General features: G+C 39.5%; 2 long non-coding RNA genes across 5 annotated transcripts; one reads left to right on the top strand and one right to left on the bottom strand.

Moving 5' to 3' along the window:
* The first annotated feature begins 23,624 nt into the window (after positions 1–23,624).
* Positions 23,625–115,183, top strand: LOC134296636 (uncharacterized). Of its 4 annotated transcripts, none has more exons than XR_010003445.1 (6): positions 23,625–24,896; positions 31,175–31,211; positions 106,954–107,064; positions 110,311–110,468; positions 111,223–111,844; positions 112,732–115,183. It is a non-coding gene; the product is annotated as an uncharacterized LOC134296636 (long non-coding RNA). The 4 variants fall into 4 exon arrangements; XR_010003444.1 differs by having other exon boundaries at positions 23,631–24,896; positions 111,223–111,313; XR_010003443.1 differs by having other exon boundaries at positions 23,632–24,896; positions 111,223–115,183.
* LOC134296635 (uncharacterized) lies at positions 44,162–45,275 on the bottom strand. Its single transcript, XR_010003442.1, has 2 exons — positions 44,740–45,275; positions 44,162–44,654 (listed from the first exon to the last, which is right to left on the bottom strand). It is a non-coding gene; the product is annotated as an uncharacterized LOC134296635 (long non-coding RNA).
* Positions 115,184–144,179: the final 28,996 nt, after the last annotated feature.

Here is a 144,179-nt window from a genome sequence, read left to right as displayed (position 1 = left end):
AAAGGAGCTGACACTTTTCTTACTTTGATTAGAGAGTCTGAAACCTTCAGATCTTTTCAGTTGGAGAAATCAATAAATTGAAAGACTGATTGTAGAAAACCAAAACAATCCTATAGTGCTGAAGTGCTATAAACACCTGAGTAAGTCCCATTGGAGTTTACCTCTGAGCAGCTTTGTATGGGATTGTGTTGAAAAAGCATCAAGAAACTAAAGAAGAATTAAAGATGTGACAGAGATCTTGCCTCTCTGTATATGGAACTGTAGGGATGGGCTTCTGTAGTGACCATTTTAACTATCAAGGTGGCATCCTTTGAAACGATGGGTAAGCCAAAGCCCTCTGACTGAGAAATCAAAATATCAATTGCTAAACTGAATTCTATATGTTGTTGCCATGGCAGTTAAAGTGGAATTTCAGTGCTATGATTATATGATGTGAACAGGTCAATCTGAAAGCAACCAATAGAAGATAAGTTTATGGCTTGTAAGCCTAACTATCACAAGAATTCTGATGCTAGAAATCTTGTAAGATGTGGTTTGGTCTAAATATGGAAAGCAAGCCCATTGGACTCAATATTTAACCAAAGGGGGAAAGCTGTATAATTAGTTAAATTGCATAAATAAAGGCACAAAATAGAAATAATGCATTTAAATTATGAATTATGTTAAGGGAGATAAAACAAAGTCTTGCAAATCAATTTGAAACAAATACGTAAGGAAAACGTGGTTGGCATTCAGAGAAACACAATGAATTTGAGATTGACATTTTCAAATATTCATATTCCTCCTACTCATATAATCTGGTCTCTTTGCACCTAAATAAGACATGTGATCATAGCCCTTCATCTTGTAGGATTACCCAAACATACGTTAATTGTTTTTCTGGAAGTCAAAGAGGATGGGTTGCTGTGAGTTTTCCAGGCTGCATGGCCATGTTACAGAAGCATTCTCTCCTGACATTTTGCCCACATCTATAGCAGGCATCCTCAGAGGTTGTGAGGTATATTGGAAACAAGGGAAGGGGGGTTTATATATCTCTGGATGTTCCAGGGTGAGAAAAAGAACATTTGTCTGTTGGAAGCAAGTGTGAATGTTGTAATTAATCACTTTGATTAGCATTTGATGGCCTTGTGGCTCAAGGCCTGGCCAATTCTTGCCTGGGGGAATCCTCTGTTAGAAGGTGTTAGCTGGCCCTGATTGATTCATGTCTGGAATAATTCCAGTTATAATGGAAAGGAAGTTCCCCAAAAAAATTAAAAAATATAATGGATAAAGTATTAAGGGAAAAAAAACCTAGACAATGGTAATGAAGTACATGTTAACCATTCTCATTTTAAAAGCTGTGCAGTTTTAGCATATTTCATTTCTCAGAAATGCCCTATAAGTCTTGTATATGGTAACAATCAGGTGCACATTCTCTGGAAACAACTCTTAAATCTAGAAGCCACAAAACCCAACTGTGTCAGGCATGGGTTTTAATTTAGTTAGGTTCTGCCTTTGTTTTATGACAACGCCCAGTAATTTTTGCATATGCTAAGGATCACTTGATTTTCTTCTAAGTTAGCTCTCTTCATTGAAAGCACATTGAATCAATGTATGCATTATGCTATTTTCTCTTTCTCCAATGCCATTGCTTTCCTGAATTGTGAAAGCAATGTGCTTGAAAAGGAAAGCTTCCTTTATTCATGGATCATTGGCATATGGCCAGGAACCCTTTCAAATCAGGATCCCAACTTGTGTGTAAGGGAAGTTCTCCATTTCATTCTTTTCGTGTTAGAAAAGCAAATGAGGATGGATGGATAGAATGGGGATAGTATAATTTCTTTATTGTCATGACTCTACGCATTTCTCAGATGAGTGGTTGGGGTCAATTTACAGCTTTTCGTGGATCATCTGTATCCCAAAATCTTTTTATCCAGGCCTCAAATAGGTAAGCTTTACCAATATGAACACTTCTTGATGAGGTCTACTTTGAATGAGTATTTAACCAATACCTGTTGCACCTCTAGGCTGCGTAGGCACCTTAAAACCACACTGGAGCCCCAGAATATAAGCAAACAAGCTGTTTATTGAAGGTTATTGGGGCCCCTGGTGGCACAGTGCATTAAAGCACTGAGCTGCTGAACTTGCAGACCAAAAGGTGCCAGGTTCAAATCCCAGGAGCGGAATGAGAGCTCGCTGTTAGCCCCAGCTCCTGCCAACCTAGCAGTTTGAAAACATGCAAATGTGAGTAGATCAATAGGTATTGCTCCGGCACTCCATGCAGGCATGCCGGCGACATGACCTTGGAAGTGTCTACAGACAATGACGGCTCTTCAGTTTAGAAATGGAGATGAGCACCAACCCCCAGAGTCGGTCACGACTGGACTTAATGTCAGGGGAAAACCTTTACCTTTACTATAAGTAAGCACAAGCAAATAAAGTTCAGAGTTAATAAAATGGGTTTAAATCCACAAGAGCAATGCACTTAAAAGTCTGAAAGCAAGCGTCTAAGGGAGTCACTCAAAAACATAGTCCAAACCAGATATTAAACTCAGTCCCATGAAATGCATCAAGAATAGTCCAAACAAGATTCAATTCCAAGGCATGAGACAAACTGGAACCACAGGAAACAAGACTTGAATGCAGGATCAAACTCCAAAGTAATGCAACGTAATAGAAATTCAAATGGCAAAGTTACTGGAACATTCAAGTGGATTCAAAGGCAAAACAAGGCTGGAACTTGAAGCAAAATCCATGGCTGCAAGAATATACAGGAGCACGGAACAAAGATCTCTCTTGAATTGCAATGTTGCCACCTCTGCCATGGCAGAGCAGAACCAGGCATTTAAGGAAAATCCAAGGTCTGTTTTTCATGAGAAAACTCTTTGTCTCATGAGAAAACTACTCATTAGAATCCTTCAAAAGCAGGGTCCTCTGGCAAATCAGGTGCAGAGACAATTTCTGGCTGAATGGGCCTGGCTCAGGCTCAAGCTGAGCTACAACAATACCTCAAGCCTTGCGGGGATTTTCAGCTGTGAGAAATCAGTGTGACAAAATGGTAAATGGCCATCATGACTAATGTTATAAAATAAAACACACAATGCTTTAACTGAAATGTCATTCCAGTCCAGATACATGATATTATTGTGAAGCTGCAAAATTATTCCAGTACTTAACTCTGACAGAATTTTTAGTTAGCTACAGTGGCAGTAAAATTGCAGTATAGTTTTTCTCACCTAAATTAGCTACAGATTTACAAATTGAATCCATTAAACTGAACTAGTTGAATTACTGCCTCAGTATATCACATAATTATTGAATTAAAATGGGGACCAATTATGTTAATTGGCAGACAACATTTCATGGATAGTGAAGAATCATTTTCCTGCTCCCCCCAAAAGCCAACAACAACGAAAAGCAAAACTATTCTCCTGAAAAATTATACCTAAGTGATGTTGAAGTCCAGCTCATGTCAGCTGTTTTCAATGTTTTTTGATCATTTATCAAGTCTAAATATGGGATTAAAGCATTATGTTATAAATTCACATAGGAACAACATTTCCTGGGACATGGCAATTGCATTATCAAGGGAGTGACAGCCTCATTGTGATGACTCATGGGCCATGTAGTCCTGTTCCTAGTACTGTTGTGTCAGATGAAGAGGAAAACTTGGGTTTCCCACCGTTTCTGCCGGATTTGGAGCCCTTGCAGCTGCAGGATGTTTGCCCACAAGAAGTCAGCCAAACAAGCCTTGAGCAGAAATCTCCCCCATTTTCTCGCCGGCTTTATTATAATCAAGATAGAAGCGCTCGGGAGGCGACTCGCCGGAGCGCCAGGATAGCTGCTAGACAATTAGATGATTAAGTCTGTTTCCCTTGGGAAAGTTTAAGGAGTCATGCATCTGGACACAGCATAGGTTTCGTTTCCTGTTCCCCAGAGAAAGTGTTCTTTGGCGGGAAAACAAGATCCTATATAGGTGTTTGGCCACAAAGGAATCCTTGCGGAGTCAATTCATCAGCTTCGGGAGTAGATTGTGTGTGGACTACGCTACTCCAGTTTCCAGGACCTTGCTCTCGTTCCAGCCCTGCCTTGTTCCCCGGACCTCGCCACGGATTTCGCCACGGACCCTGTTCTTGCTCCTCGCTTCTTGTTGCCTTGAATCAAGCCTTGTTTGCCAAGAATCTAGTTTGCTCCCCAGCCTTGCATTAAGCTCCATGGACTAAAGGACCTTGTCATTTCCCCTCACTTTGCTTGGCAAAGTGTGTGTTTCGGTTATTGGATTACAACTTTGGACCTTAATATCTCATATTGGACATTGTTTTCCTGGACTATATTTGACCTTTCCTGAAAGGTCTACTTCTGAACTATATTCTACACTCGTTTTTATTAACTTTATATATTTCCTTAATAAAGATATTAGTTAGATTCTGGTCTCTGCGCATGGTTATTGGTGCTCTGCAGCCTGGGTCCTGACAGTTTGACTCCGCCACCTTAAGCACCAATTAACCTAGGCCAGAATGTCTACTGGAACCGGGGCGGAAGCCCAACCACTCAGCTACACCATCTCCAAGGATGAAGTGGACAGAATCCGAGATACACTCCATACGCAGGAGGGAGAAATACGGGGCTTGAAGGAACGCGGAGCCCGTCTCCCTGCCCTGGCGCTACCAACCAAGTTTTCTGGAGAAGCTTCCAAGGTTCATGTTTTCCGTCGCCAATGCCAGGCATACCTAGAAGCCCGTCATGCCGAATTTCCCCAAGAAGACATCAAGGTGGCGTGGATTTACAGTCTCCTAGACGGGCCAGCGGCCAATTGGGCGACGGCGCTGTTTGATGAAGCCTCCCCACACCTAAGTTCTGCGCAAAACTTCCTGAATCACCTTAAGGCGACTTGGGGGATTGTCAAGACCCAGGCTGCAGAGCACCAATAACCATACACAGAGGCCAGAATCTATCTAATATCTTTATTGAAGGATTATATAAAGTTAATAAAAACAAGTGTAGAAAATGGTCCAGAATTAGACCTTTCAGGAAAGGTCAGTATTAGTCCAAAAAAGCAATGTCCAATAAGAAATATTAAGGTCCAAAGTTGTAATCCAATAACCGAAACACTCACTTTGCCAAGCAAAGTGAGGGGAGATGACAAGGTCCTTTAGTCCATGAAACTTGAGCGAGGCTAGGAAATAACTTGATACTTGAAACAAGGCTTGAACGTGGAACAAGGTAACTAAGAACAAGAGCAAGGTCCGTGGAATAACTTGATAAAATCCGTGGAACAAGGCAAGGATTGATCCTGGGAAACAAGGCAAAGTCCGTGGATAAACAAAGGCTGGGAAGCAAGGCGAAGGCTGGATAGCAAGGCAAGGCTTGAGCAGGAGCGAGGCTTGAATCGGAGCGCGCTGTCCAGACACAACTCGCTCCGTAGGCTGACGAATTGACTCCGCGAAGTTACTACGCGGGTAAAACACCTAAATAGAGTCTAACTTTCCCGCCGAAGCAGTTCTCTGGGAATCAGAACCGAAAGCTAAACTCTGAGACCAGATGTGAGACTCCCCAAAGATTCTCACGAGAAGCAGTCTTAATTGGCCACATTCTTAGCTGCAATCCTCGCACTCCTGCGCGAAGCTGATTCCAAACTTCTCTGTTGTTTACAAAACTCCCGGCGCAAGAACACGGGAGAAGTAGGCTCTGGGCTTGTTTGACATACTTCTGGGAGACAACTTTCTTGCAGGTGCAAGGTTCCCAGATCTGCCTGGGAAAGATCTGGCTGAGAAGAATCCAGTTCAGACTGGGAAGGTAAAAAACCCAAGTTTTCATCTTCATCAGGAATTACAATGTCCTGAGCAGGACTACAAGGCCCATGGGTCATCACACTATCCCCCTCCTCAAGGCCCCTCCCAAACTGGGGCCCTCTCCCCGAGGCGCGAGGTCGCGGTTTGGTGGGATAGGTCTGATGAAAGCGACGGGTTAGATCTGGAGCATGGACTGTGGAGGCGTCTTCCCAAGAGCGTTCCTCAGGGCCAAAACCCACCCAGTCAATGAGATATTGTAGGCGGCGGCGGTGAAAGCGAGAATCCAAAATGTCCTCAACCTCGAACTCCTCCTCCCCATTCATCAAAACAGGAGGGGGGGCTGGTTGGTCTGTATCAGGTCGCACTCCATCCGCCGGAAGGAGCAGGGAACGGTGAAACACTGGGTGAATGCGCATTGAACGCGGAAGTTGGAGTTTGAAAGTCACGGGGTTTAATTGCGCCACCACTGGATAGGGGCCAATGAAACGGGCATCTAACTTCCGGCAAGGGCGGTGGGAGGGCAGGAAGCGAGTGGACAGAAAAACCCGATCTCCTACCTTGATTTCGGGGCCCGGCTGGCGATGTTTGTCAGCGTGGCGTTTATAGTCCTCCTTGGCTTGGTCCAGTTGCTGGAGCAACAGTTGTTGCACCGCTGTGAGTTCCTGCAGCCAATCCTCTGCTGCGGGAACTTCTGAAGTTTCAATGACAGGGGGGAAGAAACGTGGATGGAAGCCGTAGTTTGCAAAGAACGGCGTTTCTTTTGTAGAAGCTTGAACTCCATTGTTGTAGGCAAACTCAGACAGTGGTAACAGAGAAGCCCAATTGTCCTGTTGGTAGTTTACATAACAGCGAAGATACTGCTCCAAAGTGGCATTGGTGCGCTCCGTTTGCCCATCTGTTTGGGGATGATGAGCTGAAGATAAGCGAGAGTCTATGCCCAATAGTTTTTGTAGTGCCTTCCAAAAACGAGAGGTGAATTGAGATCCACGGTCTGTGACTAAACTCTTGGGCAATCCATGTAGTCGGAAAACATGTTGAAGAAATAGATCCGCAGTTTCTTTGGCCGTGGGGAGGCCTTCACAGGGAATGAAATGGGCTAACTTGGTGAAAAGGTCCACCACCACCAAGATCGTGGTGAATCCACAGGAAGGTGGTAGGTCAGTGATGAAATCCGCGGAAATTATTTCCCATGGGCGAGATGGGGTAGGAAGGGGGTGTAAAAGCCCTGAGGGCTTCTCCCTTCGTATCTTGGAGCGCTGGCATACTGGGCAGGTGTTGACATATTTTTCCACATCCTTGCGGATCTTGGGCCACCAAAAATCCCTTAGGATCAAATGCATAGTTTTAAATAGTCCGAAGTGTCCTGCTGGTTTGCAGTCATGACACAGACGAAGCGCTTTTTCCCTGCCCGGTCCGGGTGGGATATAAACATGATTTCTATAGCAGAGCAGCCCATCTTTAAGCGAAAAGGGAAAGTGCAGACCTTGGCGAAGTTGGTCCTGCGCCCAGGCATCTGCTTGCTGACTAGCCCTGATTTCTTGAGCACAGATGAGTCCTGGAGTAGGGGAAGTTGAACCAATGGGAATGGATTTGGTGTTCCCCACCGTGAGCGTGGCAAAGTTCTCGGGTTGTAGCAGTTGGGATTCAAAGGTCTCCTTGCGTCCTGCAGCGTATTCCGGTTTACGTGACAGGGCGTCTGCTTGCTTGGTTTGGGCTGGGGTCACATAATGGATCTGGAAGTTGAAACGTTCAAAGAATAAAGCCCAACGTTGCTGCCTCTGATTTAGTTTGCGGGCAGTTCTTAGATGTTCTAGATTACGATGATCTGTGTGGACTTCAATGGGAAATTTGGCCCCTTCTAGCCAATGTCTCCAAGTTTCAAAGGCTGCCTTTATGGCCAGTAGTTCTTTTTCCCAAATGGTGTAATTCCTCTCTGGTGTGGTTAGTTGACGAGAATAAAAGGCACAGGGATGGAGGTGATCTCCCACCGGTTGTAAGAGTACAGCCCCAATTGCCACATCAGAGGCGTCCGCTTGCACCACAAAAGGGGTTCCAGGATTTGGGTGCTGTAGAATTGGCTGGGAGGTGAATAGTTTCTTTAGTTGCTGGAACCCTTTCTCTGCTTGATCAGTCCAGCGGAAAGGCTGCTTTCCACGGATGCAGCTAGTGATGGGGTCGGACCAGCGGGCAAAATCTGGAATGAACTTGCGGTAATAGTTCGCGAACCCCAAGAAACGCTGCACCTCTTTCTTGTTAGTTGGCGCCCGCCATTCCAATACTGCTGAAACCTTGGCTGGATCCATGGAAAGCCCTAGAGGCGAGATGCGGTAACCAAGGAAATCTACCTCTTGTAGATCAAAGGCGCATTTTTCCAGCTTGGCATAAAGTCCATGATCCCGCAATCGTTGTAACACCATTTTGACGTGGTTCTCATGTTCTGATTGTGATCTAGAAAACACCAAAAAATCGTCCAGGTAGATTATCAAGAACCTGTCTAGATAGTCCTGAAAAATGTCATTGACAAAATGCTGGAACGTTGCGGGGGCTCCGCATAAACCGAAATTCATAACTCGGGACTCGAATAATCCGAATTTGGTCTGGAAGGCGGTCTTCCACTCGTCCCCTTCCCTGATGCGAACTAAGTTGTAAGCCCCCCGAAGATCCAGCTTGGTGTAAACCTTGGCTCCTCGAAGCCGATCCAGTAGATCCGAGATTAAGGGCAGGGGATAGCTGTTCCGCTTGGTGATATTGTTCAATGCTCTGTAGTCCACCACCAAGCGTAGTTCCCCTGACTTCTTCTTCACAAACATCACTGGGGAGGCGGCTGGGGATTGAGAGGGTCTGATGAATCCCTTGCGAAGGTTTGTCTCTAAGAATTCCCTGAGAGCTTCTTGCTCTGGTTCAGTCAGGGAGTAGAGATGCCCTCGCGGGATCGGGGCCCCCTCCACCAAGTCAATGGCACAGTCATAAGGTCTATGTGGGGGTAATTTTTCGGCTTCTTTCTCATTGAATACATCCCAATACTCGGAGTACTTCTTTGGCAAGGTGATGATGGGCTCGGTGTCTGTGGCGTGGCATACCTTGGCTACGAGGCAATGGTTTTGGCAGTACGGTGAAGCAAACTGCAGTTCTCTGTTGGACCAGGAGATGTTAGGGTCGTGGAGAGTCAGCCATGGAATTCCCAAAATCACAGGGAAATGGGGGACCTCGGTAACAAAGAAGGAAATCTCTTCCATATGTTCCCTTATCCACATCCTGGTGGGTTCCGACCACTGACTTACGGGGCCCGTCTTGAGGGGGCGGCCGTCTATGGCTTGCACCACACGGGCATTCTTGAAATCATGATATTGTAATCCCAGAGAGTCGGCATACTCTCTATCGATGAAATTGTTGGTAGCTCCAGAGTCTATCATGGCGTGGATCATGACGGGTCCCCTTTTTGCTGACCATAATGTGACCACGAGAAGGAACAGGACCCCGGTTGGCGGCTCTTGGATGGATTTTTTGACCGGGTTGGCGAGCCTCTCTACACCCGGTCGTTGGCTTCCCCCGCCGGCTGTGTGCCAGTCGGCTCAGACGTCTTCGTCTCCGTGGAGGACGCCGCCGCAAGACGGGCGGCAGGCTTCCCTTTGGCTGGGCACTCTCTGGCGAAGTGGCCCCCGTTCCCGCAGTACCAGCAGAGGTTTAAGCGTTGACGACGGGCCTTCTCGGCGGCATCTAGTCTGGGACGCACATTGCCCAACTGCATCGGCACCTCCTCGCCTCCTCTGGGGTATGGGGTTGGCGGTGGGGGTCTCCAGACCGGACGTGGCTGAACGCTGGCGGGAGCGGGGGGTTTTGCCCCGGCTCTACCGCCCTGGCCTCGAACCCACTGTTTCCTGTTGGCAATCATGACTTCAGCCCGTAAACATTGATCAATGAGTGCCTCGAGGGTCTGGGGAGGATCCACCTTGGAGATTTCTTCCAGCATTTCAATGTTGAGACCCTCCCGGAATTGTCCCCTGAGGGCTACATCGTTCCAGCCGGTGTTGTGGGCCAGCACTCGGAACTCGGCTATATACTGAGACATAGGTCTGTCTCCTTGGAAAAGGCGACGGAGTTTGTGACCGGCTGCCTCCAAATTGTCCTCGATTCCCCAAGTCTCCTTGAGGTGGTCCAAGAAGCGTTGCGCTGATCTTAGGTGTGGAGAGGCTTGGTCGTACAGTGCCGTCGCCCAGCTGGCCGCTGGCCCGTCTAGAAGACTGTAGACCCATGCCACCTTGATGTCTTCTTGGGGAAACTCGGCAGCACGGGCCTCTAGATAAGCTTGACATTGGCGACGGAAGACATGAACCTTAGAAGCTTCTCCAGTAAACTTGGTTGGCAACGCCATGGCCGGAAGACGAATTCCGCGTTCCTTCAAACCCCTTATTTCTCCATCCTGTGCATTGAGCTTATCACGGATTCGGTCCACCTCATCCTTGTCGATGGTGTAGGTAATCGGCTGGCCGCTCGGCCCAGGTACGACTCCGGTAGACATTCTGGCCGAGGTTAATTGGTGCTTAGGGTGGCGGAGTCAAACTGTCAAGACCCAGGCTGCAGAGCACCAATAACCATACACAGAGGCCAGAATCTATCTAATATCTTTATTGAAGGATTATATAAAGTTAATAAAAACAAGTGTAGAAAATGGTCCAGAATTAGACCTTTCAGGAAAGGTCAGTATTAGTCCAAAAAAGCAATGTCCAATAAGAAATATTAAGGTCCAAAGTTGTAATCCAATAACCGAAACACTCACTTTGCCAAGCAAAGTGAGGGGAGATGACAAGGTCCTTTAGTCCATGAAACTTGAGCGAGGCTAGGAAATAACTTGATACTTGAAACAAGGCTTGAACGTGGAACAAGGTAACTAAGAACAAGAGCAAGGTCCGTGGAATAACTTGATAAAATCCGTGGAACAAGGCAAGGATTGATCCTGGGAAACAAGGCAAAGTCCGTGGATAAACAAAGGCTGGGAAGCAAGGCGAAGGCTGGATAGCAAGGCAAGGCTTGAGCAGGAGCGAGGCTTGAATCGGAGCGCGCTGTCCAGACACAACTCGCTCCGTAGGCTGACGAATTGACTCCGCGAAGTTACTACGCGGGTAAAACACCTAAATAGAGTCTAACTTTCCCGCCGAAGCAGTTCTCTGGGAATCAGAACCGAAAGCTAAACTCTGAGACCAGATGTGAGACTCCCCAAAGATTCTCACGAGAAGCAGTCTTAATTGGCCACATTCTTAGCTGCAATCCTCGCACTCCTGCGCGAAGCTGATTCCAAACTTCTCTGTTGTTTACAAAACTCCCGGCGCAAGAACACGGGAGAAGTAGGCTCTGGGCTTGTTTGACATACTTCTGGGAGACAACTTTCTTGCAGGTGCAAGGTTCCCAGATCTGCCTGGGAAAGATCTGGCTGAGAAGAATCCAGTTCAGACTGGGAAGGTAAAAAACCCAAGTTTTCATCTTCATCAGGAATTACAATGTCCTGAGCAGGACTACAAGGCCCATGGGTCATCACAGGGATCGAGGACAATTTAGAGGCGGCCGGCCACAAACTCCGGCGCCTTCTCCAAGGGGACAGGCCTTTGTCCCAGTACATAGCCGAGTTCCGAGTGCTGGCCCAAAACACTGGTTGGAATGACATAGCCCTCAGAGGACAGTTTCGGGAGGGTCTCAACATCGAGATGTTGGAAGAAATCTCCAAGGTGGATCCTCCAAAATCTCTTGAAAGACTTATTGACCAATGTTTATGAGCCGAAGTCATGCTTGCCAACAGAAAACAGTGGCTCCGAGGCCAGAGTGGAAGAGCTGGAGCAAAACCTCCCGCTCCCGCCGGCATCCAGCCACGTCCAATGTGGAGACCCCCGCCACCAGCCCCATACCCCAGAGAAAGCGAGGAGGTGCCGATGCAGTTGGGCAATGTGCGTCCCAGATTAGATGTTGCCGAGAAGGCCCGCCGCCAACGTTTAAACCTCTGTTGGTACTGCGGAAACGGGGGCCACTTTGCCAGAGAGTGTCCAGCCAAAAGAAAGCCCGCCGCTCATTTGGCGGCGGCGTCCTCCGCAGAGACAGAGACGGCCGAGGCGGCTGGCGCAAAGCCGGCGGGGGAAGCCAGCGACCGGGCGTAGAGAGGCTCGCCAACCCGGTCAGAAACCCCACTCAAGAGCCGCCAACCGGGGTCCTATTTCTCCTAGTGGTCACATTGTGGTCAGCGAAAAAAGGACCCGTCATGATCCATGCCATGATAGACTCAGGAGCAACAAACAATTTCATCGATAGAGAGTATGCCGACTCTCTGGGATTACAATATCACGATTTCAAGAACGCCCGGGTGGTGCAAGCCATAGATGGCCGCCCCCTAAAGACAGGTCCAGTAAGCCAATGGTCTGAACCCACCAGAATGTGGATAAGGGAACACATGGAAGAGATTTCCTTTTTTGTTACCGAGGTTCCTCACTTCCCTGTGATCTTGGGAATCCCATGGCTGACACTCCATGACCCCAGCATCTCTTGGACCAACAGAGAACTGCAGTTTGCTTCTAAATATTGCCAAAACCATTGTCTTGTAGCCAAGGTCTGCCATGCCACAGACGCTGAATCCATCATCACCTTGCCCAAGAAATACTCAGACTTTTGGGATGTTTTCAATGAGAAGGAAGCCGAGAAACTACCCCCGCATAGGCCTTAGGATTGTGCCATTGACTTGGTGGAGGGGGCCCCGATCCCGCGAGGACACCTCTACTCCCTGACTGAACCAGAGCAAGAAGCTCTCAGGGAGTTCATAGAGTCAAATCTTCGCAAGGGATTCATCAGACCCTCTCAATCCCCAGCTGCTTCCTCGGTGATGTTTGTGAAAAAGAAGTCAGGGGACCTACGCTTGGTTGTGGACTATAGAGCATTGAATAATATCACGAAGCGGAACCGCTATCCCCTGCCTTTGATCTCGGACCTATTAGACCGGCTTCGAGGGGCCAAGGTTTACACCAAGCTGGATCTTCGGAGGGCCTACAATCTAGTTCGCATCAGGGAGGGGGACGAGTGGAAAACCGCCTTCCAGACCAAATTCGGATTATTCGAGTCTCTAGTCATGAATTATGGTTTATGTGGAGCTCCTGCAACGTTCCAGCACTTTGTCAATGATATCTTTCAGGACTATCTAGATCGGTTCTTGATCATCTACTTGGACGATTTTTTGGTGTTTTCTAGATCACAATCAGAACATGAGAAGCACGTCAGAATGGTGTTACAACGTTTGTGGGATCATGGACTATATGCCAAGTTGGAAAAATGCGCCTTTGATCTTGAAGAGGTTGATTTCCTGGGATACCTTGTCTTGCCACAAGGGCTCTCCATGGACCCGGCAAAGGTTTCAGCAGTATTGGAATGGCGGGCGCCAACCAACAAGAAATGGTCAGAATGGTGTTACAACGTTTGCGGGATCATGGACTATATGCCAAGTTGGAAAAATGCGCCTTTGATCTTGAAGAGGTTGATTTCCTGGGATACCTTGTCTTGCCACAAGGGCTCTCCATGGACCCGGCAAAGGTTTCAGCAGTATTGGAATGGCGGGCGCCAACCAACAAGAAAGAGGTGCAACGTTTCTTGGGGTTCGCGAACTACTACCGCAAGTTCATTCCAGACTTTGCCCGCTGGTCTGACCCAATCACCAGCTGCATCCGTGGAAAACAGCCTTTCCGCTGGACGGAGCAAGCAGAGAAAGGGTTCCAGCAACTAAAGAAATTATTCACGTCCCAGCCAATTCTACAGCACCCTGATCCTAAAACCCCTTTTGTTGTGCAGGCTGACGCCTCCGATGTGGCAATTGGGGCTGTACTCTTGCAACCAGTGGGAGAACATCTTCATCCTTGTGCCTTTTACTCCCGTCAACTAACAGCCCTAGAGAGAAATTACACTATTTGGGAGAAGGAACTTTTGGCCATAAAAGCAGCCTTTGAAAATTGGAGACATTGGTTAGAAGGGGCCAAATTTCCCATTGAGGTCCATACTGACCATCGTAATTTAGAGCATCTAAGAACTGCCCGCAAGTTAAATCAGAGGCAGCAGCGCTGGGCTTTATTCTTTGAGCGTTTTGACTTCCAGATCCATTATGTAACCCCAGCTCAGACCAAGCAAGCAGATGCTCTATCACGGAAACCAGAGTATGCTGCAGGGCGCAGAGAGACCTTTGAATCCCAATTGCTGCAGCCCGGGAACTTTGCCACGCTCACAGTGGGAAACACCAAATCCACTCCAATTGAACCAACTCCCTCTACTCCAGGACCCCTTTGTGCTCAAGAAATTAGAGCCAGTCAACGCCTGGGCTCAAGATCAAATTCGCCAGGGACTACGTTTTCCTTTCTCACTTAAGGATGGACTATTATGCTACAGAAATCATGTCTACATCCCTCCAGGACCAGGCAGAGAAAAGGCTCTTCGCCTGTGTCATGACTGCAAGCCAGCAGGGCATTTTGGACTATTTAAAACCATGCATTTGATCCTACGAGATTTTTGGTGGCCCAAAATCCGCAAGGATGTGGAAAAATATGTCAATTCCTGCCCGATATGCCAGCGTTCCAAGACAAGAAGGGAGAAGCCCTCAGGGCTACTGCATCCCCTTCCTACTCCATCTCGTCCATGGGAGATAATTTCTGCGGATTTTATCACTGACCTACCACCTTCCCTTGGATTCACCACGATCCTAGTGGTGGTGGACCTTTTTACCAAATTGGCCCATTTCATTCCCTGCGATGGCCTCCCCACGGCCAAAGAGACTGCAGATTTATTCCTTCAGCATGTTTTCAGACTACATGGATTGCCCAAGAGTTTAGTCACAGACCGTGGATCTCAATTCACCTCTCGTTTCTGGAAGGCACTACAAAAACTATTGGGCATAGACTCTCGTTTATCTTCAGCTCACCATCCTCAAACGGATGGGCAAACTGAGCGCACCAATGCCACTTTGGAACAATACCTTCGCTGTTATGTAAACTATCAGCAGGACAATTGGGCTTCCCTGTTATCTCTGTCAGAGTTTGCCTACAACAATGGTGTCCAGGCTTCAACTAAGGAAACCCCGTTCTTTGCAAACTACGGCTTCCATCCACGTTTCTTTCCTCCTGTCATTGAAACCTCAGAAGTCCCCGCAGCGGAGGACTGGCTACAAGAACTCACAGCGGTGCAACAACTATTGCTCCAGCAACTGGACCAAGCCAAGGAGGACTATAAACGCCACGCTGACAGTCATCGCCAGCCGGGCCCCGAGATCAAGGTAGGAGATCGGGTTCTTTTGTCCACTCGCTTTTTGCCCTCCCACCGTCCCTGCCGGAAGCTAGATGCCCGTTTCATTGGTCCTTATCCAGTGGTGGCGCAACTTAACCCTGTGACTTTCAAACTTCAACTTCTGCGCTCTATGCGCATTCATCCAGTGTTTCATCGCTCCCTGCTCCTTCCGGCGGATGGTGTGCGCCCCGATGCAGACCGGCCGGCCCCCACTCCTGTTTTGGTGGACGGGGAGGAGGAATTCGAGGTTCAGGACATTTTGGATTCTCGCTTCCACCGCCGCCGCCTTCAGTATCTCATTGACTGGGTGGGTTTTGGCCCCGAATAACGCTCTTGGGAAGACGCTTCCGCAGTCCATGCCCCCGATTTAGTCCGCCGCTTCCATCAGGCCTACCCTGCCAGGCTGCGGCCCCGCACCTCGGGAAGAGGGCCCATTTTTGAGGGGGGCCTTGAGGAGGGGGATAGTGTGATGACTCATGGGCCATGTAGTCCTGTTCCTAGTACTGTTGTGTCAGATGAAGAGGAAAACTTGGGTTTCCCACCGTTTCTGCCGGATTTGGAGCCCTTGCAGCTGCAGGATGTTTGCCCACAAGAAGTCAGCCAAACAAGCCTTGAGCAGAAATCTCCCCCATTTTCTCGCCGGCTTTATTATAATCAAGATAGAAGCGCTCGGGAGGCGACTCGCCGGAGCGCCAGGATAGCTGCCAGACAATTAGATGATTAAGTCTGTTTCCCTTGGGAAAGTTTAAGGAGTCATGCATCTGGACACAGCATAGGTTTCGTTTCTTGTTCCCCAGAGAAAGTGTTCTTTGGCGGGAAAACAAGATCCTATATAGGTGTTTGGCCACAAAGGAATCCTTTCGGAGTCAATTCGTCAACTTCGGGAGTAGATTGTGTGTGGACTACGCTACTCCAGTTTCCAGGACCTTGCTCTCGTTCCAGCCCTGCCTTGTTCCCCGGACCTCGCCACGGATTTCGCCACGGACCCTGTTCTTGCTCCTCGCTTCTTGTTGCCTTGAATCAAGCCTTGTTTGCCAAGAATCTAGTTTGCTCCCCAGCCTTGCATTAAGCTCCATGGACTAAAGGACCTTGTCATTTCCCCTCACTTTGCTTGGCAAAGTGTGTGTTTCGGTTATTGGATTACAACTTTGGACCTTAATATCTCATATTGGACATTGTTTTCCTGGACTATATTTGACCTTTCCTGAAAGGTCTACTTCTGAACTATATTCTACACTCATTTTTATTAGCTTTATATATTTCCTTAATAAAGATATTAGTTAGATTCTGGTCTCTGCGCATGGTTATTGGTGCTCTGCAGCCTGGGTCCTGACACTCATCACATCAGAGCATGGATCCACTTTAAATCCAGTTTCTGCCTCCTGTAGAATTCTAGTTTTGTAGCTTAGTAAGGCACAGGACATCTCTGGTTGAGCAGTTTAAAGGCCCCTCCCTAAATTACAAGCCCCAGAATTCTGATTTGCCCAAGATCCTTTTACTTAAATGGAAAAAAAGACCAAACTGAAAATGCACTACAGACATACAGGGTGTACAATACAGCTTTTCCATGTAAGATGATCCTGGGCAGATGAGGATTCCCCTTTTCACATACACATGTATGTGTGTTTAGAGGCCCTTCATACGTGTTTATATGTATGTTCATTTACATAAGGTTCATGGTTCTTACAATACATTACAGAAGGTTCAAACAAATTTCCCTTCATGTATATTTAAAGCTTGTTGAACCTGGCAACTTACTGTTCGTTTTTATAAGATGGAAAATTAAGATATTGAAGTTGATCTCCTTACTGAAACTTCTGATTTTGTGCACCACTAGAAAAGAATCATGAAAATTGTTTTGTGATGGGTCATTAAATTAGAATTTCTGATACATTACCTCAGTTTGGGGTTTGTGGTGACAAAAGCAGGGTAGGGGAAAAAGAACTTCTGTGATTAAAGAAGAAAACTTGGTACATCTCAGGTGTTTTTTCTGGTGCATTTGGTCCACAAAACTATGTTAGTTTCTTTTTGGCCACTACTATGGAATTTCCATTGTTCTCAAGCTGGTTTTCTATGGTGACATTTCATTGCCTGCCCTACAATGGAACTGGCTCATCATCTGGAAGTTCTGGGAAGTACCTCTTTGTGGTGAGATGGAAACCCTAATCTCCCGCTGGTTTTTTGCATGTCAGGCAGTACTACATAACAGTTGGTAGCAGACAGTACACACTGCATGGAAGATACTACAAAAATGGGAAAGAGTACATGTAAATTACTAAAGTCAATCATTTAGAGCAATTCACATGTAGTGCAGTTCTTCACAATTTCATCTTTTAATGTATTTGCTGCTGATATAGATATGAAGCTTTATGCTAGAACACTCTAGAAAAAATATGAGACATTTTAAATGTGGCAAAGTGTCAATGACATGTTGTACCCCAGAGGTTCCTTGCTTAAGCAGAAACATATTTTTGCATATGTAAGGGGGTCATGCTTGCTTAATAATTTATCGGCAACCAGCTGCTTCATATGAGACAGTACTCCTGAGGATCAACCAAGGTTCTGGATTGTTTTTTCAAGTGTGTTTTGTAGACTGCAGAAAAGGGCATTACATTTTTCATCCCATAAATGGAATTCCATATCTATTAAATGGGCTTGAGTGAAGGATTGATATAAAATAAATTTGAGGAAATGGGACATTAATATTAAAAGTACTTCTTCCATTTATATCTTATTGTCTTGCCATCATATTGTTCTTAAAGGGAAATAGTTATACATTGACCTAAAAAATACACAGAAATAATATGAGATATCTCACTTTTTAAATGACTTTACCTAGATTATTTTTTTAGAAAAAGAAAGGAAAATACATTGTGATACGTTCATTATAGGAGACAGTTTATCCTGTTCTATTCATTTGTGAAGCTGTCAGGGAACTAATTATCTTAAATCAAATATGTGGTAACAAATATATTATAGTGAATGACTCCCATTCAAATGGAATGAGAATAGAAGCAAAGTTAATATGTTTCTAAGAGGTTTTGTCAGAATAAAAGCTCAACCTGCATTTCAGAGTTGACTCTCTCTTCCTTTCTTTATGGTACATTGATCAGGAGGTTATTTGAAAGTCAAGGCCAAATGTGTTAGGATTGTCCTCTGTTGACAACACCCATACTATTTGCTGTCATAAGGTGTGACATCACATTCGTGTGGTGATAGATTGATTCACTATAAACACTTAATTTGCTAGTGTTTCAAGTTTTAGTATACAGCTGTAAGGATTGCCATTATAAGATAAAATGCCCATGCTATTTTCAATACCTTCCTTACCTTCCTTCTTTTTTTTCTTTTTTTTTTCTAAGAGGGCACTTAGATATGTGGTGCTGGGTACTGAACTGAGAATGATGAAATTTTCAATTTACAGAAAAATGAATGTCTGCCACATTGTGAAATTCCGTTTGTATAATACATGTTGACAAAGTAGACCATTCTCTGAAGTATCTAGTTTGACTTTGCTACCACTTTTTCAGAGATATACTTGATCATTTCTGATCCATTACTGAACAGCCTGTTCTTCTACAGCAGGAAAAGTGTGATTGATGCTATTGAACTACAAGTTCAAGTAGTTGTAGCTAGCCACCATAGCCAATGGTGAAGAATGTTAGAGACTGGAGTCCAATATGTGGAGAACCATATGATTCCCACAGATGCATATTATGTAAATTATCAATATTCTTTGCCAAAAGCCCTAAATATATTGTTCAATATGTATTTCTGATGTGAAGAGTAGTCTTCTTTATTTAGGAAAGAGCAGCTAGATTGTACACTGATACTATATCTAGTGGAAAACCAGGAAGAGCACCTATACCAACTCTCCCTATTTACCAAAGTGGAACAGTCTCTTTTCCACCAGTCTTTGTCCCTGGTAAGTCATTATCCCTATTTCGATCCTCTGTGCCTCTCTCAGGAGACTTGGGTAATGTGCTTTATCTATGCATCTCTTACAACATACACAACTCCACTAGAGTGGGAATCTCTGTTTTTCTCTCATTTCCTGTCAGTGCCACTCCTGATCCAAAACAACCTGATCTATATGCTGCCTTAGAACATGGTGGATTCTCCTTCTCCGGAGGTTTTTAAAAAGAGACTGGATGGCCATTTGTCAAGAGTGCTTTGATTATGTATCCCTGAATGGCAGGGGGTTGGGTTGGCCATTGTGGTCACTTTCAACTCTGTGACTCCATGAAAATGCTATTAACAGGGCAATCCTTCAGTGGCAGAAGATAGAATACAGGGCCAAAGAACGAGCAAACCCAAAAACCTTGATCTTTATTATGTTCAATACTGTATTGTGCTATTCAAAGTTTGTGATAAAAATAGCAGAACAGTCAAGATAAAAAGTGCAAAAGAAAGTAAACAAAGTTATGGCTAAATGTATAAAGAATGAAAACATTTCAAATTATAGATGAATTTCAAAGCTACAGATATGAAAATCATATTAATACTTTGAGTCTCCATGGCAATCTGTGACATTTTTATCCAGGTAACTTTTTTTTACAGCCTAAGTAAAAAGGACCACGTTATGCATTATATAATCAGCTCTGGAAAAAACTGAACCAATTCTATGAGATAGTTTCCCCTTCTTTTAGTCAGCAAGGGTTTCACAAATCTATTTCTAGGATCACTATACAGAGGACAGTTTAGTATACTATGACATTGACTATAAATACATAATCTAGTTTCCAATGGCACCCTATTATAGTGTTCTTCAAATCCTGCCATAGACAGTACTTGAAATTGTAGTTCAATAAAAATAATTCTTAAGGAGGAGAGCTTAAGTTTGAGCCAATATCTGGCTCTGAAATGTTCAGTTTTTTAAAAAGAGAATATTGAGAAAATTTTGAGATCCTGATTGTAGATCCCTTCAAATATTTATACAAAATATTCAGTCTTTTAATTGTCTCTTATTCATATCCAAGACAGAATTCAGCTCAGGAAAATAGTTATTATAGAGGAGACTTTTGGTTCCTTGTGTTTATATATGAGTGCCATTTCTTTCTTCTCTCCTTCTGCCTCATATTTCTGTCAGTGGAAAGGAAAAAAGGTAAGCCAGCTTAATGTATCTGATACATTCATGCTATAGAATGGTAAGAAGGATGGAAGTTTCTACCCTGGCATGAATGAAACTTCTGAAATAAAACTTCCTCTAGCCATGGAACTCCAACTCCATGGCAGGAAGGGAGATCTACTTTGTTCCTGAGGCCATGGTATGCCCTTCTAGGGTCCATAGAACTCCAGCCATATTGAGTAGTTGATTCCATTGTGAACTTAGGGTACATTTACACTGTAGAATCAATGCAGTTTGGCTCCATTTTAACTTTCATGGTTCAATATTATGGAATCCTGGAAGTAGTAGCTTGGTGAGATACTAGCACTATTTGGCAGAGAAAGTTAAAGACTTTGTAAGACTACAAATAACATGATTCCAAAGCCAAAGTGCTTTAAAGCTGCAAGGCCATTACATCCTAATCATTTTCCCTAATTGTAGCATTCATACTTGCCTCCAACAGACAAAAGAAAAACAATCAGAAATATTGTATATTCACAACCTTTAGGAAATAATATCCCCTGATGGCGCAGCATGTTAAAGCACTGAGCTGCTGAACTTCTGGACCGAAAGGCCACAGGTTTGAATTAGGGGAGCGGAGAGAGCCCCCACTGTTAGCCCCAGCTTCTGCCAATCCAGAAGTTCAAAAACATGCAAATGTGAGTGCATCAATAGGTACTGCTCCAGTGGGAAGGTAACGCCGCTCCATGCAGTCATGCCACATGACCTTGGAGGAGTCTACGGACAATGCCAGCTCTTCGGCTTAGAAATGGAGATGAGCACCAACCCCCAGAGTCAGACACGACTGAACTTAATGTCAGGGGAAAACGTTTACCCTTTACCTTAACTACCACCAATTCCTCGATACTTTATTTCCCATACTACCATACTTCGCCACAGCAAAGCGTGGCCGGGCACAGCTAGTGCCTCTATAATTGTATTTGTTAGCAGCAGCAACTTTAAGGACAATACAAGTGGGAAGAGCTATCAGGATTCAATGGTGTTTTCTACTGATGGAGAAAGTTCAGTCAACACCACTGAGAAGAGGGATTATTTTCTACTTTCCCACATAATTTCACCCCCCCCCCCCAAGTCTGAGAAAAGCTCCAGGGATGATTTTTGTGTAGCATAAATGTGTGAAGAAAGGAGGGGAGAAAAGTCCGCACTTGGTATCAGAAATGCACTAATCGAGTGCTTGATTTAAACCAAGGATTCACCAATGATGCTCAATGCTTATTTCGTGAAACTGTGGAGCTAATGCATTTTTTAACCTATATAGATTTTTTGAAGCAAATGGAGGCCGATGTTGATTTAACAGTTCTTCACCTTTAGAAATCCCATTTCTTGTTCCGTATGCACAAGATTTAAGCTTGCTGCAGTTTCCTTCTTTACTTCACTCAATCTTAAAGAAAGCATTGTGCTACAGACAACATTGTATGGGTACAATACAAGTCACTGACAAACAAAAGTCTACTTCATGGAGTAAATGAAAGAAACACCAATTTGTAGCTATCACAGCTGTAATTCAAGTCTGTCAGCCTCTACAGACTAAAGCCAGGCCTTATCAATATGTTCTAAAGAGCAGTAGGGATGTCTGTAAACACAAAGGCAGCATTCAGCCTATTTTAAAATTTTTCTCTGCATAGATGAATGGAAACAAAATATTAGGCATTCAGGTCAATTAATCAAAGAAGAAGACATTTACATGGAATGAGACCAATTTGTTGGAATAATCACACTTGAAATGAGGTGGTCCAAAACTTTACACAATATACAAAACCACAGCTGAAAGCTCAGAAATAATTTCTTCAAAAAAGTAATTTTTGTATAACTTTTCTCGCATGCAGGAACCCAGTGATGGAATGCTTTTTCTCACAAGGGCTTTTGTTGCACTTCAAAATCAAATACATTTATCATTGCATACAACTTTTGGAGCGGGAGTCCACTTCATAAGACTCATGACAATTTTGGCTGAGTCACAGATAAGAATATGCACACCCACACATGGTGGAATGGATGTCATCATATGCACTGCCATCAAAGAGAAATGATACTTCTGATAATTAACAGAATCATTTTTTAGAATCTCTGCATTGCTGAACTGCTTCACACATATAAAATCAAGATAAACTTTCCTTCACAAGAGATGTAACACCTTGGGATGAGATAATGAAGAAAAGGAAGAAAACCATAACAAGAATATACAAAATACTATTCAAATGGAACACAGAGAAAGAAAGTATCAAACAGTGAAACATAGGGAGAAACATAGGGAGAATGATTACCTTAGAAGAATGGGAGACAATAGGGGGGGAAATGAACTATACATACTCATACAATTTAAAAGAAAACTTGATCAAGATGGCACATCAGTGGTATATGCCCCCTCCACACTGGCAAAAATCTCAAGGACCTAAACGGCAACTGCTGGAAATACAGCAAAATAGAAGGAACCTTCCACCATCTCTGGTGGATATGCGACAAAGCGAAATGGTATTGGAAAAGAATACATGAATTAAGCCAGAAAATTTTAAAAACAAAAATCCCTCTAAAATTGGAATGCTTCTTGCTAGGAATAACAAATATAGATTGGACTACAAATACGGACAAACTTTTCACCTATATCACTACAGCGGTAAGAATCATCTACGCATGAGGCTGGAGGCAGAAACATACACCTACTAAAGAAGAATGGATTGAAAAGATGATGGACATTATGAATATGGACGAATTGACCTCCCTGATCTCCAAAACCCAGGGAAAGAGCAGAAACAGGACGGACCGGACTCCGTTTAAAGATTGGATGAAAGAAAACAAGTTAAATATCTTAATCTAAAATGGAGAGAGAATACGAAATGAACCACAGAAGAACACAGTATAAGACAAATAATGGAAATTTTTTGTTTTTGCATCACCCACTATAAAGAAGAAAGGAAATTCTATATATATATCCCTTTTTCCTTTTTTTCTTTTTTCTCTCCCCCCCATTTTCAATTTTAATATAATTATATTTTTTTTCTTTTTTCCCTCCTTTCTCCCCTCCCCCCTTCCTTACCCCCTCTCCCTTTTCCCTTGCCTACTTCCCATCTCTCATGGAAAATGTATTAATAAAAATTATTATTATTATTTAAAAAAAGATAAACTTTTTTCCTTAGACAAGATATAGAGGAAGACTTTGTGATATTTTGCTTTGTAATCTATCTTTCCTTTGCTCCAGGATGACAATAATTTGAGAAGCTGAAATATTTATCCATTTCATTTTTAATGTTATTTCTAATATCAGATACCTTTCCATTTCATGAAGGGAGAGATATATGTGAAAGTGATGGGGATCGTTCCTTTGGCTCAGGACTCTCCCTGTGGGCACACTATTTCTCCTGGCACAACTGTATGACATCAAGAAATTGACTTAGGAATGGCTGGTTTTGCACCTTAGGAGATCATAAAAGCAATATAGGACATAGGCTCTCAACACACACAAAATCTTTAATGATAGTTTTGCATTGTATTTGTCTATTTTGGTTGAAAAATAGAGCATTTTTCTAAATTTTAGAGGTCTGGAAACTTTAGAGATATATTGGAGGGGGTACTCAGGGTGTGAAGGCACGCTGGGGGAAAATGGCTATCTCTAGGTCTGGCTACCCAAGCGGCTTCGGTTTACCTTATAATTATACCTCAAACCCCAAAGTAAATACTCTAGAAGCTGATTAAAGATAACCAAAAATATTGTTTATTGAAAACAGGAAACAGTCCTTTTAATGTATTAGAAATAATATGAGGTAAAATCACTGAAATTATACAGAAATAAAACTATATTGATTGAGAATGAAAGCTATAGAGACTATAAAGGATTAACACACAAGCTATGAGGAAAGGTAGGTACTATAGGGTAAGTACAAGGCTATGATAAGCACTATCTATAATGACTTTAGTGGTAAATACCAGCTATAGTGAACTATCTATAATAACTCTGAGGTAAACTATAAGGTGATAAGCTATAAGGTAAGTACATAAGGTAAGTACAAGGTGAACTATAAGCTTTGCTATCTTTGAGGTAAATACCTAAAGCTATGATGTGACTATAAGGTAAGTACTTGGCTATGATGAGCTCTATCTGTAATGGTAAGTATGAGGCTATGAGGTAAATACCTAAAGCTATGATGTGACTATAAGGTAAGTACAAGGCTATGAGGTAAACTGTAAGGTAAGTACAAGGCTATGAGGTAAACTGTAAGGTAAGTACAAGGCTATGAGGTAAACTGTAAGGTAAGTACAAGGCTATGAGGTAAACTGTAAGGTAAGTACAAGGCTATGAGGTAAACTGTAAGGTAAGTACAAGGCTATGAGGTAAACTGTAAGGTAAGTACAAGGCTATGAGGTAAACTGTAAGGTAAGTACAAGGCTATGAGGTAAACTGTAAGGTAAGTACGTGATTTATGTTGCCTGTTTGAATTTGCCAGGTCAAAGAACCCAGACCAATTCTAAGACCTATCTCTAAGGTTTTTCTCTGGAATGGCAATAGGAGGGGAAAAAGCCTTAGAGATTAGCTCCCAGGCTGAACCATCTCATCCAAACCTAAAGGGGAGTCCCAAGCTCCACCCCCAAAACAGGAGCCAATGGAACATTCCTCCCAAGAACAGCAACCAGGAAATAAGCAAGGGAGGGAAAGCCAAGTAGGACAGCACACAGGGAAAGAAGGAAAACATGCCGGTTTCAGTTGGACGGTGAGTCACATGTTTCTCATCTTTGAATTTAGACAAGTGAAAATTAGTCTATTGGTCCCATGAAGAATGTGGAGCAAACAGTGGTGCATATAAGTAGATATGTCCCTGGGCATCTGATCTGATTTAGAGGACAATCCATTAATTTGGGTCATGTCTTGATCTGCTCTGGATCTATATCTCTTTCACCTATGTTTAAAAAAATCTAAAAGGGCCGGTAGACCTGTGGATGAAACCTGCAGGCATTATAGATATCAAGGATATTTATAATATATAATATCCTGGGTTTTTTTGTTTTTTAAAAATAAATAGAAATAATGCCATTCCTGCCAATTCACACAATTGTGTGATGTTCCATTTTTTTAAAAGGCTAATGATAATGATGTTAACAATTGGGTCATATGGTAATGGAAAACTGTTATTTCACTTTCTTTTTTTGAATTGCCTCTCCCAGTCTGTGTAATATGGACCCACATTGGCTGAAGGATTCTCTGAATTCTTCTGGGAGAATGCTTGTTCCGCATTGTTATAGTCTATGAACATAATCCAGTGCTCCCATGAAGGATATGTGGCAATGAGACAATTGCCCATGCCTCATTTATTTAGCCTCTTTCTGTGAGAAGGAAATATCTTTTTGGTGGCTACTCCCAGATTTTTTCAGTCCTTTCCTTATGGAAGCTATGATGGCCCCCTTCTTGCTTAGTTGACAAGAGATTACATTCCTATTACATGAGGTTTCTGGAAATTAATTATAATGGGGTTTTAATCTGTGATCTGCTGTTTTATTGATTTCTTTCACAAAAATATCTTACGATGTATTTTTCATAGTTTTGACTCAACAGATTGTTTTTAAAATAACACATACAAGTATATATAATTGATTTTTGTATATTTTTAAATCTGTATTTTTAATATGTTGTAGACTCTCGGCCCCATAAAATCCAGTGATATATTCACTTTAGGATTGCCATAAATTGTAAAAAAAAATGAAGGCAGACAACAACAAAGCTATCTTTAAATATGGGATATAAATGAATAAAATAGGAATATTAACAGGATCAGCAGCAACAACAGTCCACTGAAGCATTCAAGTGATCCAGATGTACATAGGCTAGAAGCCAAACTTGTTGATCAGAATGATTTGATTTTGCTTCTCGTACTTCATAGCTGTTAAGAATGCTTTCAGCAAACTGTATTTTAGTGACTGACATAATTAATTGTTATTTATTTTTCCTAACCTTTTAGTTTAATCTTTGCAGGTTTGTCCTGAATTTATTAAATTAAGTTGTCATTATAATTAAGACATTCATTATAACAATGACAACTGAATGGTTCAAAGTAAGTGCATAAAGTATAGTAAAAGGTAAAGGTTTCCCCTGACATTAAGTCCAGTCATGTCTGACTCTGGGGGTTGGTGCTCATCTCCATTTCTAAGCCAAAGAGCCGGCGTTGTCGGTAGACACCTCCAAGGTCATGTGGCCGGCATGATTGCATGGAGCGCCGTTACCTTCCTGCCGGAGCAGTACCTATTGATCTACTCACATTGGCATGTTTTCAAACTGCTAGGCTGGCAGAAGTTGGAGCTAACAGCGGCTGCTCACACCGCTCCCGGGGTTTGAACCTGGAACCTTTCGGTCTGCAAGTTCAGTAGCTCAGCGCTTTAACACACTTCACCACAGGGGCTCCTATAAAGTATAGTACATATACTTAAAGTATAATACGTATTTTCTTTGAATTGTTGACATCAAAATTCCTTACCAAATGTTAAGAGCTCTGAAATACCTTGAATCAGAGGTAGTGCAGAAAGTATTTTCCATTCTTTAATATTTTTAATTTGCTATAAGAAAACTGCTTTTCCAGTCTTTGAGTTCATTTCTCTCTTTCTTTCTCTCTTTTATCTGAAAACATGAGCATATAGATATGTCATTGAAAACAAATTAGCAAATATGATGTTGATATATGTATGATTGCTCCAAAATCTCTTTTGTTTAATATTTTACCTAAGCACACTAATATTCCTGCAGTAAAGAGTGGCTACATATATATTTGTTTTTTTAGAAACTCTCCTAGAGCTGTAGATTCCAACCTCCAAGATATTGCGGAACTATAATTTGGCCATGATATGAGGAGATTGTGAATTTTGTAGTCCAGTTCCATGTAGGGATTCAAGCTTCAATTTGATGAGCAGAATTTTCAAAATAAACAACTGGAGGTACTGCTTCACTCGGCATGCAATTAATTTGTGCAGTGTAGATTCCCATTTTCTTAGATGGCTTGAAAGAGAGGTTTGGACAATTTGATGAAGGTTATCTATAGCTTCTAGTACTGGTGACAATATGCAACTTACAAGTTCACAGGAAAATGAATCCAGATTTCTTAAGTTCTTGTAAGGACTGTTAAAATCAGTTTTATTAGAAAATTTTACTTCTCTGTTGGAAATAGCAACCTTCCAAACCTTCATTATTTGTTTGTTAATACATATATATTTGCTATACTGTATTGCATGTATATATTGATTTGCCAGTGCGACTGACCTCAATCACACTGAGGTCAGTGTGGAAGAGCTATAGACATGTGATTGTACTGAGCATGTTCAGACTCAAGACTCCATTTTGTTATCAGTATTCATGATTTGCATCATTTTTTCCTTTTCAATCAGGTTATGATTGTTATTCCCCCCCCCCCCCCCAAAAAAAGGTTGTGTTTTCTCCAAAACTGACTAGAGTTAACAGAATCTATTATGAGAGATTCTGGGATTTTAAAATTATTTCTCCATGCTCTGGACACTCCATTAATCATTAATTTTGGTAACACATTGACATTTCTATGGAACCATGACAATCGGTTAAAGCAGGAGTAAGGAAACATGTTCTAGTTTTGTTATGTTCTTTCTTCTTGCCCTCAGCTAGGAGTGGCTTTCTCTGTAAGTGAGAGCTGTAATACCATACCTTGTAACTACAGCAGCAGCATGTTATCTAGTATATGTGGGGGCAGTGCTTCTTTTCTCCTTTCTCCAATTCTTTTTCTCAGTTTGTCTAGACAAATATCAATGTGTCTCTTTTTGCGAGTGTAAGAAGAGATGGCATTCTCACAAGTAGGTATGTGAGTCATAAAGTTATGTCTAGTTTCATTATTGTCTCAGGTATGAGATGAAATCACAAAGAAAAAGTGGATTAAGAAGCTGACATTAGAGAGGCTAAGTGAAGCAGAGACTAACTTGGAGTTTCTAATACCCCTCCTTTAAAATGACAGCTTAAAATGTTGACTATTAGAGATAAGAATTTCTCCAAATGAAAACTCCAGCAATACTAATTGAAAAATGACTTCCAGCTCTACCCTTCCCCACCTATAACTATGATGTATTACAATGAATCCTCTGGAGGAAGAGTACATTAGCTGCAAGTACTTTATTGACAAATACATCTGCAGTGAGGGTTTTGAAGTCCAAATGCTACTAATAATTCATAAGTGCAAATGATTCAGCTCTGTATGGTGCACACATGCCACACAAGATCCAATGCCTGAAAAGAGCAGACACAGCAGGGACATCGTTGAGTTGGGATGGAAAAGCAAAGTAGAAGAACAACACCCAGTCCACTGTCTAGTCTAGATTCATAGGATTTGGAGCCTTGAAAGTGACATTTAAAACTTTCACTATTCTCAAAAACAAAACTAAAAGATAGTCCAACAGAATGAGTAAGTTTATTTCCCCAAAATGTGGAACAATTAGTGAGGTGGGTGCTATTTTTGCACTCCAAAATTCCCCTCCATTCAATTTCTGAATTAATCATATTCCCACATGATAAAGTTTGATGATGATGATGATGACGATGACGAAGAGAGAGAGAGTGACAGACAGACAGATAGAGACAGAGACACTAGAGATAGATTTAAACTGTCCATTTTAAACTGTTTAGGTTCCTGCCAGTGGTGGACTGCTTTTAAAAAATATTGGTTGCCAGAAGACAAAGGGGATCTATCCACAAAAGATCTGAGCCTACAGAACATTTGCATCAACCTCACATAACCCAAATCTGAATTATTTTTCAGAGTTCTTTATTATATTCTTAAAGATAAAGTATCCTCAAAAATAATTTTATATTTTAATTAAAATAGTAATAAAATATAAATTTTTGTTGCATAAGTAATAATATTGGATCTTCTATTATATTTAAAAGTTTTGAAAAGATGACTACCATTTATATCATGTTGCCTAATGTTTAAGTGGGCTTGCCATCAGGAAAGCTGACACCTTGGTTAGTTCACCTCTGTTCACACATATTGTACAGGAATCTGTAAAGATCAAATTCCTCTAACACTGGTCAAGAAATTTGCTTTCAGATTACATACCTCTACATTTCATTTCATTTCTATAACAGAATCTATATGAACTTTATCACACAAGGATTCTGAAACTATATAGTTGTTTTCCATATAAAGTGGCCTGAAGAAACGAAGTCTGAGAGAGATTTCAAATACATATTTTAAAAATTCATCCATGCATAATTTCTTCAGCAGTTTTAACATCAGGGTTATTCCATACTGGAATGAAAATGGAGGCTTGTTGCACTTAATATCTATCTTATTGTGAATTTTTGACACTGACCATCCGTTTAAGTGCACAATCAGGCCTGAATTCTGTGGATTTTTTTTTGAAGCAAAAACTGACAGATTGCTCAGTTGGAAGAATGTCTTTCTTCCCTTGGCAATATTTTGAATACTACCAAAACATCAGATTTCATCATTCATTTCCTATTGATTCATGACTGACAGAGTCTTCAACGTATGTCATTGGTTTCAAGCATGGCTGCTTGTCCTGCTGATGTACATGTGTAATGTTGGAAAACTGGTCTGTCTTTCACCCTCTCTGATAAAAAAAAATCACTCTTACAGCAATTTTAGCAGGCTGGCTGCTTTCATTTAGTGCAAATATGGGACTGAGAATTTCCTGGTTTAATTTGCATTCATTTATTCAGTATTTAAATGAAAGAATTATGAACTAGATTCGCTCCTGTTTCCATTCCAGACATTTGGCTGAAAGACAAAACATAAAGTACAGATATAATCATCCCTATTGTTATTTTGAAGGATGGGATACAAACTTATTTTCTCTCTACTGTATGGAATTATTCAAAACCTGCAGTTTTCAGATACTATTCACAATTTGAATCTTATTCTATGCAAAACTCATATGCCTTTTTTCTATGCAGAAAATAATATTTTTGCAAAGTAATATTTATGCACGCAATTTTTGAGCAAAGAGTGATGTTTTCTGCACATAGTATCTTGTATTTGACAAACAATTAGTATCTGCAAAATTTGTGTGAGGATTTTTGTTCAGGAAAATTATTTTTTGCAAAGGAAATTCCAGATTTAAATGCAGATTCAAATATACATCAATTAACTATATTCATCGGCTGCATTTTCTATGCATTTTCTGAATAGAAAATAACATTATTATACATAAATATTTTCTGCACAAAATATGCTATGTCTTCTGCAAAAAAACTGCTGGTTTTTGTGTAAAACCCCATGTGTGTATTTTCCACAAAAATAACCCAAACTGGAAAAAAATTGTATCAGTCTGGAATTTTTTTAGCTGTGTTTCCCAACACTCAAGACTTGTTTTTCAACCATTTTGCCCACATTTTGTTGAATATTCTTCCCATGCCCTAAGTAATGTAATCAAGTCATATAATTAAACATATAATTAAAAAAATAGATCCATGTTAAATTTATGGATTCAAAAATTTAACACTGTTATGGTATGTGTTGCTCCTTTTCAAAAAAAGGCTTTATATAACAACTAAACAATGTCTTTTTGAAAAAAAGCATGGAACTAATACATTGCTTGTGCAGTTTGCAGTGCTTTTTGCTTTTGAAGGATAAGAAAGGATTACTGTGACCATTGGGTGTGCTTTGCTTAGATTCCTGGAAATACCTTTTGTTCGCTTCTAGCATTTACTCTTAAGCTTTATTTGAAGGTGAAGACAGGGGATGATAAATGTATGTTGACAGAAATGAAAGGGGTAAGTACTCTTTTTGCCATTTTTGACCAGCTGCACTTCAACAGTTAACACACATCAGTAGTTTCTTTATTTTTCAAACTTTACTGTGAAAGTCTATGTACATTTGTTTCATGAGTGAACACAGTGAAGTAACCTTCTTAGTGAACATCAGTGGAATTTCACTGTTAATCTTGTTTTGACTAACATAGATGAATCAATAATCAATGCATTAATCAACTAAACTAGAATCCATTTTTTTTCCATTTATTTTAGTGCTGACTCTCCTGGAAGCCAGTTTGAGCTTTGAGAGGTAGGATGCATTTTTTCAAATAAATATATATGTGAACAGGGTTATTTAATTTTAATTACAGGTGAAAATATGTGCATTAATTAAATCATGTTTTAAAAACATGAACTTTCAGCGATTTACAGTACTTTGTCACAACACTGCAATCATATCAACTTCTGAAATGTGCAAGATTCTGAAGAAGTTTCAAATATAGAATGGCTAAGACCTAGAAAAATACAGTGTTCCCTCACTTATTGTGGGGGTTACTTTCCAGGACCACCTGCAAAAAGTGAAAATCTGCAAAGTAGGGACACTATATTTGTGTTGTTTACAATCTCACTAGCAAGTAGCATCTCTGTCCCCTCCTCGCCTCTTAAGCATGTGCATGCCTTGTGAGGTGAAAACAAAGCTGCTTCAACCTCTATTTCTCTCCCTTTGGCTTCTCCTTCCTTCCTTCCTTCCTTCCTTCCTTCCTTCCTTCCTTCCTTCCTTCCTTCCTTCCTTCCTTCCTTCCTTCCTTTGGAAGGAAGCAGAAAGAGGGATTTATAATATTATTTTATGATTTATACTATTATTTTAGTGTTTATTAAAAAACCACGAAACAGCGAGGGTGTGAAAAGCGAACTGTGAAATAGTGAGGGAACACTGTAGCTGTTTACTTAGATGTCAGTAACATTCTCCAAATAAAATCTATTGAAAGTCAGAAACTCTCTTTAATAGCATCCCTCTGAAGCCTTGAGTACTATTTCTACCGTGTATCAGTGAAACAGCAAAGAGTTTCAGTGAAATGTCAACGGGTATAACTGGCATTAAATCATTAGTCATGCAAATTAGAGGGGGAAAACAAAACTAACTCATTGTGCTTCCAAAACCAGTCATTGGTGTTATCCTCAGGACCTACATATGTACTAGAAGATTATACACTCAAAGGTGAGTATAAGCAATATCTGTTTGTGTGAGTAATTCCTCACCCACCAGGGAATTCACATGCCTCTTTGCTTATCATTTGCTTTCACTGTACTGGCTTGCTGTCCTTTGCATGCAAGGAAGATGAATTATAGTTCAAAATATCAGAGGTATCCACATGGAATCTCCCTGCCTCAAACTTACACATATTTAAATATTTAAAATACATGAAATGTCGAAAAGAAAACTACATGCAAGAAGTTAATACTTCGACCTTTACATTTTCTTTCACATTTACTAATATTTTATGTTGTCTAAAGATGTTTTCATTCTCTAATACTAGATATAATTTTGAAATTAGAGTAGGATAGCAGAGGTACATTAAAGGTGAATTCCTAAGAATATATAGTTTGTCTACAAAATAGTTTTTTGTGTAGAATGAATACATTATGATGCATCATAGTTCTCAGTGATATAACACGGTTATTACTTTATTCAGGAATTTTAACTTCAGAAAAGCAGCTCAGAAAAGCAAACACATAAAATGTGTGTTGGTAAAGGCTAGGTTATCAGGCAGAAATGCAAAATGCTGACTTTCCCAGTGAAAAATCATTGGGGAAAACATTGCCTTTTGAGACAAAGGAAAAAATTAAATCAGAAACTAGGAAGGAAGGAAAAAATAAAAAAAAAAGATTAAAACAGTTAAAGCAAGTTGGAATCTAGCATCAGACAATTGGTGACTTCCTTACATGAGTGCTAGTTTGCTTTCTCTTAACTATAACAGTGAAATATATTATTTATGCAGACAAACTATCTACTTTCTAAAATGTCATGTGGGATATAGCTTGGTTTCTGGTCACTTTGTAGGGGATTCCATTTCACCTTGGGAAACACTAAAACAAGGTGTCAAACTCATTTTCATTAAGGGCCACATCAGCCTTATGGCTGCCTTCCAAGGACCATTGAATCCATAGTCAAAAAATCTGTGGATACAGAGAACCAATGGCTTGATACTCTTTAATTTTTAATCAGTTTGATCCTTCATATGTTATTGAATGACAACTTCAATAACTTTTGATTATCCACCATGTAAAGTAGGGATAATGGGAATTGTAATTCAACAGCACTTGTGACTCTGAGGTCAGGGAATGGACATTTTAAAATCAGACATCATATCCACACACCTTGTATTTAAAGTCAAACCCCATTATCTTGACTAAACAGGACAAACTGGAGCTAGATGTTACTGCATTATAACTTCCATCAGCTCTAGTCATGATGTCAAATGATGAGGAATATAGAGTTATAGTCCAGCATCTGGAGGGTCACATAAAATGACATGGTGGACCAAATTTGCCCCGTGGGCCTAGAGTTTAACACATTTGACTAGAACAATTTTGGAAGAGTTTCAGGTTTCAGGTTTATTACATGCCAAATTAAAAAGTATCATACATAATAACCATAAACCATCTTTATGTAGAATAATCATATACCATCTTTCTGAGGTCCAATGTTTCATTTGTAGTACATGTTAAGGGTTACTGAATGAGCAACCCCGAATTTCCTGCCCAGTGCCATTTCAAAATCTTGCTCATTGTTATTTGAAAAAGGAAGGTTTAAATCAAGTCAAGGCCATGTCTTTAACCTCTTCCACTGAGTGTGGGAAGAATTCTGTTGAGAAACTAGTCTTGCATCAAAAGGGTTGCATACATTAATGATGAGTAGGGCCAATTCTTTTTATTCCACTTTCTGATAGACACATTCCCAATGACTTTCTAGACCACCTCAATTCTATTTATCTCATCTTGCCTTTAAAACTTTGTGCCGGCAGGACTACTGACCGAAAGATTGGAAGTTCTAATCCAGGGAGTGGAATGAGCTCCCATCTGTCAGCTCTAGCTCCCCATGTAGAGACATGAGAGAAGACTCCCAAAGGGAGTTAAAACATCAAACACCCGGGAGTCCCCTGGGCAACTCCCTTGTGGATGGCCAATTCTCTCACACCAGAAGATACTTGCAGTTTCTCAAGTTGCTCCTGACACAAAGAAAAATCTTGCTTCTAAACACTTACAGCTAAATGTCCTGATGTGCATGTTCAATGCATGGCCATTAGGAGTATCAGGAACAAAACATGTGGTATGAGGGCCAAATCGAGGAGGTTAGTCCTGCATTGACTCAGAAGTGTTTTGGTAGGCAGGATATCAAAATATAGAAAATATCTAAAGTATCTAAAATTAAAGGTTCCTACCTAATTCATAATTCCTTAGCTTATATTACCTTCTGGTGAGATATTAGTCTCCAGAATTTCATTCCCATCTAGCAACATAAAATATACTAATGGAAAAGATGTATGTGCATGAAGATATCTAAACTCATCTAATTTCCAATCTATTCTGGTACATTGATTTTAGATTATTTCTGCTTGTCATGGAAAGCAAATGTTTAGATAACACATTATCAGGTTTTTCATGGGTTGGCACTTGATTCACCTTGAGGCACTGGGGTGAAGGAGAAGTGAACCTGGTATAGCAAGTATTGATTAGACGCTGAAAGGAATGAGACTGGATAGCCCCAGGAGAGGATAAGGTTGGCTGTATGGATTGTTTTCCTACTGCAGTGTTGTCAATAGAACACATCTTTTAAAATCTGACAGGAGCCTCTATAAAACCTATTTAAAGATAAATGTCTGAAAGGTGTGTCTAATTACTCCCGGATGGTATCACCACCAGCCTCTCCTTAATGATCCCGCTCTCTATGATTCATGCTCACTGCCCATGACATGCCTTGATGTTGAAAGGGGTGATTTGGGAACTACCCCAATCACTGAAAATACCCGAGTTCGCCAAGCCGCTATGAGACCATTGAAGAGCCCAAAAATAGTTGAGGACAAAACACCTTTATTAGGTAGCTACCGGCTGACAGAGCCACACAGCAGTGTGAGGCTGGCAAAAGCTGTCGGCCTAGAATGTTTCCATCCCGGCCAATTTATAGAGCAGTTGTTTATCACATTTTAGTTCCTCTTTCTGAACTGGAATTCACTGGAAATTCCCCAGTTCAGTTTGTGGTTAGCTAGAACATCCTGCGTTGTCAACAACTTCAGGATGTTCTGACCACAATGTTTCGGCAGGTGCAAGCAAAACACATGTAACGTATATATGTTGCATACATATCTCGGAATTGGCCTAACCGCAAGTTCAACCGAAACTGATTCTTGCTAAACTTAGAACACATGCTGCCAAACAGCAAGTTGCGAATCTTTATAATTCAGAGGGGAGACTGATCCTCTAATTTCAAAGCAGACAGGCAATTCTAAAATGGAGTCACTTTGGCTAAGTGACCCCTTCATGATAGGGGTATGAAACTTTATTTATTTTACTGGGTTTTTTTTGTTAAAATATCCCCGTTGAATATGATTATGAAAATGTTTTGCACATTTTCAATTTTTTTGCACCTCATGATTTTTCTGCATGTGCACAAACAAAACATTTTTTGGCAAAATATCCTTTTTTTCTGGACAAATAGTTTTGGCTTTGGTACAAACAAACTTTACAGTTATGTTTCTTGTGGAGATAAACCTAAGGTTTTTGTACTTTTTCACTGAATAAATAATTCCACCCTCACCTTGTGATCCATTTGCTTCACCAGATGTCAGAGATCTAGGCCTCTTCTACACTTCCATATAATCCAGATTATCAAATCAGATAATCCACATTATCTGCTTTGAACTGGATTATCTGAGTCTATACTGTCATATAATCCAGTTCAAAGCAGATACGAATATGGATTTTATCTGTCTTGATGAGGATGTGATAATTTGCAAATATTTTTTATATCTAAGTCAAGAGCACACTGATTCATGGGCAATGACAGGGAAATAGAGAGGAGGGAGACATTCATGCAGTAGAAATATTTTTTTGTGTGCATCAGGAGCATTAAAATGTAGAACTGGAAACAGTTGGCAGTAGGGTGATCTAAACATCGCAGTGCCCTCTGTGAAAAATATAAATTTCTTTGAAAACTTGTGGACCTATGAAAAGTATGAAAAATATTTCTAAATACATTATAAGCAATGAGTTCATAATGTACACTCAAACATTTATATGTTAGAATAATGTACACAAAATATGCATTAGGAGAGAAAACACTAATATGGTCTTGATCACACTGAATCAAGCTTAGTAGTGGAAAAACAAGAATTATAGTGAGATCAAATTTGACAGATCCATTTATCCCCTACTAGTAGACTGCTGATGGCTATCTATGTTTCTTCTTCCAAGTATCTAGATTCTTGACATAGGTAGAGGGATTTCTGAAGGGAAAGATATTTTGCCCTGGCAACAATTTTCTGTTTATGTTGCCACTCTGACCAAAATCCTATAGGTTATCCCAACTACAGTAGATTCACTGAAGCTGTTTACTTCAGTGCTGCTTTTCCATTAAGACCCCTTCTACATTGCCATATAATCCAGATAATCAAAGCAGATAATCCAGATTATCTCCTTTGAACTGGATTATATGAGTCTGCAATACCATATAACCCAGTTCAAAGCAGATAATCTGGATTTTATATTGCCATGTAGAAGGGGCCTAAATCAGTGGGTCTGTTCTAATCATGGGCCTATTCTAGTCCAGAAATATTAAGCAAAATAATAAAAAAACTGGATTGATTTTATCTGCAGGTCAATCTTAACTATTATTTTAAAAAAAGGAGCCATCTCCTTTTCTGTGTAGAGTGGTGAAAAGGAAGAGCTTAGCTTACTCAGGGAAACCCTAAAAGAAGCACCAACCTGCTCTACTCTTTCTGCCATCTCACCATTTCTGGCCTTTTTGAATGCCAGATTTGGGAAATGATGGCAGCAGTCACCAGGGCACAATGGTCCCTTGAAATGGCATTTCCCCTCACCATGGAATGATACCTGGTTTATCCACAGATCATATCAAATTCCATATTTTTGACCCTCAAACCTGCTCTTGACCTATACATGAGGTTGACTTATACACGAGTATATAAGGTAACTATAATATTCTGTACAGTGACTAAAATCCATGCTGATATGCCTGTCAGTAAGCCCCCTTGAAATCATTGTAATGTATATTTGAATAAATAGGTATAAAAGAGCACTGTAGGAGATACAAGAAATGGGCATGTCCCTAGGTATTCAAGCAATGGTTCAACTTATAGTATGCTGTGGATTCATACACCTGTTCCCAATATCAGTATGAAACATTCCCATAATGCTGCTTCATACAATCATATTTTATTTTTACATTATACCCCTTCACCTGGATGAAAATTTGCAGAGAGGTGGTTCTACACAGGCATTCCGTCTAAACTCTAGATTGGCTCCAGGGTGGTTCTTACCCCTGAGCAACCATGGAGGTGGGATGGAGCCCTTATCACCAGCTCCTGGGCTGCTACAGAGATAGGAGAGAGTCCTTACTGCCAGCACTTGTACTACAGCAGCAGTGGGAGGAAATCCTGACTACTAGTTCCTGGACTGCTGCAGAGGCAGGAAGAAGTTTTGACCATTCAGTGACGCCAAACCAAGTTTGGCATCACTAGAGAGCCATCCTTACAATTCCCTTCCTGTTCTGATTATAGTGGTTACTGGGCCCGGTGGTCATTGATTGTCACCTGGACTGATGTTAGTTATGGCACCAAAATGATTCAGGGGAGAGGAACAGGGGAAGAGAGGAATTTCCCTCCTCCCTCCCTCCCTCCCTCCCTCCCTCCCTTCCTTCCTTCCTTCCTTCTCTGATCACCCTTCACTCTAGCTGTTGTCACTCCAGGCAATGAGCAACAGCCATCAGCCATTTTGTACCTATTGGCTAACACTATGACTAAAACAGGAGAGAGAATGATAAGTGCCATCCTGTGTCCTCATGCTACTCGAGCCCAGGGGATATGGGATTGGTAGTTGTAGCCAGTTCTGTCTCAGAAGCGGCCAAACTGTTTACATGGGCCCAAAGCTGCAGTTTCCAAATTATCAGGAAAACTCAAGAGATGCTCACAAATTCTGCAAAAGGTTGCCATGTCCCATGTTATCTCAAATCAGCTGTGTGTGTGTGTTTTTCCCCTGGGCATGACATATCTTTCATAAGCACCACAAAGCTGATCCCCCTTTTTGCAATAAACCCAAAAAATGGCAGAATTTTTTTCTGAGATTCTACAGGGCTCTACAGTAGGAGAAATCTTACACACAAGACATTGTGAAATACAACCATTTATTCATATTCCTGTTTTTATTCCTGATTTTTTAAATCTATTCTCATTTAAAGTCAGCTGTGCAGTTAACAGTCTAATAAGCATAACTACTCAGAAGTAAACCCTTCTGAATTCAATGGGACTTGTTCCAAGTTCAGCATATATGGGACTGTAGCCTCAGTTTGTTTGTTCCTTTAATTTAATTTGCTCATGCATTCATCATTGCACCAGGTCATAAATCCAATGTGCTATGTATTTTTAAGATTTCTCATTAAAACATTGATTCTGCTCAACTAGTTTTACTCATATGTATTTCTCCTAATAACCAGAATAATTACAATAGTTTCTGCCCTTGCTATCTTTCTAAAAGGCTGGATTTTCCCCCCCTTTGTTCCTCTCCTTCACCCTCTATTTTTACAAACATATGGAAGAAATAATATGATATTTGCTCATGCAGTGTAGCAAGCAAAATGTCTGGAAATTATTTTTTCCACATGGGAAAGTCTAGTAGGATGTATATAATGCAGGTCTCATAGTTCAGCAGTCAGTATTGGGTTTGGATTGCAATCTCTGAATCTTTACCCTGTGAAAGTGATAGAGCTGGGGAAGTTAGAGGCTTTAAAAAAAAGAAAAAGGGAGAGAGAATGAGAGAGAAAGAAACTGGTGAATAATTCAAAACTATGCCTTTCAAAATACTTTGCTGTAGCTTGTTGTTTTTATTGCCAGTTTTGAAAAAAAGAGAATAGTTTTTTATCTTTGTTGTTTTTAAATGCCCACTCGAAGTCTCCCCTCCCACACACTGTTATCTGTATTTTAACCATTTTGTGTTATCAGCAAGAAATAAATGGACTTATAAGAAACTAACCATTTTTAGACTGTACTTATTAATAAGGAGAAGTAGGTTATGACAAATAAATCATTTGCTGATGGCTAGTCTTGAATGGACTTGGCTAGATTTTTGCTCTTTATGTATATTTTACATATTGGGGGGGGGGGAAACCATGGATTTGGCTAGCGCTAATATCAAAGCAGGAGCCCCCAGTGGCACAGCGGGTTAAACTGCTGATCTGCTGAATTTGTTGACTGAAAGGTTGGTGGTTCAAATCCAGGGAGTGGGGTGAGCTCCTGCTGGTAAACCCAGCTTCTGCCAACCTAGCAGTTCAAAAGCATTCAAATGTGAGTAGATCAATAGGTACCACTCTAGTGGGAAGGTAACGGCACTCCATGCAGCCATGCTGTCCACATGACCTTGGCGATGTCTACAGACAACACCTGTTCTTCAGTTTAGAAATGGAGATGAGCACCAACCCCCAGAATCGGACATGACTAAACTTAATGTCAGGGGAAAACCTTTACCTTTGCCTAATATCTCAGCTCTGATAGAATTGCATGAAAGCTCTGTCATACCCAGGAAAAAATGGAACCAATTTGTGGCATTGTCATCTACAATACTCCACAGATTTATACTCTGAAAAAAATGTCATCTATTGAGCCTCCAGAAAATGCAAAAAGACCTCACATCTTGAAAAAAATGAAACATCTAGTTAAATATCATAATGTAATACTGGTTCTGCAGAATATCAAAATATACTATAGAACGGTATAGAACCTTGTAATACTAATAATCTCTACTTAAACATTAAACCACTGTCTTGATAAAAGTGTGCCACAGAATATATATGCATTCCCATTTGATATAATTTCATAATAAGGAGTCTAGAAAATATAAATACACATGCATAGTATGGATACCTCCAAGATTCAAAGAGTTGGTATTATAAAAATTGCCAGTTGAGATGGTAATTATACAATGGCCTCTCTTGTCCCATGCTCCCTGATGGAGGCAATAGGTCTCACATCACCCCTTGCAACCACAGCTGTGGTACAGCCTGAGGTAAAGGTTGAAGCAGAAGCCCCCACAGCGCCTCCCAAGAGGGAAGGTGCCATCTCAGATGACACTAAGGTGGCCCTCAAGGCTATTATCTTAAAATCCGCCCTCCAAAATAAGAATAAAGATACGTCATCCTGTGTTCCAGAAACTCCTGATATCCGAAGGCCATGACGGCAAAGGAGTGCCAACGGGAGCAAGAGGAGAAATGCAAGCGGTGCCAGGAATGGGCCAAGGAGTGGGAGAAGCAGAAGAAGGAGAAAGAGAGGGAACACAGGGTCATGCTGACAGAGAATAACCACAACCTGCTGGAAAGGTGGACCAAAATGGTTGACTGAACCCAAAGCAAGCCAGCTCAGAATAGGTCTGCAGCCCTCCTGCAGACAACCGCTCCCAGCCACAACCTGCCTCAAGCCCCTTCTGGCAACCATTTGCCACCTCAGGTGCCCCCCACTTGCCATATCCCGGCTACCCCTTTCAGCAACACCCCTGCACCAGCTAAGTTCATACAAAATTTCATCTGTGTCTTATTTGTCATATTTATTTCATAAGATTGATACATACAATGCAATATTAACAAAAGCGAGGGGCACCCATGCAAAAATCTTATGATTAAAAACACTGACCTAAGACTTTCAGAGGAGTTATGTAAGTCTTGTAAATGGCTCCAGATCTCCATCGTGGGCATCATTTCTCCTCCAAAAGGGTTGGGTTTTATTCCTCCAAAAGGCCCTGAGGAGGATGGCGAGGCCAGAGTGGAGGGAGAAGCCCTGCTCTTTCCCCAAAAGGGGCAGTGAAGGGAGCCTGGGGTGGGTGGGTGGGAGGGAGGGATGCCCGGCTGTATGGCCGGGCAAGGAAGAAGCCCCTCCAGTACGTAGCCAGCCTAGAGAGAGAAAGGCATAGTCCACACTCACATTGAGGCCTTCACATGAGAAATTGGCAGAATTCTGGAAAATGTGGTTTAAGATGTGGCCTTTTGAATTCTATGCCACAGGAGTCCCTGCCTTCCCAAATTACATTTCCCAGAATTCTGCTTACCACCTTGTGCCTCTTTCTCCTCCCTGAAAATTTTGGTGGGGGAAAAACCCAAGATCATCCTCTAAAGGGATTTTGAGATAAAAGGGGATTGTTGGAAATTGAATCAACCCTGTGAGGTAGGCAAAGTTGAGAGGCAGTAATGCCAAAATTTACCTAGTAGGGTTCCGATTATTATTATTATCATCATCATCATCATCATCATCATCATCATCATCATCATCAGTATTATTTCTTCAAAGGCTGGATGGGGATCTGTTACAAGTGCTTTGACTCTGCTTTTCCTGCCTAGTAGAAGGGGGTTGGACTGGATGGCCTCTGGGGTCTACCAGTGAAATAGAACTGTTAAGTTTATGTTAGTTAAAATTGCCTAAAAATCAGTGTATGTGCAAATCTTTCTGAAACTTGGGTGGGGAATAATGCCCTGGTTATGTTGTATCATTGAAAATAGAAATTCAAGAAGATAGCTATTGTATTTTTTAAAAAGTGTTGTTCATAAAAACTTTTTTAAATTCCCAAAAATCAGTTAATGTGTGGAATGGTCTAAAATATTGGAGCGGGGGGGGGGGGGTCACAGTGATCAATGTGTTCTACCATTGTAGCAAGTTTTATCCCGATCACTCTAAAAGGGAGAAAGGAGCCCAGGAAGTTTCTCCACTTGTGCAATTACAACAAAAAATAATGAAAATTTCTTTATATCATTATAGCTATGATACAGACTCCTTAAGATATTTTAGAAATACTTCATAAATTATTTGCTGTCTCCCGCCCTAATTTAGTAATCAGTATTGAAACTCTTTTTTCATTGATCACACAGGCCTAATAAATACAAATGAATAAAGCAAATGAAAAAAAGTTTTGTTTTGTTTTGTTTCAGTGTCAGATTGATCTAATCTCCTTACACTGACCTATGTGTGATGTTCTACAAATGTCCAGATCAGAGCAATTTAATGAGTATATATTTATGTATTTCCCCCACTGTATATCAACAGCTTTCAAAATAATATGATTGGTAAAAATCACCTTAAAGCAAACTATTCAACAACCCAAACATAACAAAACCTCCAAACTGTTAAGAAAATACCAAGCCAAGTGCTAGGTAAAGACTCTGATTCTACCTTGGCAGTAACATGACAACAATGTTGGTAATTAATTGGGCTTTCACAGTTGAAACAGTCCAACCGGGAAATCTCTCTTGGGTTTTGTTACAGTATATCAGTGTTGGCAGTTGACTGGTACATAAGACTATCAATATTCACCAACTTTTGTCTAAAAATTCAGCATCAAATACATCACCCAAAATGTAGATAACTATATTCTGAAATGTATCCTATGGGTTTACAAACTTACTGCAAGTGATCCTGTGGTGGATCCATGTGAACATATTCTATATAATTTGAAAATGAAGTACAAGAAACCTAGACAGAGTTGGCTTTAAGAGCAAGAGTGCCTGCTTTTCATAAACCACTGCGGTAACAACTCCATAACTAGATAAATCCTGGGCAAGGACCAATTCATTAATGTCACTCTGGATAATGATTTATGATTGTGTCTTTAATAGGAAGATACTTCCGATACAGCAAGCTGTTGCTGTAGTAATCAAGCCTTCCCCCCACCTTCCAATTAGTTTGCTGACATACAGGGTGGTTTCTTCAAGATGGTACACCGTCTGGCTTCACTAACATGCAAAACAATCATCAACAAAGAGGAAATTGACAATGATAAATAGAAATGAAGCTTTTAATAACAGCAGTTGAGACAGCTGGTACAGCAGGTCAATTTCTTTTAAAAAAGTATCACCAGGAGATATATTACAGCAACTGACCTCTTACAAACATATGTAATATGGCAAACAGATCACAACAAATGGTGCAACATATGGAGTGACATCCACAAGACTTTTAAAAAACGAATTCCAAGACAAATCACCATCATGGGGAACAAATGGACTAAGACTCATTGAAAGATGATGGCTGCTGCAAGATAGAAATATAAAACATTGATGGTTATCAGTTTTTTTTTAATTTTAACTAGACAGGTAGGTTTTAAACAGCTGTTCAAAGCCTATGTTTGCACCCAAGAGCTATTTCTGGGCAGACAAATAGAAAAAAACAACAGAACATATAGACCGGGGGTCCTAAAAAAAATTAAGTAGAGGGCTGTTTTTTTAAGCAGAGGCCTACTTCCTCTGAATAAACCTTGCCAGGAAAACCATGTAATAAGTTCACCTGAGAAACACCATAGATGTGACAGCACAGAATAGCATTTGATGGATTTGAAGCTATTTGGACAACTAGCAATTTAAATATACCATAGAATTATGAGGCTTATGGTGATGAATTCTTTTCTTTATTGTGACTTGTCTTGACTAGCAAAACACTCAAGTACTCTCTTAATTTTTATGTATGTTTGGTTTGAAAATTATGGTTATGGTAGAAGAAAATAGAAATACAGTAGAGTCTCACTTATCCAAGCTAAACGGGCCAGCAGAAGCTTAGATAAGCAAATATCTTGGATAATAAGGAGGGGTTAAGAAAAAGCCTATTACACATCAAATTAGGTTATGATTTTACAAATTAAGCACCAAAACAACATGTTATACAACAAATTTGACAGAAAAAATAGTTCAATATGCAGTAATGTTATGCTGTAATTACTGTATTTACGAATTTAGCACCAAAATATCACGATATATTGAAAATATTGACTACAAAAATGGCTTGGATAATCCAGAGGCTTGGATAAGTGAGGCTTGGATAAGTGAGACTCTACTGTAATTATTCTTCATATTGATATATTAGCCCTAAAACACAAATCTTTATAGCAAGTTACCAGATATAGTAGAAAATTAGTAACGGATTGACCTGTTGCCTATCTCATTTATTGCACCCTATTCCTTTAGCCGGCCATAGGTGTCAAGGACAGAACGCCACAAGATCAAAGATAACAGAGTTTATTGGATAACAGAACTCAAAATGCCCGTAAAATACAAGGGCCAGGCAGTATTAGCCTTTAAAAGCAAAAAGGGGCAAGGAAAAACGTTCAAAAGATAAACCGGATTAAACCAGAGTTTAATCCGGGTAAAAACAAAACAGCTTGCTTCAGCCTGGGGATAAACAAAACAGAAGCCGGGGAACAAAGTGTTCAAAAGAATGCAATTAATTGGCAGCAGATTCCTCTCTGCTGCCAGCACTGTGCTTTGAGTAACTTGAGTCACTCCTCCACACAGCAGGCAAGATTTCCAATACACACAGATCAGCCGAGGATTGAAGCAGTAGAGTAGACCCAGTTCCTTTCCGTAGTTCAAGCCAGAAGCAGAACGTTTGTAGTTTCACCAAGTCCGAGTAGGGGGAAGTCAAGCCGTGGTCAGTTCAGTCCGAAATCCAAAGCAGGAGATGGCGTCCGTCAAGAAGACGACGGAAGGTCAAAGCTAATGAGATTAAGCACAAGTTTGCACAAACAAAAGCCCACACAATTCCTCCCGCCGTCTGACCCCAAATTCCAAAACAACTTACGTATCAGCACACGAAAACACACCAGTCTTCAGGAAAGCGTCCCACACAGATCCCAAGCGTTCGTCCAGATTACCTTGCCCAACGCAATTTGCAATTGCTCCCAAGCCTCATTTTATGCCAGTTACAAATCCTCATCACTATCAGCTGCCCTCCTTAACCCGGGCGTTTCCTCATCACTTTCCTCATCAGAGCTGGAACACCTCTGACTACGCCCCACAGCATCCCCAGCTGTGGATCCCGTCCCATCCCTCCAGCTTGTCCATGGGTCTAATCCTGAAGGTCCCCATTCATCTTCCATCCCATCATTGCCAGTGGCACCCAATTCCTCCCTCACCCGAGTCCAATCCATCTCATCCTCCTCCGAGCTAACCAGCCCCTCCTCCATTCTCTCCGTAAACCCCTCAAAAGACTCTTCGTCAGATGGTGCTGCAAAGATATCTCGCAGTCTCTTTCTTTCTCGCTCCTCGAGAGTATCTGACTCTCGAGGAGTCTTACGCCCACGTCTGCCAGTAACAGAGCCATGAGGCTCAATCATAACAATAGGTGTTGGAATCACAGATGCCTTGAAGAGCCAGACTTAAAAGTGTCTTCAAAACAGAGTTTATTGAAACAAAAGGAAAAGGACGCAGGGATATTTAAATGCAGTTCCACTGGTCAAAAACTCAAAAACCCAAACCAGACCTGGTTCAAAAGGTAAACAGAAATGTAATCCAGATCAACTGGATGCAAAAAGCAACAAGTAAAACAAAGTGCTCTAAGGCAAAACAAAAAGGCACAGTACACAAATTGTTAACAGAGGGAGCTGCAAGAAGAGAAGCGTCATCAAGCCAAAGTCCAAGGTCGAAGCACGAGGAATCCAAAGCAGCGTTGCTCCAATGTCTGCAGATGCAGCATCTCCAGCCAAAACAGTTCAGGTCCAAACTGCAGATCCGAACATGAAACAGGCAGCAGCAAGACTACAAGAAAATTTCCCAATACCCAGCACACGAACGCACATCAACACCTTGCCTTCTGCAAAGACCCCTCACCCCTGAACCCACTTTTATCTACAAACCATCATCAGAGGATGAACTGACCACCGCCCCATCACCAATATCTCCCACAGCTGCACCCAGCTCTTCACGTGAATTCCTTTGACTCTCCCTCCAATTCCTCCATCTCCTGTCAAGACTTAGATCCCCCAAGAATCAGTTGGATCCCCTGATTGCCAGTCTTCACTCCCAGAGAACCCCATAAAGGTACCACTAGTTGTTTGTGCCTCACAAATAGCTTTCACTTCTCTTATCTTAATCCAATCCATGGTATCTCCTTCTTCTCCTTCACTCATTGACCCATTATCCCCAGAGAATCCCTCAAATGACTCGTCATCTGTAGGTGCTGTAAGTATGTCCTGGATTTTCTTTCTCTGCTGCTCATCATCAGATTCCTGCTCCCGAGTAACCCTTTTTCCCCTTCTGGCACCCATACTACTGTTTGTAACATTACTTACAGGCTCTACTACAACAATAGGTTCCTCGTGTATGCCTTCGCCAGCACTTTAACAAGACAATAGTTCTGGGATCTACCTTACCCTGATTGTAACTGACACTACTTGCACTTTTTTGGCCCAGTTCTTTTTTGGAGTATATTTATTGTATGTTGACCTCATTTGTTTTATGACTTGTTTTATTGTTGATTGATTGTTTCACTGTTATGTTTTTATATCGTTTGTGACCTGGGCTTGGCCCTGTGACACCTCAGGGCAGCGTGAGCACTGGGAATCAGACATGAAGGCCAATGAACAATCTAATATCTTTATTAAGGAAATAAAGGAGACAACTAAAAATAAGCAGAGTATATAGTCCAGCAGTAGACCTTTCAGGAAAGGTCAAATATAGTCCAGTAATATGAAAGTAGATGTCCAGTATTAGAGTTCAAAGTTTTAAATCCAATAACCGAAACACACTCAAACCTTTAGGCTGTTTGAGTGGGGATTAAGGCAAGATCTGTCAAAGAGTTCCAGGGCTCAAATCTGAGGCAAGGATGCAAGGCAAGGCAAAGTTAGTCATGGTAAAGCTGAATCGCTGTCCAGGCTTGACAGGGAGATGAGAAGCAACACCGGCCTACTCGAGAGTAGCGCGCTGCAGAACTAGAGTCGATGTGAATTCCTCAACTGACACGTTGAACACCGCAAAAGCCAGTTGGCGCCCAGAACTTTTATGGGACTTTGCTCTCCTCTCCAGCCAGGTGTCTGAACTCTTTCCCAAGGGAAAATGACTAAAGTCAACAACTTGCCAGATGCAATCCTCCCTAAGAACTCTCAAGGGAACCGGCTTAATTAACGCTTGCTTTCTCCGCTAATCGAGCGCTTCTCCTCGAAATCTGCTTTTCCGCACGCGAAGCCTCCCAAAACAATTTGCGGTCAAAAGGAGTGTTCTCTGGAGAACCGGGCTGTGAGTCAAGGCCCTTTTTAATGAACTGTGGGCTAAAACTGTCAACAGGGGACATCTGGAAGGGAGCGGAATCGAGCGGAAATGGCAGAAACCCCATCTCTTCTTCGGTCTGCTCCGTAATGGCGACGGGGTCATGACTCGGGGGTCTCTGAGACACTACAGGCCCCATGTAAGCTGCCCCAAGTCCCTTTGGGGAGATGGGGCGGGATATAAAAATAAAATTATTATTTTATTGTATGACACAGCAAACAAGATAGATATGCTGGATTTCGTATCACAAAATCACAAGTCAAACACTTCCCAAGTGTCTAGGACTGTGTGATGTATTTTCGGATGATGCGCGCAGATCCCAGTAGGATGGCCTTTTGCAGTTGACAGATCATAATTTTGTCAATGCCTATTGTTTCCAAATGCCGACTTTTTGCACCCGTTTGCTGATAATTTCAGTTGTTATTTCCATCTGTTCCATTTTGTTCTGTGGGAATTTTCCTTCAAACTCCACCCAGCATTTTTGTTGTAGTTCTTATTATTTTCCCAAAGTTCTTTCCAGAACTTCATTGTTGCAGTTTTCTCTGGCTTTATGGTTACTGTGTCTGTTGTTTGGTTCAGACCCTGGTAGAACCGTCTTTGGTCTGACTGAAACAGTTGATTTTGTCTGTACTGGATGATTCTGGCTTCATATCTTTCAATTTTTCTGGCTGTTGCTGTAATTTGTTCTTTCACAATCTCCAAAGCTTCTTCAATTTTTCTGGTGTTCAGCCAGTACTTTCTGGTAATGTATTGCTTTATTTTGTCATTCTTCAGTTTCTTCTCTTTCATATTTTTCAGGTTACATGAATCTGATCTAAGTTTCTTGATTTTCAACTCTAGCCTGACCTTCCACTTTGGTTTTCCAGTTGATTTTCTTTGAGGCTGCCTTGGTTGTAGGAGCCCAAGCTCTTCTGTTACTATCACTGCTGCACTGTAGGCATACTGGTTTGTTTGTTCAATTGATGTTATCTGGACAGTGGAGAGTACTGTATTCACATCTTTCATGAGAGGCGCCAGGTGTCTTTTGGGCACTGTTTTTAGAGTTGGGGGCCGCTTTCTTATTGCATTTGCTGCAGCATGAGCCATGATCTTATCCTTGAGCTCTTGTTGTCTTGCTGTTAAGGTTCATAGTGGTTCAACAGGTGTTTCAATTGCTGGTTCTTCAAATTCTTGCAAAAGTGCCACACTTTCTTCTGTTTCAATCTGTTCCACCATTCCAAGAGTTGCTGGAGTCTCTGCTACTGTCTGTGTTGTGGTCTGATGGTAATTTGCTTTGCAGATTTTCTCGATTTCTTTGAGTTCTACTTCACTGAACACTTTGTTTCTGATTATGAATCTTCGTTGGTCAGCCTGTCGGGGTTCTGTTATCTGTGAGTCAGGGTACTCTTGTTTCCACAGTTGATGCATCCTTTTTTGGTAGCCACGCTTTTGAGGTTAAGATTTGTAATAGCATTTCATAACTGTGTGGTTTTCTGGCATTGTATATTTCTGCCGCTTCTGTGACTGTTCATTTGTATTTTGATTCCGTAGCCCACTTGTTGATGGATGTCCAGAATCAGCAGCATCCACCGTGGTCCTTTTTATCCTGTGTGACAGCCGAGCCAGTATAGACTTCGTTTTGGTTTGATTCTCCATAATGCTAATGGGTTAGGTGCTCTTAGTTCTACTCCTCAGCTGAGACCTCTCTGGCTTGGTTGGACCTGCTGGTAGTTACACTACTGCCGGCACAGCTCTCAGTCATCATTGGAGTAGTTAAGCCCCCCCACAACGTCAAGGTGGCACCTGCGGGGGGGGGGGGATGATGATGATGATGATGATGATGATTATTATTATTATTATTATAAAATTCTTGTTTACTGAACTGGTTCACCTACAGAATTATTACTGAAACATTGCCTTTTATGGTTGTGCTTCTGAGAATGCAGTGACAGAGGTTTTTAAGTTACATGGATTCTTTTGAAGACGCTTTTGTTTGAGGTAAAAGCCATTTCCAATGAAGTGCAGTAATAAGTTTTCTGACAATAAGCACACCTTTCTAACATCCTCATCAGCATATTTCCCATGTTATGACGTTATTTCAATTCTCCTGAATTCTATTGGATGCCTATTATTCATGTTGCTTGACAGTTGCTCTTCTGATAGTGCTTCAGAGTTTACAGCCCTTTTTCTCCTTCACTTTTCAGGGTGATCATCTATGCTGATGACTTACAAACATCATTTTCTTCCTGCTTTCTTGTTCCAAACCATAAACTGTCTTTCTAACACATCCCAACCTTCTGACACTTCTATCATCCTCAAGTTTCATCAAAATGCCAGTGCTAATATTGTTTCCCTTTTACATTATTCACTGATTTCTTATGCTGCTTGCATCCCATTTCATTTGGAGATATTTTCAACCTTATCCATTTACTTTGCTTACAGTTATGTGCTGCAGTGAAATTATGCATCACTGCAGCACATAACATAAATTTTCACTTCTTCAGTCTTCACATTTTTTGCCCTCTTGAGGACATATTACATTCGACAAATGCAAATTTCCATGCTTTCCACTGTGTTATAGTAACATAGTGCTATACAGTCACCCATTTTTAAAACTGCTACTATGCATGCCATATGTGTTAAACATTTTTCTAGCCTCTATGCAAGACACCAATGTGGTTGACATGTTATGGCCATCTTGCTCTTCACAAAAGTTAGCATAAAGGAAAAGCTGGTTCTGATCATAACAACTGTGGAGATATTCATCGTAAGAATGAAGCTGATCATGCAAGAATGAAGCATCCCTGACAAGTGCCCATCCAACTTATATTTAAAAAGCTTCAGTGAACAAACAGCTCAGTGACATGAATTTAGGAACCAAGCCAATGAAACCTATTTCTACGGAAACATCATAGGATTTGGTAACACAGAAGAACAATAACAGTTAGGTAAAGATATTGCAGTTCAGCTGATACATGTGCACTTTTAAATCTGAATGCTACTTGTTCAATTCTGATGCTAATATGTCATGGGACCAATTCCCAGGGCTGAATTTGCAAGCCCTGGATTTGGAGCCATAACATAAACAATCCTGAATGCCTCATGAAAACACCTGGCAGCAGAGCATGGGAACTCGGGGTTGAAAATCTAAACAATTATAATGAGTAGTTTGTGTGGGAATAGTAGAAATGTGAGACAGGGGGTGGGATTTGGTGATGATATTTACGTGTGGTGTTACGTTGCAACCAAGGTGATAAAATTGCTTGTATGTAAACATTATGTCATTCTCGACTTTTTCCAAGTCGTGTGTTCTTCAATAAAGATTGGTTTGATAGCAGCTGTCTTTGATCTGCGTTCATGCTGGTCGTTTGAAGTGAGCGTGACATTTAAGTCGAGAATCCCATTCTCACCCTCCTGCGGAGTCGCAGTGAAGTGAAAATGAGTGGAGGGGGCGATCAAAGCCCGAAAGGAGCAGAGGGGCCCTTGCCTGAGGCTCGGCCGCTGGGAGAGGAAACGCTACAAGCCATCGCTTCCTCTACCGGATACCCCAGACCGAACGGAATTACCCAAAGGATTTCCAGAGGAGGAAGAGGTGTCTCAGCAGTGGCGGAGACCAGTTGGGGGTCTGGAGGAAGCATGCCGGAGACCGTGGCCCTACGGTTGTCTATCTTGGAGACCAACCTGTCCAGGCTGTCGGAAACCGTGGGAAGATTGGTGCCGCTGTTGGAGGAGAATCTCCAGAGGGAGCCCACTCAATACGGTGCCGAAAGAGAGCCGAGTAAGGACGAGGCTTGGAGCCAGAGGGGCCAGCGCGCATCGACGCAGAGCCCAACGGCAACAGGCGGCGGTGGAGATGAGGAGTATTGGCAGGAACTGGAGTTCCGGGAAAGGATGGCGCACGAGGAGGATCGCCAGCGAGCCTTGGAGACTCTGAGACCGCCAACTCCAACAGTACTTCCAACCCCCCGAATGGGTGTCGGGGTTGGAAAACCGCTGGGACCAGGGATTGGGTCCAGCGGGTTGGTGGAAGAATGCGAGGAGGATCCGGAGATCCATGGAGACGGGGAGGATGCACCGTACGGCGAAGGAGTGCGAAGTGCGGGGGCTACAGCAGGACCTGCATTCAGATGGGTGGAAGGGCCGACAGCAGCAGCGGAATTACGAGGGCCGCGGGGAACGACCGCCGGGCTGGGACGCGGAGTGATCAAAGGGCCAGCTCAGGGGAACCTGATGCAACCCCTCCCCAGACCACCCATGCAAAGGCAGCGGGCCGCAGAATGGATGCCTAGGAGAGAGGAGCTCAAACTGGAATACGGAGGGGAATCATCCGAACTGAACTTTTTCCTCATTGGCATCAGAGGATACATGGAGGACAATGCACACACATTCCCCTCCGAAGGAAGCATGGTTCGGGCCATTGGTAATACTCTGAGGAGGGGAGCGGCCAGCTGGTATGTGCAACTACATGCCAGACGCGACCTGTGCTTGAGGTCAGTGCCCCAATTCCTCGCCGCACTGGAAAACCGATTTAGAGACCCGCTGGAGCAATTGAGGACTTGAGACCAACTAAAAGGAATAAAGCAGAGGGATAAGACGGTACCCGAGTACGCAGAAGAATTCCTCCATCTCGCAGAAAGGGTACCAGAGTGGTCCGAAGTGACCAAAGTGGAGATATTCAAAGAGGGACTGCGCCCCGAGGTGTTTAGTTGGGCGGCACACAGAGATGACCCAGAGACACTACAGGGTTGGATTCAACTGGCAGGGCGCGTCGAATCCACCCTGTCCCAAGTAAAGCGCTTCCGGAGCGGCGGCGGCCAGCAGAGACCGGTGGCGAGGGGTCGGGGAGAAACGAGGAAGCAGGAGAGACCCGGAGGGAGGACGGGAATCCCCTTCAAAGGAGACGACAACAGACCTAAACCGGGATGCTTTGTATGTGGGAAGACGGGCCATCGGGCGGCAGAATGTTGGGCCCGAAAGGGAGAACCGCCCAAAGCCTCAAAGCCCACGCCAGCAGCCGGGAGACGAGCGGAGGAGGAGGTGCGAGCCCCAGAATCTCCGGAGAGGCTGGTGAGTCAAGACAAACGCATGCTGGTGGTGCCGATCTGCTTGTCGGGGTTAGAGAATCGGGCCACCTGTAGAGCATTCGTGGATTGTGGTTGCTCTAGGAACATTATAACTCCGGAATTAGCAGGGGCACTAAAGTGCCAGCAGACGCTGCTTGACTCCCCAATTGCATTTTCGCAGCTAGATGGATCAGTTGCTGCTGGGGAAGTATCTACGAAAGAAATACAGGGGATCCCATGTAAAATAGGCAAATGGGAAGGAAGAATATCCTTTGTGATAGCCCCTATTGCCACATACAATATCATACTAGGGATTCCATGGCTTGAACAGGCAAACCCCGCAGTGGATTGGAGGGGAAAGAGCCTGGCATTTAAAGAGCAACAAACACAATGGGAGATAAGCAAAATAGCAGAAGAAGAGAGCGAGGGAGATGAAGCGGGGGAAATAGACCAAGAACTATTGCCCCCTGAATACAGGGACTTTGTGGATGTGTTCAATCAGAAAGAGGCAAGTAAATTACCTCCCAAAAGGAATATAGAAGTAGAAATCAAAATAACCCCAGGAGCAAACTTACCAAAACCAAAAGTGTATCCCATGTCTGTCCAGGAGAAGGAGGAATTGAGGAAATACATTGATAAGAATATGGCGCGAGGCTTCATTAAGCCGTCCAGCTCCCCTTTGGGAGCCCCAGTGTTATTTAGGAGAAAGAAAGACAACTCTTTAAGACTGTGCATTGACTATCGAAATTTAAATGCAATTACTAAGGATAATAAATACCCTATGCCCTTAGTAAAGGATCTGATTACCGTGTTAAAGAAAGGGAGCATGTTTACCAAACTTGATTTAATTGAAGCTTATCATAAATTAAGAATCAAACCCGAGGATACTTGGAAAACTGCATTTTCCTGCGCATTCGGCCATTTTGAATATAAAATTTTGCCGTTTGGTTTAAAAAACGGCGGCGCTTGCTTTATGCAGCTTATAAATGAAATCTTACATCCACTATTATATCGAGGAGTATTCATATTTTTGGATGATATCCTTATCGTAAGCGAGGACAGAGAGCAACACATTGAACTGGTCCGAGAAGTTTTGCAAAAACTGAGGGAAGCAAAACTATATGTGAAACTTTCCAAATGTGAATTTAACAAAACGCAAATTGACTTCTTGGGGTATCGAATATCTCCGGAGGGGTTAGCTATGGACCCATCCAAAGTATCGGACGTAAGAGAATGGGGAGTGCCTCAAACCAGGAGACAATTGCAATCGTTCCTAGGATTTGCAAATTTTTATAGATCATTCATAAAAGGCTTTGCACAAATAACCGCACCCCTCACAGAACTTTTGAAAACAAAGGGGAAAGGGGAGACGGCGAAAGTGAAAGCCCCTGGCGCCAAGTTGAGCTGGACGCCAGAATGCCAAAAGGCTTTTGAAACCCTAAAAGAACGCTTTACAGAAGAACCTGTCCTAAAGCACCCCGACATTCAAAGCCCTTTCATAATACATTGTGATGCTTCGGATTGTGCATACGGAGCAGTACTATTGCAAAAAGATCAAAATGGGAACCTAAAACCTTGCGGATATTTGTCTCGGAAGTTCAGTGAAACTGAGAAATGTTGGCCCATATGGGAAAAGGAAGCATTAGCTATATTAAAGGCCTTGGAATGCTGGCGACACTTCCTCGAAGGGAGTGGAATCCCATTTGAAATTTGGTCTGATCATAAGAACCTCCAATACTTAAAATCTCCTCGAAAATTATCCCCCAAACAAATTAGATGGGCACAATACTTCAGCAGGTTCGATTTCCAATTAAAGTTTTTCCAAGGGAAACAGAATGTTTTGGCAGATGCTCTTTCACGCCTGCCTCAGCACGAGGAAATAACCACAGCAAAAGAGGGAACGTTATTTTCCGAAAAATAATGGGGTTTAGCTGTCAGTACAAGAGCGCAGGCTCAAAGGGAGAGCACTGCCACGGTCAAATTTGACGAAGAAGATAGTTGGGAAAAAGAGCTGAGACAGTCATATGAAGGAGATCAGTGGATCTTATCCAACGCGGAAAAAGGGGAGCAGAAGGGGGGATTTTGGTTTGTGAAAAAGAAACTATACATCCCAGCAATATTGAGGATTAAGATTTTGCATCGTTTTCATAATAACCAGAGCGCTGGTCATATGGGGATTACAAAAACGACGAAGGCGATAGCAAAACACTGTTGGTGGCCAGGGATGAGAAAGGACATAAAAAATTATGTTATACAATGTGATGATTGTGCCAGAAATAAATCGAGAGGAGGGAAGCCAATGGGACTATTACAACCGGTAGCAGAACCTACCAGGCCTTGGGAGTGTGTAGCCATGGACTTTGTGGGAGAACTGCCTATTAGCAGGGGACATCGCTACATATGGACAGTATTAGACCTGTTTTCTAAACAGGCCCACTTTATAGCACTGACTAAACTACCATCGGCAGAGAAACTGGCTGAATTATACATAAACCACATTTACAAACTTCATGGATGTCCCAGTAGAGTGGTCAGTGATAGGGGTGTTCAATTCACAGCAAAATTCTGGGAAAAATTCTTGGAAATGCTAGGAGCAGAAAGGAGCCTAAGTTCTGCTTCTCACCCCATGACAAACGGGGCGGTAGAACGTACTCAACAGACGCTTGGGCAGTTCCTTCGCATGTACTCTAATATGAGACAAAATGATTGGTCTAAGTGGCTAGCCTTCGCTGAACTAGCTTTTAATTCTACCATACATTCCGCAACAAATAAAACCCCCTTTGAAGTAGTTTACAGGTATGAGATTCAGCCTCTGCCCCAATTGCCAAGGTGGGCAGAGGATGAAGAAACAGGGGCAGGGAAATGGAAAACCCAAATGCTCGAATGTTGGAGTCAGGTGACTGCATCCTTAAAAGAAGCACACAAAAAGTATAAAACATTCGCAGACAGGAAAAGGGTGGAAGGCGATAAACTGGAGAAAGGGGACTTAGTGTGGTTAAGCACACAAAACATCAAATTGGGGCTACCTTCAAGAAAACTAGGCCCCAAATTTATTGGACCTTTCAGGATACAGGATGTGATAAACGAAGTGACTTTCCAATTGTCCTTGCCAAAAAGTTTGGGGAAAATACATCCAGTATTCCATCGCAGTTTATTGAAAAAGTATATGGGTACTTTGGACAAAATGGATACCTAGTGTTCTTGTTTGATTTATGTCAGAGTCGTGATGGAAGAAGCACAGAAGAGGAGGACGGAGAAAAGGGGGGCGCCATGTCATGGGACCAATTCCCAGGGCTGAATTTGCAAGCCCTGGATTTGGAGCCATAACATAAACAATCCTGAATGCCTCATGAAAACACCTGGCAGCAGAGCATGGGAACTCGGGGTTGAAAATCTAAACAATTATAATGAGTAGTTTGTGTGGGAATAGTAGAAATGTGAGACAGGGGGTGGGATTTGGTGATGATATTTACGTGTGGTGTTACGTTGCAACCAAGGTGATAAAATTGCTTGTATGTAAACATTATGTCATTCTCGACTTTTTCCAAGTCGTGTGTTCTTCAATAAAGATTGGTTTGATAGCAGCTGTCTTTGATCTGCGTTCATGCTGGTCGTTTGAAGTGAGCGTGACACTAATATAAAATATTTCTTTACAGCAAAACTCCATATTAATTCTGAGACTTATTACTTGAGTCAAAGTAGCATGTGGAACTGTTCAAGCCAGTCCAAGATGAAATTAATGAGATATTTAATCATCAAAGACATTGAAACGATCTACACATGAGGTAGAAACTGTCCCAGGAAAGTAAGAACAATATCATTTTCTTCCAGCACTTCATTATTTTCTTGCAAAAATCTGAGTACTTTTTTTTCAAGTGTCATGAATATGCAGGAGTGGATAAACTGACCAATACCATACATCAAAGTTAATGTTAAATACATGTGAAGCCCTATGAGCTCTATCCAGTTTTAGTTCTATATGGAATATACCTATTGGCACTTTCCCCACACAATTTGCTTACATCCCATTAGTTATAGTAGGTCTATTCTAGACATGTCTTGCATTGGATGAAACTTTATTATTTTAAACAGAAATACTAAATGGAACTTCTGTATTTGGAGCTCTCTGTACTCCAGCAGCTCACCAAACATCATATATATGTGTGTTTTGTGTGTGTATAGATAACTTATTTGTCTAGTGCATTCACACACATACACACATCCCAATAAAGTTACTGAAGTTCTAATCTAACAATAGGAAAATTGGTCAGTTCTGCTTTCTTCTGTATTCTTTCAAATTTCAAGTTCTATCCTTTCTGGGTATGCATTTGGAAAATGTAGATAAAATGTATAAAATCAATGGAAGTAAAATTGTTTCCTCTTCACAGCATTCAAAATTAAATGAGAGCATATCTTCTTGGTATAGACTAGACTTCCTCATAGATTTCAAAAAAGCTTTGAGGAAAAAAAAGAGCAGCAGACCTAATTCCAAACTAACATTGTTGAATATATAGGGACTCAGACACAAATGCTTAAGAGTTAAGTCCCAGACTTACATTTTCCCCATGATTCTGTGGCTGGATCTACACTGCCGTATAATCCAGTATCTGACCGCAGATTATCTGCTTTGAACTGGATTATATGGCAGTGTAGATGGGGCATAAGACTATTACAAAAAAAAAATAAACAACAAAATAAACAAATATGTTCTGTCAACCCCACATATCTTTTTAAATGTGTAGATTTTGTATTTTTTTTAAAAAAAATAAACTATCTGAAAGGAATTATTTGACCATCATTGCTTTTACCAAAACAGAGGGCTCTATTCACCTTTGCAGCAGCCCAGGAAATGGTGGTAAGGACCCCCTCACATATCTGCAGAAACCTGGCAGATGGTGGTAAAAGTCATATCAGGGCCCATCTAAAATTTGACACTTTGGAACAGTCCCAACATAAAGTGTTTATGTAAACTGCCTTTATTCTATTCCCTTAGATGCATATTTTACCTATGTGTATTATAATAATATAATTTGAATTAAGACAGTCAGCTTGTTGAATTAGTTGGAGTGTTTGACTAAGACCCTAGGACATTAGGGTTTGAATGGAAATCTATTACATGACCTTGGACAAAGTACACTCTCTCAGCCCTAGAGGAAAGCAATAGCAACCCTTTCTATGCAAATGCCAAGGATAGGTTAACAAAAAATCAGACTTACTTTGAAGGTACACAATAACAACAATTGAAAACACATTCACACATATAATATGATGATTTCACAGCCCAACAAAAAAATTAATAATCCTGGTCTCTTGGTTTTTAGGCATGTTATTGGGATTACTGAGTGCACTGATTCAAAAAATTGCATTGAATAGACCACATCAGTTCTAGTCTCTTAGATATGGTTATGATTTTTATGGGCCAGTAGATGGTGACTGGTATATAGCATATATTCTGTATCTTAAAACCTTGAGCTGATAGGGGAAAACTGGTGCCATTTTTGGAATCAATAGTCAAACATACTTAGAAGCAGATCTAATATTTCAGGCACCAAAATGTGTATTAGACAGTTTTATATTCTATCTTAACAACTAATTGTATTCTTTACATAATGCAATAGAGTCATGCTGCAAAATTCAGAAATTTCTGCAGAGGTGTTCTCAAACTTTTTTTAAAAAAACATTGTATTCATATTTGTTTCACTTTCATGGTGGTCCTGTACCCCTAACCACAATAAATGTGGAGGACTGGTTACATACTACGAAACCTCTGAATATGTTGGGTTTAGGATGATGTCATTAGCTAGTACCTATTTCTAACCCTGAGCAGTGCTTTTTGCACTTCATAGATTGTAGCTCTGACTGGTATTGGAATGTGGCCCTACGAAACATCTCAAACTGGAATCCAGTCCCCATGTGAATAGGAATCTTCCTCACTGTTGTGTAAAATGCAGTCTATTTTCTTCTTTAAAAAGAAATACAGACTTTGCCATTGTGTGTAGAGAGCCAACATTGTATTCATTACCTGAATTCCTCCATGGACTATTTAATGCAATATCATCAGCATAGAAGTCATCTCATGAGAGACCATTCCAATTAAAATCTGATCCACATTCAATATTTTTAATCTGTTTTCATTAGTGCTGAAAACATTAATTGGATTGGATAAAGCTGTATATATGTATACCATTCTTTGAAATTAAAAGATAAGGATGTTTCTAGTCCCATATATAGGCAAGACATGCATTTGAGCACAGTATTATACAGAAGGGGAAGAGTCCTTTCAAATATTCACTCCCATTACTAAAGTTCAGGAATAATAAAATAACATATTATAAAGCAATAGATAGACTGCCCTTATGTTCTGGGGCATTATTTTGTTGGACCTGAGATGTGTTTCAACAAGATTCTCATGGGTTTTGTATTTTCACACAGCTTGATGTCTGTTTGTGTAAATGGGCATGTATGTGTTGTACTGCTGTCAGCAATCCAGAAACAAAATAAGCATTATTGTTTCCTGTTTCCAGGCAGTGTTGACAGCTACATGAAATGGGCAGCAATGTAATCCAGCTATAAAGTGTGGAGTAGGGGAGAAAAGAGAGATACTGCACTAATATTAAAAACAACAAAAACAAACGTTGGTGTACTGTGTCTCTTTTCTTTCATTATTTTTATGAATGCTTCCACTCTCTTACTACTCCTGCAGGGCCTTTGTAAATGCAAACAGTGGATTTCAGAGCACGAACCAGTCGTGACAAGTATTTTTTGAAAAGTGGTATTCTTCTCACATCCCATATGGCCATTTTATGCTAAAAGAATGGTGAACATTTTTCACATGCTTTATACTGTTTCTATTACTAGCAGTGTTTATCTGTGTATAAAATCACAAATAGATAGGTGAGGGAACACATTTATAATTGATCTGCTTTCCCTACTGATATCAGAATAGCATTGAATGTAGGTGAGTGTGGGTGTATTATATATGCTCAGTGCATTTGCACACTTAGAACAAGAAGGGTACTGTAGATATGACTAAATACCCATTTAATCCTTTGTCCTTCAAGATATGAAGGGAGATGCACTCAGGCTCCCTATTCATGGATCCTGAAGTCACTGATTCAACGGCCTGATTTTTTTTATCTAAAAAAGCAAATCGTGGTTTTTACATTTTATATAAAACATCTTTTTATATCATTGAACATGAGCATCCACTGATTTTGTTATCCACAGGGAGGGCCCTAGAACCAAATCCCAAGGGCCCATTAGAATTTTCCTCTTTTGTTTTCCCTCAGCATATGTTACCAACTCTTTTCCATAGCAATCAGGCTATACAGGGTTGTTGGTTTATGAAAACAATATAGCGACTCATATAAAGTCATATCACATCTTCATAAACATTGGAATATGTCATGTCTTGCTCCAAGGTAGGTCAATTGCTCCTCTCTTTACACAGACTGAAAGTGAAATTAACAAGCTTCTAATGTAATGCCAAGCATCATTAAGGAATCTTTGCTTCAGGGACTGGCTGAGATAGCTTCACATCAGACAAAGATGGGAAAAAAACAAGATAAAGTTATATTATAGATCACTTAAGGTAACTTCAGTTACTACAGCAGGGTTCCACATTGGTTGAGGTTCAAGATTATGGTATATATTCTATTGTATTGTTTTGTAAGCTTCAGTGGTTAGAGTGCATACTGGGGTTAGTTAGAAAAAAAACCTGTTATTAAAACAGTTTTACCAGTTACTAGTTTATTTCCAGGCACAATCCAAAGTGCTGATCCTGATCTATAAAGATCAGATTATGTGAAATACCATATTTCAAAGCTGCAAGAGTCTTAGGATCTACAGAGGAGGGCTTTCTTTAAATCCCACCATCATCACAAGCTCACTTGGTGATGACATGAGAAAGAGCCTTTTCAGTCGCCGCTGGAATGTATATTCACATGAGATAGGTTGGCTAGTTTCCTGGTCTCCTTTCACTGGGAAGATTTTGTTATTGTTCTAGCACGCTTTTAATGTGTAATTGCTCTCAGAGAGGCTTTCCATTGGAGTGGGTGCTTTAATTTTTGTATGTATTTTAAAATGATTTTCTACCACATTTGGTCCTTCACAATTGCGGATTTGATTAAAATATTTTGCAGATATTTTGTAAATTTTATTATTTATAGATTTGATTAAAATATTTTCTCTGGCAATCTCTAGGTTCCCTAGTGGAACATTGATCAACCAATAACCAACTCACTGGAGGATCTAGAAATTCCTACAAAGAACTCCTCTCTAGGAATCTCAAGGTTCCTAGTGTGAGTCTAAGGCCAATTTCTGGTGGATTCCTCGAGATAAATCTATCTAAGCAGTTGTAGGTTCTCAAATGTACAAATACGTGAAGGGAAGTCATAGGGAGGAGGGAGCAAGCTTGTTTTCTGCTGCCCTGCAGACTAGGATGCGGAACAACGGCTTCAAACTACAGGGAAGGAAGAACTTCCTCACTGTGAGGGCTGTTCGGCAGTGGAACTTTCTGCCCCAGACTGTGGTGGAGGCTCCTTCTTTGGAGGCTTTTAAGCAGAGGCTGGATGGCCATCTGCCGGGGGTGCTTTGAATGAGATGTTCCTGCTTCTTGCAGGGGGTTGGACTGGATGACCTGTGAAGTCTCTTCCAACTCTACGATTCTATGATTCTATGGATATTCTTATCAGTGATACTGATACTATTTCATCAAATATTGCCAAACCAAAAAATGACATGACCATAACTGTATAAAGAATAGTCTCCAATATTCTCATCCTCATGAAGACAACAATAAAAAGTCAGCTAACAAGAAGTTGTTTTTATTCTTCAGTGAAAGCATAAAGGGTATTTTTAATGTCCCATATTACATTTTTATGCAAAAACATAATTTGAATGCAGAACTAGCATTTTGTTATGTGCAAGACCAAATATTTTTACACCAGAATATTGTTTGAATAACCTCCTGAAATATAAAAAAATCATGCAAGATATGCAAAAATTATTATGTTCTGTTTCAGCAGCAGGGGAAATGCTGTTTTCTTTTGGAGTGCTTTTGTTTCATTTCTCATGTGCAGGAATGAAATAAACAACGATTTAAATTTCTACACTATGGTTATTGTAACCACAAGTGAGACTGTTATTGTTGCTTGACTCTTCACTGCCTTTCTTTCCCACCCTGACATTGTTTTGCCTGGGGCTGTTGCAGGGGTGCTTTCATGGAGGTCTACATTTTTAAGTACTTGAGTCAGAACATCTCTTAGGAGACTCTCTGGCAGGGACTCTCCGACGACTTCCTAAGGGATGCTCTTGGACATGCTATACAAGATGCTTTTTGGTAATTCCCCATGCCTCCCACATTGTGCTGTTTTTCTCAGTGGTATTGATGCTTGGGGAATGAGAAGAGCGTGTTATCTCTTTTTTAAAAAAAGGCAAGCAGGGAAGCAAATCCAATGAATGTAATAAATGGATGTACAGAACATTGCTTTGATATATGAACTCAATATGTTGGAATAAACCTAAATTTATTTATTTAATGCATTTGAATCACTTGGGTTTACTTCTGTAATAACTTGAGATAAAGTACCATCAGGAAACAATGAATTTAAAAAAGGAATTAATTGATTAATTTGTATAACTGGGTGAAGTGAACATTAATTTTATACTCACATTTAGCCTGAAATTGTAATACATTTAAATGAGATAGAGTAGAAAGAAAGCTTCCTTTTGATTCCAGATGTGTCCTGTTAAGTTTCTAAAATGCAGGGAACCAAGCAACAAATAAAACAACCAGCACACAAGTCAATCCTCCAACCCCTTTACCTTAAGGCCACTCTTGGATGCTAGTGTTGCCAGATTAGTACCATCCCAAGCCCAGAGATGCCAGGGTCAAAATTTTAGACCACTTGCTGTCCCTTAAAGGACTTCAGAAGTTGAAGCATGAAAGGTCTGTGATAATAGACAACACAATGTCAAGAAGCCATAAATCAGAACAGTCTAAGTAGAGAAGTCAATGAGCAGTTTGGGGGTAATAAATCTCAGCAAATTCCAATATGCACACAGGGAGCTGAAATTACTTTCAGTAAGTAGTCAGGGTTGCTTTTAAGGACATTCAGTGCATACTCCCATATATTGAGCCATTAGATTTAAAGTGGTGTTAAACTACATTAATCCTACAATGTAGATGCACCCTGTGATGATATAAAACAAGATCTGAAACTATGCAAGAAAATCTATATAAGATTCAAAATTAAACAGGGTGGAGGGAATATCCAGCAGAATGTACAATAAATAAAATAAATTCACAACCAATTTTAAGCATAGCATACCAGGAATAGAAAGATAGCTGACATCATGTCAAGTTCATGTTTACACTCAGAACTTTATTTGATAAATGTTATTGCATTGAAATTTGATGTACAAATTATTAGTTTATAATGCTAACATTTGAATGTTATAATAGAAACTCTTCTGATAATTTTATTTTAATAACTTTTTAAAACTTAGTTTGATATATTAAATTTCAAGGTAAACATTTGATGTGTAAGCATTCCGTTCCATTAGGTAAATCAGCTAGACTCCATATATTTTGCTTCTTGTTAATATGTGTTTTGCCAAGGGGCAAAGATGCGGAATGCAACTGTTTCTCTCACTGAGAATCTATTATTATATGGAAGAACTTGCAGCTCTCATTTTTCATATTCAAATTCAAAATGTGTCCTTTCTGTTTTTGGAGATTGACTTGAAAATAGTTAAGCTTCAAAACAAGGAACATAGTGGGTGCTTTTCCATGAGAATTTATTTGTGAATTGTCATTATTTTTACAACCACTGTTTTGCATGGGCAGGGGCGACTACCCACCGTCCACCAATGCATTGAAATGAAGATAGAAACACAGTGTTGGGATAATGAAAGGCCACAACCTGTTTATTGGTTAAAATGGAAACAGGGTTGGCTGCCTTGCGTAGGTTCTGGATCGGGAATTGGACACCCCACTGCTGACCGATACCACTTAACCATGCCAGGGGGGACAGCCGGTTACCAAATGGGTCCGTAAAAATGTGGCTGTGGGAACAAGCCTTCAGACAGTAATTTCAGTACAATGTGAATATGGAATAAGTGCAATTATGACTGGAGTGGCTCTTGGACTATGATTTTGTGATTTAAATAATTGGTTTTAATGTTTAGATGTTTTTTAACTTTAAGGTTTTTAATGTATATGTTTATTTTATTTGTACGTCTGTTTAAGCGGCATTGAATTGTTGCCTACTGTAAATTGCTCTAAGTCCCCTTCAGAGTGAGAAGAGTGAGGTATAAATATAGTAAATAAATAATTTTTTAAAATGAACAGGAATCTAGATAGGGCTCGCATCTAAGTGGACAAGAAACTTTGGCTCTCCTCAGATATACCAGGAAATGCACTACTTCGTCTTACAAAACAGGCCAGTTGCCATCGTAGTCTACCTCCAGCCTGAATCTGGTGAATCTGGCCATGGCTGCGAGAAAAGCCTTCATGGTAGCTGGGGCGATTATTTGCATGAGCCAGGCCTCTCCTTTCCAAGACTCCACAGGTCTTCTGGGAAACTAGCGGGGAGGAGATCGGCACCTGGCATGAGCAACAGAAACCTCTCCTCCTGGAAACGGGACAATGCATCCGCTACTTTGTTGTTTAGGCCTGGAATATACTGTGCTAATCATATTAATACAAATTGCCTAACCAATCTCAATACCCTTTGTTACTTTGATGACTGCCTGTTGACACCCTAACCACTGCCTGGTTATCATACCAAAACCACATTCTTCTGTCTCTGACTAAATTGGTCCAGATGTGAACTGATACTAAGATGGGGAAGAACTCCAAGAAGGTTAGGTCATGAAGCAGGTTGCCCTTTTTCCAGGAGTCCAGCCATGTGGCTGCACACCAGTGGCCCTGGATATAAACCCCAAAACCGATGCTCCCAGCTGTGTCAGAGTGAACCTGCAACTCACACCTGGGTTGCCTTGTTGTCTGCCAGAAGGAAACCCATTGTGCCTCTTGAGAAATTGGAGCCAAACATGAAGGTCCTCCCACGTCTCCTTGGTTACTTGGATACAGTTGTGTGGTGTGAGCTCCCTGGCTGTGGCAAGAGGCAGGCAAGGCCTGCCTGGGAATAACACCTTGCAAGCTAAATTAAGGTGGCCCAAGAAAGACTGGAGTTCTTTTAAGGTTCCCTTTGGATTGCTGGCTGCCTCTCTAATCCTTGATTATCGGGATACTAGTCTGTGGAGAGGCAAGAAACCCCCCTGAATTGAGTCTAACAGTATATCCAAGAAAACAATAGAGGTGAATGGGCCTTCCATTTTTCCTTGTGCCAGCAGGATGACAAAAACTCTGGCTATGGCTATGAATGTACCTAGCAGGTGAAAGCACTTCTTGCTGCCTTTCCTACCCACAAAAAGAACTTCATCTAATAATGTCTGATAGATCTTGTATAAGACAGCCCTAACTTTTAAGCTTGCTGGCAGATCAGCAACAGCGGACTTCATCACATTAAGGCAATGAAATGGATGAAAATGATTTGCTCAGTAGAGCTCAATAAAGTTCCATTTTTTATTAAATGGATGAATTCCTTACCTTCACCACACTTCCATGCAATTTAGTATGTTCTCCACATTCTTTGAGTAAATTTCTCACCACATTACAGTTCTGACCCCCCCACCCCCACCACCCCTCCACATTATTTGTTGGAAGAAATCCTCCTCTCCTTGAAATCTCAGCCTTGTTCTGTATTCACATGACAGCTGAGAAGTTTCTGAGCATACTCAGTTTGTCCCTTTGGGATGCTGCCTAAAAGAGAGGAGGAAGGAAGGAAGGAAGGAAGGAAGGAAGGAAGGAAGGAAGGAAGGGAGGGAGGGAGGGAGGGAGGGAGGGACAAGAAGAATTAGGTATTTCAGTGTTATTTCTGGCATGAGGGAAGGGGAAAAACTCTGCAACTTAGTTGTATGTGCTCTGGGAATAAAGTATTATGCACTGTATAATACTTTCAAATTTATATACAAATAAATTACTAAGAGATACTTGCATCATAGCATAATTTCAGCCAGGCTTTGAAGCTGCAAGCCTATTCAATTCCAATCAAGGTGGCCAGTTGCAACATTCCCTCTTGCCTCTGATAATAATGAAATAATGCTTCTGGAGCACTGCCTAGACAGCTCTGACAGGCGCTAGTTTAATTCAACTCAGTGGGCCTTATTTCCAAGGAATTTTATCTTGAAGTGACATTACCTAGGGCCCATCAGCACTGCCATATAATCCAGCATCTGAATCCCAAAGATCTGGATACTTGGATCATTGCAGAATTGCAGCCAGGCTTTGAAACTGCAAGGCTATTCAATGCTAACCAAGGTGGCCAATTGCTAAATTCCCACTTGTCTCTGATAATAATGAGATAATGCTTCTAGAACATTGCCAGACAGCCCTGAAAGACTTCAGAGTTTAACTGAACTCAGTGGGCCTTATTTCCAAGGAATTTTATCTTGAAGTGACAATTGCAACAATCCCACTTGCCTCTGAAGATGCCTGCCACAGATGTGGGTGAAATGAAATCCAACTTCTGAATCCCAAAAATCTGGATTCTTGCTTAATAGCATTATTGCAGCCAGACTTTGAAGCAGCAGGGCTATCCTCCCTTCCCCCCCTCTCTCTTTTGCTCCCTCTGTGACAGCGATAGATCCGCTGCCTTTCTCCTCCTCCCTCTCCCCCATCTCTCTCTCTGGAAGGAAGGGAGGGAGCTGGAAATTATTTTAAAAAGAAAGAAATTGTTTTGGCAACTTGCTCTGTGAGGAAAGGGTAAAGGCTGCAGACCTCTTCCTTACTGGGGGTGGGTGGTTTAGCTCCTCCCACAATTTCCCCTCCCACATTTTCAATGAAGGCCACTATATTACAGAAAAGGCCAAACTTCCAGATGATTTCAAAAAATCCAGTTCCCCACCACTTTCTGAAACATTGAAAAAGACTGCTGGCCATCACGCTTAAAAATACACAAGGAATGCTCTCTCCTACACTTGAAGCCAAACGAATGTGGTGGGAGCAGTGGCTTCCTGGATTTTAAGTGTAGCAGTCAGTGGAATATAGTACATGTGATGAAGTGGAGTATCTGGCCACTTGAATGCAATGCGCAAAACACACCTGGCACAGGGTGCTCATGGGAAGAAGGAGAGCCCCCCCCCCCCCGCACAACATCCCTGCCCACTAAGTTGGCAGGGCATTATTCAGCAACAATGTTCTTATGCTGCATATTTTATCAGTAACATATCACTTTGTCATGGGTCCATCCTACGTAATTCTGATATATGCCCTGCCTGACTGATCAGGCAGGGACGTTACAGCAGCAGGTGCTTTTTTGGCCCGCCATCTTCTGCAGGGCTCCTTCTTCCCAGAAAGCCTTATATTGCATGCACTCTCTGCATGCTTTCCTCATTCAGCCTATCAGGGAAGGCATTTCCCTGTGCCCTGATTGCCTGTGGTAGGTAGACCAGAGGGAAAACTCTTTCCCTCTAGTTTGTCCTCCCAGTATTTAAGTTTGTGTCTTGCCTTAGTCAGCTAAGTTGCCTTTGAGTTCTCCTCACCCTCCCACCCTTGGTTTCTAGATGTTGCTGTTAAGATATTGATGTCTTTGTCACAACTTGGGGCAGTTGGCATGGGTCTTGGATCCAGTACAGGCATCCCCCCCTTCCATGGTGGGTATGGTGCATGTGCTCTTGGAGGTGCAGTGGTGCAGGTGACCTGAAGCGGCATTGACGAGATCCTGCACTGTGCCACCTATTGATTCCTGGTTTCATTGGTTCAACAGCGGGCTGTCCAACACTTTGATCCAGGACCCATAGCTGCTAACCCAGTGTTTTCAGTTGTAATCAATAAATAAGTTGTGGCCTTTGATTATCCCAACACTGTGTGCAACTATCTCTTAAGCTGGGTCTCAGGGTGGTCATCTCTGCACATGCAACTGTAGTTTGATGTGATATTGAGAATTGTACACTGGAAAGCTCTAGTCTTCTGAGATAGAATTCCCAGGTTACCCTAAAAAGAAAAATATAGGATGAAATCAGAGAAAGGACACAGTACCTTGGGAACTGAAATTTAGAAGAGTGCAACAGAACTCTTTAGCAAATAATTCTGAGTATTTCATCAGACTATAACTTAAAGTAATGTGAAACAAATAATTTTGTACTGTAGACATATCTGTTGGCAGCAAATTGTGGCTCAGTCATGTTTTCGTCAGGGATTTCTATGAAAAGCGGATAGATGGGAACAGCACCACAATCCTGACAATTGTCAGTATACCCCAGTGCTTTTGCTTTGAAGAGATTGTGTATCATCCATGCAATGGTGTCAAAATACCATTTTACACTATACATCTTGCTGTCATCCCCATTTTACCTTGACCCAATTCATAGGCAGATATGAAAAACATACATGTAAGCTATCTAGATTTTTGCTATATATGTATGTATGTCTGTGTAGTATTTTGCAGTATTTGCATAGTTAAAGTCCATTTTGTTCTACCCTTCCTTTCTAGCTTCTCATGACTTCTATTATTTCACTTGTTTCTGTTGCCAATTTCTTCCTACTGCTCATAGCTTTGACTTAGAACCTACAGTACTTTAGGCAAAAGATGAAATTTTCCAAATAAATCAGTTTTCTCTGCTAGTTCACACAAAATGAGGGTTTATTTATTTATTTATTTATTCAACATATATCCTTTTAGTTTTCCATTTTTCCTACCCACATTCAACCCTTCTGTTATTTTTCTGTGGCATGCTCACATAAAATTATTTTAAATTCAAAGAGCAAGTGATTACTAATATTTTTTCTTCATTCAGAAAGATAATTCCATTTTAAATAAAGTAATAGAGCAAACTGAATATGAGCAAAAGTCCACATTACTTTTTATGTCCAACCACTGAACAATGGGACCAGACCCAGTAAGTTGTGTTAAATAAGGGCTAATTTATTTGACCTATATCTTATTTACGTTAATTGTGCCTGAAAACAGATCAATCTTGTAATGGTATAATATTGCTCTGCTCAGTCTCTTTGACAGTAAATTACACTGCTGTACAATATTTTAATTACCCCAGTTCCATTCTGTGATATTCTGGGAATTTAGGGATGGGTGCTTAGACTTATCTGCTAGAAATTTCTAGTGCCTCAATAAAACTACAAATTCCAGTATTTTACTGGATGCAGTCATGGTAGTTAAAATGAAATAAGTGTGTTTTATATTTGTGAAAAAGCCCTAAACTGGTCATAGCACCTTAAGATAACCAGAAAAAGATAACCAAAATGATTGAGAAACTAGAGTAACTCCCTTGAAAGGAAACATTAAAATGCTTAGGTTATTTAGTTTAGGGGAAAATATGTAAGCAAATATTATTAAAAATGAGAGATTTATAGTATTTACAATGGTGTTGCAAGGTTAGAGAGAGATTACATATTGTACCTATGAGAACATATTTCTCATAATAACAAAACTGGGCACATCTACGGGCTTTGAATATTGAGAAATTTAAAGAAACTTAAATCAAAGCACCTCTTCACACTGTGGAATTTACAGCTAAAATATAGAATTATGGTTAATGTGAACATATTTATAAAGAGTTTGAATAAATTCATTAGGGCCCTTTGTGGTTCTTATTAGAATGTCTGTGAATGAATTGAAGTGTCCTCTTTGGGCCATATAACCCAGAATATCAAGCCAGAAAATCCCACAATATCGGCTTTGACCTGTATTATCTGAGTTCACACTGACATATATTCCAGTTCAAAGCAGAAAATGTGGGATTTTATTCAGCTGTGTGGAAGGAGCCTGAATCTAATTATTCTGACCCATCTTTGATGTAGAGATGTGTCTCCACACTTCTTCTGCCCATGAGTCTTTTCTCAAATTTCCCAGAGGTAGAAAGATCAACATTCTGAGCTACTATTCTATCTTATATTCAGATTTCTACAGTAAAGTTTAGTTTCTTCTCCAGGTCATTAACTCAAGAGCTCTAACCTCTGCATGCACTCTAACAACAATGAACAGAAGGAAAAGCATGTTGAATACAGTAGGTATTGGATGTGATCGAGTTTGATTCCCTTTTATGTTCTTGATACTAGAGCATGTTTTACTGATAACTATACTATGAAGAAGGTATGATGACTTTCAAAAATATAGCGGAAACTTTCCTGCTTTTACTTAAGTTGCATAGCAAGCAAGAAGTGTTTCAAATTGTGAGTGTTCTGTTCTGGCAGCAGTAGTGGCTTCAGGTTTTCTTTGTTCAAAATCCTTCCCCTTTTCCTTTGTTAATCAAAATCCTTTGCTTTTTCCTTCATATTTTCAGTTTTCTGGACTTCAGTGAAATCTTTCTTTTATGCATGATCAGTTTTTTTTATCTTTGTTGTTCTTTTGGTGTCATAATCTCTGCATGTGGTATTGGTGTGTGTGTGGAACAAAGGCAATGAATTAATTCTCCTTTCCTCTAGTTAGAAAAAAAATCCTTTTAAAAAAAGCCAGGCCTGTGTGTACACGGGTGTTGAGTGTTTAATTAATAACTATCATTATGTTACTTTTATTCCCCTATTTGTCAGGGTGTGCTTGGCTTTGTTTTCTCTTGTGTAAATTATTTAATTGGAAGTAGTGGTTCAACCCAATTAAATACATTTTCCCCTTTATGAATTTGAGAGTATTTGTGTGTGTTCCTTTTAAACTTCCAATATATTTTGACATTAGATCCTTTCTTCTACTTAGTTTTATTTAGCCAACCAACACACACACTGCTATTATGAATTATTAGGGAGGAAGTTTCACCATTCCAACTGCATGGCACAATCAGTTCGACAGCTGATAATGTCAAGTATGCAATCTGTGAGGCTGTGCTCCTCTTTTCCCCAGACATCTTCAACATCAAGAGAAATCAAGAAATAATAAAATTTAGGTGTCTACTCATAAAAATCGTGATGTGAAATTATTAATGCAGTTAGGTGGAAAACACTGGTATTGAAAAGTTTGGATGGGGCAGTTTAGAGTGGGAGGAAGTTAAACCCAACCATGCTTTCAACACATATGCCACACAAGCACCCATGTTGTCATATACACCTATCTTCACATGTGTGAAGTATGGAGGCAGACAAATAATGATGAAGTCCTTTTTTTGTTGAGCTGAATAGTGTGAAAGAATTCATCAACAGGAGAAAGGGGCAGAGAAAGTTTAATGTTTTCTTCAGCCCAGTTCAGTATATCACTATTGCTTACCTATTTCCTGCTCTGCATCTAAGGAGAGTGGAAGTGAGTTTCAAAGCTTTCCTTTAAACTTAGCAGCCCTCTCTCTGGCTGTATGTATTTATGAGCATGTGCTCACATGAAATTATTCATCAGGATTGTAAAAGGCAAGGCAATATCCCTAACCCATGAACCTGCAGTGATATTCATCTTATTTGCCAAGGAACTGCTAAACAGAAGGGGAAAGGAAATGGCCATCACTTACCTATCTATCCCCTATCAACTGTCTGACAAGTAGTAGGGATAACTACAGTTGTATAACAATAGGCAGCCATTGGGGAAAATGTGTTCACCAATGTTCCTTGTAAATCTCTTATAAACATGCATTTGCATGGATATGTCACCTTGCACCATTAGTACCTTGTCCTATATATTTTATTTATTTATTTAAATATATCTACCCGGTTTGCTGGGTCTTCTTATAAGAATTTAACATTAATGTAGACTGCAACTTCATGACAATGAAATGACAGAATAGACATACATTGCCGCCCCCCCCCCCCCCCAGCATCTCTTGCTTATGAGTGACATGGGGAGAGATATACTTCAATGAATATTTTGATCAATGGCCAATCAAACAAACAAAAAAAGAAAAGGTAAGTGAATCACAAGTTGAGACAAGAGAAATACCTGTAAATAAGCATTTGTCATGTTGTATCTTTGGAAGAGACTAACGTGTTTGTGAGAAAGATATATGTGTACAGTCTTGGTGTTTTAGTGCCTCAGAAGAAACAATAAAAGACTCATTTTCTCCTTGTTCACCTCAACCAATTTGGATTTTTGATCCATGGAATCCTGACAGAAGTTCCTTTAACCTTTTCCTTTATCCTGATAGAAGTTCCTTTAACCCCAGCCCTTTCAAAGATACTATAATTGCTCCTTCCTTCCTTCCTTCCTTCCTTCCTTCCTTCCTTCCTTCCTTCCTTCCTTCCTTCCTTCCTTCCTTCCAATTCCTTGTCCTCCTCCTGGTCACATATCACATTCAAGCCTATGAAACCTTTTAGAATTTGATTTTCACCTTGTCCCTCTGAAAATTTAATCAGTAGGAGAGACTGCTTTCAGAGATAAAAGTAAGAAAGAAGAAATAGATGGCCAGGAAATTGATCTTTTTCATTCTAAAAAATGCAGTTTTAGAATAAACTAACCTCTGGCTTCTTTCTCTCAGTTTCAATGATGTTACAAAATCTTCCTGGATGACAATGTGTTAATGCCAACTACCATTCATTACATTACTTCAACTTCACTGGACTCCTGCCTTCTGCTCATGCTTCTCTTGGCATCCTAATCTGTTTTCTGTTTCCTGGCTGTGTCCTGTCTTTATGCAATATTAGACCAATAAGTCTGGGTAGCAGATGTGCATGAACCAGGACAGTGTTAGAAAAGGAAAGTCCATCATATTTTCTGCAGTAAATGCAAATGCCACCCTTGGCAGCTGAGTGGAAATTGCTCAGTGGTAAAGCCAATCCTCATTATTGTGAAGGGCATGTGGCAAGTCAACACACTGGAGCATGGAAAATACCCACTCTCTGAAGACCTGTAGATAGTACCAAAAAAGATAATTGCATCTGCAAAGGATTGTATCACTTGCACATTCCTTAAACTTAGATGAATTTTAGCCTGCGGGCTTTTCATGATGCATAAATTATAAGGCTTCTCACAGTAAGTGTGAAAGATTATTCACCTCATTGTAGATTTGTTATAGATTTATTGTAGAAAATAATTATATTGAGCTGAATTAAAAGACTTCTCCCTCTGCAAACTTCTATTCGCAAAGGGAATGAATCAAGTTTGATTTTGCTCAAGTGATCAATTCTCTATTGTTACATTTGTCCTCTCCATCTCCTGCATAATATTGTATGTCTGCATGTTATTTTCAAGTGCATTATCAAACAATATATTTTCTATCCTTTTTAATGAAAACACATTTGTGCATGCTTTTTATATATTTTGGTGCACTTTTTAAATTTCTTTTTTCTTTTTCTTCTTGAACAGCATCACACACGTCAGAAATGCATAGATTTCAAAGTCCACATATAATACAGTATAAAATCACATTATATGGTCAGTGTAGACTCACATAATGCAGTTAAATACAGTAAACTGAGTCAACACTGACCATGTAATTCAGTTTCAAACTGCTTTATATGGCAGTGTAGATTATTCATTTATTTATTTACTATATTTATATCCCGCCTTTATCAACCCCTGAGGGGACTCAAGGTACCTTACAAATGGCACTACATAGTGCCTACAGCAGGGGTCCCCAAACTTTTTAAGTGGAGGGCCGATTCACAGTCCCTCAGACTGTTAGGGGGCCGGACTAGGATGAAATAGTCCAAAATTAAGATTGTTGTTGTTGTGTGCCTTCAAGTCATTTCAGACTTAGGTCAACCCTAAGTCTAAAGTTTAGGACAGAGGCCAGGTCAATCACCTTGGAAGCCCATGGGCCTTAGTATGGGGACCCCTAATCTAAATGATCATAAGACCATAGGTCAGGAAAGGGGCTCCCAAAGGCCATCTAGATAATCTTATAAAACCATAGGTAAGGAAAAGGACCCTCAAAGGCCATCTAGATAGGACCATAGGTAAGGAAAGTGACCTCTAAAAGCCATCTAGATGGTTTCATAAGGCCATAGCTAAGCAAAGAGACCTTCAAAGACCATCTAGATGATCTCATAAGACCATAGGTAAGCAAAAAGATCTCCAAAGACCAGGCAGACTTAGGTCAACCCTAAGTCTAAGGTTTAGGGCAGGGGCCAGGTCAATGACCTTGGAGGGCCGCATCCGGCCCCCGGGCCTTAGTTTGGGGACCCCTGGCCTACAGCATAAAACATGAGAAAGTTACATTAAAATTAAAATAAGCATACATAACAAACATATTTAAATCTTAGATGGGACCTCAGTGAATTTTTCAGCTTTCCCTAACCAGGGAACATTTCATGCTACATAATTATAGCATTTTATTTCGACTTTAATAGCCATGGCAACAGAGAGCTCTAGTAATTAATTGAACCACAATTCCTGGTATTCCATAGGATACAGCCATGGCAGTTAAAATGGTTTCAAATAATACAATTATTTGGCTTGAAAAGGAGCGACTTCCTAAATGATGTTGCTGGGGCGACAACCCCTTTCCCCACTGCTGCTCCAAGCACCTCCTTCCATGCAACATTGGAAGGAGGTATAAATTCTGTATACACTCAGCCCTCCATGTTTACAGGTTTAACTTTTGCATATTGGATTATTCACATATCTTTAGGTCCTACAGTGGGACTTGGTGGGCAACCTCTGTTTGACATTGATCATGAAATCTTACTGGAGGACCTAGAGATTCTTAGGGACTCTCGTGAACAGTCCCAAAGAATTTTTCTTCAGAGTTTTTCTACTCTCATGGTTGTCCTGAACCAATAACCTTCACAAAAGTGGAACGCTTAGAGTATTACCAATCAGAAAATATTTATTGATTTATAATACTTTACATGATTGCTTTGGTGTTTTAAACCTCTTATCTATCTCCTGATTTATTCAGTTCTTTCTCATGTACGCGTAGCTTGATATAATTTGTGCTAGAGCTAGAGACTTTGAAGAAAACAAAAGTGTTTAGAAATTCTATAAATGGTAATCTGTACACACAGTATCTAGCTATTCATTTATTTATATATTTGAATTTATAGCCCATGCATTCTGCCTAAAGATGTCAGTGCAGCATATGCTTGAAACAGTAAAAGGATACAAGTAGTCACAAACAGTAAAATTCATGACAAGCAGTATATCCAGAGTACTCAAAAGATCAGCTATAAAGAAAAGTTTTCATTGCTCTCCTAAACAAAAAAGTGATGAAGGTTGTTGTTAGTATTCCTGGGAGAGAAAGTCCCAATAGTGTGGGCATACCACAGAAAAGACTCTCTTGCAAATTCAAACTCACCATATGACTACTTGGAAGGAAAATGAGAAGAGAAATAGAAGGTCACATTTCTCAGGCAGGATAATATGGAGGGAAAAGGTCCTTCAGCTAAGCTGATCCAGGGTTCATATATCAAAGCCAGGAATTTGAGGGGAATAGGCAGCCAATGCAGTTAAAAAAAGGGAGTGGGTTGTGAGTAGCTGAAACTGTTTTATCGTACTCACTGTAACAGTATAGTCTAAAGTCAAATGGAATGGATTTTGTTGTAGAGATAAATGGGATGGACATTACTTCAGGACCTCAGAACATGTGTGTGCAAGCATGAACTAAATCACTAGATCTAACAAATTTGTTTTAATTGCTTTCCCTTTATTTCTTATTTTTCATATGATTTAGAGGAGAAATTTTTCTTCATAGTTGTAATTAATATGCTGCTACATTTCTTTGTTATATTTCTATCCCAACCTTTCTCCTATGTGTTTAAGCAGGCATACACAACTCTTCTTCCCCTATTTTATCCTCACAATACCAAACTGAGTGATATTATCTTCCTCAAAATATTCTAAATTTCTCCTCAATCTCTTTTCCCACATCCCCTTAGAATTGTGTTTAGATGTATTTTGGGAACACTATTGCCGAATTCTGTTTTAATATTAATATATTTTTATGCTTTAATGTTTGTATCAAACATACAAAGAATAATAGTATTTTATGAAGAAAATGTGGAGCCTTGGTCTGTTGAGGAAATTGCCACTTCTAAGATGGATCATAGAATGTGAGCATATTTAAGCCTTTTTTCTTATTGAGTTGTTTTCTTTGTCATATCTTTATACTTATTGTCCCGTTCAGGTGTCCATCCAAATGCACATCGGCTGAAAGTGGCAGACAAGGTCACAAAAATTACCCCATCACCAATTCCCCATTAATATCTAAGCCTGTCCCTTCTTTACTTTCTTCTGTTGAACAGCAGATTTTGAAAAAAAAATCATATTCACTCAAATGTAAGTTGGACTTTTCATTGATCAGGAGCATTGTTTTATTACAGTAGTTTTTCCAGACTACTGTGAAAAAATAAGAGCTCTCACGACAAAGAACAACACTTATTATAACTGAATAAGGAAGTGCCGTCACAGTGGATGGTGAAGCAGCTGCTCCCTCCTGTGGCCGGAATCGAACATCCCCTCAGGAGAAGGTTAAATTGCCTCTGTGTCTGTCTCTGTCTCGGTTCTATGTGTATATGGGCATTGAATGTTTGTCCTATATGTATATAATGTGATCTGCCCTGAGTCCCCTTCTGGGTGAGAAGGGCGGAATATAAATACTAGACATGGTGCCTCTTGATGCTACTACTCTCTCCCTTGCGTATTCCTTGTCTAAGAAACCTCTATGAAAATCGTTAAGTCAACAGGGGACTTGAAGGCACATACATGCACATTATTATCTATTTCTTTATATATGAGAAATATGATACATAAAGAGAGGAGAATATGTTACAACTCCTTCTAATCATCATGTCCCAAAGAAGTTCTTGTTAGTTACTTCTGATGAAACTACCATGCATTGGAATGATGTTATATTGCAGGTATTTTTATGTACCTGGTATACTAAAACAGGGAAATTCCCACTTCCAGGGAAAAGGCACTTGCAAACAATCCACATGGTTCCTTTCCTTGCCCCAGTTCTAATCTAGTGACTTTTAGGGCCCATCCAAACAGCCCCTTAGAAGCAGGAGCTTCCGCTTCTTTAAGAGTGGTGTCTAGACGACGCCTCAGATAAACATGAATGGTTTCAGGACAAAGCAAGAAACCTTGCTTTGTCCAAAGGTAATTTGTCAGGTGGAAAGATATAGGTCTTTCAAAAGAACCATGTCTTTCAAGTTGCGGAGGCTGTGTAGGCCCAGGGATCTTGTCACACAACTTCTGGTCCCAATCCACATAGCTGTCTCAGGACTTTTGGGCTGCTGGAGCCCAAGAAACCCAAGACAGCCCCACCCTCTTCCAAAAACCCCTTTAAAAAGCCTTTTTAAAAAGCCAATTAATTCACCAGGCATCAATTTTCCATTCTTCGTCCCTCTCCTGGGTTGTCCCAATGACGTGCCTTAAATGGGGGGGAGGGAGGAGGAAAATTGCTCCTGACCCCCCCTTTTTTTTCCAGGCACGTCATTGATATGACCCAGAAGAAGGCTGGAGAAGGGGAAATGGAGGCCTGATGAGTTATTTTGCTTTTCAAAAGGCTTTTTATAGGGCTTTTCTTTTGTGTCCCAGTGCCCTGCTGGAAGGTTGGCAGGGCATCTGGACACCCCCCCCCCCAGAAAAGCACACACTTTCTGGGGGTTGTTATGGACTTCAATGCGAGTCCAATCGGGTTTTTAAAACCTGATTGGACTTACATTAAAGTCCTGTCTGGAACCGCCCTTAGAAGACCTGGTGCCATATTGATAGGATGTCAATGCACACCAGTTTAAAAGTACACACAGAACTTGTGTTTTCAGGGTTAAATGTAATGCATTAACATCATGACTGATAAATTATTCAAAGGTGTTCAATAATATGTCTTAAGAGGTTAAGAAAAGGGTTCAGTGTGTTTGTTTCTATTTATCATCTATCTACATAAAGGCATATACATATACATACCCATTTCCTTATAAACCTAATTATGAATTCCCTTTAGCTGATATGCTAGTGTGAGTGTCCAAACTGATAATCATGTCCAGGTCAATGTGATCCAAATTGGAGTTTTTCTGCCTCAGTGAATTTTAATTATATTTGATTGACCATTTCAGCACACTACAATGAAATTTCCATTGCAGCACTAAGGTTTTGTTCTGACATTTTTATCATGCACACCAGGCAGGATAACCATGCCAGGTGTGTTTTTAGAAATGGCAAAGGCAGAAGCAGATTACATTCTGCCTTTCATTTTTGTCATAAAAGTGGTGCCCTATTCATATAGTCAGAAGCACTGATAGAAAAGCTATCTAGCAATTCATAGCTGGAATGCTGGACTTTCATAGCAGAAGTGCTAAGGTCACTTTTCCTTTCAGGTTATAGATAGCTTGTTCAAATGATCTATAGGCCAGTTTTTGTGTTTATGTGAACAGTCTACTAGCATATGCAATTTCAAAGAAGAGATTCATCGAGATTGAAGCATTCCTTGTGATACAAAAACTGAATCATTCAACCATCCAGAGGAGCAGAGGAGCCTCAAATGCTCATAAATCTTTATTTCAATGTCATTCTGCTTCCACAGTCAGGTTTCTGCAATGTAAACTTTTTAATAGGCCATTGTTACTGTCTAAGAGAGGAAAATTTGGTTGAAACATAAGGTGTTATGCAAAAGTTACTACCTAATTACCTCACTACCTAACTAATAGCTAACTATTAAAAGTGGACATCTCCAAAAAAGTAAAGACTATTTCTTGTACTTTAAAAAATAGTTCACTAGTTCTTGAATTCTGTTGCATGTAGACATTGGTGAACTTCAATTTTGTTTGAAATGCCATATATACCCATGCATAAGTCAACCTCATCTGCAAGTAAACTTTCAGGTTGTAAGAGCTGTTTGATGCTGGAATATGCTGTCTCAGAGTATCTCATTCTCTGGTGGTATTCAAACAGAGGCTAGGTGACCATTAGTCAAAAATGCTTTGTCCACTTGTTCCTTCATGGCAGTGTGATCCCCTGGATAGCCCTTGGGATCTCTTCCAGCTTTATGATTCTATTATGTGCAGAGAGGAAAGCTCCAGTGCCACTCCTGGTAGGCAGCTACCCTTGGCCACCACCATTTACCACCCAAACATTCAAAAAAGGTCAGAAGTGACAGTGTGCAGAGAGTCAACAGGGAACAGACTCCCATCAGCCACATCAACTGCTTCCTGATAAATGAAAATGAAGAGTTTCGCTGTAATTCACTGCACAGCACCATAACTACTATGCTTACTCATACAATAAAATCCCTATAACTGCAGAATCCATATTTGTGGTTCTCTTATCTGCACCTATATAAAAATTGTATCTCTAGGCAACAGCATTTTTCCAGTTCTCCATAGGCGATTCTATGGCATGCTGCTTACCTCAGAAGTAGCGATACAGTTGTATTAGAAGACCTAACAAATTCCTTGAGAGAACATCTCTATGGAATCTTTCCAACACAACTACATAGTATATTGGAACCAGAAATGGTTTAATTTAATAGCACAAAGTTGTATCTGTGGTTTCATATAACTGCACTTTGGCCAGGAATATATCCCCCCATAGATATGTGGATAAAATTGTATGTAAAGATCATACATTATTATAGTAAACTAGTGGAGATTAAATTAACTGTTGAATGGTGGGTGAAAATAAACCCAATTGCTCTATTTAGGACATAAACAGTAGACATTTAAAATTCTGATGGGAGAGGAAATATGGTTATCAGATTTCCATAAGGTGTGCTAAGAGGTAGGTATATGTAAAGATACATTTGCAGAAATCTGACTTAAAGAAAAAAGGGCTGACTTTTTCAATGGCCGTGCATTCCCTCCTAGAGGCTGGATGATACTCAGCTAAACTGAACATTTGGCACAAGATGTTTCACTGTGATTCAGAACAGGCTCTTCTACCTTTCCAGGTGCCAAATCTCCCAACTGTCACTTATACAGCTGCCAAAGCTCCCAGTGATTCTCAGGAAGCTTCTAAAGTACAGCTGAGCTGCATATTATCAACATCAAAATCTGCTACATGTTAAGGGATTATGTAGAATGAAACGCAAATTAGTGTGCTTTAAAGGATATTTCTGCTGGGGACCATTTGTATGCAAAGGTCTTAATTTCTTTTGTTTACCTGAGAATCCAACTGCTTCACTTGCTACTTTTTTTAAACCTGATTTTCAAGTTCTAAACATTAAAGTATGCATAGCAAACAACATTTAAGAAGATTTTGTGTATGTGTATATTAATTTGTTACAGATCCAGACAACTCCAAATAATATAAGTAAATTGTACCATTCCAACTGAACATATTTGCAAGGAATAAATTTTGTAGAAGAAAGCTAGAAAAAAAGATTATTATAATGCTATCATGTTTTAAGCTGGTAGTTAGTGAATTCATTCATGCTTTGAACCATCAACTTACTACCTAATTGTTTTAGTTGAATATATCATTTTCTTATAAGCATCACTAATTATTTTATATCAGATAGCTACATCAAACCTTCACTGATATTATGAAAGGATCACAGATGTGAGAAGAGACAATTAAAAAAACCCTCTTCAGTATAAATCTTGCCAACCCATACTTTGGAATTGTCTTAAAGACATTTGGCAACAAAATCTTCATCATTATCATGTGTAGTGGACATAGGTCCTGGATAAGTAAGCAGTGTATTAGATTTGGACTTGTTTATCTAACTGTCCCAATGTCCCAATATTTTTTTTTCTTAAACAGTAATCTGCTTTAATTTTTTAGCTTTGCAGTTATTACTTGTTGAAATAAATAAATGACACATTATCATATTTTATCTTTTCCTTCACCCGAGGATCTCAGGGCAGTGTACATAGCTGTCCCCACTTATAGCCCCCAAATTCTCACAAATATCACTAAAAAATGGGAAAAATGAAATTCAGATTTCATTAGTCTAAATGCAACACTTTAAGCACGGTAATACATTGTTCACCTTTAAATATATGAACTTCTGAAAAATTATTTCAAAACCCATATAAACATATATGCTATTTATAAAGGGTTAAAAATGGAGAAAATAATAGGGCAAACTTTAAGGAACCAAGATAAGTTTGGAGAGTTGATTTATCTCTTGAAATAAAGATACATATGAAAATGGGAAATAATCAAATAGTATCGAACTGTAACACAGGCCAAGTTTCTTCTAATCCCTAACTCTACGAATAATCACATACACATTGAGCATGGTTAGGAAAATGTGCCTGTTCCCAATGGTGCCAATTAGGGTCTCTCACCATCTTACATAATGTATGCAGAGAATTATTGGTAAAAGTATTGTTGATTAAACTTTTCCTGCATGCAGGAATGCCATGACAATCCCCCATTTTGTAAGAAGAATAATATGTATTGACTATATTTTAAAATATATAATTCGCAATTGAATCCAGGGCAAAGTCTATGATGTAACAACATCTCATACAAAGATCTTAACTATGACAGGTGTTGTAGTAGAGCCTGTGAGTAACGTTACAAACAGTAGTATGGGTGCCAGAAGGGGGGAAAGGGTTACTTGGGAGCAGGAATCTGATGATGAGCAGCAGAGAAAGAGGATCCGGGACATACTTACAGCACCTATAGATGAAGAGTCATTTGAGGGATTCTCTGGGGATGATGGGTCAATGAGTGAAGGAGAAGAAGGAGACACCATGGATTGGAATAAGATAAGAGAAGTGCAAGCTATTCATGAGGCACCAACAACTAGTGATATCTTTATGGGGTTCTCTGGGAGTAAAGACTGGCAATCAGGGGATCCAACTGATTCTTGGGGATCTAAGTCTTGACATTAGATGGAAGAATTGGAGGGAGAGTCAAGGGAATTCACGTGAAGAGCTGGGAGCAGCTGCGGGGGATAGTGATGGGGCGGTGTTCAGTTCATCTTCTGATGTTGATTTGTAGATAAAAGTGGGTTCAGGGGTGAGGGGTGAACCGGTTTGGCTAAAGACGCTGCTTCTGCGGACATCTGTTTTGGATTCCTCTCGTTTCGACCTTGGACTTCGGCTGACGCTTCTCTTCTTGGAACTCCCTTTGTTAACCATTTGTGTACTATGCCTTTTTGTTTTGCCTTAGAGTGCTTTGTTTGATTTGTTGCTCTTTGCATCCAGTTAATCTGGATTACATTTCTGTTTACCTGTTGGACCAGGTCTGATTTGGGTTTTTGAATTTTGACCAGTGGAACTGCATTTAAGTATCTCTGCGTCCCTTTTCTTTTGTTTCAATAAACTCTGTTTTGAAGTCACTTTTAAGTCTGGCCCTTTAAGGCATTTGTGATTCGAACAATAGGCCTTAATGGTGTAACCAAGAGGAAATGGTAAGATTTAGAACTGCTCTATATAGGGTCCTGTTTCTGATTAATCAAGCTACTGTTACTCAGGAACTAACTTTCTTTCTATCTATCTATCTATCTATCTATCTATCTATCTATCTATCTATCTATCTATCTATCTGTTAGGCAAGACAGACTGGATTGTCATCTGCTTAGCAGTTTTGCCAACCTTGTATTCAGTATAACGTTAGACTATTGCCTGAAAATTGGAACAGAATGCAATGCTCTTTAGATGTTCTTCCAGCTCTGTTGGAGCCACTTATGCTTAAACTTCTCCTAGGTAGCTAGAAGAACATTTACATGATCTAAACACATGGTAGAGGCATGATTGGATCTGTATCTCCTGTGTTGCTAGAGAACATCTAAAAGAGTTTCCTCCCATGGTTTTTTTTAAAAAAATTCAAAATGTAATATAAAAGCAGAGTCAACCACACTCAGAAACTCTCTCTCTCTCTCTCTCTCTCTTGCACACACACACACAATGTGAACTAATGACAAGTTCAGTTCACTGATACATTAGTGAATATTAGACATTTAAACTCAAGTTTGAAATCATTGGCTGCCCTTTGATATCGTATGGATGTTTCCCTCTTTGGGCCCTTCCACACAGCCATATAACCTAGAATATCATATAACCTAGAATGAGGTAAAGGTTTCCCCTGACGTTAAGTCCAGTCATGTCTGACTCTGGAGGTTGGTGCTCATCTCCATTTCTAAGCCGAAGAGCCGGCGTTGTCCGTAGACACCTCCAAGGTCATGTGGCCGGCATGACTGCATGGAGTGCCATTACCTTCCCGCCGGAGCGGTACCTATTGATCTACTCACATTGGCATGTTTTCAAACTGCTAGGTTGGCAGAAGCTGGAGCAACAGCGGGTGCTCACGCTGCTCCCGGGATTTGAACCTGGGACCTTTCGGTCTGCAAGTTCAGCAGCTCAGTGCTTTAACACACTTTGCTACCGGGGCTCCTAGAATAACCTAGAATATCAAGGCAGAAAATCCCACAATATCTGCTTTGAACCGAGTCCACACTGACATATATTCCAGTTCAAAGCAGAAAATGTGGGATTTTATTCAGCTGTGTGGAAGGGGCCCTAGAAGCCTGTTTAGAAAGCAGTTTTTCAAATGATTTCTAATTTCCACTCAGGTTCCATGCCGTTACATTCCAAAAAGATTTTCCCCAAAATGCTAGTGAAAACCCCTGTAGGAATCTCATGAGCTATTTTGTGCTCCCTTGAACAAAAAATAACTCAGATTATTAATAACAGCAATAAAAATCAATATACACTTCTCCCTATGGATGGATGTGGGGAAGAAGAAAAAAGTACACACTTAAAAAGAGTATGTAGGAGAAGGTGATTTCATACACAACCTGGACCCAAACTATGTAGAACTTTAAGGGCAAACACCTACATTTTGGATCTTACCTGGGAATTCTTAACCAGAGGAAGGATTTTATATCAGTCCAAGATATGCCATGAATCAATCTGACTGCCATGTTTTGTTGGATACTTTCTCAACTTGGGAGCCTAATGTACAGTATGTTATAAAGGTTCAGCCTTCATGTTACCAAAGTGAATACTGTTATCTTTTGATCCCCTAGCTCTAAGAAGAGGAGCAGCTGGTTTAACAGCCAAACGTATTGAGTTTATAGCATTATTTTTTTTCTTAATATTTCACTTGTGAAAATGTTGATATTTCATGAAAATCACAAAAGTGAAGACCAATCATTACATGCCTATTAACTTGGTTCTTAAACAGGAGGAATCAATAATTCTTGTCAGTAACAAATGTTATTCACTCCCTGCTAGTTTTAATCAGCTATGATGGAGTTCAATCCTTCTTACTGAGCTGATGCCCAAATAAATCCTTAAATGCTTTCAACATCCATTTCTCAACCTTAATGTTAAGTCTCAGAACCAAACCTTTCCCCTTTGTGTAATAAATGCTTCTCTCTCCTCCTTACCTATTTCTTACAATGACTCATTTTCTTTGAAACCTGGCTATTACTATCCCCTCCCTGCCATGGAACCTAGAAATGCTCTTTGACAGCAAAAATTGAGCCCACAGAGACCGCATAGGATTTCCCATTATAGAATGTCTGCTTTAGTATTGAACTGGGCTCTTTTCTAAAGTGGTTCCTAAATGTATGCTTGCCAGCTCCATGCACACAAATCAGATTTTCCCTGTTCAGTGTTCAAATCAGCAGCTTTTCTCATTCTAAAGTAGATCACAATGGGAGCAATATGGCCAGGTAGGCTTCCTAAAATTATTGTTCTATTTCATTCAATGGAACCAATTAAGGAGCAATAGTAGCAATTAAGTGTACAACATAACATAGACTCGCAAACCTAAAATATACCCTTAAAGACATTTATTAATATCAGATGGCAATGTGGTGAGTTTTAGGCTTGAGCTATCCATGAAAAAATTGATTCTAAACTCGTTTCAAAAGTAGGGGGCCCCAGCGTTTCGTTTCTGAAGTCATTTCCGAATTTTGCCCCCCAAAAAATTCGAAATTAACGAAAATTCGTTAGTTTCAAAATTAATTCGTTAATGGCGGACGCGCATGCGCAGTGGCAAAAAAAACAGCACGAGGGGAGATTTTACAGGACTCTCCCGCCCTCATTTTTTGAGTGATCTTCTTCAAACTTGGTACAGTGGTAGAACACATTTAACACTGATAGCTCACCAAAATCTGGAACGTTTCCCTTATCCTCTGATTTTTGGCGAATTTTCATAGCTTTTATAATAAACCATTTTTTAATAATTGCAGAAATCTGTTCCTGGTTTGAAAGTCTTATTTCCTGTTAAATTGGGTTGTCTTTACTGTGAAAGTCATTGTTCTACTTCAGAAACTTTGTTTTTGTGGCTGAAACTTTGTTAAATTGGTGTGTGTGTGATATATATATATAGTCCCTGCATGTGTGTGTGTGTGTGTGTGTGTGTGTGTGTGTGTGTGTGTGTGTGTGTGTGTATAGGTAAAGGTAAAGGTATCCCTTGACGTTAAGTTCAGTCATGTCTGACTCTGGGGGTTGGTGCTCATCTCCTTTTCTAAGCCCAAGAGCCAGTGTTGTCCATAGACACCTCCAAGGTCATGTGGCCGGCATGACTACATGGAGTGCGATTACCTTCCCGCCAGAGCGGTACCTATTGATCTACTCACATTGGCATGTTTTCTTTTTTTTTTTATGTATGATCTTTATTCAAAGTTTTATATATAGAAAAATGACAGAAAAAAAAGAGAAACATCAATATACACATCTTGATAAGAAAATAGTGTTTTTCCATCGAAAGTGGGAGAACATTTATTTTGTTAGAAAGTAGGAAAAGAGAGTAGAGAGGAAAAAAAAAAGTTGACTTCCATCTTCCTTTGACTGGTTCTACAAAAAAAAGCAAAAAAAACTTCTGATAGTCAGTCAAAACCATATCCCCTTTGTCCTTATCCGATTCTAAGATTGAATTTATTCAGCAGATGGGGTTAAATTTTATTTGTTTTAAATAGTCCTTTACCAGGTCCCAGTTGGTTTCTTTCTTAGGCAAGCCTTGACTTGGAGATAACCAGTAGGTAAGCCTATCCATGTTCATCACATCCAAGACTTTAATCAACCATTCCTCCTTGTTTGGAGTCTCTTTTTGTCTCCACCTCCTAGCATAAGTTATTCTCGCCGCAATAACCAGATAGTTAAACAGGATCTCTTTATCTTTATCATGTTCTATATCTAACATTCCGAGTAGAAAATATTCAGGTTCTCTTCTGATCTTTATCTTCAAAATTGATTGTATTGCTTCATTTACCTCTTTCCAAAAATGTTGGGCTCTTGGGCACGTCCACCATAAGTGAAAAAACGTGCCTGTTTGGTGCTCACACTTCCAACATTTATCTGAAGAGTTTTTATAGCATTTTGAAATTTTATAGGGGGTTATATACCATCTGTATTGCATCTTTAACCAGTTCTCGCGCATATCGTACGCGTAAGTATACCTGAGGCCCTGATTCCATACCTTCTCCCAACTTTTTAATTGAATTGGATGGCCCACATTTTGGGCCCATTTTACCATGCACTCCTTTATCTGCTCCGTTTCCGTGCTCCACTCTAATAATTTTTTATATAACTTCGTAATTAATTTATGCTCAATCTTCATTATATTGTCCCAAAAGCCATTTCTTTCTGCAAAGCCCATTTCCTTGTCTAGCCTAAAGAGATCGTATGCCTGTCTATAATGGAACCAAGAACATTTCGGAAATAAGAGTTTAATATCTTTTTACTCTTTTAAGTCGAATTTCCCTTTTTGTTTAGTTAGTAAGTCCTCATAAGTAGGCCACGTTCGCCAACCTAATTCTCTCCTTTGGAAGGCTTCCAATGGTGAAACCCATAGAGGGGTTTTCGTATAAAATTTCAATTTGTATCTATTCCAAATTTTTATCAGGCCGGCTCTAATAAAGTGATTAGAGAAATTACTTTCTACCTTTGACTTATCGTACCATGTATAAGCGTGCCAGCCCTTCCGAAGATCAAATCCCTCCAGGGTTAGGATTCTGCGTTTTTTTAAAGTCGTCCATTCTTTAATCCAACATAGACCCGCCGCTTCATAATAAGTCGTAAATCTGGTAGGCCAAAACCACCCCTTTTTTTTTCGTCTATTAAATTTATCCTTTTGATCCTGGGTTTTTTATTTTGCCATATAAATTTTGATATGTCTTTGTGCCAAGTATTAAAGATGCTTAAATTCCTTATAATCGGAAGGACCTGAAAAAGATATATCAGTTTAGGTAAAACATTCATTTTAATGACTGAAATTCTTCCAAGTAGAGATAGCCTCAGATGTTTCCAATTTTCCAAATCCTTTTTGACTTCCTTCCATTTTTGCTCGTAGTTATTTTTCATTAACTGGGAATTTTTACCTGTTATTATTAAACCTAAGTATTGAATTCTATCAACCACCTGAAGACCAGCAAGTTTAGATAATTCTTCTTTTTTCTCTTTTGACATATTTTTGGTTAGAACCTTTGTTTTTGTTTTATTTAATTTGAGCCCTGCTAATTTGCCATATTCTTCTATTTTTTCAATCCAGTTTATTATATTTTCCAATGGGTTGCTAATAATACAAATCACGTCGTCAGCATAGGCTCTGATTTTATATTCTTCGTTCTTTATTTTTAAACCTCTCAATCTAGAGTCTTGTCTAATCTCATTCAATAGAATTTCCAATGACATGATAAAAAGCAGTGGTGACAAAGGGCACCCCTGTCTGGTCCCTTTGTCTATTTTAAATGTTTCCGAATCTTGCAAATTTATTGTTATTTTTGCCTCCTGTTGGTCGTATATGGCCTCTATAGCATTCGTAATTGATATCCAAAGTCCAGTTCTTTCAATAATAATTTTAGGAAGTCCCAATTTAGATTATCGAACGCTTTTTCCGCATCCAAACTTAGCAATGCTAATTCTTCTTGGTTATTTTTCTCGTAATACTCGATTACATTTAAAATTGTTCTAACGTTATCTCTTACTTGGCGTGTGGGGAGGAAACCTACCTGCTCTTCCTTTATCCAATCACTAAGAAAATTTTTAAGTCGTCCGGCTAGTATATTTGCGAAAATTTTATAGTCCACATTAAGAAGCGAAATTGGTCTATAGTTTCTCACGTCTTTTGGGTCTTGCCCTTCCTTCTTTATCATTGTTATAGACGTTTTTTGCCATGAATCCGGAGGTTTTTGACCCTGGAGTATCCCGTTCATAATTTTATGGAGGTGTGGCGTAACTTCCTCAATCATAATCTTGTAATAGCTGGCTGAAAAACCGTCCGGGCCAGGAGCTTTACTTGAGTCCATCACTCTAATAGCCTTTTTTATTTCCTCTACCGAGATCTCCTTGTTTAGTCTCTCGCGCTGTTGCTCTGTTATTTTTTCAAGGTTTTGTCTATTTAAAAATGACATAATACTCTCTTTATTTATTTTATCCTTGGTATATAATTTCTTGTAAAATTTAAAGAATTGTTTCAATATGTCCTGATCCTTTGTATAAGTTTTCCCCTCGGATACAATTTCTGTAATAAACTGCGCTTGTTTTTTTTTCCTAACTCTCCTAGAAAGCCATCGTCCTGGTTTGTTTGCATTCTGAAAGTTATATTGTTTAACAAATTTCATTTGTTTAGCTATCTTTTCTGTTTCTAAGTAATCCATCTGTGTTACCCAGAAGTTCAAGTCTTGTTTAAGTTTCTCATCAGAGGGGTTCGCTTTTAAACCTGCTTCTAATTTAGTTAATTGTTCGGTGACTTTATCGTATTTTTCTCTTTTCAGTTTATTTTTTCTAGCATTCTGCTGTATCAAATGTCCTCGCATAACGGCTTTACTCGCGTCCCATATTACTTGGATCGAAGTCTCCTGGGACGTGTTCAGCTGAAAATATTCCTTCAAGATTTCCCTATTTTTTTTAATATCATCTTCAGATTTCAACATATTCTCGTTAAATTTCCATTTAAAGTTATTAATCCTCTCGTCTAGTCTGAATTCTATCGGGCAGTGGTCAGAAATGGTTCTGGGCAATATTTTAATTTTAGAAACTCTTGTTGATAAAGAATTTGAGGCCCAGGCCATATCAATCCTTGACCACGATTGATGTCTATCCGAAAAAAAGGTAAAGTCTTTTTCTTTTTTATGTGTTATTCTCCAAATATCTATTAGATCATATTCTTCCATTAAATTCACAAATTGTTTCGGGAGTTGACTCATTTTATTTCCTAATCTATTTTTCTGAGTACCAGATTTGTCCAGCTGTGGGTCCAAGACCCCATTGAAGTCTCCAACAATTATCAAATTATCAAACTGTTGGCTCATTATTTTCTCTCTTAACTCCCTCACAAAAGATGTTTTGGCGCCATTCGGAGCATAAATGTTACAAAAGAGCGTAATCTGGTTGTTCTGGTTTATACTGATCGCTATCATTCGACCCTCTTGGTCCTTAAAGGCCAGTTTGGAATCCAATCTCGGACTAGTATAAATTACCACTCCTCTCTTTTTTTCATTAGCTGCGGAATAAAATTCTTTCCCAATTTTTTTTGGGTTAGATTTGAGACATGTTTTTGACAAATATGCGTTTCCTGGAGTGCTACAATATCATATTTCCCTCTTTTAATTTGATTAAATAATTTTCTCCTCTTATTTGGAGAATTCAATCCATTAACATTGTTACTCCAACACTTAATTTGCATAACAAATTTTTATTATATATTTTATTTACTATGGTTTGTTCCCAAGTCCAGTTGAGGTGCAGTCTTATTTGAGGACGTTGGTGAGAAAAATCTGGCTCGCTTCTTTTTTCTCTCTTCTTCCTCTTCCGGTGACAGCCCGACATCTTGGTCTTTCATCAGCCTATCATAAAAAGATTTGGCCTTTTCCTCCGATGTAATCCATATCTTCTGTTCCCTATATGAAACCATCAGGCCTTCAGTCTTCTCCCACCGGAATCGGATATCTCTTTTTCTCAACTCGTCAGCCAAAAAGTTGTATTTTCTTCTTTTCATCAGGGTGGAAGCTGGGTGTTCCTTGAGAATAGATATTTTGCAGCCTTTATAATGCTGCGGATTGGCACTATTGCTCCTTAGTATTTCTTCTCTTAAATTTCTTCTTGCCAAATGGACAACGATGTCCCTTGCCACCTTGTGTTTTCTAGAGTAGTTTGTCGTAATTCTGTATACCTTCTCAATATTGTCCGCCATCTCTTCTTCAGTGCGCTGCGTCATCTCGGCCGTAATTTTAATTATAATCTCTTTTAAGTTCTCCTTAACTTCTTCTTGAATGTTTCTAAATCTCAGCTGGAATTCTGCTTCCCTTTGTTCTATTCTTTCCTGTCTTGCTTCCAGTTTAGTATTTAATGTTTCTAATTTATTCAGCTTCCTTTGCATTTCTTCTTGAGTTTGCTCAATTTTTTTGTTTTCTTGTTTCATCTCTTTTATCTCTTGTTGTACTTGATCAAAGTTTTTTTTAATATTACTAAATTCGTCCGTGATTTCCTTTCTCATGTTCAGCATTTGTTCCTGGAACGTATTTTGGCTTTCTGATAGTTTCATTAATTCCCTCATAATATCTTTTAAACCCAGATTTTCTGGCAAAGATTGTCTTCGTTGTAGGATCTTAGGGTCTTCTTTTACCTTGGGGGTAGCCATTCTTAATAATAAACTGTGTAAACAGATAAGGTTCTCAAAATGAAATTAGCTTTGGTTGAATTCTTAATAGTAAAATATGTAAACAATATATAAACAAATAAAATTCTCAAAATAAAATTAAATTTGATTTGCCCTCCCGGCAGAACTGATATTTGTTCCCCCTAAGTTCTTTTTTGGAAATTTAATAATTAATTGAGAGTTGATTATAAATATTCGATTGTCAGGGGTATCAGGGATGTCTAATAAGTAATATGTTAGTAATCCATTAGTGCTTCGTTTATGTAGAATTTATTTACCCCCTTAATTTATTTAATATGGATAGAATCTTTAATTGATTAAGCGCAATTGATTAGTTGTGAATTAATGGCCTATATAAATTTATTCTCTTTGATAGGTTGAAATTTTTATATCGTTGTTTAATTTATTTTATTTTATATATATTTTATTTTATGTTTATTTTATTCATTCATTTATTCATTTTATTCATTCATTTATTTATTTATTTCATTTATCTATTTGTTTACTTATTTATTTATTTTTTGGCTACCTCTCCCTTTTGGGAAGCTATAATCTGTCTATCCCTTAATCCCAGTCAACTGACTACTGTTATCTATCAATGAGCACTATTAGTCGTCTGCCTCTTGATCTCTATTCTCCCTCCTTTGTTCCCTCAGTCCCCCACTCCTGTTTACTGTCGGTCCACGTGGTCTCTTCCTCTCCCTCTCCGTTGTCTCTCCGTTGACCCCTGTTCGCCGATCCTTGCTGCCCCGACCGTTTCGTTGGTTCTTCAATACTAGGGCTGGTGAGCTGTGCCGTCCGTCGCCTTCTCTCCGCGCCGCCGTGGCTCCTGTGATCTACTCACATTGGCATGTTTTCAAGCTGCTGTTGGCAGAAGCTGGAGCTAACAGCGGGCACTCACTCTGCTCCCGGGATTTGAACCTGGGACCTTTCGGTCTGCAAGTTCAGCAGCTCAGTGCTTTAACACACTTCGCCATCGGGGCTCATGTATATATAATATACATACACATACACACAATGTGGAAAGGTAGATAGATAAGTTGGGAGCCACAGCGAAGGCACCTTCCTGGGAGCAAGGTCTAATAATAATAATAATAATAATAATAATAAATCCCTTACAATATCCAAGATGGCTCACTGCTACAGAATCTTGGGAGCTTTAGTTTGGTATGGTACCATTATTGGCAGAGAAAGCTAAGCTGTAGGAGTTGAAATCCAATCATTTATCCTCCCTATAGAATCAATTTTATATGCATTTTTAGCTACAGAAAAGCTAAAATCAGGACAGTAAAAGAACAACACCCAGAAAATGGGAATTCCAGACAGGAAACAATCAGGGCCAGCTAATACCTCCCAACAAAGGATTCCCCCAGGTAGGAAGCAGCCAGGCTTTGAAGCTGCAAGGCTATTCAATGCTAATCAAGGTGACCAATTGCAACATTCACACTTGCCTCCCACAGACAAGAGTTCTTTCTCCCACCCTGGACCTTCCACAGATATATAAACCCCACTTGCCTAGCTTCGCACAGACGTCAAAACCTCTGAGTATGTCTGCCACAGATGTGGGTGAAACGTCAGGAGAGAATGCTTCTGGCACATGGCCATAGAGCCCAGAAAACTCATAGCAACCCAGCCAGTAGGCTGTTGCTGAACAACCTATGAACTTTTAGCATTAAAGGAAAAAATGCCCAAGATTTTATCACTTAATACTGTTGGCATGTCTGGAGAAGAATAGAATGCTTCTATACAAGGCAAGGGCAAACTTTGCCCATGTCTGGAGTTAGGAATTGTAGGAGTTGAAATCCAAAACAATTTGACAGAAAACTGGGAGTTGTAGTTTGGCATGGTACTGGCTCTCTTCTGCAGGGAAGGCTAGGGACTTTGTAAAACTACAGCTCACATGACATGGCACTGAATCTGTTGCAATTGAGCTGGTGCCAGAATCCTTTCCGGGAGATCTCCTCAGTGGAGATATCTCTTAAAGGGATATCCTCTGGCTCTAAGGATTCCGTTTAGGAAAGCAAGCCAGTGGTTTTAGTATTCCCCTTTAAGCCTGGCTGAAGAAGCAAAACCAAACGGCGGCTCCAGGGCGAGGCAGGGAGGCCAAGCGCAGGCAGGCATGGCTCTTCTCTCTTCTCTTCGCTCCCTCCCTGCTTCGCGGAAGGCTTCTACTGAGCCGGTGTGGTCGGGGGGGGGGGGGGGGGGGCGATCCGAAGACATCAGAAACAAACAAAAAAAGGTACTTTTATTATTCAAATTCGTAATATTTGTAAGGCAGTGAGCAGATGTTTCAATATCAATTCAAAATTAATTACGAAACGAATTTTAAACGAATTTAACGAACTAACGAAAAATTTGCTCCAGCCTAGTGAGTTTAAAATGTCTTTTCTCCCACTTAGTATATTCATGATATATGGGTGGTGAAACCCAGTTTGATAAGACAGTGAAATGCATATTCTTCATGTATATTTAAATAAATAATAAACAAGTTGATGATGAAACATTTTCTGGGGTATGAGAGGTATTTATTAATTCTTTTAAAATATCCAGCAGGAAACTTATGGTCCAGAAACAGTGGAAGAGAAGGAAAATGGGGATAATGTATAACAATACAAGAGACCTGTAATGAAGAGATGACTAAAGCCTACTATGTTTTCATGTACAAGTTAATAATAAATATTTAGTAAATCTGTTCATCAGGAAGGCAAATAATGTAATTTTTTAAAAAGCAAGACATTCAGCCAGTTGATAAGAAAAGAAATGCAATTGAAACAGTCACTTTTTGTATTTATGATGTACTTGCAGATATAAAGAAAAAGCTTTTCAAAGCATATGATTCCCCCACCCACTTTACCTTTTATTTTTCATTCTGACTCTACTTGAGAAAAATATCTCAGCTCCAAATCTGGTTCCCTGTGGGTAGCTAAGTGAATTGTTTGAAGGCAGGGCGCTATTGACACCATTGTAGAACAAAAGTGAGCTGTGTTGATTTTATAAAAAAAATAAAAGTAATGATGAGAAATATGAATTCCTTTTGGGCAGTCACCAGCTGCTATTTTCTCCCGGATAACCAGGGATATTACTGTGTGTAGTGATGTTTACATGTCAATTCCATCCCATTTCCTGGAATTTCTCAGCTAAAACTTGATGGTAGTGTCAAAGTGATATTGTAATGTTGCATAAGTGAAGCAAGCATGCAAGCAATAAAGACAATGCAGAATTCCAGTTATCAGTCACAGCCTGGTATTGTTTTTGTGTGGATAACACGGGAAGCCATATGCAATACCTTGAGCTCATTGGAGGAAACACAGCATGTGGATGTGAGTAATGAATACTTAGCATATATATATATATATATATATATATATATATATATATATATATATTAGGGTTGTCCAAATATTCGTTATGTTTCTCGTTTCGTAATTATTTCGGATTGTTCTCGTTTTTTGAAACGAGTATTGAAACGTTTTCCCTGGGCGCAACTGGCAATGTAATTCGAACCATCGTTGGCCCATTCTCTAATTGTTCCTTAAAATTTTCGTTAATTTTTTTTCTTCCAAAATTTTTTTTAAATATTTTTTTAAATATTTTTTTGTTTGTTTCTGCAACCTAACATGAATGGGATCCTAGCGCAGCCTAACATGGCCGCTCCCTGGCCAATCAGAGTCTTCCACAATGGCTGCCAAAGGTGGGGGCTAGCGTCCTCCGTGTCCACGTGGAGGATCTCTATAAAAATCCCCAACCGCAGCCGACCCAAGCCATTCTGGGTTGGGATACCGAGGAGAGAGGGTGTTTGGATTGCACTGGGAAGCTGCTGCTTGCTTGTTTGGGGGAGAGAGGGCTAACTGGGGGTAGAGTGTTTCTGTTGTTGCTGGTTCGATCTTGTGTTTTTTTGGGGGGAAATTGGCTGGGGGCTTGGGGCAGAGTCCTTGCTGTGGCTGGCTTTAGGGAACTTTTTTTCCAAAGGACATCTGCGTCCCTGCTAGTGCTGAGCTTGGGGTGCTTTCCATCTACTCCTGTGGGAGACCTTTTGCCTTTCTCTTTTCTTTTTTGGAATTTAGCAATCACCACATCAGCCCTTCTTTGCAATCCTGAAAGGGGGGGCTTGAAAATAATAGTTTCCAAAGGACATCTGCGTTCCTGCAAGTGCATTGCTTCCCTCCCGCTCCGTTTGTAATCCCAAGCCCCCGGGCTGAGTGTTATTGCAGCAATCACAAAGACACACATTGTTTTCAAACCTAAAGGGTACATTGGAAGAAATAGTTTCCAAAGGACGTGGGGCACCCGCCAAGGCATTGCTTCCCTCACGCTCCATTTCTATTCCCAAGCCTTGGGCTGAGTTTTATTTCTGCAATCACAAAGTCAGACATTGATTTGATTCAATAGAGGGTCCACAGCAATTTATAGTTTCCAAAGGACGTTGCCAATCCTGTCAAGGCATTGCTTGGCGTGTGCTGCATTTCTAATCCAAAGTCTACACAAGTAGAAGAGGGACTTTTACAGTGATAAGAACCCAATTGAACAGGAAATAAGACTTTCAAACCAGGAACAGGTTTCTTCAAATATTGAAAAATAGTGTATTATAAAAAGTTATGAAAATTCGCCAAAAATCATAGGAGACAGGAAACATTCTGCAATTTGTTGAGCAAAGAGTGTGGAATGTGTTCTCCCACTGTTCCAAATTTGATGAGAATAGCTCAAGAAATGAGGGCGGGAGACCCCCAGAAAAGTCCCCCCCGGTTTCCTGTTTTTTGGCGATTGCGCATGCGCGTCCGCCATTTTAGAAACATTTTAGAAACATTACGAATTTTCGGAAATATCCGAAAATTTTGGGTGAAACATTAAGAAATAATTTCTATATCGAAGAGCCAGCACCCCCTACTTTAGAAACGAGAATTGAAACATTTTTTCCATCGATCGGACAAGCCATATATATATATATATATATATATATATATATATATATATATATATATATATATCTCCTAAATTCAACCATTGATCCTAACTAGAGCAGACCTATGCAATCAGTGTAGATCTTGGTAAGTCAGCATTAATGCAATTTTTTTGATTTGAACAATGTATTCTAGAAGCTGGACTAAGAACTGATTTTAAATTATTATTCCTGATCAGAAGAGTCATTGTCACCCAACAGCTTGGTGCTTTTAAGGCTTTGCCTCACAACTAAAATTTAATAAATTAAAAAAAACCCAAAAATAAAAACATAGTAGCAGCCCCATTTCCACTTCACAAGTGGCTGTTGAAAGCCAATTTCAAAAGCAGAGATACAGCAACTTTCAAAACTGAAATCCTCAAAATATTTGTGTTTATTACCGCAAATACAGCAGCTGGTAATTTAGTAAGCATGGCATTTATTTTTATATTAGCTAGTTAGTTACCTTTTACAAGTTATTCATACAGAGCAACCTTGACGATGCAGTGAATACACCCTAAGAATGGTGAAAGCACCTTCTAGCAAGTTTCAAATTTCTTTGGACTCTACAAAAAGGAATGAATTGAAATTTTCATTAATGACTTGGTGAGAATGATTTGGGAACTTGTAAATTACAGTCAGAACCTTTAGAGAAGAGGGCATCATAACTGAAATGAGAAAAGAAAGGAACCTGAAATGAAATAAAATTAAGTCTGACTCACCTTGAAATAGAAAATAAAATGTACAATGAGCAAGAAATGACAAAGATGATTAGAGTTGGAAAAGTTAGATTCAGATCATGCAAATATATCAAGAACTTTTCTATCCACTAATGTAAAATAGCTGCTTAAATGTTCAATATTTCCATTCCAGCTTACAAGTTAACTCTCAGGCATGACTAGTATTGCTCGTCCTGAAACAGAACCAGTTCATTCAAATGGCAGCAATGTTTGAACACTATCAGCAAAACAAAGGGCTTTATTAAAGTTTCCTTAAAATGTATAGTGAATTGATGTCATTGTCGGAATTTAATATAAGAAATTACCACACCTATGTAAAAACTATCAATTTCATTTTACCAATAAAAAGAGATAATGAGGAAAGCATTAGTTGAGAATTAATAATTACACATTCTAGAAAGAGACCATATAGATGAGAGTTGACACTTTATCTTGGGAATAATATATGTCTAAGATTCAGGGGGTCCTAAGTAGTTTATTACATGTGCTGGTAGATTCCCAGGTAGGTATATGTGAAGAATTCAATTATGATCAAAGGTTCACCATGTTTGACATGGTCTCCACTTTTCAGGTTTTCTATGGGGAGATAACATTTTTTACATGAATCCTCATTTTATTATGGATATGTCTGGAAAGACAAGCAAAATTACAGTACATGCCCAAAGAAAATGTGCACATTTCAAATGTGTACAAATTACTGATGCTTTAGTGTAATGAAGGAAAGCCTTCAACTAGTGCATACATACAGCATAAGACAGGCACACAAACATATGTAAATTGATCGGGGAGCCTGGAAAGATAGCACTTCCTATTATTTCTAAATGGGAACAGACAGAAAAATGATAGAGATATTCACCGATAAATTTGTTGTGAATATGTACAACCCTATATTTTCATTTGCTCCCCTCCTGTGATACACCAATGTTCACCTTAAACATGTACTCCAAAGGCCCAAAAGCTCTCCAGAACAGTATTCCATGAAAGGGCTTGCTCAGTAAGAGAATAGCATGGATACACACACTTCTTGTTCAACACAGGCAACAGCTCTAAAGAAGCAATCCATAGAACTTTTTAAATCCTGGACAAAAATGACTAATCTGGAAGTAGTTTGACTTTCTTGCCATTTGCACAGGAGGGCATAGCCAAGAGTTGAAGACAGCACATGTTGAAGACAGCAAGGCATTGTGGTGACAGCAATGCACAGCAAAAACTTGTGCACAGATTTCATTTCCTCTGTTTTCTTCGGTACCCCTGATACTTCAGGAACTTGTAACAGTAAGGGCCTTCTCGGTACAAAAACCCGCCTGACATGAAAGCAAACTGAAACCTATCTCGGCTCCTCCTCCTCTATTTATAATCACAGGCGAATCTTTTTGATTTTATTTTATTTTCTTGATTCTTTTTATTTAGTGGGACAGACTAGGAGTAGGGAAGGGACCTGAGGGACAGTAGGTGGGGTGCGTGTGTGTGTGTTTGGGCTTGGAGATGGAGAGTCACCCTTTTACCTTCTTTTTCTCCTTCCCATCATCTCCTTCAGAAAATACTTTAAAAAGATAATTATTAATAATAATAGTAATCCCAGCAAACAAAAATAGAAGCCTATCTCTCCTCTAGAGTAAAAAGTAGAAACAGATTTAAGGAAGCATTAAACTGAAGCAGAAAGAAGATTGCAGCCTTCCAGACAAGTGAGGGAATTTTTAAGGTAGTCCAGGGAAGGTAGCTCAATTGAGCTCCAGGTCATCGCTCTTCCTTCCCTGGGCCTCCTTAAAATGACTTGAAGCTGATGGTGCTGGGAGAGAAGAAAACACAGGCTCCTGCCTCTCCTTTAGAGTAGAACAGCTTTAATATGCAGTAAACACGGTGTCTTCCTCTGCAAACAGAAAGAAAAGGATCCAGAAACTTAAAAGTGGTAACTGATGCTTTTTTAAATCCAGGTCTTAATGAAGAATATGGAAGAGGAGACGGTGGGAAGTCTCCCACATAATGGGCTGGAGGATGGTGCTTTCTTAACCCTGTTGCTGACATACAAGTTCCCTTGAACAGAAAAAAGGAAAGGGTCCCAGGAAGGGTGTTTTTTTCAACCCTGTTGCTGACACCCAGACTTCCTTGAAGGGAAGAAAGGAAAAGCTCCCAGGGGAAAGGGGAGCCTCATAACTTCCCCATTGTGCCAATGGGTTGAACAGAGGCAGGGTTTTTTGGATGCTGAAAGAAAATGCCCGTTTTCAGGAAGCGCTGAAAAATGGATATGGGGCTTCCGGTAACCGGCAAGCAGACATGGATAGCGATTCACCCAAAATGCACAAGCATAGTGCATAGTGGTAGATTTACCTGGTCATCTACTGAGCTCACTTGCTGCCCTTTGAGGTATGTTCCTTTTGACACAGGCTGGTTATGTGTAGTCTTTGTTTCCTTAGTGCTTGCTTCTGTGGGGTCGCTGGAGTGAAAACAATATAGAAAACACAGACTTGGAAATTTTCTACCAAAGAAGTACAGCTGATTCCTCAAACTACCTCTTCCATGTTCCCTTGATTAGGCACTGAAGTAAAAAGAAGTCACAGATATAGTTGGCAGGATCTTCTACAGCTGGCGGCTTAACCCATTGTGCTAGCCTGGCTCATCGTTGTGCTAGCCTGGCCCATCTCAGATTTATTTATATATTACCTAACAGTAAGGAATCCCTTACTTCAAACCAGAAGGAAATATAGCCACACAGCAAAATAAAATATGGTGTAATATGCCATTCTGCCAAAACTCAATGGAATCTCAGCCAATGTTTATAACCTAAAGTGAACAAATTACCCTGGTGCTCCAAAAGGTCTTCCTTACACATTTATTTATTATATGTATGTCCAAATACTTCCTGAAATAGCTCATTGGCAATCTTTAGGCTCTGCATGGGAAGATGGGAGTATTTCAAGCCCCATTAGGTTCAGTGGGACCTGACCACTATCCACTCTATGAAATTTTATATTGCCTTTTATACCTTCTCTGTGGAAAATATCAACATTTACGTCTTCTGGACAAGTTCATGACTCCCTGTAGCCAGCAACATTGTAAAACCAATGTCCATAAATCAGGGTTTTTTAAATTTACTTCCATTTGAGCATTTTTGTCCTTACCATCTAGTTCCTATACCTTATGCATAGAACAACAATTTAAAACAAGGGCAGCTCTAACACTGGACAAAATGAGGCATCTGTCTAAGGTAACAAATTCTATGTTTAATGAAAGTGCAGCAAATAGTTATTTTGGTTCTCATTGTTACATTTTTAACTTCCATGAATGGGAAGATATGTTTTACTTCTCCTGCCAAGATAACTTGGCTAAAACAGTTGACTTAGGTCATAGGGGCAATGAGTGACAATGCCTTTGCTGCTCCAACATAGCTGGAAAAGCCTTGGGCTGCCCCTGACTTGAAATAACAAATGTCAATCACAACCAGTCAGCCAGTATCTGGGGTTACACATTGTTTTATTGGGGACCACAATCCTGAATTAACTTCCCTGAAAACAAGACTCTTTGAACTCAACTGGATTTATTTTTGCATGGAATGGCATAGGCAAATTAGGCTTTTTACTTGGGCTGTAAAGGAGGTAGGTTTGATATGCCTACACTGCCTGCTTTGTGGCATACTCCCATACATTATCTACTCTGTAGTTATGTCTGGAATCACTCCAAAACAGAATGCCTTCAAATTTAGAATTGCACTACATAAGCAAAATCCATTGTAAAAAAAATTTTGGCAGGAAGATGCGGCCCCTAAGCACAATGGTAAATTTGGCGGTGGTCATAGGTTATGACTGACTGAAAATTTTCACTGTCATTATGGGAAGAACGTACAGTGGAGTCTTCCACAAATCCTGTCTTAAATCAATTAGCATTAACCTGTTGTAGGTCTCAGTATAGTTGGAGAAAAAGTTTCCACCTTTACATCATCAAAGAGCCGACATATCCCAGAGCTGAGAATGCCACAAAACTTCAGAAGTCTGAGTGTAATCAGTCAAGTTTGGCAACTTAGTTATTTTTAAAAGTCTGGCTCTTCTTGCACATTAGCATCTGCTAGGCCATGCTTAATTAAATGTCTTTGTCCAAAACATTTAAATGTCAAACAATAATAAAGCTTGACTATGAAATGGTTTCATGTTGCTAGTTTCTGGTTGCTAAGGGAACGGCTATATTTTAAAGTTTAGAGGCTTAAGAGGCAGCCACAGGAAAGGAAACAGGGCTAGAAACAAACACGCAGCAACATAAGAAAGGAAAGTGAGGTAAGCAGAGGTCCCTTCACACTGCACAATTATACTTGAACTGTTCTAGTCCATTCTGTGAAATCTTTGGATTTGCAACATGCAGAAAGGCATCCAGAATTCTCAACCAGAGAACTCTGATGTCTCACTAAGCTACAAACCCAACATTCCATATAATGGGACCATGGCAGTTAGAGTGGGATTGTAATTGTTATAACTGCATAATATAAACTATGTGTTATTTTGGCTGCATAGTGACTCTCATAAGCCCTTGCCAATATATGCAATAGATATGGATGATACAGTCTAACAATGTCTTGATAATACCACTCTGCAAGAAGCAACTCTGCATTTTAGCATTTGAGGAAACATCTGTTATGTGTAAATACTATACTGTATGACCCAATATCAATGGGGGATACATTCCTGAACTTACCATGGAAACAGGACACCATGGATATAGCAAACCCCATTGAAATAAAATACAGACACCAGACGTTACCATAGAATTGCCCTGGAAGACCTAGAAAATTTCTAGAAAAATATCCTCTTTCAGAATGTGCCAGGGTGACTTTGTGGTAACATCCAGCAAAAGCATACCATAAAAGTGCCTAGAGGACCTAGGCAGTTCACAGAGAGAACATAGAAGGTAGATGAAACCATGACCTGATTTTGTGGGTACAGGGCATTGTAATCTTCAAACAGAAGAACAGATTGATCTGTGCTAGAGCTCACAGATATTAGGTAGCATAAGACATGGAATATCATGACCTAGTTATCACGTTTGTTTCAGTCTGTAAAAACAACTCTTCATCAAGTTATTTAACAAAATTCAGTAGTTGCTTTCTAGTTACTTTTTAAAAATCAGAATGTTGCAGGCCGATAGGTGTAAGGGATATCCCTTCTTGTCACTTTGCATGTTACATGTTGAACCTAACTGGTAAAATAAAAAATCACCTATATTTGAAAATTATTTTTGACTCATAATCCTGACAAAATGGGAATCCTGAGCTACCAGCTCTTAAACTTTTTATAGTCTTGTTCAAATAGCCAATTCATTATCTGAAATATAAACTGCACATGACCAAGAGTCATTTTCTGGTGAAGCCTGTGAAAACTATACATTACTTATGTATGAAGCTCAGCAGTCAAAAAAGCTATCAAAAGTTTATGTAACATAATCAACTTACAGTCATTTTCTTTAATCAAAAAGCTATAGGTGATGATGTGCTGGGGAGTAACCATCACTCTAGTGGCACATTTGCCAAGTGAAAAGTCCCTTCAGCTACAGAGTTGGCTTATTTACTCAGACCTAATTCACAACACAAAGACAGAGCCTGAATCACAGTATAACCATGCTGGATTCCCTGAAATCTTCCATCACTGTCCTGTAGCACAAAAGCATTAGACACAATGTTACAAAATGCAGTAAAGAAAGTTCAGCCCTGTTCAACCAACAGCAAAAAGAAATAAATAAAAGAAAGATATCTAACCAAAGAAAGTCTTATTACTGATTAGGACCTCCAGAAAAAAAAATCAATTGACATAGACCTCTCCCAGTGACATCATTAGAATTGATATCACCTAGTGCAGTAGTCCATGGTGACATCCTCATGGACATCTTTCCATATCAGACTATGTCATAATATTATGCATCAGAAAATTTGACAAAATTGATGACTATAAAAAGTAGCAACTAGAACAACAGCATGTGCACAGACAAAACAAATTGTTTCAACAATAATTCGAAAGATTGTTATAAAAATGACTGTTTTAACTGAAGTGCATGAGCAATTACAAAGCTCAAAAAGTCAATTATGGTTGCTTAGATCTTTAGCCTTGTAGATATATTGATAATGGCCCTTGTAAACTGGGTTTATGAAAAACGTTTGTGATTATATATAACTATAGGGATATAAATAAAAATAATGAATTGCTGCTGAAGCTATGCAGAAAAAAATATAGACAGTTGTTTTGGTGTCACCTGTTCTGATAGTGTCACCCATTCTTATCTGTGCCCCTCAGGCCCCCTAGTGACATGACTGCTCCTCCAATTAGCAGAAAGAGGAAGTTAGATGAAGGAAACTGGGAAGTCAAGAAATATTCAGATTTCATAATGTTATAGACCAGGGCTTCTCAAACTTTTTCAGCCGCAGGGCCTTTTTCGAAGAAAAGGTTTCTCGTGTGACCTCTAAAAATGTGTGTGTGTGTGTGGGCAAACTTTTGGCAGGGGCTGGATTGCATTTAAATATTTGACAGACAGTCTGGGCCAGTGGCAGATGGATGGAGAATGTGTATATGAACTAATTGAAAGAACACGAACAAATTCCTATGCACACTGCACATATCTTTTTTGTAGTGCAGAAGAAAGAAAGAAAGAAAGAAAGAAAGAAAGAAAGAAAGAAAGAAAGAAAGAAAGAACAATATAATATTTAAAATTATGAACAATTTTAACCAACATAGACTTAATTGTATTTCAATGGAAGACCCCAGGGGCCATCCAGTCCAACCCCTTCTGTCATACAGTAAAACATAAATCAAAGCACCCCCAATAGATGGCCATCCAGCCTTTGTAGTAGCAGTAGTAGTAGTAGTAGTAGTAATGATGATGATGATGATAATAATAATAATAATAATAATAATAATAATAATAGCAGAAACCTCAGGAGCTATCCTACCCAACCCCCTTCTGCCATACAGGAAAAGGGTTCTGGAAGCAAAGAAGGCACAGGGGAAAGGGTCTGCATGGTGAGGAAGGGAAGGAAAAAAAGGGAAAAGGAAAGAGAAGGGGAAGAAAAGGGAAGGAAGGAAGGAAGGAAGGAAGGAAGGAAGGAAGGAAGGAAGGAAGGAAGGAAGGAAGGAAGGAGAGGGAGAAGGGAAGGAGGGAGGAAGGAGGAAGAGAGGGGAGGAAGGAGGGAAGGGGAAGGGAAGGGGAAAAAAAAGGAAAGACAAAGGAAGCCCATCACTGCTGGGGTTGCCAGCTTCAGCATGTTTCAGCCCTCGATGGTGACGGTGGTGGCAGGTTCAAAGAACTGCTTCTTGATTGAGCCCTTGGTGGCCAAGAACCCACTCCCTCCAGAAAGGGCCTTCAGGTTGACCCTAGGCTAACCACCATGGGGCCAAAAAATTGTTTTCTCTGCCAACACTGCCTCCATCCTACCCTAGCTCTACGGGAATTCCTGCTGCTGCAGTCAAGCTGCTTAAGGAGAGCTTTGTAGCCATTGCCACCCTTCTAGGACTGCCCTATGCCTCATTCCACTGCTTCCACCAATGGGGTCCTGCCTTTCTTTGCTGCCACACGTTTAGGGGTAGCACATCCAGTAGTGGTTCTCTGGTGGTGCATGGTTGGCCAGTGGGGGAGCAACCAGCTAACTGTTGCCTCCTTCCTTGCCACTATGTGCTTGAGGGGGGAGGAGGATGGAAGCATGGAGACTCTGGCTGTGCTTTGCAGAGCACTTAGTATTCTGCGTAGCACACTGAGAAATGCTGCTAAAGACAATTGGCCAAAGAAATATTTTTTTCTGAGACTTTTCTCATTATCGGCTCTGGAGATCAGATGATAGACTTGGTAAAGTACATTTTACACCCCTAGTCTCTGGACTTCCTTCTCAAAAAGAGGAAAAATGAGAATGCTCTTTACTTGAAATTAGAAAACCACACATCTTTAAAAATTTATTATTGCTTTGATGTTTGAATGAAATATTTGATGCCACAGGTTGAAGCTTTATCTCACACAAATTGATTCTGTATTCTACTTTTATTTCTGGAAAGGAAAGTGGTGGCTGGTGGCTTGTGCACCAATGCGATGTCAAATGTGCTCTGAAATTTAGTCTAAACTTTACAGGGGCTATCCAAATTCTTGAAACCTATCCTCCAAATAGGAAGCCATGAAGCACCATAGCAGTTGGAAGAAATTTCATTTGTACTTTATGTGCATCGGGGCTTCATCTTCTTTGTCAGTGCAGAATATCACCAGACCCAGAATCATGTTTATACAATTCTTGGTATTGTGGCCAAGATAATGCAGTGAGGTTTCATGGTTCAGTGGAAATGAGAATTTGCATTTCAAAGGTTCCAGTCCAAAATTCAAATCACTGAAGTGTAGGCTTGCTCAAATAATTCGTTTTCCCCGTTAACCGTTATTAATTCGTTATTTTCGTTTGTTTTGAAGCAATTTTGAAGCATTGGTTGTCCACACGTCTGGATATCGCGGTTTCGAATCGCGAGAGGCCGTTTTTCGTTATGCCGTCGTTTTTTTCGTTAGGAAAAAAAAGCTTTTGCAAATCACCCAAACTCCCACCATTCAGGCCCTTTCCTTTTGCCCCTCAGCAAAAGGGGCGTCACGGGCTCAGCCAATGGGAGGGGGCGAGGGGGAATGAGGCCGAGGAGGAGGAGGAAGAGGGAGGGGGGAAATGGCCGCCGCCGCCTCGCCTCAGCTCAGGCCTGATACTCAGAGGTTTTGACGTCTGTGCGAAGCTAGGCAAGTGGGGTTTATATATCTGTGGAAGGTCCAGGGTGGGAGAAAGAACTCTTGTCTGTGGGAGGCAAGTGTGAATGTTGCAATTGGTCACCTTGATTAGCATTGAATAGCCTTGCAGCTTCAAAGCCTGGCTGCTTCCTACCTGGGGGAATCCTTTGTTGGGAGGTATTAGCTGGCCCTGATTGTTTCCTGTATGGAATTCCCATTTTCTGGGTGTTGTTCTTTTACTGTCCTGATTTTAGCTTTTCTGTAGCTAAAAATGCATATAAAATTGATTCTATAGGGAGGATAAATGATTGGATTTCAACTCCTACAGCTTAGCTTTCTCTGCCAATAATGGTACCATATCAAACTAAACCTCCCAAGATTCTGTAGCAGTGAGCCATCTTGGATATTGTAAGGGAATTATTATTATTATTATTATTATTATTATTATTATTATTATTATTATTATTATTATTATTAGACCTTGCTCCCAGGAAGGTGCCTTCGCTGTGGCTCCCAACTTATCTATCTACCTTTCCACATATTCTCCACATTGTGTGTATGTGTATGTATATTATATATACATGAGCCCCGATGGCGAAGTGTGTTAAAGCACTGAGCTGCTGAACTTGCAGACCGAAAGGTCCCAGGTTCAAATCCCGGGAGCAGAGTGAGTGCCCGCTGTTAGCTCCAGCTTCTGCCAACCTAGCAGCTTGAAAACATGCCAATGTGAGTAGATCAATAGGTACCGCTGTGGCGGGAAGGTAATGGCACTCCATGTAGTCATGCCGGCCACATGACCTTGGAGGTGTCTATGGACAACACTGGCTCTTGGGCTTAGAAATGGAGATGAGCACCAACCCCCAGAGTCAGACATGACTGAACTTAACGTCAAGGGATACCTTTACCTTTACCTATACACACACACACACATTATGCAGGGACTATATATATATTATATATATACACAGTATATATCACACACACACCAATTTAACAAAGTTTCAGCCACAAAAACAAAGTTTCTGAAGTAGAACAATGACTTTCACAGTAAAGACAACCCAATTTAACAGGAAATAAGACTTTCAAACCAGGAACAGATTTCTGCAATTATTAAAAAATGGTTTATTATAAAAGCTATGAAAATTCGCCAAAAATCAGAGGATAAGGGAAACGTTCCAGATTTTGGTGAGCTATCAGTGTTAAATGTGTTCTACCACTGTACCAAGTTGGAAGAAGATCACTCAAAAAATGAGGGTGGGAGAGTCCTGTAAAGTCCTCTCCCTCTGTGCTGTTTTTGGGAATTGCGCATGCGCGTCCGCCATTAACGAATTAATTTAGAAAATAACGAATTTTCGTTAATTTCGAATTTTTTGGGGGGCCAAATTCGGAAATACCATCAGAAACGAAAAGCTGCCCCCCTCTAGTTTTGAAACGAGTTTAGAATCAAATTTTTCGTGGATCGATCAAGCCTACTGAAGTGCATAAGCTCTCTCAAATAACAGAAGAGTAGACTCCTTACAATGCCATTCCAGAAAATTTCACTACCACCCAAATGCTACATATTACTTAAGTAGTGGAACAGGGATCGTAAGGGTTTGACTGGTACTGGAACTGAATGGATCTTAGAATATAGAATTTTAAACTTACTTTATAGAACTGCAGAGTAGAATGTGGATTATTTATTTTAAATTAAATAAGCATTTCATGTATATTTCATGCACATTGGAGACACTTAATGCAAATTTTACTCTCCATGATTATCTCTCAGAAATTAATGTGAGAAAAATGATAAACTTGAGGAATTGTCTTGATAAAACTACCAGAACAAAGTATGTACTGTGTATGCATTTCAAAAATTATTTCTTTGTTTATGACTCATGTAATGTATTCTCGATGCCTGGTCATGCTGATTTGGTGTGCATATGGAAACTTAATGGAAAAGCAGCAACTGAAGTCTTGCTTGAATTGTTTCTTGGAGTGAGACTGATTTTTAAAAAACGCAAAAGCAGAGCATGGAAACTTAGCATGGCATTATGGACAATGAATTTATGACATGTTTATGGCAACTGCTTTAGAAAACTATTATTACTCTAAAATATGGATTATATTGTACAAGAAAGCTTGCATGATACCAGATGTTTTTCTTTCCCAATTGAGAATGGTATTCTCTGTCTGAATAATGACTGCACCTTTATTCATTCTGTTATTTAAAAAAGAAATGTATTATATTGTCGGGAAAAAACAGCCAAATTAGGATGCATACTTGTTGCATCAAAAATTGAACATTTCAGCTTCTAAGTAATGGAATATTTTAATGGGTTGCTTTTTAAAGCGAATAAATAGCATAAGATGCATTTGCTAAATAACTCAAATTCTGTACCTTCTAGTTAGCTCAATGTTTATCATTTTATCACTAGCTACAAGAACATAGCAGATGCTTCTGTAGTTATGCCTACTCCCCAGAAGGCATAGAATGACTGAGCAGTGTGGCAGGGGGAAATTCAAAGGATGTATGGTTACTTTGGGAGGGAGCTTTGGACACTGCAGAAGAAGGAAGTGAATAATAATTTTTGTAGTGTTCCAAAAAGAATATGCACACATGTGGCTGGACAGTCTGGGCTTGTGTAATCCGGGTAAACTGTGATCTGTTTTGGTGTCCCAGGTTGTGGTGGGGGTCCTGATTCATTTTTCAGATGTCACCAGAATTCAGAGGCAATGGGAGGGACCTCCCCTCCCTGGCATTTTCAGCATTGTCTGTCCTTCTATCCTTCATTAAGACCCGGATTAAAAGCATCAGAGTTAAGATACCACTCTTTCTCCTATTTTTTCCTTCTGTCTGTAGAGGAAACTGGGTTTAATGCTTTGTTAAATCTGTTTCTATTCTAGAGGAGACAGGAGCTGCAGGTATGCATGCTCTCCCTCTGCAGTTGGCAGTCTTCCAAGGCACTTTAAGAAGGCGTCACAGTTCCCAGGGAAGGAAGAAGAATCAACCTGGAGGTATCTTACCTTGGCTTCCTTAGAAAAGCCCTCTCTTATCTCTTGAGGTGCTGAAGTGGTGCCTTTTTCTCCCTCGTGCTTTTCCTTTTAGTGGCTGCCTTCTTCCCTTCATTTCACGTGTAACTAAAAGCAGCCAGTTTTCCACCAGCACTGTTCTGTTGCAGCCAGTAAAAAAAAAAAAATGGCGCTGGACCACATGCCATTATGGGCTTCCCAACCAACCAAACAAGCTGAAGGCAAAATTCCATAATGAATCTGTGCACAAGTCTAATGGACACTAACAGGATGCGAGAGTCTACACAGAATATAAAAAGAAACATATAGGAGTTCAGTAGTACCTTTAATGTTTTTCTTACAACATGGGCTTTCATGGATATCACTGAAGTGCATCTGAATAAGATGTTTATCCATGGGAGCATTCACTGGAACAAATGTTAATCTTCAAAGTTCAACAAGATTCATTTCCTACCTGTTTATTTTTTATTATTTTCCTTATTGTTGAATTGTTTTTGAATTAGCAGCACTGATATCTCCAGAGAACCCCAACAGATCTTAGCCTGAAGAAAATCCTATGCAAAATTTCAAATAATTTTGTACTTTAAACAAAATGTGTGTACATTGAGTCATGATAAACTAAAGGTGTCACTTATGTGACCCATTTTAGATTTTTGGAACATTTTGGATTTCTGGATAAAGGATGCTCAATCTATGCAAATGGCTGGCAAGTATGGTTTGATGCAAATACCATGCCTGTACAACTTTGGAATCAACCAATGTAGTATTTTGTTTTGGCTGAACTGTAGCCAGAATAGTCTGATGTATGCTCTCTTGGCAACCACAATTTAATCAATAGATTTGCAGTAAATTATTACTGTGCAGTACTTCTGAATGGAGCATTTTGGGAAAATCACTTTTTTGTGTGTAGTAGGAGAGAAATGCATTGACTGTGATTTATATATCATACAATTCTGGAATTTGTAAATTGGTGAGGCATTAGCACTCTGGCAGAGAAGACTAAAAATCCTGTAAAACTACAACCCCATGATTCCTAGAACTGAACCATGGAAGTTAAAGTGGTGTCAAAGTACATTAATTCCACAGTGTAGCTGCCCTCGAACAGAGAAAGAAGTTGGTAGCATAAACTTTCATAGGTTAAATCTACTTCATCATGCACAATGAATTAGATATACAACTTTGTCAGATGGCCAATGAAGTCACACTGCTTCATAGAGGGACATGGGTAATCCGGTGCCCCACACCCCACATTGCCTGGTTTCATCCTCCCTGATGACATGTAGAAATTGAGAAAATTACACAATCCTCCACTTATCAAGGAGCAGTTGTTGCAACTGGTAGAAGTATACCCCTGTCATTTGGGAAGCAGATGACTGATATTCCCCACCCTCCATTACACAAGGGATCTCTGGAGCAAAGGGGAATTGTGACAGGGTCCTGGTTCTGCCTGTCACAACAGAGGTGCTCCTAAGAGGGGGTGAGAACCACAGTCAGCTGCTTCCCAAGTGATTGAGAAATGTATTCCTGCTTCCCAGTAAGTATTGATTGGAGGTGTGATGGGAGTCACTCTGTAGCCATGTGAATATAATGGCTATGAATCCATAATTCCTCAAAAGGATTATAACCAATTTATGTTCACCCCCTTCCAAAATGTCCCAATGTGCAAAACATCATTAAAATTGCATAATGTAACATCTAACCATCTTACCAACTGGGAAGAAAATGCATGAATTGATTATGTCAGGCATACAAAAATTAAATTAGGAAAATTTGCACCACTAGTACACACTCTAAAGCTGTATCCCTGCAGTTTGGAATTTAACCAGGGATCCACAGTTGGATACTGCAGCTCAAAGACACATAATACTCACTTTTTGCTATCTGAGAGTCTGACTATATAGCCACAGACAAACATGTCAGCTCTGAAGTATATGTAGAGAGGCATATGAGCTAGAATGTCATTATTTAGTCCAAATTAATAGAAACCAGTTGAATCAATAGTTGAACAATGAGTCAAAACAGAAGTAAATTCAATGGATTCAAATCAATACTTTAATTGAGATTAATATTAGGAAACTGCAATTGGTTCAGCGAACAGCAGCCTGCTCATTGGAGCTGACTCCAGGGAGCACTCCATCCCCCTGCTGAGACAACTCCACTGACTCCCGATTGCCTTCCGAGCCCAATTTAGGGTGCTGGTTTTAACCTATAAAGCCCTACACAGTTTCAGTCCAAGCTACTTGAGACATCTTGTCCTACCATATAAGACAGGTAGATTATTAAGATCAAGTAGTGAAACGCTCCGATCGGCTCAGCTTAGGGACAGCTGCCATTTAAAATTGGCTAGAGATGTCACATTCTCCGGCGTGGCACCAAATCTTTGGAACGCTTTGCCAGAAGCAATAAGAGCAGCCTCCACACCCTTGGCCTTTGTTGAATAGTTTTTAACTAAGGTGACAGAAGTCTAGGACCTGTACTTTATAATTATATTTTACCTTCCTGGGCATTTTAGAGTGCTTTTAATCATTTTTGATAATTTTATGTCCAACAAGGACTGACTTGGGATTATTTTAATGGGTTATTTATACTATTACATTTATCTATTGTTGTAAACCACCTTGATTCCTTGGAGAAAGGCAATATAGAAATGCCCAAATAAATAAAATAAATCGAGGTCCTTATTGGTCCCTTTCAGCTGGGTTCATATGCATGCAGATGATTGTTGGTTGAGTGAAAGAAGTCAATGATGCTGGGACCTAGGCAGGATTTTAGTAGTGGGATTTAGTAGAACTGGGCCCAACTGAGCCACCCAAAGTAACCAACGCTTCTTCTTGCCCACCCTGCTTTTTGCATGCTACAGTAGGTAAAATGAGATCTAATCCATTCAGCTGCACTCTCCAGAGGATGAGCACAGGTGAATAAGACTTACTGAGCAAACAGATATTGTCCCTATACCTGCTAACTCCCTCAGTAGTCATTCTTATGCCCGCCGTTTCAGAGAGAAAGGGTGCAGCCATGTATTGAAGTAGATTGTGATGCTATTGTACTTTGTTTTTGCCCAATGTTATCTATTATGTAGACCTATTTTGCTCAACTTGGTACCCTCTGCAGATGATGCCAGCTTTGAATGACAGAATTGTAATCAAACATATCTGGAAAACAGTAAGTAGTTCTTATTCGTTCTTTGGACAGTGGCATATAGTTCAATTCTCCCTGCTATGCTTTCTTTAGGACTTTATCACAAACAGCTGGAGAAAGGGAAGAAAGGGTGGAGTTTCATTGGGTTCTATTTTTAAAGAAGACAAAGAATTTATTCACTCCCATGACACGAAGATCGCCTACTCCAGCTTCTAACTCAACCATCTGCTTAATTCCCATCACATGGGCAGGTGATTACTCTACCTATTTCAAGGAGTTCAGCACACTTTTTAAAACTGATCTTTTAAGGCAGTACTGCCTTCAAGACCTCTCCACTGAAGCAGATTTAAGGTATTTTTCTTAAGGTGGCACTTTCCATGGAGTTACTTGCACAGAGATTTACTCCCATTGTTCCTCCAGGATTTTGTTTATTTATATTTTACCTGTCTCTAAAATTAAGTCAATTGCTACCAGCTTAGGAATCGCTGAAAAAACCAACAATTCTGTTGTGTGAAGGACACAGTGGGTTGCTGTTTCTTAAATGTGTATAAATGCTGATTTTACTGTGTGTGATGAAGTAATTAGCGAAGGAATAAGCAAAGAACAGCACCAGAACTGCATATTTTACATTTAGCCCATTTTCGGCTTAAACTATATGCCCCTATTCCATGTTTATATAAAATGCATTTATATTTCACTTATTTTTCCTTTTTCTTTTTGAATTTATAATTTAAAAATAAATAATAGTAATAATTCAATATGTTTGGCAATGTAGAAAGGAGATATAATTGATTCAGCCTGGCTAAATGGATGAAATATACCTCATGTTGATGAGAAATCACATTTGTTAGGTGAATAAAATTTAACACTTTATTAACAATGACCTGATTACATTAAAGGAGTATATTTGTCACTATTTAAGTAAAAATATATAACATTAAATTATGATAATGGACAATTAACACAGTACTGTTTCCAGTTATTTCTTTTTGAAATCTTTCACAGATCTATACTTGGCTTCCTATATGTAGCACATTGATATTACTGACTAAATAAGCTGAATGGCAGAATACATGCTTTGCAGAACATTCTCCAGGTAAGTCTGGAAAAGACATCCATCTGCAACTATCGATAGTTATGGTCAATCAGTGTAGACACTACTGAGCTGATTGACCATTAGTCTTAACTTGGTGAAACCCAATTCCCAGAATTCAGTACAAGACAGTTTCAATTTCTTTTCTCAGTGCGAGAGAGTTGTAACTTTTATTCATCATTTTGCAAATTTTTACTAACTCACACTTTCAGGTGTGATGATTACATTCCATAAAATGCTTCTTTAAATGATTTCCCTGTCATTTCATTTCCAAATCCCTTATTTCCATTTAAATGTTCATACCAATCAAATGTCTACCTCAGCATGAATCTCCTAGTTAAATTCTCTTTTACTTTCCTATAACTAGCAGGGAACAAAAAAAAATGGAAGAAGCACTTCTCATGAACATTATTGCTACCATCTAAGACTCCTCCTTTCAGCAATATGGCGAAGACAGTTGATTGATTTTGGATGAGGACAAAATCTATCATCATGCTTCAGTTGCAAGGGAACTTGGTTACTCTGGCAACAAGAGTAAGCCCCTATGGCTTTAAGGTTTTTAAAATAGTTATTTGTCTTTTTTAGGAATCATGTTTCTTTATTGTGTGTGACAGCAATGCTAGCAGCAGGACAAGATGACATTCCTTTGTCCTTCCCTCTGACTGGCAAGGATAAATATAATTGAAATTATATATGCCTAAAATGGAAGCTACTGGTTGATCAACTCCAATGGTAGGGAATTAAATCCTTGGCTATGTGGACAAATTATTACTGTAGTTTTCCCCCTGCCTTGAGATGATGATGATGATGATGACAAGGATGATAATGATAATGATTACCTGCCTTTCCTCATTGAAAAGCAAGAAATAACAATATGTTAAAATACAACACATATAATCATTTAAAAAAACTCATAACCCAGTTAAAACATTCATTTGAAAGAACATATATATAGGCCGCTTGGTGACATAGCGGGTTAAACCGCTGAGCTGCTGAATTTGCTACCGAAAGATCAGTGGTTCAAATCCAGGGAGCAGGGTGAGCTCCCGCTGTTAACTCCAGCTTCTGGCAACCTTGCAGTTTGAAAACATGCAAATGTGAGTAGATCAATGGGTACCACTCCAGCAGGAAGGTAATAGTGCTCCATGCAGTCATGCTGGCCACATGACCTTGGAGGTGTCTAAGGACAACGCTGGCTCTTTGGCTTAGAAATGGAGATGAGCACCACCCCCCAGGGTCAGACATGACTAGTCTTAATATCAAGGGAACCCTTTACCTTTGCCTTATATTCTCAATACATACTGAACCAGCTAGCACATAATGTAAAATCCATAATTTAAAAATCATCTGGATAGGCCTGCTCAGGGGAAAAAAGTATTTATTGTGGTGATAATTTCTACTGTCAAACTCTCTTTCGGCAGGTCATTCCACAATCTACAGTTGACTGAAGAACAAGTTCTAAGGTTGATCATTGCAAGCCTCTTCCTGGCTGACTGGAGTAAATGTCTCCCAGAGGACATGAATATATAAAACAGATTATACAGGAGGTGGAAATCCTGTAGGTCACCTGGATATCCCTCCAGAATATTCTCTCCATATTTGAATATCCCAGTGTCCCAGAAAAAAAAAAACTTATCTGAGGGGTATATGTATTTTTGTGCAGTACACTATGCCCTCTTTTGTGCAGAAAATAGTGAGCTCATTTTCTATGGAGAAAATGAGGGGTGGGGATGCACAAAATAACATGTATTTTTTCTTAGCCATGCAATACTTCTGTGACAATTGGGGGCATTCAAATATCAAGAAGTTGCACAAAATTTTCACTGGTCTACTGTTTTTCTTGCTAGACTTCTTCAAATATTGGGAATCTCATTTTGCAACCTGGTGATAAATAACACCATGTAACAAATTGAAAACATTTCAATTATTGGTTTGATAGTTTTATTTCCTGTTTAATTGTGTGGTACTTTCTTGGAAAGTAGTTATTATACTCCAGAAATTTCATTTTTGTGGCTGCCACAAACTATGTTGAATTGGTTGCGACTAAATCTGTCATTAACAAAAACTATAGCAAAATGTGCTGCAGGATGTCCCACAAAAACAATATTTTGCAGTTTTATAAACTTTCCCCATGTTTTTATGACAGAACCAATTACAAAATGACATTTATAATCCAGGAACAAAAATCATGTTATGTAGTGTAATTACAAATACTCTGTCCATCTCTATGTAAGATGAGTTTATTTCCTGGGTGCATGATGGCAGTGGAGACTCACTCTGGGGTAGTCCCGGGACTATTGTGAAATGAGTTTCTGCAGGCCCAATATCGCATTGACCCCAGGCCTTTCAGGAAGCCCTGGATGTAATGCGTTATCTAATTGATTTGGAATAAACCAAGGAAACCTTGTTTTTTTCCTAATTAATTTGTTTTTACTGGAGGCGTCATTTGGATGACACTAGTAAAAACTGAGACCGGTTCTAGTTTTTGGGCCTATTTGGATGGGCCTGCAATCTTTGGATTATGATTCTCTATTGATCAAAGACAATTTGAATCTCTATGTTTATGTTATGGGTGAAACAAAAGTTGCACAATCTATTATAATGCTTTTTGAATACTATCTAAATTGCTGAAAAGTCATTGTGTAATTAATGAAACTATCATTATTTTAACTTCTTATAGAACTGCACCCACAATTATTTGTCATCTCTCTCATGCAGTTGGCTCATTAGCACAATACTTCATGTATCAGGCTGAAAGTTCTATTAATGCAGAATAAACCAAATGCCAATATCTGCCAACAAAACCTGAATGAGAGAAATCAAATTCTGAACATTTTAAAAACCTTCCTTGCATTGAGAAAGTGTAATGTAACTGAATTTCAGTGCCACAAATCATTCATTATAGTTAAAGTCTGAGAAGCTGTGGATTCTTTGATTCTCTGCAACTCCACAGGCAATTTCAAAAAGCTATTTTTAAGGCCAAGTTTCGATGATGCTTTAAATGCTTGTCCTTCTCAACACTAATCAAACTTCTCCTTCCATCCTTCCCTAAAGTTAAAAGGCTAGACCTGAAAGAACAGAAGCCCCTTGTGAGTTGCAAGCCATCTTGGGAAATAAGGATGATCTTTTCTTCTTTCTCTCTATCTCTTATTTTGTGACACATTCCTGAATCAGAACAGCTGGGGCTGACATAAACATTTTTGCAGTCCACTCAACTGGATTTAGTTTGAATACACTACATGCACACACAAACACACACTCTTTCTTTCATAGTAACAAAGGGATGGGGAATATGTGATTATTTAGATGTTGTTGGTTTATTCATTTAATTTTGGGGATGTTCTGATTTACATATGTCTCATGTTGATTTCAGGGCTTGTTTTGTTGGAATGGATGCATTTTTATTGTTTCACCAAAAGTGTTCTAAATAGGCAACATTTTTGCACAGGGGTTCATTGAAGGTTGAAAGTCACCGAAGGTAGTATTAATTAAACAAAAGTATATCCTGTGGAAATGATTGAAAAGGAAGCTCCATGTTTTGTTACCTTGAAGTTAATTTTATGTGTAAAAGTAGGGTCAAAACAGAAGATGTGGAGTTTGCAATTAGAAGCAGTTTGGATGTGTTTCCCATTAGTAATGAAACTGCTTTACAAAATTAAGTCTAGGTAATCTGACTTGCAAATGAAGTCAATGTTTACCTTCAATGAAGAATCACATTTACGCTGGTAAAGTCATCCAAGTTTCCCATAATCTGATAGCCCTCTATCACTTTCTATAGATTTTCTCCACAATCTGTTTTTTTCAGAACTTCAAAGTGTTGTCTTTTATGTGCATCTTTATGAAGAAATCCAAGAAATAAAAATATTTACCATATATCCCCATCAGTTTTTTCTAAACTGAGCATTTTTCCAACCTGCCTTTCTCTTATGAAAGTCAGAGAAACAAGAAAGGAGTGTAACAAAGACAAGGACTTTCTGATTTTCCAGTCCATCTCAATGAGTTCTCAAAGGATTCAAGTGTGGATGTATTTTACTTAGGTGTAAATCAGCTGCCAACAGTTGGCATCTAAAAGGGTTATTTCAGGGACAGAACTGGTTTTGGTTTTATGAAGACACCCTAGGAACAATTACTTCACATATAAGTTACAAGTTTTATTCGATGCTTAGACCATAGGTCTTTCACATATAAGACAAACAAATAAATATATGAAAATCAGATTATTAAATACAATATTAAATACACCGTTAACATCCTATATAAATAATCAAAATGCTACATATATCAATGACGAGATACATCTTTAAAATACTACAAAAGATACTGCACAGATAAGCACCTACATAATTAAAAACTAGGTAAAACCAAGTAAATACAGCATTATTAAAACTTATGCAGGGAACACCTTGGATATAAACAGCCACTATTAGTTAAAAGCATCTCCAGCACAGTTGACTGCAATATCAGAAATTAGTCTTGCCTGGATTTTCTGTGCTGCCAAGGCAAAAAGAGACACCTTCTGAGTAACCACAGGGTTAGTGTCAGCCAAAAGGTAGAAAATCAGCTACTTCACATACACCAGCCTGAGGATGGCTTGGATAATTCTTCATCAAACATTTCCCTTACCAATTGATTTTTCACCCATTTTTTAATCAAGGTGCTCCAAAGCAAAAAAAAAAAAAAAAAAAAAAAAAAAAAGAGAGAGAGAGAGAGAGAGAGAGAGAGAGAGACCGACCTAGTGTAAAAGCAGGTTTTGGAAACAATTGATTTTTATAGTAAATTTGGGCAGGGAAAATGTGGGATAGATTTTCATGGCAATATAAAGATCTGCCAGGTTTGTAGGGGTTGAGGGCCAAATAAACAGGCAGGGGGCTCATCTTGCTCAATCTGGATATCCATATAGCCTAGAAACCCTGTGATGAATACTTCAATCCACTAAGCAGTGAGTAATACCTTTCGAAAGAACAATTTTGAAGAGTGATATGGTTCTTAGAAAAATTTACATGAAGAACATAGAGCCTCAAATAGAGGACACTATCTTCTTGATTTCTAATCCCAGAGACACAGAAATGTAACAAAAAGTGTATGCTTTAATATTTTTTGAAATACCAAGTTGCCAAAAACATATATGGGTTCGGAATGAGAGAAAACAACTTATTAGAAAAAATTGCGCAAATGAGAAGCTTGCAAACTTTGTACAAAGTATGTAAATCCTTCTAAGCAAATTCTCTTTGTTCTGTCACCTCTCCCTCTCCAGCCAGTGATCAATACATACATTCTCACTTCCTTGTACAGGAGTCACTGCTTTACTGTAATAGTGCATTGGCAATTCCTCCAAATTCTTTCTGGGTTATGGGAGCCCAGGCTTTCTATCAGTTTTCTTCTTTGTACTCAATTAGCTTATCCTTCTGTGCCAGATATGTGTGCATGCATTTTGATCCACAAATACTCTTGCCCAGAAGGTGAGATATCATTTGGTGATTGTGCATATATGTAGTGCTCCCCCCCCAACACACACACGCTTGTAGAGCTCTTCTTTATAGATATGCCTCTATCTCATCTCAAACGTCACAAACCAGTAGATCTAAAATTATGTTGCTTGCGGCACATATTTAAGACATGATGCATAAGAAGGACCTTTCATGTGGGAGGAAGGTTCTAATAGGTGCTATTACACATTATCTTGGGTAGCTTAGAAAAGACAGCTAATTTCAGGGTAAAGGAAGTATAACTTTTCTATACATATCTAGCATCAATGAACCTAACTCTTTCTTGATAAAATCACCAGAGTAACAGCAACAATCTGTTTGCACTACAGACTCCATGCTATAACCTCATGACGCTCTCTGTGCACCAACTTAACAATAGAATTTTCTATCACTGCTTCATGTGGAGAATCTATTAAATTCTGTGATAACAGGTTCATCTGTTTCGTTTATTTCCCATATGCTGTACACTTAACAATTTGCCCTGATTGCTATGATAAAAACAAAGGACAAAATCATTCATTTAGGGTATACCAACACAAATGACATCCTGGCCTTGGATGAACATAATTTATAGCTATTGTTTTAAACTGTCACTCTTAAAAGATACAAATATCTAACAAAGCTTTATGAGTCTAAAAAAAAAGAAATATGTGAAGATAATGAGGTTTAGCAGTTAGTAAGATACAAATACTATTTTGGATTGTAACTGCAAAGCCTATGTAGTTTGTACCCAAATGCAACCCTTTAAGATACTGATCTTATTTAGTATTTAGGAAAATGCAAAGACAGCTTTCCCCCCTTCTGCTGCAAGGTTATTTGATGACCCTGATGCAGGGACTAGTTTGACTTCACTTTGATCTAGCCTTGCATACCAATGAATGCAAATAGCCACACACTCATTGCAGCTACATTTCTATTATATGCAAGTAATTAAAAATAACACTTCAGACAATGACCCTGCAAACCTTTCCATACTCTAACCTCATATGCCAAATTCATCAGATTGAACCCTTGGAATATCTGTTACTTTGCAGAATGAATTTTATGTTTGCCAGTGAATGGATTATCCTTTCTTTAAAGTTTTTTGGGCATGTCTCTTTTTGAGCAGGAAGGATTTGGAATTCATTTTTTTGAAATCCATTGCAAAATTAAAACCATTCCACAATATTTTATCCCACTGTCATTTTGACTATTACATTTGAAATGAGATGTTGTGCTACTTGATTTATGCAGTTGTTGTGGAAGATCTTGAAAGACAAGTGGTGGTAGAGAGAACAGGATGCAAACCTTTTGGAATATTATTCACATAGGAGCGGCACTCCCCATTCAGCAAAGAATTTTGTTCCTTGAGACTGAGTTTCACCATATTCCATTATCAATGGAAAAATGAACTCAACTGTTTTAGGTGATCTCTTACCAAGACTCAGTGTTTTACATCTCTTAACCATTATGATAAGAATCATATCACTATGACATATTCCTGATTCCTGATTTGTAGTGCTAGAATTTTCTGAGTTTGTATTCAGATTAGTTTGATTCCCTCCTCTGCCCTAAATCCTATTAATAGCTCCAAGTGAAGTAGACTCATTTAATCCACTGCTAAGTATTTGCAATTACCGAAAAATCCATACCACGGTATTATAAGTATGAGTGAGTTTGTTTTTTTCATGTCATGAGTGACTTGAGAAACTGCAAGTCGATGCTGGTGTGAGAGATTTGGCAGTCTACTAGGACGTTGCCCAGGGGATGCTTGGATGCTCTGATGTTTTTATGTTTTTACATATGTGATCCGCCCTGAGTCCCCTTCGGGGTGAGAAGGGCAGAATATAAATGCTGTAAATAAATTAATCTATATGCTGGATTTTGTATCACAAAATCACAAGTCGAACAATTCCCAAGCGTTTAGGACTGTGTGATGTATTTTTGGATGATGCATGCAGATCCCATGTCCCCACATGGAGCTGGAGCTGATAGAGGAAGCTCATCCGTGCTCTCCCTAGGCTGGATTTGAACCGTCAACCTTCTGGTCAACAACCAAACCTTTAAGTCAGCAGTCCTGCCAACACAAGGGTTTAACCCACTGTGCCATTGAAGGCTCCATATGAGTATCATTTGCTCTTAAAGAATAGGAGCACTGAAGAATAACATAAGTAAGTGACAGTGTTTAATTAAAAAAAACACACCCATACATATTAATTCATATTGATATATTACATACTGAGAAATAATGTTGGTATAAAAACCAAGCTTAGATATACCTTAGTGAAATGAGAGTAATTGTCATTCCTTCGTAAAGATCACCTGGAAATTGTAAACAATCAAGTGGGCTCACATGACTTCTTGTTAGGATAAATTTACCCAAATTATCATTTTATAATTCTTGAGATTAAAGCACCATTTCTGTAATTGTTCAGAGTTATTAAACATTACTCCTAGTTTTCTGCACCATGAAAGCAGCTTACAGACATCATGCAAATTAACCAGAAATTTGTAATGGAATTTTCATCTGCTCATTATATAACTGTCAAATATTTATTTCAGAAAGGGTTTTTTATTATTGCAATGCTATACGTGCTTTAAAATAGTGATGTTTCTCTTTTCTTAAAGCTTCAGTTTTCTGAAGTAGTTGAGACTTTATTGTGCCCATTTCTTATGCAGCACATTTGGGGAGGTTGAAAGTTATCCTGATTGCTTTTAAAAAAACAAACCTTGATGCTTTAGGGTTGTAAGACTTCTGTTATCTTCTTGACTGGTTGTTTGTAGGAGAACTCATAATAGTTCATTTTCATTTTGTGCAATCAAGCACAGCATTTCCTTGCTTCTGGAATGTTGCATGCAATTCAAAATCTATAGGAAAATGACCTTTGGGATATGAATTACACTGCAGCACAGTAAAAAGTTTTATCCTCAGCCCTTCACTGAGTGGATATGTAATGTTTAAAGTACAAGTATTATTTGACTGAATTCAAAGCATAATTATGTTTGTAGTATTTCAATCACCTCAGAATGTCTGAATACACATTCATAGAAATAAGAGATGTTGATCTGAACATAATTAATTTCCCAAAAAGGATTAGTAAACATACAAGCAGGCAGGCAGGTACACTTAAAATATTTTATGTAACATTAAACCAGGAATGTTGCCTTAATAATCCATGATATGAGCAAGGTGAAGTTTGAACTATTCATATATTATTTCTTCTACCAGTGCTGGTGAAAAAAACTGGGAAAGGAAATTGGCTTTATGGTAAATGTGATCAGACAATCCTGGTTTAAGGCTAGCTTATGATCTACAGCCTCATCATAATTGTACATTATGATTGTACCCCCTTCCACCATAGCAATATAATTACCAATTTCTCAGATGATATAACCATAGTGGGGCTAATCTCTGAAGGGGATGAGTCTACCTATTGGGATAAGGTGGATCAGCTGCTCTCATGGTGCAGGGACAATAATCTGGTTCTTAATACCAATAAGACCAAGGATCTCATAGTGGATTACAGGAAGAACAGACCAGAAATCTAGCCCTTGGTCATAAATGGGGACCAAGTGGAGCAGGTGGCCCATTTTAAATTCCTGGGTGTCACTGTGAAGGAGGATCTGACGTGAGGCACTCATACAGCAGCGTTGGTTAAGAGGACCTAGCAGAAACTGTAATACCTGAGACTCCTAAGAAACCACCAACTGAATGAAAAATTGTTGGTAACCTTCTACTGCTGTGTTATAGAGAGTGATATAACCTACTGCATCTGCACATGGTTCGGTAGCTGTACAATGGCAGATAGGAAGGTGCTCCAAAGGGTCACCATTTCTGCACAGTGAATCATTGGTTGCCCTCTCCCCTTTTAGGAAAAACTTCATAATTCTCGCTGCCTTAAGAAAGGTCAGAGCATTCTTGGGGATCCCTCTCACCTGGCATATTCCGTTTTTGATTTATTGCCAATTGGCAAATGGCACAGGGTGACAAAGACAAGGACAAACAGCCTGAAGGATGGTTTTAAACCTAGAGTTGTGGCTATATTGAACTCCATGGTTTTGCACTAATGTGGCATTGATGGCTGTGTAGTTTTATTTATTTATTTTGTGTCAAAAACATTGCAATAATAATAATAACAACAATCCTTTACTTATATACTGCTCCATCTCCTCAAGAGGACTCAGGGCGGTTTCCAGCATGTACAAAACAGTCAGTTGTCAAAACAACATACAATGGCATGAACAAACAAACATAATAAAAACAATATCATAAAACAGCAGTAAAAACAATTCAATTTAAAATGAATACAGTTACAGTACCAATCAACATGAAGGAGAATTGATAAAATAGAAGGAACACAAGCAGTTAAATAATTTTTGACCAATACTGGGCAACAACGACCACATTATCTGTAGCTTTAAACCATTCTTCCTCTGTGCATGAGGCAGGACATTGTGGACAAGCATACATATGCAGAGTTGTTTATTCTGCTTTACAATTGCATAAGGTGGAGGATTCTTCCAGATAGTGCCATTTTGCCAGATTGTCTTTTGATCTGCCCACATGGCTTCTGAGTCTGTTCAGGGACTTCCATGTTGCCCATTCTTGGTTTTCCCCTGAAGGCAGACCCTTGAAGGGGGCCATCTATTTGGGATTTCCTGGTTTAGCTGCCCAGAGGGGTACTCTTGCTGTTGTTGGGGGAACATAAGAGGAGTGGTGGTTCTCATGAAGCTTTTTCTTGATTTGAGTTCCCTGGTAGGAGGCTGATAGTCATGTAGAGAAAATGGTTTCTCAGTGTTCAACCTTATTTCTCTCCGTTAGCAGCAACTTCCCATCACACATTGGGGGGGAGGGGATAACAGATAGTTTGTAGAGTTTATCAACAGGCATAGGTTTAAGACATCCTGTGATTATTCTGCATCTTTTGTTCAGTGCTATGTTCACCTGCTTCTCATGGACAGACTTGTGCCAAACGTAGCAGGCATACTCAGCAGTTGAGTAAGACAAGGCCAAGGCTGATGTTCTTATTAATGTTGGGTCTGCACCCCATGCACTGTCAGTAGGTTTCTGCAGGATGTTATTGCGTGAAGCTACTTTGTGATTGATATTCATGCAGTGTTTCCTATATGTTAGTGTTCGATCTAAGGTGACACTGAGATATTTAGGATGGAAACAGTGTCTTGGCACGGTTAGGCTTCAGGTGGTTATCTTTGTAGTAGCTGGAGAGATCTTTCAGGGCATTAATAAGTTGGTTTTTGACTGTTTCAAAGTCTTTTGCTAGTGTTGTTAGATCAAGGTCATCAGCATATATAAAACTCTTTGTGAGTGGTGGTTGTGACTGATCATTAGTAAAGATGCTAAACAAGGTTGGTGCAAGAATGCTGCCTTGGGGTAAAGCATTCATTTGACTCCTCTATCTACTTTTTCTGCCTTGAAACTCCACATGGAACCTGTGGTTTTCTAGGAAGGTCTGGACAGTTTTTGTAAAATCATAGTCCCAGGTAATATGGTAGACTATGCAGCATTTTTTCTATGTTTGGTGGTAGTGGGGGTGGTGGTGGAGGGATGGGTGTATTGTTTTGTTGTGTGTGTGGGGGGGGAGGCATGTAATTTTGTTGTGAGCAGAGCAATGACAAATCAAGCTATTCTATTCGATTCTGGCCAGGTGAAGCATCCTGGAATGGAATGGCTCCATTCCAGCACAGTAGTTACCGTGCGGAAAAGTCTGGGGGGAGGTGGGACTTAAACCCACAATGAAGTGGGTTTCTTAAAGAAGCTTCATTGGGGATTCAAGCCCTGTTTGGAAGTGACCTTGGTTTACTCCGTTGGGCAAAATTTCTCCCTCACTTGTTATTCTACACATTCATGAGCAAAGAGGAGTGAAATGGAGTACATTCCCCTCCCCTGCAAATTGCCCAAATCGTACAACAAGCATATGAGTTTGGCTCTTCTTCCCACTAAATCTCAACCCTACCAAATCTGGAAATCAGCCATTTTTCAGCTGATTTTCTGAACTAGAAGTGATGCAATATTAAATTATCCCATGAGCAACCATTAAGTCCAAGATGTGAGGGCAAGAGTGACCTCATTCTACTTCCCTCTTGTTCTTCTTATCCTCAGTACACTTCCTATTGAGAGAAAGGTACAATACCCTCCAATTCTGGGACTAGTAAGCCAGCAATAGCTAGTGTCAGTAAGCTTATCTCAGCTACAGCCCAAGTCTCAGTTATAAAAATGGCACCTTCCACTTGTAACCAAGTCATGGGTGATATTTTATTATAGTCTGAACTAAACCATTGCTTATTAACTCAATGTTGGGGTCATAAACATTGGCAGCAGTAAAAATTTTCTGAACATCACCTCGTGGCTGTTCTAGACATCTAAATGAATCTGTTAGCAAGAATGTACAGTGTTTACAATAGTCTCTGCAAAAATCCTTCAGCTGTATTCCACAAATGAAAAATCTGACTGTTTAGCAAGCCTTGCAAATACTAATTTATTAACATTAAATGTTTGATTTTTATATCTGTTTCATATACCTATATACTTGGGGTCATGTAAACATTTATCTGATGCAAAAGGGTCACAAGTGGAAAACATTTAAGAAGTCCTACTCTAAGAAATAGGTTATGTGGAGGTATTTGGCCCTATCCTTGATGGTTTCTTTTATAACTGAACTAAATGTTTTCAAAAGCCTGTGCAGACCACAGAACAATCGATTAACATGCCCTGATTCACCTACTAGAATGCTTTAATATGAGTAAGTACTGGCATTAGGGAAGCCGAAGGAAAAGAGTATTGAACTCTTGATGGTGTAATTTTTGTGGTGGTTTGTATGTCACTTTCAGAAAGTTCCATTCACTGGGGGCAAAATCATAAAGCCACTTGCCTTTTACAGAGAAATAGGGGGTTGCATTTATGATATTCCAAGTAGTTGTTAGTATAACTTTTACCACTACAAATGTGAATGAGTCTTCTGAGGCTGTGAGTGATAATAGAGAGATCAGGAGAGGAAGGAAGAACCCTCGCGAGGAGGGCTCGCTGGAAGATTTACACAGGAAGAGAATCAGGGAGATTGATGGGGAGTCTTCTGAGGAGGATTCATGTGGGGACTTGGGAGGGGATCTTGAGCTGGAAATGGATGCTGAGGAACCGGTGTTGACAGAGGAAGTTGGCATAGATTGGGCACGGGCTCCAGAGGATCTTGGGGAGGAATCTGGGTCCATGGATGCTGTAGATGCTGGAGAGGCTTGGGTATCTTCAGAAGCAGATCCCACATGGTCTGCCTGGAGGAATGAGGGTAATTCCACAGGTGTGGACAGAGTTGGGTTTGGGCAGGATGATGTTGATTCTGATGAGCTTGGAACGCCTGATCCTAGGGTGTTGGCTGTTTGGAGCTCAGATTCTGATAAGGAACTTGGGACACCTGATCCTAGGGCGTTGGAAGTTTGGACGCCCAAGGAACCCTAAATAAATTGGAGATGTTTGGCCACTATTCTTTGCATGTGGTAAGGTGTTGCTGGGAGCCATTGGGTTTTCTGTACGTGATTCTGAAGACTGGCTTGGGACTTTGCAACAGATGTAAGTTTGCTCCGGGTTATTCTTCAACGGAGGGCTGGAATTGTGTGGGTTTTCCTGGACTGCACTGTTATTACTATTTTGCATTAGCTGCTGTTCGCCTTCGTTGTCTTGGCTTTTTGTGCCATCCATTGACGTGGACCTTCTTGTGACGACTTCACCCTTTGGACCTTGGACTGAATCTTGACTTGGCTTATCTCTTCGCTCCCTAAATCGGCTTGGCATCATTCTCATCTCCGTGGCTGTCTACCGTTGCTGACTGCTGGCTTCGTTCCTGACCCTGACGCTGTTCCCTTATCCCGACTTCGGACCGGCTTGACTTCACTACAACGCTACACTCCTTTGGCTCCTGGTCTGGCTTCCGTCTCTGCAGCGGCTTGCCGCTAACTCCTCAGCGTTTTCCAGTTTTGTTTGTTTGTGCCGCTTTTGGCGAAGAGCTTTTAACACGGTTTGGGTTTTTGCCTCAGTTTGGAATCGCTGCTGTACTCCTGGGTTTTGGGGAAGGGTTTTGGGGCTTTGCAGTGATTTACCTTTGTTTGTTTTACCATTTTTAGCCTGTTTTGTGTCTTTGGGCTGAGTTTAAGTACTTTATGTTAAATCCGGATTATATTTTTGGTTAATCCGGATTATATGCCAGTTCATGTTTTTGGCGTTTTTTTCTGTTTTGACTGCTTAATAACACTGAAGATTAAGTGTTTTAAGCCTCTGACAATTTACCAAGCTATTTTTGAGTTGTTACTTAAATAAACTATATTTTGCTCTCAGTTGGCGTCTGACCTTTGACAGCAAACATTACTGCAAAACTATTTGGAGTAAAAGTACATAATAAGAATAAGAAGAATAAGAAGAATAAGAAGAGAAGACCTGGCTCTGGCTCACGAATGGGACCCTGAAGAAGGAGACAGAAGGCCTGATCCTTGCAGCCCAGGAGCAAGCCATCAAAACAAATGCAATTAAGGCCAAGATCGAAAAATCAGCTGTTGACCCAAAATGCAGACTGTGCAAGGAAACCGACGAAACCATTGATCATATCCTCAGCTGCTGTAAGAAAATTGCACAGACAGACTACAAACAGAGGCACAACTATGTGGCCCAAATGATTCATTGGAACGTATGCCTCAAGTACCACCTTCCAGCAGCAAAGAACTGGTGGGATCACAAACCTGCAAAAGTATTGGAAAATGAGCACGCAAAGATACTATGGGACTTCCGAATCCAGACTGACAAAGTTCTGGAACACAACACACCAGACATCACAGTTGTGGAAAAGAAAAAGGTTTGGATCATTGATGTTGCCATCCCAGGTGACAGTCGCATTGACAAAAAACAACAGGAAAAACTCAGCCGCTATCAGGACCTCAAGATTGAACTTCAAAGACTCTGGCAGAAACCAGTACAGGTGGTCCCGGTGGTGATGGGCACATTGGGGGCTGTGCCAAAAGATCTCAGCCGGCATTTGGAAACAATAGACATTGACAAAATTACGATCTGCCAACTGCAAAAAACCACCCTGCTGGGATCTGCGCGCATCATCTGAAAATACATCACGCAGTCCTAGACACTTGGGAAGTGTTCGACTTGTGATTTTGTGATATGAAATCCAGCATATCTATCTTGTTTGCCGTGTCATAATAAAATAATAATAATAATAATAATAATAATAATAATAATAATAATAATAATAATAAGTATTATTATTATTATTATTATTATTATTATTATTATTATTATTATTATTATTAGCCCATTCTATAGTTTCCTGCTGTGATTGTTATTCAAACTGGGTATGTGAGTTGGTGAGAACTGAAATGGAAGGGTCCAAAATGGTCGTTCAATCAATGAAGTCGATAGTAATTTTACACAGAGCACATGCAGGTCATGTTAGTACTGTAATTCCAATATTAATCTTAAAGGTCATATGCTGACTTCTAAGATAACAAGAGCAAAAACACATTTCTAAAATGAAAGCTGCATCAAACTAACTGGCAGATGAAACAAAACCAAACCAAACATCCATTCTTCAACATGCGCACGGGTTCAAGGTACTACATTAAGATTGAAACAATAACACCTATATGTCAAAATGAAACTCATTGTTCCTATTATTTTATGAAATACAATTAAGATTTTCCACATTTAATTAAAAGTATTAAAGTGTCTGTTCATATCTTCCTCTTTTCTCTTTACCCTTCTCTTCTCTTTAAGTTGTTCTCTCTTATTTCTGCAGCACTGTTAAGGACTACCTGTAAGGGACCACCTTTGTTTCTCACATCTTGACATTGTCTATCTGACAGCCATAGTTCAAAAGCTCTGAACAATGTCTTTTCAACTTGAAAGGTTTTCCACAGAGTAAAGTGTTCCTCAAATATACTGCATCAAAAGGATATGTCATTCCAAATCCTTTCTAACCAATGCACCAAAACTGAAAGGACACTTGTGCTCATAATTTTCACTTTGAAATTATTTGACTAGAAATTGTGTGAGTGAGGATATGAGGGGCAGACTGGAAGGTGATTTTATTGGGAGTGATTTATTGGGAAATGCTTTAAAAGATTCAAAGGAACTATTTCTTAGCAGACACACTTAATATTCTGTAACTTCCCCAAACAAATTTAGAATAGGCTAAGTCCTATGGGAATGAATTTTCAGCAGGCAGTACCAGATGTCATCAGATTCTGTGCTTCTTTTTAGGGGGCCTTTTTGTAGAAAACCCATTGATTCCATTTTAGGGTGCCTATGCCTCTAGTTTATTTTTATTTTATTTATTTATTTTTAAAAAATCAAAATTTATCTCAGTGGTGTGGAACCTAGAGGAAGGACTTGAAAAATCTGCAGGGAAAGAAAGAGAGAGCTAGATGAATTGAACTTTTGTTATCTAAGGACCTGGATTTGAAGTACTTCTTCCCTTCATCCAGATAACTGTGTTTCAATGTGTAAGATGCTTTAATATATAAGGATTGCAAGGTTGTTTGTGTGAGTGAGAAGGTTCAGGGAAAAAACAATGTTTGAGAACTGATTCACTGTGTAGAAGATAGCTTCAAAATTTTGAAAGCAACCAGCTATAATACCTTTATTTGTACTATTCAAATAGAAGACCCATTATGGAAAACATATTATTTGAGAAACGACTATGAAAGACTAATAGTTGGAAAGTATTGCACTGTATGCAACAAACACTCGCAAATGTATGTATATTTAAATGAATTAAAATAAATAAATATAAAGACAAAAAGGTAAATGTAGGTAAAATGAAACACAGCAAAACAGGGCAGGAACAGGTTAACAATGTCTTGTTTTTAATATTTCCATTTGAGACCTGGGAGAACGTTTCTCCTATTATGATTGACGTCATCTTGGCTTTGAGCAATAGAGCAGTCCTATTTGATGCTGATATCACTCTTTTCTATACCAGCTATTGATACTGGACGGCCTTAGTCACAAAAAAACCCTACTAAGCATAATGGGTTACAGAAGTTCTCTTATAGGTCAGCTGTGAGGGAGCAGTTGGGTAAAGATACTTGAAAGTTTTCACAAAAGTAAGTTTTACTTACCTGATTTTCGTTCATCATTACTCATTGGCTATGTCAAATTAACTCATTTGACACATCTGCTGTTTACAGACTGGCTCAAAGTCTGTAAACTTTGTGCCAGTGACTTTTGCTACTTAGACTTCAAAACATGCAAAACACAAAACAAAACTCACACACAAATACAGATATATACACACACACACTTTATCTTAAATGCAGGCCTCTCAACAATTTGACTGCCTTAAGGAAAACTATATACTTTACCATATCTAATCTCAAAAACTATTTGTCTATTGCTGGTTATCTGAACAAAAGTTATTCGAAAGACCTGATTCTGCATTTTAACTATAGCTTGGTGAAACATGAAATAACCAATTCTGTATAATGAGATTGACCTCTTCCCCATTTTCTTAAAGTAAACAACATCATTGTCTTCTTTTTGCAAGAGGGAAGCATATTAAGGCTCCTGAACTCACAGATGATAAACCAATTTAAACTTTTCATCATGACTCTGCAGTTTTCTGTCTATTTAACTCCAATTAATGTTAATCGGAGTTACAGGTATACAATGGGACACAGCTAATAACCATCATTGCCTTGTCAGTGCACATTAAATAACCCAACTGGAAAAGTTTTGCCTTGAACTAAAATTATATCAAAGTATTAAAACTGTACAAAGAAAAGAAGCGTCATTTTGATATATAGAATTCTAATGTGATTATATCCGGATGGAAAGAACTAAAATAAGGAGATTTTTTTTACAAATGCCAGATTTGTTATAATGACTAGGAAAGATGCATGCTACAACATAAGCTAAGTAGATACCACAATCTTAAATCTTATCCATACCTTTCTGTGGCTTTGTGACAGTAGCATTTGCTGACTACAATAGCACTGGATAACGAACTGGAGGAATTTTATCCTCCCTTGTCCCAGAAGCTTATCACAAAGAAGATGATTGAATCACAGAGGAGGAAACATGCTGAATTTGGCAAGATAACAATCATTAAACTTGGGAGAAGTTACACAGGTATCCAAGCTTTTTTTTCTATAAAGACACAACCAATCATGTTGGTCCCACTTTCACCTATATAGTCTTGAGGTAAAGAAAAACTAAGCATAGGCAACAGTGGATCTGTATACTGTGGATCAAAAATTTTTAAGTATTGCAAATCTTCATATATCAGAGAGGAATTTAAATTGGCAATTCAACTTTTCTCCCACGTTGATTTTTTAAAAATCAACGTGGGAGAATTTTCTTCAATACCATTTAGGAAGAATGTTGCAAATTTTGGAACGTTCATTTCAAAGATAAGTTATACAGAATTCTGACCAAATTCCATACTGAGGCTACATGGTGAGGATTCTGTTCTTCTTGCCTGCCATGTAGTTCTTAAAGATATTTCTTGTCAGAGAAAAAAAAAGGGTGGTAGCCTGAGTTCAGCACTGAAAACATGGCTGAATGCAAAATGATTCAGAGCTAGCCTTCTAAGTGCAAAGGACTCAAGGCCGTTGGCCAGAATTGTGTTGGAGAGATACGAATATATAACCCAAAGTTACACATTTATAACTATGCGGTATTGGTCCTGCTATAGCCCCTGTTTAATAAACTGGTGTGTTCAGCCAGATCTATTTTGAATTAATAGGGGAGGGAGTGAATGGCCACCCTAGTGACCCATCCACCTATGTTTATGATTAGCCATAATTAAGTGAGCTACATGATCCCAGATACTGCCATTGTTGTTATTAGGCAAGGCCCAGCATGGTTAATCATTACAAGATTTGATTTTTTTCCCCACTGCCCCCACATTGGATGAAATGGGGCCAGTACTCAACTGACCTATTTGTTATGTCTGGTAATAATATGCATCAGGGAGAGTCTGCCACACTCTAACCTGCACTGGTTACTTTAAAAAAATCCCCAAAATTAGTAAATTTATGAATATTTCTGAAACTTGGTGGGAATAATCCCCTGTTATCTTGTGTTATTGTAGAGAAAATTCAAGGAGATCACTCTTATAGTTTTTTAAATGTCATTTGTAAAAAAAATGAAAATCCCCCCCGCCCCACAAAAAAAAACTGGTAATGAGTGAAACACTCTGAAACTTGATGGGCCAACAATGGTGTGTTTTAAAATTGTAAGTTTCATGCCAAACCCTGAAGTTTCCCCATTGGCACAATTATTTAATTAAATGTAATTAAAAAGTAGTTAACTCATTATAGTTACAATATGGACCCCATCCAATTCCAGAAACACTTTAGAAATGATTTTCCCCATCCCCTAATTTTGTAATGAGGATTGAAACTTTTTTTTTCATTGATCGCACAGGCCTATTAACTAACATTTGCTCTGTAACAATGGTATGCAATTTCAATAACTGCCCAATAGGATTCTAGGCTCTATTTATACTTTCTTCAGTGTTTCAGTTTTTTAAAAAATATCCTTTTTATAATGGTTATTTGAAAATTTGAAAATTCTGATAATAAAATGAACCAAATGCAATGACTCAGTGATACTGTAATTAAAGTCATGAGAAAAATTCTTATACATATACTGTGATGAAAGTGACAATTGGGTGCCATTAAAAAGGGCGTATGCCTTTGGCTTAGTGACTGCACAAATTATAATTGCATTTCATGAGATGTGCTCCCTTTTGGGTAGATATGTTTAGGGTGACTGCCAGCTTCCTATACTACATATCCTTCTGTAGATTTGGTTACTTGTGCCTAGTCAGAGAAATTCAACTACTTCCTGTGTTTTGATTTTTTCTCTTTGCTCTGGAGTCCTGGCCTGCTATTCTAGGAAATAAAAGGGAAAAGAAAAAAACAGAAGACTCATCATCCACTTTCTAGCTCTCTTGGGTTAAGAACATCAATCAGACACTTGAGTAGTAAATGGCTGCTGTTCCTTACATATCTGCTTCTGCTGTACACAGCATCCTAGATGAATATTAAAGGCACACATAATGGTATTACTGAGAACAAAAGAAAAGTATCCATATTGAAACATAGTCTAAATGGGAGGATGTAATCAGTGCCACACTCAGCACATTTTACTCTAATATAATATGTGTAGGCAATTGCGTAGTTTACTCAAGCTAACAAACTGTGTCATATTCATTTACATTACTTCAGCCTGTCTTTTACCCTATCATATGTTGGCCTAGTGGGCTTATATTAGAGTCCTAATCAGCCTATCTTTTATTGCTTTGTGTTCTCAATCTTCATTTGAAGCTGAGCTTTTGCCCCTTAGATTTATGGTTTAGTTGGGCTACACTTTGAACCCTAGCTGGCCCACCTTTTGCTACCTTCTTGTTTTAGCATTGCTAATCCTGTCTTTGAAGCCTAGTTAGCTATTTTGTTTTAGGCCTTGTAGTCCTGCCTTTAAGCCTAAGCCATTTTCTTTTAGGCTTGGTAGGCCTATTTTTGAAGCTTAGATAGTCATCTTGTTTTAGCCTTGATCATTCTATCTTTGAGATAGAGTGGACCATTTTGTTTTAGGTCTAGTAGATCTGTTTTGAGGTTTAGTCAACCATTTTGTTTTGCCATATCATCAGGTTGCTTTTTAAGAGGCCTGAGCTCTACAGATTAGAGGGTCTTCATTTGTCTGAGGAACGTAATTTGCTGTTTCTGAGAGATTTACAACAGGAGGCATGGTCCCTTTTGTCTGGCCTGGTGCAGGATAGGGGCCAAGATAATGATTGCCTCTTATCTATGGTGGGTAGTGGAGGGAGTTAAAGGGGAATATGGTGAGCATCTATGAAACTCTTTTGGTGAAGGAGAATGCTCTGAAACTACATCTTTAGGTAATGCAACCTTGTGGCTGTCCTGTTTTGCCCCAGAAACAGCTTTACAAAAAGGGTTAAAGTAACTAAAGAAAGCTTTCATTTATCTGATTCAGTGGGGAGAGTCTCCACTAGGCCAGAACTCTGATGTTTTTCTCAAGAAAATTGGGGATGAGGTCTGGGTGAGACCACTAGCTCCAGCTGCTCCCACACAAGGTTCTTCCCCATTCTTGACATCTCCAAGGGGTTAAAGATTAAATAGGTTAACAGATAAAATGAAGTGGCCTTTTCACCCTAATGTTTATGTGTGGCCTCATTATTTCAATGGTTGTTTAGCGAAGACTTAGAGAAAATTTATGAAACAAACAAGTAAAGCAGTAGTTTACATTAGTATTGTTATTTCCAATTAGCCTTCATGCTCATTCTGGTCTGTGTTGGTTTTAGAAAACAAGTTGACTCTTGCTCTTGTTTGGCTAGATCAACATGACAAGCATGTTATGGCTGTGCTGTTTGCCATGCTAATTATGACATGTGTATTTTTGTAAGCCAAACTGTAGAGTTAGCCCAGAATATTTTGATGCTTGAGGCAAAGGACCAGATGGTATCTTCCTCTATTATATGCAGAGAAACCAACTGGATTAGCAATTGAATCTCACTTCAGCATTGGCAATGGTCCAGTATTTTTCATCACTATGATGACTTAGGGAGGTTGCACAGTTCTTTCTCCAGACACTTCGCTGATCTTCCCTACCTCACATTATCTATTTCACTTTATCCAATGGTAGGGCTAGCCCTTAATAACTGGAAATAATTAGAAAGCCTTCGATGGTTGAAAACATAGGGGCCCACAGAGGTTGTTATAATAGTTGAAATTTCAGTTGAATAAAATTTTTCAGTTCAAATGTGTGAAATGTATGATGGATACTGCTCCACCCTCATTTATTTTGAACCAAAGTTAGTATATTTTGACACTCAGTTTTAAAAAAACTGCTACAATTCTTTCAGCATTTCAGTTTTAGCTCAAGAAGCAAGTTTTATTTTTATCCACAGTCTGTACCTGAAAAATATGTAGAGACTAGAAATAGAGAAATTAGTTAACATCTCAAATGAGATGGAATACTAATCAGTTGGCAAGAAATATTCAGCTTTGTGTGTGTAATAAAAATTTCAGTTATCTTTATGGAATTAAAAACAGTGAGGGTTCATGCTGGCATCTTTACAGGAAGCCACATATTTTAATTATCCCAATTTCTCTTATAGATTAAATAAGAAAGAAAATGAACTCTTATGATTAGCATATACATGTTTGATGAAATTGCATTTCAAATAATACAAAGCAGGCTGAATGTTTAATTTAATTTAAAGAAGCATATAAAGAACTGACAAACTGAGATGGTATGTAGTTGTTGAATATTATGGTTAATGAATTTTTAAATCATTAGGTCATTAACCATTTTACCATAATACCACAATCTGATTTACAGTTGCTAAAACAAGAAAACTATTTTTGCTTTGAGAATATATAGTAACCAATCTCCACTCCACAAATAAGCTTGCAATAATGGACATTTGGGTTGTTCACCAAGACAGACAAGTCCCCATGCATAAATCTATGGAACCTCTGGTCTGACTCATGTTCTGGGCTATAGGCCCCATTATCATGTAGCCATAGTGACTGTAGATCATCAAGATCTAGAGGGCCAGTAGTCCTTTTTTCTTAGATTTAGTCATATGGATTTGAGCTCCCTAGTCACTGCCATCCTGAAATTCTGTGCACATGCCTTTTGCAAAATATATTTCCATGATCTTGGAAAGCATAGCTGGTGTGTATTCAGGCAATTCCAGAACAACCAATATACTTCTTCACACACTTTTAGGCTCTGAGAATGGGGAACAAGATAGGGACCTTTCAGTCTCTCTTTTACTGCATTTCTCTGAATTTTTGGCAGTCTTTTTTCATGTCAGATTTCAAAACTTTATGGGATTTTTGCCACATGTCAACCCTTTTCCTAATGTTTGCATGCAATTATGCATCTTACTCAGCTTATACATTTTCAATACTATATAAAATTTCATGACTTTTTTCTGGTTTCTCCTCCAGTTGTGCCCATTCTTATTGTCCATTACTGCGCTTTCTTCTGTGCAGTACTAACAAGTACTAGGTTATGGTGCCAATGCCATTATATCTAAGAGGTCCTTCACCAATGCCACCCCCTCTCCCATGTGCACACACTACTTTGCAGTTTAGTATAATTAGTCTGGCTGAGAATATCCAAATATTATCTGAACGTAAGATAAACCTTTGGAAATTTTGAATCACAGAATAAATAAGGAAATGAACTATTATATGTATTTGCACCACAAGAAGAGTATTTTGAAGACTAGAGATTAAAACCAACATTTTTGCCTGGAGAGAAATATGTTTTCAGCTGACACATTTAGTAGTATCTTCTACAACATTTAACATGGTATTTGTCAGTGCTGACCTTGCCTGGAAAAATCCATTCCAAATCAATTAAATGCTAGTTATGAGCTTCTGTGTATTTTCGCGCACACAGAGTGCTAACCATGCACTCTTCCACCATAACAACATATATTTCCTTAAGTCTTGAAGGAGGTGTGAAAGTGGCTTGTTTGACATGATAGAACTTTCTATTTGTAACTTTTCGTCTCCCACCCCGACTCCCCCAAACTTACAAATACACATACAGGAAGAGGTGGCTCACATAGCAGTTTACATTTCTAATGGAAAGTGTTGTTGTCACAGTTAATGAGTGTTTAACAAGACATCACTCATGTTATTCTGCAATTCCACACTTCCCTCTTTCAAACACGACTTTGCTCAGTTTTGAAATACTCAATTAATGCTTTTTTGAAAATGCTAACTTGTCATGCTCAAAGTTATCCTGCTACTGTCCCCTTGGTATGATTAGGAAGGGGGCGTGTGTGTGTTTGTGTTATATCTTACAAGCACACCTCCTACCTTCCAGGTTGTAACTTTTCCTTAGTGCCAGTGTAATGGATGAGCTGAAATAGTAATGTAGTGCACCATATAGGGCATCCTCCTGCAGTGCACTGTAATAACATGCAATCATAGTAGAAATAAAATGTTTAATTAGAGTGTGATACAATGTTTCTATCATGAAATTGACTACTTTTGTGCACATGGAGAAGAAAGACAATTAGAGACATTAACTCATTTCCACAATGTATTGAATAAAATACAATATGATAGAATATGATAATGCAGAATACAATTCCTAGCTAGGTTCTTTATTAAATTCATTCTGTATCCTTACAATTATGATTTTAAAATAATTTTCATACCTATATAATTTGACCTTTACGAATCACTAAAGGATTATATGATGAAACGGTTGGTGTTAACTGTTTCCTAAACAATCAGTGACATCGGGTGATGCAGAATACCAATTATCTTAGTATGATCATTTTTCCCCTCAGAATCTGGATGAGCAGTTAATGAAAGTGACTTTGTAACAGGAAACAAGCATGCTGAACACATGGTGTATGGTAATACTCGTATTTACTTTTTAATACAATGGATATCACTGTTAACTGTGAAACATATATTTCATTGATTGCAAGATGCCATCAATTCTAAGACATACCTCACTTTTCAAGCCTCAATTTTAGGGAGAATGTGTTTAGTAGCTTTGCTGCTGCGTGAAGAGTGGGATCAAGAGGATGTTGAAAGTGGTTGTTATTCTGGCACTACGCCACATTCCTATCCTCACCGCAACTTTGCTTTTTTGTCTCACTGACCAGCTGCCCTGGTCAGTCCCAGGAAAGTCTCTATAGCCCTGTACCTGATGCTGCTGTCCTGCTGTCTTTAGTGCCACTGCTGTCTCCCGCTGCTGGCTCAGTGCAGCCAATACACATGGCTTTGACTCTCTGAGCTGCTACTTTTTGATACTGCTGACACCTTAGTATTGCAGGGTTTGTTTGGTTGTTTTTGTTTGTTTGTTTGTTTGTTTGTTTTACAAAAAGGTCAGGCGGAGGAGGCTCAGAGAGTGAGAGGAAAGCCAGAGGGGAGCAAGAGCAGCCATCAAGAGTGGAGGTTGCAGCATCAAGGAGATGAAGAGAAAGGAGGAAGTGCTAGGAGTGTGGGTTTGTGGTTGTCTATTGCTTCCAGCTGCCAGTACTCCTTTTAAAAAAAAGTTTTTATTGAGTGATTTAATGATATACAAAATGTAAAAAGAAAACTAGAAATAATCAAGTACACATAATACAAGTATGCCATCCTCCCAAACAAGTACATTGCCACATTCTCTTGTATGTACCACTTCCCCATAATAGATTGTAATACAGAAATATGTATGTCTTGACTTCTATAATATATTCATCCTCTAATTCTATTGTAGACTTGTTATATTTACCTCTTTCTGTCTTTTCTTTGTTTCCCCTCACCTAGTGCTGACCCTTCACCCCAGACCAGCCGATTACAGTTCTTATTTCCAAAATTCCGTTGTTTCTATTACAGGTTTGTTCCCTTTACCTTCTAAATACATGAATTCTATAAATTTTCCCCATATCTTCCCAAAATCATCTTTTTTCAATAATTATTTTAATCTTGATATTACATTTCAATTTATCATTTATTGCAATATCCCAGATCTCCCTATACCATTCTTCCAATTGGTACTCTCCCCCCACCCCTTCTTTCCATTTTTTGGCTATTAACAACCTTGCAGCTGTTACCAGATTGCCAATTAATTCATGTAGCTCTTTTGATATTTCATTATTATCGATAAATGACAGCAGTGCTACTTCTGGTGCTCCTGTTATTTCTGTTTTGGTGATTCCCCTTATTTCTTGAAATATATTTTCCCAAAATTTTTGAACATATTTACAAGACCACCTGTCAAGGACAGAACGCCACAAGATAAGATATAACAAAGTTTATTGGAGTTACAGAACCAAAAATGCCCGTAAAAGACAAGGGCTAGGCAAACATTGGCCTTAAAAGTAAAAAGACACAAGGAAAACGTTCAAAAGATAAACCGGATTAAACCGGAGTTTAATCCGGGTCAAACCAAAAAAGCTTACTTCAGCCTGGGACTAAAACAAACAAAAGCTGGTGAACAAAAGGTTCAAAGGAATACAAAAAACTGGCAGCAGATGCTTCTCTGCTGCCAAAAGCTATGTTTGAGTAACTAAGAGGTTACTCCTCCACACAGCAAGCAATTTCCAGATACAAACGCAGCATTCAAGGGCAGAAGCGGTCAGCGAAGTTCCAATCCGGTCCAAAGGTCGTAAGGCAGGTACAGACGTTTGTAGTTCACCAGGTCCAACGATAATCACAGGAAGGAGAGTCCGAGGCCGTAGTCAGTCAGTCAGTCAGTCAGTCCAGAATAAACAGATGGCGTCCGTCAAGAAGACGACGGAGGTCCAAGGTAGTCAGCAAACGAATCACACCCGTCTTCAGGAATTTCCCACACAGAGCCCAAGCGTTCGTCCAGATTACCTTGCCCAACGCAATTAGCCATTGCTTCCAAACCCCATTTTATGCCAGTTTACAGCTCCTCATCACTATCAGCTGTTACCCTAATTCCAGGCGTTTCCTCATCACTTTCCTCATCAGAACTGAAACACCTTTGACTATGCCCCACAGCATCCCCAGCTGTGGATCCCGTCCCATCCCTCCAGCTTGTCCACGGGTCTAATCCTGAAGGTCCCCAATCGCCTTCCATACTATCATTGCCAGTGGCACCCAAATCCTCCCTCACACGAGTCCATTCCATGTCATCCTCCTCTGAGCTAACCATCTCTTCCTCCATTCTCTCAGTAAAACCCTCAAAGGAATCCTCGTCAGATGGTTCTGCAAATAAGTCCCGCAGCCGCTTCCTTTCTCGCTCCTCGAGAGTATCTGACTCCCGAGGAGTCTTACGACCACGTCTCCCAGTATCGGAGCCATAAGGCTCAACCATAACACCACCACATGTGTATGTATGTACCAGTTTCTTGGCAGCCCCTCCAGCACTGCTTAGAACATTTCTTATCAATTTGATTTAGCCTAATTGGTGTGAGGTACCATCTCCACACCACTTTGTAATCATTCTCTTTTATTCTTATTGACATGTTTTTTAATATACGCATATTCCACATTCCTTTCCAGTTTTGAGGTTGTATTTCCTTATCTCGACCAAGGGCAAGATGGATGGACAGTAGGCATGTCTGATCGATGAAAAAAATGTTTCAATTCTCATTTCTAAAGTAGGGGGCACTGGTGCTTTGATATAGAAAGTATTTCCGAATTTTTCACCCAAAAATTTCGGATATTTCCAAAAATTGGTAATGATTCTAAATGTTTCTAAAATAGCGCACGCACATGCGCAATTGCCAAAAAAAGAGGAACATGGGGGGAACTTTTACAGGGCTCTCCTGCCCTCATTTCTTGAGCTATCCTCATCAAATTTGGTACAGTGGGAGAACACATTCAACACTCTTAGCTCAACAAATTGCAGAACATTTCCTGTCTCCTATGATTTTTGGCAAATTTTCATAACTTTTTATAATACACTGGACCAGTGACCACGCCAAGCAATGCCATGGCAAGGAGTGCAAAGATACTTTGAAAATTATAAATTCCTTTGCTATATTTGTAAGCAAGAACTCTGGAAATCAATGGTGTCTCTGGCTATGTGATCCCACAAGCCTGAAAGGCAATGCCTTGCCTTCAATTAGAAATGGACCAGTGACCACGCCAAGCAATGCCCTGGCAAGGAGTGCAAAGATACTTTGAAAACTATAAATTCCCTTGCTATATTTGTAAGCAAGAACTCTGGAAATCAATGCTGTCTCTGGCTATGTGATCCCACAAGCCTGAAAGGCAATGCCTTCTTAATGAAATAGACTACTGATTCTGCAAAGGTATGCTATGATCCAGCAAGAACTATTCTTAACAAAATTGAAAGCTAGATAATTTTATTTAATAATATGGAAAAAATAACCCTGGAATTCACAGCTCTAAATAGCTGAGTGCTACCTAAAATTAACACACTCACAAGAGAAGGAACCAGCAACAAAACCCTAACCCTTTTTCCAAACCCCTCTGTGGGAACAGCCAGACTGGGCCCCTTCACCCTCTCTCTCCCTCAAGAAATGAGGCTTGCTTGCTTTCCGTTTGCAGACCACCACCCTCTCCGTGCAAAACTCAGCCCAGAATGGCTCGCCCAGGCTACACAATGGGCTTTTATGGCAATCTTCCACTTGGACGCAGAGGACCCTAGCCCCCACCTTTGTGTCCATCATGGAAGCTTCTGATTGGCCTGGGAACGGCAGCCATGTTAGGCTGCGCTAAGCTCCCATTCAAGGTAGGTTGCAGAAACACAAATTTTAAAAATAATATTTTTTAAAATACATTAAAAAAAATTTGGGGAAAAAATTAATGAAACATTAAGAGACAATTAGAGAATGGGCCAACGATGGTTCAAATTAAATTGCCGGTTGTGCCATGAGACAACGTCTCGGAATGCGTCTCAAAAAGCGAGAACAATCCGATATAAATCCGATATACCGTGTTTCCCTGAAAATAAGACAGTGTCTTATATTATTTTTTACTCCCAAAGATGCGCTAGGTCTTATTTTCAGGGGATGTCTTATTTTTCCATGAAGAAGAATTCATATTCATTGTTGAACAAAAAAAAAATTTATTCTATACTGTACAGTAGTTGTCATCACAAACCAACATAACTAAACCAGACAAACTGTGACTCCTGTCAAGAATTTCTTGTTACTACCACTATTTACATATACAACTGGTATGTAAGCTGCCCCGAGTCCCTCTGGGGAGATGGAAGCGGGGTATAAAATATTATTATTATTATTATTATTATTATTATTATTATTATTATTATTATTATTATTATGACACAGCAAACAAGATAGACATGCTGGATTTCGTATCACAAAATCACAAGTCGAACACTTCCTAAGTGTCTAGAACTGTGATGTATTATTATTATTATTATTATTATTATTATTATTATTATTATTATTATTATGTACATTTGCCAACCCTGCATGCTACAGTGTTTTGTTTGATGGGCACCAGGCATGCTTCCAAACAAAAACTTTGCTAGGTCTTACTTTCGGGGGAGGCCTTATATTTAGCAATTCAGCAAAACCTCTACTAGGTCTTATTTTCTGGGGATGTCTTACTTTCAGGGAAACAGGGTAAGATTCAAAACGATTTTTGGACATACCTAATGGACGGTATCCTTGAAATGACTGGCTTGACCTTGAAGGAACTGGGGGCAGCGAAGGCCGACAGGGAGCTCTGGCATGAGGTCCATGAGGTCACAAAGAGTCGAAAACGGCTGAACGAGTAAAGAAGAAGAATTTCCTTATTACAGTCTAACTCCCACATTTCTTTAAGATAATCCTGATACTGTACTTCTTTCAACAACAATTTGTAAATATCACCTGTTATACCTTTTGTTCTTTCTTTCTCTTCTTTGCATCCCCTTTGACTAATCATCTTTTCAAATTTTGTAAGTTCTCTATCTCCCTTATATTTCTTTCTTATTTCCCTTAACCACCTTTCCAACTGAATAACTTTATACCACCTATTACTTGTTCCTTATCGTTAATCCCTTAGTCAAAATTCCCATTTTTTTTAAAAAAAAGGGGGTTCTCTATTTTGTTATACCATTTCTTCTCAAATTTCTGGTATTCCCTATGAAGAAAATATATTCTAATTTCATATTTGTGTCTTCACTCTCTTCTTCTAACCATTTTAAATCCCTTTGACCTACAATCTCTTCAATAATATACCTTAATTGGTTTGCTATATAGTATAATTTTAAGTTTGGTAATCCCAAACCTCCTTTCTTTTGCATTTTATATCATTTTTCTTTGTTTACTCTAGCTTTTTTATTTCCATTACAGAAGTTGTTTATCATATTCTGCCGAATTGTAATTTCTCCTGCTGAGATTTTAGGTAGCATCCTAAACAAAAAGTTAATTTTGGGTAGTATTTCCGTTTTTATTAATGCAATTCTATCGAACCATAACAGTGTGAGTTTGGCAAATTTAGCTAGGGTATCCTTAACATTTTTCCTTATACTGATTACGTTATCTCTTTCTAGATTGCCAATTTCCTTAGCTATGTTGATTCCTAAATATTTTATTGACGTCTTTATTTTTATTCTAAACAATCTCCCTCCTCTTAATCTCTCTTCCTCTTCTTTTGTATAACTAAATAATAATATTCCAATTAACTTGAAAGCCTGTAATTTCCCCAAATTCTGTTAGGTGTGTCTCTATTCTTTTTAATTGTTCTATCGGATTTTGAAAAGTTAGTAGTGTGTCATCTGCGAATAAACACATCTTATATCTTCCCTCCCTCCCTATGTCTTTTATACTAATATCTTCTCGTATCATATTTGCTAACATTTCTATGACTATTGCAAATAGGGTAGGTGAAAAGGGACATCCCTGTCTTGTCCCTCGAATTAATTTTATTTTTCCTGTAAGGCCATCATTTACTTGTATTTCTGAAAAGTTAGTTGAGTAAACTTTCTCAATCAGTCCTCTAAATCTCTCTCCTAATCCAAATTTTTCTAGAATTATTTTTAGTGCCAGCCATGAAACACAGTCAAATAACTTAAATATATCTAGGACCAGTATCCCTGCTTTTATTTTTTTTCTAAATTGTGTGAATTACATTTAGTACTCTTCCCACTAGGCTTGACATTGGTCTTCCAGGAATGAATCCACATTGATCCTTTTTAATATAGTTATATATGAAGCTATTTATTCTCTTTGCCATTGTTGCCATCAGTATTTTAGCATCTTGGTTAATAAGGGCAATAGGTCTATATGAAACAGGATCTGTAGGATCTTTATTTGATTTTAGAATTAATATGATCCTTGATTCTTGAAACGATGGTGGGATCTGTTCTCCTTTTGTTATCCTATTATACAGTTCTTTTAATTTTGGCACCAAAATTTATTTCAATTTTTTATAATATTCCGGTCCCAGCCCATCTATTCCTGGGGTCTTCCCTCTTTTTAATTTATCTATAGCCTCACTAATCTCATTTTCTGATACTAATTGCTCCATACTATTTTTATCCCTCTCCTGTAACTTTATTTCCCAATATTTATCTATAGCCTCCTCTATCTTGTTATTTGGATTATCCATTGCTGTGTATAGTTTTTGGTAAAAATCTTGGAAGACAGACAACCTTTCTTTCATTGATATAGTTTCTCTACCCCATTTATATCTAATAGTTCCAATTATGTTCTTATTTCTCTTTTCTTGTGCTGCTTTAGCCAGCATCTTAGAGTGCTGATTGCTATAGCTACCAGCACTCCTGATTATCCTTTAAAAATAAAGATAAATCTAGGATGCCATCAAGTCTAAGACACACCCTCCTCTGTAATGATCAAACTTCCCCCCTTCTGACCCACAATTTTGCTTTAGTAGTCCCCTTTTGTGACCATTCAGGAGCTGACAGAGAATGGAAGAGTGGTGGTCACAGAAGCATCTAGCTAGATTCCCATATTACTCTTGCAGATCTTGTCAGAATGATGTCATCAACAAACTATAGCAGTTCAATCAATCAAACAATCAATTTTTATTACAGTCCAAAGACCCAATTTGTTCAGTGAAAAAAACAATGGCAAATTGGGTCTTTGGCTTATAGAACTAGGCTTATAGAAAAATGAGCTTATAGAACTATAACTATGTGTTGTGAATGGGCCCCAGGTTTCAGGTATACTCAGCCGATTAAATGTCTTGGATGACAGCTCCCACAGTCCTTTAGATCATGTTGCTTGGGTCTTGCGGGGGGGGGGGGGGCATTTACTGGAAGATCATCAAAGAGCACACCTTGCTTTGCAGTCATCACCATCAGTATGACACAACTGGAACTTTCTTATTTATAGATGTTCTGGAATTTGGAGGAACAAAACAAAGGTTTATATCTTAAAAGATCTGTCAGCTGTAGAATAATATTTCTTTATTAATGAGTTACATAGCTTGTTGCAAGTAACACAACTCATGTTTAACAGGAAATATCAGTATGTAATGCAAGATTGTTCGAATTCCATTATTTTTTTACTACCTCTCATGGGGTGGAGGGATGGGGTAGCATACATGCTATTGAAATAATTCATTTGCCTTCCAGCTCTCCATTTTCTAGTCACATCGAAGAGTAAATCACTATGTTATTAAAAAGAGTAGTAGTATTTATTGTACAAAATTGCATTTAAATTTGCAGAAACTCTATAAGAAGATCATGTCTGTGTTCTGGGCCTGCGTTTTCTTGCCTAAAAGACAAAGCAAGAAAGTAGGAGATTGGGATTTGTTTGGGAAAATATTTTTATGCCCAACAGTCAGTAGTGTAAAGCAATGGGTGTGTTTTCAAGGTGGGCCCAGAAATAGCATTGCTAGAGATGCCAGATGGTATCAGACGTGATGGCCTGAAGAATTGCCTCCCTCCAGAATACAAAAAGCCAGAAAAGAATTCTGAAATTAAGGATCAAAGGAATTTTGAGTGTTCAGAGGCACTTTTAGGAAGCTTACTTGTGAAGTAGAGAAACTGAGAGAAAGATTGATTATTCATGCTAACCATTCTAAATAGAAATGAGTTCAGATCATGGAACATTAGTACAATTGAATATTAATATTTTAGTTAGAAGACCCCAAATTTCCATTATCATTTACAAAGAAAAAAAGAGATTAAGTCAGTAGTGAAGTTCAAAACTCCAGAAATTAACATAATAACCAATGATTTATTCATCATTCACCTCCTGCAGTAACCTCTTTCTCCTAATAATAATAATAATAATAACAATAATAATAATACTTTATTTTTCTATCCCACCACCATCTCCTTGGAGGGACTCAGGGCGGCTAACATGGGGCAGAGCCCAACACAGGAACAAAGAATAACAAATTAAAACACATATCAATAACTAAAAAGAATAGTACAGCAATCAAGTAAAATAATCAGTTAAAAACATACCATATCATAAAACATAGAATGACCACGTTAAGGCAATAATATCAACATCACCACTATGAATAAAAGGGTCAAGTGCAAGAAGATACATAATTCCAAGGGATTTTGATAAAGTGCATAGACAAGTGTCAGAGAGACAGCTGGGATAATGCGGGGTAGGATAAACAGGAAGGAAATAAAGTGCTGGAAAGTATGCATCAGTTGTAGGGAGCTGTCAAATTGGTGGTTATTCAAACACATGCTGGCAGTGCCATGTCTTCAGCTGTTTGATAATGACAGATAGGGTTGGGGCCAGTCTGATCTCCCTAGGAAGGAAGTTCCAGAGCTGAGGGGCAACTATAAAGAAGGCCTTCTCCCTCGTTCCAGCAAGCAGAGTCTGCAATAGTGACGGGAACAAGAGGAGGGGCCTCCCCTGAAGTTCTAAGAGATTGTGGAGGCTCATAGGGGGAAAGGTGGTTGCAAAGGTAGACGGGTCCCAAACAGTTTAGGGCTTTATAGGTGATTACCTGCACCTTGA

The sequence above is a fragment of the Anolis carolinensis genome, chromosome 2 (assembly GCF_035594765.1).
Source record: "Anolis carolinensis isolate JA03-04 chromosome 2, rAnoCar3.1.pri, whole genome shotgun sequence".
Taxonomy (NCBI): Eukaryota; Metazoa; Chordata; class Lepidosauria; order Squamata; family Dactyloidae; genus Anolis; species Anolis carolinensis.
Note: the sequence above shows the minus strand (reverse complement) of the source record. Positions and strands in the feature narration are given on the sequence as shown.